Source organism: Perognathus longimembris, chromosome 7 (assembly GCF_023159225.1).
Source record: "Perognathus longimembris pacificus isolate PPM17 chromosome 7, ASM2315922v1, whole genome shotgun sequence".
In the NCBI taxonomy this organism is placed as follows: domain Eukaryota; kingdom Metazoa; phylum Chordata; class Mammalia; order Rodentia; family Heteromyidae; genus Perognathus; species Perognathus longimembris.
In genome coordinates this window covers 343457-458854 of record NC_063167.1, presented here as the reverse complement: position 1 = coordinate 458854, position 115398 = coordinate 343457, and the positions used below count along the sequence as shown (strand labels likewise).

Genomic DNA, 115398 nt, shown 5'->3' with positions numbered 1-115398 from the left:
TTCCCCAATGGCACCTGATTTTGCCTCCTGAAACTCAGGCCCCAAATTTACAGCATGAAAAACAGCTGTCAAGCTGAAAGCGGTGGTACATGCCTATAATCGCAGCTCCTGCATCTGGCATGAGTTGGTTTAACATGCCTGATTGTTCTCAGAGAGGCTGGCCCGGGCCTGTGTTCTTGTGCTGAGTGTGTGTGTGTGTGTGTGTGTGTGTGTGTGTGTGTGTGTGTGCAGGCCATCTGATTCAGGTGCAAGCACACCCAGGCTCTGACTGGGTCCTCTGGGACTGTCTGGCAGCCAATAGGACTGTGGGGAGGACTCTTCAACCAGTAGAGAGACCCTGTCTGTGGGGAGGACTCCTCACCTGGAAGGAGGCCTTCTGTGTGGAGGACTCCTCACCTGGAAGGAGGCCCTCTCCTAGGGGGAGGACTCCTCACCCAGGAGGGAGGCCCTCTACTGTGGGGAGGACTCCTCACCCAGGAGGGTGGCCCTCTCTGTGGGGAGGACTCCTCACCCAGGAGGGAGGCCCTCTCTGTGGGGAGGACTCCTCATTTGGAGGGAGGCCATCTCTGTGGGGAGGACTCCTCACCCAGGAGGGAGGCCCTCTACTGTGGGGAGGATTCCTCACCCAGGAGGGAGGCCCTCTCTGTGGGGAGGACTCCTCATTTGGAGGGAGGCCATCTCTGTGGGGAGGACTCATCATCCAGAGAGAGGCCCTCTCTTTGGGGAGGACTCCTCACCCAGGAGGGAGGCCCTCTCTGTGTGGAGGACTCCTCACCCAGGAGGGAGGCCCTCTCCTGGGGGGAGGACTCCTCATCCTCATCCAGAGGGAGGGTCTCTCTGTGGGGAGGACTCCTCACCCGGGAGGGAGGACTCCTCATCCTCATCCAGAGGGAGGCCCTCTCTGTGGGGAGGAGCACACCTGTACACAGTCTCTTCAGTCTGTCTCAAGAAGAGCCCATTTCTGATCCAAGCCAGTAAGGTAGTGCCATGGGCAACAGAAACCTCGGAAACCAACGAGGGTGGAAAGCTCAGGTTAACCTGTTATGCTATAAGCAATGTCCAGAAGAAAGGGTGTGTGTGGCATATTTCCCAAGAATTCAGTCCAGGGCCCCAGGTCTGTGGCCCACACCTGTAATCCTAGCCACTTGCGAGGCTGAGAGGTGAGGACTGCAGTTCAAAGCCAGCTTAGACAGAAAAGTCTATTAGACTCTGATCTCTAATGAACCACCAGAAAACTGGAAGGGGAGGTGTGGCTCAAGTAGTAACAAGTGTCTACCTTGAGCGAAAAAGCTAAGCAAGAACAAGTGGCCCTAGGCTCACACACACAGAAAAGAATATGAGTTGGGTGGACATTGGAACATACTCAAGGGCTGTTGGCTTACCTCATGACTCTTCTGTCACCAACTCCTGAGGGCGCTTAGATGCCAAGACAAAGCCTGAGTGCTGGGCGGCCACAATCTCCACACCTGAGACCAGCCATGAACAATGGGTGAGGAGTCTGCTGGATGACATCACAGGGTGTGGCTGCTGTACTCAGGCCGCCTCCAGAGGCTCCGTGCTCCTTTTCCGACCCACCGGCAGGACCTCCCCATAGCCCTGGCAGGGTGCGGGGGCTCTGTCGGCCTGCCTCAGCTCCCTGAGTGCAGGGATTACAGGGATGAGTCCCACTCCTGGCCTTGAACACGCCTTTTCACTTTCCCCTGGTAGGGACTTCACGTATAGGGGAGCTCTAAATATGGCTATCGTAAATGTATTCTGAGACGCAGATATATATAGGGTTTTTTGTTCGTTTGCCAGTCCTGGGGCTTGAACTCAGGGCCTGAGCATTGTCCCTGGCTTCTTTTTTGCTCAAGGCTAGCACTCTGCCACTTAAGCCACAGCGCCACTTCCTGCTTTTTCCATGTATGTGATACTGAGGAATCAAACCCAGGGTTTCACGTATACAAGGCAAGCACTCTACCAGTAGGCCATATTCCCAGTCCACATATAGAGTTTTTTGTTTTGTTTTTTGGTTGGTTGTGGGGCTTGAACTTAGGGCCTGGACACTGCCCCTAAGCCTCTTTGTATTCAAGGCTGGTGCTCTATCACTTAAGCCACAGCCCCACTTCCGGTTTTTAAGTGGTTAATTGTAGATCAGAGTCTCATGGACTTTCCTGCCTGGCCTGGCTTCAAATTACAGTCCTTAGATCTCAGCATCCCAAGTAGCTAGGATTACAGGCATGAGCCACAGGAGCCTGGCTTTTTGTTTTATGTATCTATGTATGTATTTGTGTGGCACTAGGGATTGAGATTAGGCTACCACTCTACCACTTGAGCCCTTTTCTTCTGTTTGTTTTTCAGGTTAGGGTCTCTGCTACCTTTGCCCAGGTAACTTTGACTGAGTTCCTCTACCTCTACTTCCCCAGGCAGCCCCAGCCGAGGTAGTGGGGTCACTTGAGCCAGCCTGCCTAGAGTGGTACACACCCCTACTCCCAGCCCTCTAGAGGCTGAGGCAGTAGGATTGAGAGCTCCAGGCAAATCCCAGGGCAGGGGTCGGTGTCCTTTTAGCATTGTGTCCCCAGTGTATAGGGTAACTCACCAAATTCAGATCTTTATGATGAGCAGCTCCGTGTGAGCACTGTATTCTGATTGTATTATTTCTTATGTGACCATTGTAGGGAAATGGGGGGGGGGGGCGGTGCGGGGGAGAGTGTGTCTGGGCCTGTGGTTTTTCTTCCCAGTGAGCCGAACTGCCTGGAATGTCCGGAGTCACCAGGAATCAGAGCCAACCCTGGATTCTCAGTTTTTGAGCCCAGTGGGCTGGCTTACCCCTTGTCCCTATACGCCCCTAGGAGAAGAGGAGGTGGGTCCGGGGCTCCGGGCTGACTTGGCCAGAGCACTATAAGGTCTGTGGTTTTGTCCTGGCCTTCCTCTTCCTGAAGGAGCAAAGATGCTAGGTGGTGGTGAGGAGAAGGGCTGCAAGCAGCCGAGGGAAGGAGCTCCGCAAGCCAGGCCAGGAAGGAGCAGGGGGGGGCTCAGGTCCTGTGTTCTCATCTGGGCTACTTCCTGCTACAGATGGCCCATCTTGGATTTGCTGGCCTGAAACAGAGGACAAGATGGTAGGGGAGAGGGGTTCATCTGGGCCCATGTGGCTCTTGCAGGCATTGGCTTCTGGCCTGTCTGTGTCTTGCAAGATGACTGCTGGGGTCTGCAATGGAGGCTGCTGGGGCAAGCAGGGCTGAGGCTGGGAACCCACAGCGGGAGGACCTGGGAAGGGCTTAGCGAGTGTGCCTGAGCCCCCGTCAGAGGTGTGGACCAGGGGTCTCAGGCTTCTTCTAGCTCAAGCCGACTTCCCTCTCAGCCTTGCACTCGAAGCCAGGCCCCTTCTCAGCTTAGAGAGCCAGGTGCTGGGCCATCTCTGCCTCCTTCCATCATGACCTAGCTACCCTTCCTCGGTAGGGGACAGAACAGTGGGGAGGGCTAGTTTCAACAGCCCTGGAATCCAAGTCCAGGGCCAGACAGCTGAGGATGACCCAGGGCAGGGTGGAGACATTGTCTTGAGGGCGGCCCTGTCCTAATGGAAACCAGTTAGAAAAACAAGTGGAGAGGCCAGGAGAGGCGGTGGAGGGCTGCTGGGCAGGGCTTGTTTTTCCAGAAGGAAAGGCCCAGGCAGGAATTAGGGGGTAGGGGGTAGGCTCCCAAGGTCCAGCTCTACCAGGCTTGAATCCTGGAGAACACAAGTCAGTTAAGTTCCGAGGGGCTTCCTGTGTTCTGGCATGGTCCTCCCTCCTGCCCCACCCCCCACTGCCGCTGGGGGGTCAGACTCCAGTGTGGGGAGCCATGGGCTAGGCTGGGCTTCTGATTCTGACAGGTCTGAGGACTTGACGGGGCAGAGTTCCAGGGTGAGGACCCCCAGGGATGGGGCCTGTAACAATCACTCCATCCAAATGGACAGGCATTCCACTGAGGGCTTGTGTGGTTGTTTAGATTTCCCTTTTTCTTTCTTGTCCTGAGGTTTGCTTAACTACCAGGGATGGATTGGCACACAGCGCCTGCTCTGTGATTTCACATTTGTTTATGTGACTTTGTAAATTTTCCCAGAGCTTCAAAGTTGTACTTTCTGGTGTGTGTGTGTGTGTGTCTGTCCGTCCAATTCTCCCTTCCCCCAGGTGGGGGTCTCTGAGAGCCCAGTCACCCAGGTCAGGTTTCAGGATTTCTGAAGCTCTGCCCGCTGGTGGGCAGCTCCAGTGGCCTGGCAGAGCTACCCACCCACTGGCCCAGTGCCCAAGGCCCCTACCCCCACCTCCCTGGCTGGGTACGCTTGATCCTGAAGAGGACTAGGTAGCCTTGTCCATCCCCCCAGGGCTCCCAGGAAGGGGGTGCTTTGGTCTCCCTCAGAGAAGGTTCCAGAGCTGGGAGAATGGCTCGGCCTGTGGGGAGGACACAAGCGGTGAGGGGCGGTGTTCTATGCCGGAGGCGTGGGTGGGTTGCCACAGGCCTTTCACCCCGGGGGTCCTTCCTGCTGGAAGTCTCACTCCCCCACCTTCCAGAGGGGCGGGGCTCTCCAATGGCGAGGTGGTAACCCAGGTCAGGTTTTTGAGACTCTAGGCTTTGTCCGTCGGTGGGCCTAAAAGAAGCTGCCAGTAGCTGGTCCTGGTGCCCAGGGCCCCCACCCTCGCCTCCCCGGCCTTGTCATTCCACCAAGGACCGGGCTACTGTGCCTGCCCAGGACTGACCCACCGCCCGTCCCGGGGCAGAGTGGCTAAAGAGCACCTCCCTCCCCATCAGGCCAGCCAAGGATGGGGGGAGCCAAGGGGCCGGAGCAGTGGAGTGGGCGGGGTGCAGTCTCAGGGCTCCGTGATGTCAGCGGTACTGGGAAGGGGAGGAGGGTCGGCTGTTTTTCTGGAGAGTTAGGAGCTGGAGTGAGACAAAGCACCGGGCAGAAGCGCAGCCAGGCGCCGGGCCGGCACCATGCAGCTCTGGCCCCGCATTCTGCTGTGGAAACTGGTGCTTCTGCAGAGTGAGTGGGGGAGGGTGGGCCTGGGAGAGGGTTGGGGGCACACCCGCCCGTCTGAGCTCGGGGTGGGAGGGATGGGGTGCCCCTGCGGGGGAGGGAGACAGTGCCGGCCGTGTCACAAAGCACAGTTCAGGGGGGCAGGGGCTGAAGCCTCAGGTAAACTGACAGCTCTCCCTCTGAAGAGTGCCCAGGGAGCCGAGAAGAGCTGGAGGGTGCCAGTGCCTCCTGGAGGGCCCTCCTTCCCGGCGTGCTGGGCCAGCTGCTCAGGTCGCCCCCCCCCCCCCCGCGGATGGGGGGACAGGAAGCGAGAGAGTCCGAAGGTAGCCTGAGCACTGGGGCTCGCAGTCTGTTCCCGCCCTCCTTCCAGGCCTACGGGCCCGCCCGCCCTGGCCGGCCTGCTGACCCGACACATTCCTCCAGAGGCTCCGGGCACTCCGCCACTTCGCAGCAGAACTCGGGCCTAGCGCGGCTGATAGGGCTCGCTCCCCATGCCTGCCATGGGGAGGGGGGAGAGGGCTGTAGGCCCCTCTCGGTGAGGAAGGCAGACCGCTCTTCTTGGAGCCCTGGGTGTGAGGGACTAAGGGGCTCCCTACAAGGGCACCGGCTGCCTCTGGACCGGGCTGTGCAAGCCACAGAGCCAGTGTCCTGGCCGGCTGGGCGTGCTCTGAGTGGACTTGGTGCAGGGGGTGCAGTGATGTGGCCACTGAAGAGTGGCCCCCGTGGCCCAGGAAACAGGAACCCTGGCTTTCCACTTGAGCGCTGTCCCCACAGCCAGGAAGCCAGGAAAGAAGGCCGTGTGGCCCAGGTCCTGGCCTCCCCGACGTCACCTACCACCTGTTCAGTGGTCATTACTGCAGTAAAGTTGCCATCCCTGCAGAGGGCCCCCGAGGGCCAGTGGCCTCCAGCGGACGTTGGCTGGGGTGCACAGGCTCCTCTCAGCCTTACCCTTCCTCTCCTTTCAGGCTCTGCGGTCCTCCTGTCCGCAGGTAGGTAACCCGCGGCTCCCCGGGGCCTCCTCCAGCGGCTCTTTCATCTTGCCAGTGGCCCACACCTGTGCCGGGGGGGGGGGGGGCCCCACTGACATCCCCTTCCGTACCAGGGCCCGCAGGGCCTCCCCCAGCCGGCAGCGGCGGGCAGCGGCGGCGGCGGCAGCTCGGTGGTGTCGGAGTCAGCGGTGAGCTGGGCCGCGGGGGCCCAGGCGGTGCTGCGTTGCCAGAGCCCGCGCATGGTGTGGACCCAGGACCGGCTGCACGACCGCCAGCGCGTGGTCCACTGGGACCTCAGCGGGGGGCCCGGCGCCCCGGGCCGCCGCCTGGTGGACATGTACTCGGCGGGCGAGCAGCGCGTGTACCAGCCCGGCGACCACGGCCGCCTCCAGCTGTCCCCCTCCGCCTTCCACGACGGCAACTTCTCCCTGCTCATCCGCAGTATGGGGGTCCAGGGCCGAGGCCGGGGGGGGGGGGTGTGCGGCGCCGGGGGTGGGGGGTGTGGGCGGGGGGGCGCCGGGGGTGGAGGGGGTGCGGGGGGACGCCGGGCGGCGGGCGTGGGCGGAGGGGGGCGCCGGGGGTGGGTGGAGGGGGTGCGGGGGGACGCCGGGCGGCGGGCGTGGGCGGGGGGGGCGGCGGGGGCGCCGGGGCCGGGTCTGTGGGCAGAGCTCACGCTGAGCTCCTCCCTCCCCCCCGCGGCCCGCAGCGGTCGAGGACGGCGACGCGGGGCTGTACACCTGCAACCTGCACCACCATTACTGTCACCTGTACGAGAGCTTGGCCATCCGCCTGGAGGTCACCGACGACCGTGAGTGCGCCGCGCCCCGCCGCGCCCCGCCGCGCCCCGTCCCCGCCCCGCGCGGGCGCTGAGTGCCCGCCCCCCCTCCCGCCCCGCAGCCCGCGAGGCGCGCGCCTACTGGGACGGCGAGAAGGAGGTGCTGGCCGCCGCCCGCGGCGCGCCCGCCCTGCTGACCTGCGTGAACCGGGCGCACGTGTGGAGACCGACCGGCACCTGGAGGAGGCGCAGCAGGTGGTGCACTGGGACCGGCAGCCGCCCGGGGTGCCGCACGACCGCGCCGACCGCCTGCTCGACCTGTACGCGTCCGGGGAGCGCCGCGCCTACGGGCCGCCCTTCCTGCGGGACCGCGCGGCCGTGCGCCCCGACGCCTTCGCGCGCGGCGACTTCTCGCTGCGCATCGGCCCCCTGGAGCCCGCGGACGAGGGCACCTACTCCTGCCACCTGCACCACCACTACTGCGGCCTGCACGAGCGCCGCATCTTCCACCTGCGCGTCAGCGAGCCGGCCGCGGAGCCGCCGCGCGACTCGCCCGGCAACGGCTCCAGCCCCGACGGCGTCCCGGGCCCAGGTGCGCGCGCCGCCCCGGCCGCCCCGGCCCCCCGCCGGCCCCTCCCCTCCCCCCCTCCCCCCCCCCCCCCCCGCGCCCTCACGCTGCCCGCTTTCCTTCCCGCAGATCCCACCCTGGCGCGCGGCCGCAGCGTCATCAACGTCATCGTCCCCGAGGGCCGGGCCCACTTCTTCCAGCAGCTGGGCTACGTGCTGGCCACGCTGCTGCTCTTCATCCTTCTGCTCATCACCGTGGTCCTGGCCACCCGCCAGCGCCGCCGCGGGGGTGAGGCCGGGCATCCCAGGAAGCGGGGCGCTAGGGCGGGGGACCCACGGGAAAGCCTCGGCGGGGGCCGGGCTTTCCCTAAGACATGTCTCCCTGCACAGGCTGTGAACACTCAGACAAGCGGTCAGGAAAGGCAGAGGGGTGAGTGTCCCCTAACGACCCTCCTGCCCTGCCCTGCCCTGCCCTGCCCTACACCCCTCTAAACTGCCACCTGCCCCTCCCAGGAAGGACACGAAGGTGGCAGAGTTTTCTGTGGCCACAGGGCACCAGCCTCCTTACAGGACTGAGGACATCCAGCTAGGTAGGGGTGTGGGGGACACCAAGACCCAGAGCACCCTACCCATTCCAGGACCCTGCAGGTCTCTGAGCAGGATCTTACCATCTTCCCTTGCTCTAGATTACAAAAACAACATCTTGAAGGAGAGGGCAGAGCTGGCTCACAGTCCCTTGTCTACCAAGAATATCGATTTGGACAAAGGTGAGCCCTGGAAAGGAAAGGAGACCCTACCCCCCGCCTCCACCCCCAGCTCAGCCCATCCCAGAGTTGGTCCATAGCAACTCTCCCCAGCCCCAGGACCTCTGCTCAGAAATCTCCTGCTGAAGATCTGCCCTGAGTTTCCCACTGGAACTAAGGGGCAGAGGTTTTATGCAGCCATATCCTTGGATTCCAGAGTTCAGAAAGGAGTACTGTAAATAGAGGGCTCTTGGGCTCCTGGCTGGGCCAGCAGCTCTGCCCCAGAGGACTTCGGCCCATCCTCACGGAGGCCCTCCCAGATCCCTCTCAGCGGCTGGCCCCGCTTCTCCTGGAACTCGCCTGGACTGGTGGAGTTGTTGCCGACATTCGGTTCTCCCAGGAGCCACCCTCATCTTTCAGAACAGCTGTGGGTGCCTATGGACTCTGCCACAGTGTGGCTGCTGCCTTCCTGTCACCCGTGCCCAACTAGTGGCCCTGCTCCAGTTTTGGCACAGCCAAGAGCCTAATAATGTCCACTAATCCCTCAGGCCCTCCAGATCTCTGCTTGCTAGAGGGAGCAAGATACAGGGTTAGGCAGGACCGGAAGCCCAAACCCAGTCTCAGACCCGCCATCCCTTCTGCAGGGGAACCCCCCAGGGGCCTTCTAGATTGCACAGTGCATACGTCAGAGGCAAAGACCAGCTGCCCTCTGTCCTGTAAGGGCACTGAGGATTCACTCATAGGTCTTCCTTGGACAGCAGGGGCTGCCTTTCCCTTTCTCTGCTTTTAGCCCATCTGCAGCAAATTTTCTTAAGAGCTTCCCCCCACAGTCACTGAACTCTATATGACTTTTGGCCCTGATACCTATCCCTGGATGAAATCATTTGGCCAAACAGATTTGGCTGAGGTCGAGGTAGGAGGTGCTATAGAAGGTTCTTGGTAGCCTGTGCTACCTGTGCGCCTGCTGGGAGAATCGGCACATCACAATAAAGCCCATATCTGATTTTACACTTGGCCCCAGGTGTGCCTCTGCAACTCTTTTACTCTCTGGAGGTGGCGGGGGCAAGTTTGGGCCTTGGGAATTCCTTCCTGAAGGTGGCTTCATCCAAAGTGCCATGGTTCTTCCTCATCTCCTTGAATGAAGGTCTGGATCGTTTTAGAATCTGGTGTCATGGGAAGGGGACACAGCAGCCAGTAAGGAAGGGGTTTCAGTTTCTTTTCTGGATGTTTATTTGGTCATGGGGAAGGGGAAGCATATAAAGACAGAGCACGATGACTGTTGGCTCTGTCCTCTGAGCAGAGCCAAGAAGGGATAAAAAGCAGGAGTGGGCAGGAAGGTTTCACCAGGTGCAGGCGTGTCCCTTTATGGAGTCAGGAAGAGAGACTCTAGTGGAAAGACCTCCAGGTTGCAGGGCCTAGCAACAGGCTTGGCCCAAGCATGTCTAGGTGCTGGCTTCACGGTGTGTCCTTGGCACAGACTTGGAGGAGGGCGGAAGGGGGGCACCTGAGAGCAGCACAGACCTAGTTCCTCACTCTGGCCCCTCCCCCAATGCCTTCCCTGAATAGCGGGGACAGAAAAGGGGAGGCCGTCACATCAAGGACTACCTCAGTGCAAACCTGTGGGGACACTGTCCTGGGAGATGGGAGTTGAGGAGAGCCACAGCCTGGCCCACACCTACCCTTCCTGGCATGGTTCCCGATCATGTCAGCATCTGCTTCAGGGCCGCCCTCAGGCCTGGGTCACCAGTCGCTCTCCTACTAGGACTCGTGTCAGGTGGGAGCTCAGACTTCTGCATCTAAGTGTCGTCTCCTCCGTCCTGGACCATGATCAAACGGGGCACACTCCTCTCCCCACTACTTGCCACCATCTCAGGAATCCTCTCACCTTCCTCCCCCTGGCCAGGCGCGGGAACTCCCTCAGTGGCCTCGGGTCTTCCTCATGGAATGGGGAAGGGCAGCCTTTATCCCAGCGCACGTCGAGGGGCTGCGGACACCTTCACACCGTGAAGGGCGCCCGGTTCCCTCCCGCCCTCCGAAGCCCCATGGCCCCAGGACAAAATCGCCTGGGCTTCAGCCGCTGCGGGGAGCGCTCGGGACTCCTCGGTGCGCGCTGGCGTCCTCTTCGCGCTGCCCCGCCGCGCGCATGCACCGCGTTCACCGAGGCCCAGTTTCCTGGAGCCCCCACGCGGGCAGACAGCCGGGCGTAAGCGTCTCCCTGTGCCCGAGGAGACCCCGAAGGCCGCTGGGCTCCCAGACAGGTGCGGCGGCCGTCGGAACAGCGAGGGCGCGGCGAGGCCCCAGCTGAGCGCGGGGCGTGGGCGCGGGGGGCGGGGAAAGGGGCGCCGGAGCGGCCGGGTCGCCCCGGGTCCCACCGCCGGTGGCGGGGGGGAGCGCCCCTCCGCCCACGGGCCGAGGCGCGCGACCATGCGGGAACCGCAGCCGACGCATCTCTGGGGATTCTGGTCTGGAGGACGGCGCAGGTCGGTGGGGCCCAGACGCGTGCCTGGGGAGCCCGGGCCGGCACCGGACGCCCGGCCCTCGGCGCTCCGGCGGGCTCCGCTCGCTCCAGCTCCGCCCGCCGGCCCCGCCCCCTCGAGGCCCCGCCCCCACGCGGCCCCGCCTCCGCCTCGTCCGCCCTGCGCAGGCGCGGCCCGAGCCCCCCCTCCCGCTTCTGGCTTGGCCTCCCCGCGCAGGCGCAGCGTCTCGCTCCGCCCCTCCCCGCCCACGCGCCCCACCTCGCCGCCCTGCGCAGGCGCGGCCCCGCCCCAGCCGGCCGCGGGCGCCAGTGACGTCACCGGCGCTCGCGCGCCCCCCGGCGGCCGCGCTCTCAGGCTGGCCCGGAGGTCCCTGCACGACCCGAGGGGGCGGCGGGCGGCGGGCGGCGGGCGGCGGGCAGCGGCGGCCCTCCGAGCTCGGTCCCTCGCGCCCCGTCCCGGGCCGACGGCGGATGGGCGGCCCCAGGCCGCGAGGCGGCAGCCGGGGCGCGAGCGGTAGCCGGGGCCGCGCAGGGCGAGCGCGCGCGGGGGCCTCGGCGCGGCCGGGCGGGGCGCGGGCCGGCGGGCGGGGAGGGCGCCCCGCGTCCGAGCCTCGGGCCGGGCCCTGACGCCGCGCGGGCCCCGCGCCGCCACTCCCGCGCCATGGCGGAGACCAAGATCATCTACCACATGGACGAGGAGGAGACGCCGTACCTGGTGAAGCTGCCCGTGGCGCCCGAGCGCGTCACGCTGGCCGACTTCAAGAACGTGCTGAGCAACCGGCCCGTGCACGCCTACAAATTCTTCTTCAAGTCCATGGACCAGGACTTCGGGTCAGTGGCCCGCGACCGGCGGGCGGGCGCCTGTCCGCGAGCCCCCGGCGCCGGCCACACTGCGGCCTGTCAGTGCCGGCGGCGGGCCGGGGGCAGGATCCGGGCTGCGGGAGTGCCTCGGTGGCCCTTCTCGCGCGCGTCCACCTGTCCGCTAGCCGGGCAGCCAGGGGCCCTGACTGCCTTCCAGGAGCCAGGGAGCGCTGGAGGGTGGACGGGCCAGGGCCCTGACTTCCTGACCCGGGTAGTTTGTTTCCTTGTGTTCTGCGGGTCCAAGCTGGTTGCCACCCAAACCCCAAGCCCCCTTTGGCACAACCGGTCAGGCCCGGGCTGCCGCGTTCCTTCTCTAGAAAGTGGGAACCTCAGGGCTCGGGACTGGCCCGTAGAGTGTGTGGTTTCTGGGGACTGGGGAGGTCAAAGGCAAAGGGGCCAGATAGGTCCCGAAGGCAAGTGGATACCCTAGTTGGGATGGCACCAGGGACCTTTGTGTGTTCGTTGGGGCTGGCAGCAGTTTCTTCCCCTGTAGGGTCTTTATGAGCCTGTGAGATCCGTGGTTGCTGGAAACCAAGGAGCTTCACCCCACCTGCTCAGCCCTGAGGTTCCTGGCTATTCAGCCTCTGTCTCCAGTGAGACAACACTTGCACTCGTAGGAGACCAGGTGTCTGCTACCTTGGGCCAACTTCTGGGCCAGTTTCTCCAAGCTACTACTACTGTAGTAGCTGTCCTGGGAGAAGGGACTTTCCACTTGTGCTGAGCTAAGCCTCTGGGACAAGGAGCAGGGGTCTGGCTGTCCACTAGAGGCCTGGCCTAGCACAGACTTGGTAATCTGAGTCTGCTGCTTGGCAGTGCTGGGGAGGTGGGGGGGGGACTTAGGCCTGTGGTTGGGGCAGATGCTCCTGGCACCATCGGGCATGCCATGTCCTTGTGTGTGGCCTGGTCTTGGGACTTTGACATTGAGGACATTTCCTAGATTCCACGGTTGCACAGTCCCTGGGTAGCTCCAGGTCAGGTCAAGCTCAGGCCTGTGGCTCAGGGTGTGTTGGGAGAGATGAAAGGGAAAAGCCTGAGCATCGTTTGGACAGTTGGACTTAGCCCAACCACAAGGAAGAAGTAGAGGAGGGGGCATCTTTGGCAGCCCAAAGGCTTGGTTCTGGGGCTTTGCTTGGGCACCAGGTGCGTGTGGAAGGGCTTCTTCATTTTTAACTTAGTGTATTATTTCACCAAAGATGCTCGTCTTCACAGACTAATGCTGCCTGGTACTGCTTGGTGCACCCAGACCCAGATTGCTGTCTGCATTGCTCTGGAACCTTTTTGAGGGGATTCTGTACCCTCTTCCTGATGCCCATCTCGGGTTGCCAGGAGCAGATTGCCTGGCCTCAGCCCACATGCTCTCCACTAGAGCTGTGCTGTGGGTAGGCATGGAGGGCCTGTAGGTGCCTGACCTTGGAGGTGGGTGGTGGGTCTGGGTCTTAAGCAGGAACAATCCCTTTGGATATTTAGGAAGGCTTGGGAATGGCTAGATTGTGGGGCGGTTAGCTAGCAGAAAGCTTAGAGGTACAACGTGGGAATCTCCTATTTGCAGGAGAGCTGGGAGGCAGAGAGCAACCATCTTAGAGGTGGAGGCTGGGCTGGGGTGACACAGAACGTCCCATGGCCAGACAGGGCAAGGGCTGTGCCTTGTTTTCTCCTTGTTCTCTGAATTGATCAGCTAGCCTCAAGAGCCTAAGAGGGGATCTCTGACAACTGTCCCTGCTCGCCCTCCCTGAGTTCTTCCACAGGGCTTCAGAGTCTATCTGGTCTATGGAATCATGCGTTCAGTGGAATCAGTTCCTTGGGGGAGGGGCTTCTCATGCTTTAGTGTCAATGAGAGCTGAGCTAGTAGCTTGCCCTTGGAAACCTAGTGGAAGAAGCCTGATTCTGGGGAGGGGAGGCAGTTCCTAGTTGAGCTAGGCCGTGGCCCGAGGATGGCCTGAGGGCCTGAAAAGTGCCTTGGTGCTTCGGCTGTTCCTGGGGCCCCTGCCCCAGACCATAGCTGGCTACCTAGGAAGGAGTAGATTCTGGTCAGTGTTGGTCCCCCTCTACGCACCTTTGACCAAAGCATGTGGATGTTCTGGTTGTTATGACTCGGCCCATAGGGCTTGGGAACAGAGTCCTGTGTTGGGTCTGGTGTGGTTGGTGCAAGGTGGCCTCTGAGGTAGATAGGGAAGGTGTCTAGTTCTCAGTCCCTGGACTGGGGAAGGGTGCATTGCTGGTGACAGCCTGATGGATGTGGCACTTACCTAACTTACTGGCAGTGACTCCTGCCTCTCCATCTCTGAGGGCCAGGGATAGGGGCAAGAGGGCAAGGGTAGGGTCTGGGAGCCCCAGGCTTCTTGCTTCCTGGTAGGGCCATGATGGGGGCTGCTGGCTGGGGGGAGTGCTTGGCAGCCACTCTGCCCTTCCTGGCTATGCAGTCGGGGTTCAGTGAGTCTGCCACTCTGTGCCGTATGTGCTCCCTGGTATTGGGAGAGTGCAGGCATTTGTAGTGTGTTGCCTAGGCTGTGGGTACACTTGGAGCTGCAAAGCCTGAGACTGGGGAGGAGACTTAGGTGCATGGACTCAGTGTATGGGCTGGTAGGACAGTGGCTGGCTTTGGGTCAGGAGCTAGGTACTAGTCTGCTGGCAGGTGAGGTAGCAGGCCTCTAGGTTGAAGTCTAGCCCACCCCCAAGATTTGGTGGACCCTCATTCATGGGCTGTAGGGTGCTTATCAGAGACAGGATGTCTTTGTGTCCTGTGCTAAAATAAAATGCTCTGCCAGCCTCTGCCTCTGCAGAGGAGGACAGACCTATTAGGGGCTGTGCCACTGGGGAAGCTGGCCCATGCCTGTGCTGGGACTTCTCAGAGCCCTGAGGTCCCCCTGGGTCAAGCTGTGTGGAGCTCCCAGACCCCTGCTTTCATCCCTGGGGCAGGACGCAGGGCTAATGGTTGACAGATACAAGCTGGAGCTGGAGGCGAACCAAGATCTCCTTAAGAATGATAAGGCTGTGGGGATAGGGCTATATCTTAAGTGGTAGAGTGCCAGCCCTGAGTAAAAAAGGCTAGGGGACAGTGCCCACACCCCAAGTTCAAGCCCTAGTTCCGGCATACGTGTGTGCGTGCGTGCGCACACGTGCAAGCACACACACACGAATTGAGAGGTTGGGGGCGAAATGCTGTCAAAGTGCTGAGAAAAGCCAGCAGTGATGATTCTGAGGCCAGCCCCCTTCTGGCAGTCCAGGGTGTCAGCAGCCCAGAGGTATCAGGCACTGTGCTGTGGTGGCGGGCACGCACACACCATGGGACACCCCCCCCCCCCCCCCCCGTCTGGGCCCTATGGACCAGGTATGGAGGTGTAGGGATTTCTCTGAGATCTGGGGCAAGTCTTACTCCTCTCCTGCTATCCTGGTGGTCCCCTGGCCCTTTTTCTCACCCCAACATCTAGGAGAAAGGCAGGACTTGGTGTCCTCAGACTGAGAAGTGGCCAGGAAACAAGGCTGGTGGGCCTGGAGGAGAGGCAGAGGTCTCGGGTGGCCTGTGTTACCTTGAGGCCCTGGCGGGGGTAGTGGAGCTTGGTGTGGCTCTCAATGAGGTGGGCAGCACCTGCTGGGGAGGGCTCCGACGTGGTGCTTGGTGAGGCTCCTACATCTCCCCATGGTGAGTCAGACTGGTCTGGCCTTGGGCGCAGCAGTGGAGATTGGCAGCTGAAGCAGAGATTTCTGCTGGGGTCTCTGTTTTGGTCAGTTTACTCAGAGATGGCCTCTGGTCCATCAGCTTCTGTGGGCAGAGCCTCAGGGCCCCTGGGAGCTTTGGCAGGTTTTCCCATGGTGATAGCCTCTTGAGTGGTTGCTTTGGCCCAGGTCTGGTGTCTGGGAGTGAGCCCAGTGGTGGGGCTGGGACAGTAGACATCGTGGGGCCCTGAGAGACAGCTTTCTGCTCTTGAAGACCCCGCCTCTTTGATGTGAGTCCCTAAGGAGGCATCTGGAGACAGTGGCTGGATGGGGTGCACCTCCATGTCTGTCATCCACTCCACCCTAGGCCTCACCCATGGGTGGGTGCCCAGGGCCTTTGCTCCTTGGACAGCTTGGTGGCTGTTGTCAGCTTTGGTGGCAGGGTTGTTATCAGCTCGGATAAGGCCTCCAGTCACCTCTGCTGCCCAGGACAGGCTGTGTGGTGTCTGGGGCCAGTGAATCTGGAGTGGCAGGCAGCCTTGCTCCTCACATTGGGCCACGAGGATGCTTCCTTCCAGGTGTGCATCCAGGCCCCGATGTGTGATCCAGCTCTTATCTCTCTGTGGGACCAGGTCTCTAGCATGGAACATCCCACTGTGCTCAGCAGAGCTGGTCACAGCCCTTTCCAGTGGCCTCCTAACCTGTGCTGGTTGCTTTGCCCGTGCCCTGACCTTGTTCCACTTCATAGTCCCTTACCTGGACAACCTGCCTGGGTGCCCTTAGCCTCTTCCCAGCCCATTAGACTAGGGGCAGCATTAAGACAAGGTGAGGCGGCCTGGGAATATGGCCTAGTGGCAAGAGTGCTCGCCTCGTATACATGAAGCCCAGGGTTCGATTCCCCAGCATAGAAAACGGCCAGAGGTGGCGCTGTGGCTCAAGTGGCAGAGTGCTAGCCTTGAGCAAAAAGAAGCCAGGGACAGTGCTCAGGCCCTGAGTCCAAGGCCCAGGACTGGGGGAAAAAAAACAAAAAAAAAAAACCAGACAAGGTGAGGCCTGGTGCTAGTCAGGGGCTATAGCTGGCTAGCTGTTCCTGGCTGCTGTCCTTCCAGGTCTTTAAGTAGGGACAGATGGAGGCCTCCCGAGAGCTGGGGCTGGTCTAGTGTATGGAATCTGTTTTGTCTCCCTGGCTGGGCAGAAGGTTTGGAGGACAGTGTGCACTCTTGACCACACAGAAGTCTGACTTTTTCCTAGTAACTTTCCGTGGCCAGCTGTGGCTGGTGAGACATAGAGAAGAACTCCAGGGGCCGACAGACATGGGGCAGAGTGAGATGCAGAGCATACAATTTGGGACCCCTAGATATTTCAGAGAGGTTCGGGGAGCATACTGGGCAGGGGATGGGCAACCCCATTGGCTGGGGGGGGGGGGGGTGGCCTGAGGAGCCACACACCTGCTGTTCTTCTGCAGTTTCAAGTGCAGGGCTGGGTTGGTCAGAGCCACGTCTGTGAATGGCTGGGATGGGAGCCCTTGAAATGTTGAGTGGATTTGCACTGAGAGACAGAGAAGAGCCACAGAAGTGTGCTGAGCACCTAGGAAGTGATCTGCTGACTGAGACAGGAGGGCTGGAGGCAGGCCGTGAGGAGCCTGAGCGGTGTGTGCTTTGGGAGCCGCTGTGGAGTGAGGCTGGAGATAACGCTGGAGTGTGAGGCTGGGAAACAGAGGCAGCTGAGGAACCAGGCTTGTCCTAGAATCTTTGCCCCGACGGTCTGTCGCCTGCAGGGGCTGCAGGCTAACCTGGGGTGGGCGAGTGGGAAGTAGCCCTCCTTCCCAGTGCTGGGAGCCTGGGGCCAGTGGATGGCCACGTGAGAAGACAGTATGCTGGTGGGGCCCCAGCACATCTGCAGCGTGTCCTAGCCCGCGAGGGTTCGTGTGGCAGCCTCACGTCTGTCTCTGTCTGCAGGGTGGTAAAGGAGGAGATCTCTGACGACAATGCCAAGCTGCCCTGCTTCAATGGCCGGGTGGTGTCCTGGGTGAGTGTGGGCAGGGCATAGGGGCCGGCCAGCTGCTCTCGGTGCCCTGCCGGAGTGACCTAGAGCCAGGTGGGTTTCTGAACCCTTACTCTCCCTTCACAGCTGGTACTGGCTGAGGGTGCCCACTCGGATGCGGGGTCTCAGGGCACTGACAGCCACACGGACCTTCCCCCACCCCTCGAGCGGACAGGTGGCATCGGGGACTCACGGCCCCCCTCCTTTCAGTAAGGACTCAGAGGTGGGATGGGGGGCAGAGGCCTGTTCTTCCTGGACACCTGCTGCCTCAGGCCTCTTTGGAAGGGGCTGGCCACAGGGGTGAGGCCCTCAGTGGGCAGGGGGTGCTTGCTGGGGCTGAGGTCCTACCCAATGTAGGGATAAAGGGGGCCCATCTTGCCCCATCCTGCCCTGCCCCACCCCACTCCATCCCATTCCCTCCCCAACCTCCTCCCCACATCCTACCATCCTGTCTGTTCTTCGCACAGTCCAAATGTGGCCAGCAGTCGTGATGGGATGGACAACGAGACAGGCACAGAGTCTATGCTCAGTCATCGGCGGGAGCGAGGCCGACGCCGGAACCGCGATGAGGGTACTGCCTCCATGGTTCTCAGACCTGGACTCTATCCCTCCCTGGGAGGTCATGGTGCCCAAGTGCTGCCAACACCCCGAGTCTTCCCTCAGCAGGGGTAGCAGCCCTAGGCCTAGTGCCTCCCCACACCCTTTACCCTTGCCACCCTGAAACCCCAGTTACCCTCACCCAGCTCCCAGACAAGCAGCAGCCTGAGGTGTGCAGGCCACTTTGACTCTGTGGGTTCTGAAGCTCTGTGGTCAGTTCCCATTCTGCTGCCCCACAGCCGCCCGGGCCAATGGGCACCCACGGGGGGACCGGCGGCGGGACTTGGGGCTACCCCCGGACAGCGCATCCACTGCACTTAGCAGCGAGCTTGAGTCCAGCAGCTTCATCGACTCTGATGAGGAGGACAACACAAGCCGGTGGGCTGCGTGTGCGCGTGTGTGCGTGTGTGCCTGTGCATGTTCTCCAGTGAAGATGACGGGAGCCAGTGGGCTGTGTGTGCACATGTGTGTTCTAGAGATTCACATGTGTGTGTGCATGTGTATTCTAGAGGCCCACATGTGCGTGCATGCATGTATGTGTGTTCTCAGATGAGGAGGATGGCATGAGTCAGTGGGCTGTGTGTGCACGTCTGTTTTAGAGGCCCACTCATGCATGTGTGTGTGCACGTGTGTCTGTTTCAGAGGCCTGCTCGTGCATGTGTGTGCGCACATGTGTCTGTGTTTTAGAGGCTCGCTTGTGCATGTGTGTGTGCGCCTGTGTGTTTTAGAGGCCTGCTTGTTCATGTGTGTGCATGTGTGTGTTTCAGAGGCCTGCTCGTGCATGTGTGTGCACGTGTGTGTTTCAGAGGCCTGCTCGTGCATGTGTGTGTGCGCCTGTGTGTTTCAGAGGCCTGCTCGTGCATGTGTGTGTGCGCCTGTGTGTTTTAGAGGCCTGCTTGTTCATGTGTGTGCATGTGTGTGTTTCAGAGGCCTGCTCGTGCATGTGTGTGTGCGCCTGTGTGTTTTAGAGGCCTGCTCGTGCATGTGTGTGCACGTGTGTCTGTTTCAGAGGCCTGCTCGTGCATGTGTGTGTGCGCCTGTGTGTTTCAGAGGCCTGCTCGTGCATGTGTGTGTGCGCCTGTGTGTTTTAGAGGCCTGCTTGTTCATGTGTGTGCATGTGTGTGTTTCAGAGGCCTGCTCGTGCATGTGTGTGTGCGCCTGTGTGTTTTAGAGGCCTGCTTGTTCATGTGTGTGCATGTGTGTGTTTCAGAGGCCTGCTCGTGCATGTGTGTGTGCGCCTGTGTGTTTTAGAGGCCTGCTCGTGCATGTGTGTGCACGTGTGTCTGTTTCAGAGGCCTGCTTGTGCGTGTGTGTGCGCCTGTGTGTTTTAGAGGCCTGCTCGTTCATGTCTGTGTGTGCCTGTTTGTGAGTGTTTTAGAGGCCTGCTTGTGCATGTGTGTGTGCCTGTGTGTTTCAGAGGCCTGCTCGTGCGTGTGTGTGCGCCTGTGTGTTTTAGAGGCCTGCTTGTGCATGTCTGTGTGTGCCTGTTTGTGAGCGTTTTAGAGGCCTGCTCGTGCATGTGTGTGTGCACGTGTCTGTTTTAGAGGCCCACTCATGCATGTGTGTGTTTCAGAGGCCTGCTTGTGCATGTGTGTGCCTGTGTGTGTTCTAGAGGCCCTCTTGTGTGTATGTGCATGTGTGTGTGTCCTAGAGGCCCACACATGTGTGTGTGCACACATATGTGTGCACGCTGGGCTGGCGTAACCTGCTCGTCCTGCGCTTGTCCGCCTGCGTGGAGTCTCATGGACAACCGTGTGCCTGTTGCATCTGAGGAGTATGGGGCCCAGAGGCAGTGGCTCCAGTCTGTACTCTGGGGTCAGCTCTGTGGAAGCAGGAGCCCGTGTGACTCCCTTGTCTGTGTCCCCTGTGGAGGCGGGAGCCCGTGTGACTCCCTCATCTGTGTCCTTGGCCCTCTGACCTTTGGCTTCCTTCCTTGCCAGGCTGAGCAGCTCTACGGAGCAGAGCACCTCCTCCCGGCTCATCCGGAAGCACAAGCGCCGGAGGCGGAAGCAGCGCTTGAGGCAGACTGACAGGGTAGGTGGCAGTGGTGGGGTGGGCAGGGGGCCTGCGTCTGTGCAGAGCCCACTGCAGCCCCCCCCTGGACCCCCCCACAGGCCTCCTCCTTCAGCAGCATTACCGACTCCACCATGTCGCTCAACATCATCACCGTCACGCTCAACATGGGTGAGGCCTTGTGGGCGCGCGGGGATGGGAGGGAGCGGGCCTGGGCTGGGGTCTGCAGGGCCTGCTCACAGCCCCTCCTGCAGAGAGACACCACTTTCTGGGCATCAGCATTGTGGGCCAGAGCAATGACCGGGGCGACGGTGGCATCTACATCGGCTCCATCATGAAGGGCGGGGCTGTGGCCGCCGATGGCCGCATCGAGCCAGGCGACATGCTGCTGCAGGTGCGCGCCGTGGCTGGTGCCGGGGGGCTGAGCTGTCCCCTCGCCCTGATTCTGCCGACCCCTGACCCCCCGCCTCCTGCAGGTGAATGACGTCAACTTCGAGAACATGAGCAATGACGATGCCGTGAGGGTGCTGCGGGAGATCGTGTCCCAGACGGGGTGAGGGGGGTCCCCCGGGGGAGGGCACTGGGGGGAGGGGCCCCTCAGAGCCTCACCCAGAATGACCCACCCGCCCGCCCTGCAGGCCCATCAGCCTCACAGTGGCCAAGTGCTGGGACCCCACGCCTCGGAGCTACTTCACCATCCCGAGGGGTGAGTGGCCTGGTGGGGTGGGCAGGCAGGCGGGGCGGGGTGGGGGTTGGGCATCTGGGACCCCACACCTCGGAGCTACTTCACCATCCCGAGGGGTGAGTGGCTTGGTGGGGTGGGCAGGCAGGCGGGGCGAGGTGGGGGGGTGGGCATCTGGGACCCCACGCCTCGGAGCTACTTCACCATCCCGAGGGGTGAGTGACCTGGTGGGGCGGGCAGGCAGGCGGGGCGGGGTGGGGGGTTGGGCATCTGGGACCCCACGCCTCGAGCTACTTCACCATCCCGAGGGGTGAGTGGCTTGGTGGGGTGGGCAGGCAGGCGGGGCGGGGTGGGGGGTTGGGCATCTGGGACCCCACGCCTCGAGCTACTTCACCATCCCGAGGGGTGAGTGGCCTGGTGGGGCGGGCAGGCAGGCGGGGCGGGGGGCATCTGGGCCCAGCCTCCTGAAGAACCTCTCTTTCTGCTCCTGTGCTGTGTCTTCCCTCTCCATCACCCATCATCTGTCGCCTTGTGGCTGCCCAGCCGACCCCGTGCGGCCCATCGACCCGGCTGCCTGGCTGTCGCACACGGCCGCCCTGACAGGTGCCCTGCCCCGCTATGGTACGAGCCCTTGCTCCAGTGCCGTCACTCGCACCAGCTCCTCCTCACTAACCAGCTCAGTGCCTGGTGCCCCACGTAAGTGGCAGCTTGTGAGAACCCCAGCATGAAACAGGCTAGAGGCCAGGGTCTGTTCCAGTTCTGAGCCTTGGTGTTCACATGGCTGTTGTTGGGGCTCGTGACACGTGCTATCCCCAGCATTCTGTGAAGATGTGTACACACAGCCCCATCCCGCTAGAGTCTAGAGGCGTGCAGGGACCAGGGCGGGGGGTGCTGAGCAGGATGGGACAGGAGGAGTGGAGGCCCCAGGCAAGGGTGTGCTGAGCGGGACAGGAGGAGTGGGCCCTGCTTTGCTTACCTGCCACTAACACAACTAACAGCCCCAAGCTTGCAGAGGTAGACACGGAGAAGGGACATCCAGGCCTGGGTTGTGCGACACTGGTTTGTGTTGTGAGTGACCTTGCCCCAGTTTTGGCAAGTGGCCAAAACTGGTGAGGGGTGTCTGCAGGAGTGGAGGGGGGAAGGCCCAGTTCCCCAAGCCCGGCCCACTCAGTCTCCTGGGTTCAGATTTTAGGCCTGGGCTCTGAGTGGCGGGCTGTGTCCAGGGCTGCCTCTGTTTACCAGCAGCTCACTTGGAGCTGGGGTGCGGGGGGTGTCTTGCAGAGCTGGAAGAGACACCCCTGACAGTGAAGAGTGACATGAGCGCCGTAGTCCGAGTCATGCAGTTACCTGACTCGGGACTGGAGATCCGTGATCGCATGTGGCTCAAGATCACCATAGCCAATGCTGTTATTGGTGAGCCCCTGCCTGGCCCGGGTGTCTGTGGGGAGGGTCCAGGCCACTCCTCTCTCTGGCGAGCCGCTCGGGGGCCACTGGCCTGACTCTGAGTGGGCGTGCGGCCAGGGGCAGATGTGGTGGACTGGCTGTACACACATGTGGAGGGCTTCAAGGAGCGGCGGGAGGCCCGGAAGTACGCCAGCAGCATGCTGAAGCATGGCTTCCTGCGGCACACGGTCAACAAGATCACCTTTTCTGAGCAGTGCTACTATGTCTTCGGGGACCTGTGCGGCAGTGAGTGAGGACCTAGGGTGGGGTGCACCCAAGGGCCCACCCAGTGTTCTTACCCAACCTCTGTTCCCTTCCCACCAGATCTCGCAGCCCTGAACCTCAACAGCGGCTCCAGCGGAGCCTCAGATCAGGACACCCTGGCCCCTCTGCCCCACCCACCTGCACCCTGGCCCCTAGGTCAGGGCTACCCCTACCAGTACCCTGGGCCCCCACCCTGCTTCCCACCTGCCTACCAGGACCCTGGCTTCAGCTATGGCAGCGGCAGTGCTGGAAGTCAGCAAAGCGAAGGTGAGCGTCTCGCCAGCCATGCCCCGGCTCCCTGATCCCTGGCTCTGCCTGCCTGCCGTTGCCCCTTGTGCTCTTGCTGTGCGCTTGGGCCCTGTGTGGCTCCCTCCAGAGAGGAGTGCAGTGTGGTTCAGTGGGGAGAGCCTTAGGGGAGAGGGATGCCGAGCGCTAGAGGCACGTGATCAGGAGATGGTGTGGCAAGAGGGCCTAAGGGTGCCCAAGGCTATCCAGTCCCAGGACCCAAGGGAAGACAGGCCTCACTCCCCATGGCTCCTGCACCCCAGCCAGTAGCCAGATAAGGACACTGGAGAACTGGGATGAGGGGAGCCCTCAAGGTGGGACATGTTCAACAGAGGCCCAAGCCCGAGTAGGGCACAGTGAGGCCAGCGGCCATTCTGCGGGATCTAGGGAGAGGTGCCGGCAGTCAGCTTAGGGCACCCAGAGGATGGGAGAGAGGAGGTGAGGTGAGCTGGAGGGAGGCAGTGCCTGAGGAGAAGCCATGGGTGTCTGTGGACCCTGACTAGGCCCTTGCACCCGTCAAAGCCCAGTGTGGCCTACAGTCAGCTCGGCTGGCAGTGGTGGGCACTGGGCTGGTGTGTGACTCGTGCTATCCCTTGCTTTGTGCTGAGCAAGCCTTAGACTGAAGGAGTAGCAGAGTGGACCCTCGGGCCGGTAAGCCAGGGCCCCCACATCCCTCTCAGCATGTCCCCAGCCAGCCTGTGTCCTCAGGCTCCCGCCACTTCCTGAGAGCCTGCATCAGGAGCTGAGCCAGCCGGCTGGTTCTGGCCCTGGGGTTGGAGGATGGCGGGTTTGGGGGTGTGTAGCCATGATGGCTGATGGAGTCACCAGCACACAGGGCCTTCACTGGTGCCTCCGTTTCTTAGCTATGAGATTAGCACTGGGGTGAGGGGTGAGGTGTTGCGCTGGCCCCCCGTGTCCTTGCTGCTGCCGCCATTCCCCTGCCTCCCAGCTGCCCCCCACCCACCCCTCGTCTTTGCATGGCCTTCCTTCCCACTCTGCCTGCTCAGGCCCACGTGGCCCTTGTGTTTGCATGGCTACCCCCCCACCCCCGCCTGCTCAGACCCACGTGGCCCTCGTGTCTGCATGGCTACCCCTCCCACTCTGCCTGCTTAGACCTGCCCAGTCCCTGGCTCTCTGGGAGCAGCTTGTGGTTCTGGTCACCGGCCCTCTGGGACCAGCTCGTTGTCCTGGTCCCTGGCCCTCTGGGAACAACTGGTGGTCCTGGCCCTCTGGGAACAACTGGTGGTCCTGGCCCCTGGCCCTCTGGGAACAGCTGGTGGTCCTGGTCACCGGCCATCTGGGAGCAGCTGGTGGTTCTGGCCCCTGGCCCTCTGGGAACAGCTGGTGGTCCTGGTCCCTGGCCCTCTGGGAACAGCTGGTGGTCCTGGTCACCGGCCATCTGGGAGCAGCTGGTGGTCCTGGCCCCTGGCCCTCTGGGAACAGCTGGTGGTCCTGGCCCCTGGCCCTCTGGGAGCAGCTGGTGGTCCTGGCCCCTGGCCCTCTGGGAGCAGCTGGTGGTCCTGGCCCCTGGCCCTCTGGGAGCAGCTGGTGGTCCTGGCCCCTGGCCCTCTGGAACAGCTGGTGGTCCTGGCCCCTGGCCCTCTGGGAGCAGCTGGTGGTCCTGGCCCCTGGCCCTCTGGGAGCAGCTGGTGGTCCTGGCCCCTGGCCCTCTGGGAGCAGCTGGTGGTCCTGGCCCCTGGCCCTCTGGGAGCAGCTGGTGGTCCTGATCACTGGCCCTCTGGGAGCAGCTGGTGGTCCTGGTCACTGGCCCTCTGGGAGCAGCTGGTGGTCCTGGCCCCTGGCCCTCTGGGAGCAGCTGGTGGTCCTGGTCACTGGCCCTCTGGGAACAGCTGGTGGTCCTGGCCCCTGGCCCTCTGGGAGCAGCTGGTGGTCCTGGCCCCTGGCCCTCTGGGAGCAGCTGGTGGTCCTGGCCCCTGGCCCTCTGGGAGCAGCTGGTGGTCCTGGCCCCTGGCCCTCTGGGAGCAGCTGGTGGTCCTGGCCCCTGGCCCTCTGGGAGCAGCTGGTGGTCCTGGCCCCTGGCCCTCTGGGAGCAGCTGGTGGTCCTGGTCACTGGCCCTCTGGGAGCAGCTGGTGGTCCTGGTCACTGGCCCTCTGGGAGCAGCTGGTGGTCCTGGCCCTCTGGGAACAGCTGGTGGTCCTGGCCCTCTGGGAACAGCTGGTGGTCCTGGCCCTCTGGGAACAGCTGGTGGTCCTGATCACTGGCCCTCTGGGAGCAGCTGGTGGTCCTGGCCCCTGGCCCTCTGGGAGCAGCTGGTGGTCCTGGCCCCTGGCCCTCTGGGAGCAGCTGGTGGTCCTGATCACTGGCCCTCTGGGAGCAGCTGGTGGTCCTGGTCACTGGCCCTCTGGGAGCAGCTGGTGGTCCTGGCCCCTGGCTCTCTGGGAACAGCTGGTGGTCCTGGCAGCCCAGCTTGTTACTGACTTTGCCCTTCTCTCCTTTTTCACTCCTAGGGAGCAAAAGCAGTGGGTCTACGCGGAGCAGCCGTCGGGCCACAGGCCGAGAAAAGGAGCGCCGGGCAGCTGGCGCTGGGGGCAGCGGCAGTGAATCAGATCCCACGGCACCAAGCGGGTCAGGCAGCACGGGCTGGCAGGAGCGCCCCGCTAGCCAGCTTAGCCGTGGCAGCAGTCCTCGCAGCCAGGCTTCCACCGTTGCCCCAGGGCTCCCCCCATTGCACCCCCTGACAAAGGCCTATGCCATGGTAGGGGGACCCCCAGGAGGGCCGCCCGTCCGGGAGCTGGCTGCCGTCCCTCCAGAGTTGACAGGCAGCCGCCAATCCTTCCAGAAGGCCATGGGGAACCCCTGTGAGTTCTTTGTGGACATCATGTAACCGGTGGCCAGTGCCTTCGGCCCTGCGCAAAGCAGGGGAAACCTATGGTCCAGCGGGCTTGTCTTAGTGGCTGGCAGCCAGCTGGGACAGAGCAGAAGTGGGGTGCAGGGGCAGGGTAGGGAAGAGGGGCTGAGGGCACCCACACTGCCGTGATCTGGGCTTGGCCTGCTTCTTGCTTCCCAGGGCTTCCTAGTGGAGCAGCCCTGTCCCTGCAGACCTGTGTTTGTTCTCATGCAGGTGTGACGGGGAACATGAGCCTCGGGCTCCCAGACCTCTTCAGGATGGGAAAGACCCTTTTGGGCTCCATGTTTCTCCCCACTCTCCCAGAGCTGCACACAGGGTCACACGCTAATCCAGGCTCACAGGCCTCCACCCAGTTCAGAGGCCTTGCCCTTCAGACCCGGGGAGGGGCTTCTAGGAGTCAGATGGAGTCCCCGGGCCTCTGGCTGTCCACGTGGGATATAACTTATTTATTTATTGCTGGCCGCCTGCTCTGGGGGTGGCAGCCAGCCACCAGCTGGGGCATTTTGCATGCTCCCCCTTCCCTACTGGGACCCAGAGCAAGCATGAGGAACACAGGCTCTGGCAGAAAGTACGTGGGGGACAGGTGGTGGGGGATACAGGAGAGGCTGGTGTCTGCATACCACGTCCTAGCCTTGGCTGAAGGGTAGTGTCATGCGCAGATGCTGCAGGCCCTTGCTCTAGGGGGATGGCAGCCAGCACACGAGGTCCTCAGTGGCCATCTTCCGGTGCATGCCGCTGCCTTCCCGAGGCCCCATGCACCTATGCTGTAGATACTGTGTCAAAGTCTGAGTGTCTGGGTAGTTCCTGTAGAGCTGCTTCCGTGTAAATGCTGCTTCTGTGTAAATGCTATTTTAAACACTAAAAAGCATTTAATTTTATGGGACTGACTTGTGTCCCAGTTTCCTCTTCTCTATCCTGGCTACCTCAGGATCAAGATGTAAGAGCCAGTCGTGGGCCTCTGAGCCAGGACCGTCCTGGTCTCAGCGGGCACACACCACCCTCAAAGTCACCTCAGCCACTGGCTCTGCCCCTGATGCTGGCCAGCTTTCTGTCCTTGGTGCTGACTTCTGACATTAAGGGGTCCTGGTGGCTGGTGCTGGCCATGGTGCTGACCCCCTGGGCTCTGTCCGAGGTGCTGGTGCTGGCATAGAACCGGTGACCCTTTCCTACTAGTGGGGCTGGGTTCAGAAGAAGGAAGCTGAGCGCCTTCCTTCCTCCCTTGGAAAGGCTTCTGCCATGTTTGCCACCCATGCCCAGCCTTCCACTGTGGTAGCCTGGGTGAGGTGCTGGGTGGGGGCCCCAGATTGAGCGTAACCAATTCAGCAAGTAGTACTGGCTTCCCAGGCCTTCCTTGAGCTCCGGGTATGGTTATGGGTTCGTGAGAAACTCTCAGGGGCCACCACCCAGGGCAGTGTGCCCATCCCCCTGCACAGGCTCGGCCTGGGGCACGCGTAATAGGATCCTGCATGGAACCTGCCTCGGAGAGGGTGGTATGGCACTACAGAGACGCTCCCGCCTTTTGAAGATCCAGGGGCCACTATGGAGTTGAAATCTGCCAACAACTTGGAGATGGCATTGAGATCTGGGGGTGCTGACTGAGGATCACTGGGTCAGAGGGGTTCCTCCTGGGGCTAGGGTTCCTGTGAGTGAGGCGCTGGGCCAGGCTCACTCGTTGTGTTCTTGAGCCCCCCCTCCACCACCACTGCTGCCCTCGTCTGCTGTAGCCCTGGGACCCCCTCCCAGGAAGAACTCCGGGGTGTTGAGGCTGGGCTGGCACAGAAGCAGGTAGCACTTAGGCAGGTGGAAGTTGGCCAGGATGCCCAGGGCACAGAACAGGATGGTGCCCATCTGCACAGCGGGCTGGTAGATCACCTGCACATTGGCCAGGAGGGGCACAAATGAGATCCAGGTGATGAAGTAGGCAAGCATGGCAAAGGTGAGGCCACGGGCACGGTTATAGCAACCAGGCTGGCTCTGCACCAGGAAGGTGCCGAGGAAGCAGAGGAAAGCCAGCGTGGCATTGGTGATGTGCACCAGGCCCAGGCTCGCCCAGGAGTGCATTTGGCAGTGCACCAGCGCCTCTGTGGGCAGCACCTGCCAGTCGGTCACCACTCGTGGTGGTGAAGCTGCTAGGTACCAGGCACACAGCGCTGCCTCCCCCAGGACAGCCAGTAGCACCGCCAACCAGGCCCAGGGTCCACGCAGGTGGCCACGTAGCCAGGCTGCCCAGCTTGGTGGCAACTCTGACTCTGCAAAGGTCTCAGCTGCCTGCAGGAAGAGTGTGCTCAGGCAGCCTGTGAGTGGGAGGTGGGCCAGGGGCTGCTGAGCCAGGCAGCTGGCAGGGCCCGGCTGGCCTGGGAACAGGAGGACACTGAGGCAGAAGAGGCTCAGGCAGGCCAGGCCAAAGCAGGCCAGCGGCCCCCCTGAGGCCTGGACCAGTGGGCTCTCCCGGTGGCACAGAAAGAGCCCTAGTGCAGCCAGGGTCAGTCCCTGCACGAGGCCCAGCAGCAGGAGCAGGAGCAGCACAGTGGGCTCCCCCCAGGCCAAGAACCTGAGGGTGCGGGGAAAGCAGCGTGTGCTGCGCTCTGGGGACCACTGGTCCTGTTCACATGGGGTGCAGGTGAGGTCGTCTGCGGGGCAGGAGAGATAAGGATAGTTGAGTGAGGGGCTGGAGCTGGGGCACCTGGACACCATGAGCCCTGGCCTCGGCAGAGCCAGGGCTCTTCCCCAAGCCCCGCCGGCCTTCCTGGGAAGGCAGCTCACCTGGGCTCTGCCGGTAGCTGCCTGCCTTGCAGTCCATACAGTCATAGCAGCAAGAGTGGAAGCCTTTCACTCGGCGAACTTGGCCCTCCGCACACTGCCGGGAGCACTGGGACACTGGCACCTGGGCACGGGGCCTTGGGTCAGGTGTTGATCGGGGCACCCGCCCGATAACCAGACATCCTAAGTCCTCACGGCTGTGTGGCGGGGCCCTCTGCCTTGCACCCACCTCATTGCTTGGCCACCACATCTGTGAGGGCTGTAGCCAAAGGCTGCCGTTGAAGGTGCCCACAGTGCGCAGCCTGGGTGTGGGCCTCTGCCACACCCACATCTTCAGGTCGTACTCCATCTCCACGTTCCCATTGGCGTTGAACTGCAGCTGCAGGTCTCGAGCCCAGAAGCTCAGGTTGTACATGTTCTCCAGGAGCTGAGGGGTGGGTGAGGGGGAGAAAATGCTAACCTAGGAGGCACCCAGCCCACAGGCTCTGACCTTGTCTGGTGACCCGGTGTCCCCTCAAGGACTAGCTTCAGCTCCGTTCTCACCTGCCAGGGCTGCACCAGCTCTGAAGCCGCACAGCTGGAGGCGTTGCACTGCAGGGTGGTGTGAAGGGCCTGGGCCACGCTGTACACAGCTGCATAGGTGGCAAAGATCTGGTGGTGCAGCTGCCCAGCTGACAGGTTCTGCAGCAGCCAGGCCGACAGGTTGCGCAGCGTGATGTGGTCACACTGTGGGCAACGTGGCCCCATCACACGCTCCTCCTGGTCCGGCTCAGCATTCAGTGAGGCGCAGAAGGCCGGGTCAGCGGCCAGGGCCAGGCGGGCCTCCACATACTGGGAGAACTCGGGCAGCAGCATGCCCCGCTGTATAAAGCCGAGCACAGTACCCACCTGGGCGATGTTGGGCAGTGTCAGGAGCAGGTCTGAGGTTAGCCAGGCCTCGCTGGCCACCCACACCTTGGGTGAGAGTTTGTGGTGGATACTGTAACGGAAGAGGGAGTGGACGGCTCGGGCAGAAGCAAACAGCACCACCACCTGCACGTTGCTCTGGTTCACTTGTTGCAGGACCTCTAGGACCTTGTCCAGCGGCTGCTTGTTGGCATGGACCAGTGGCACCAGGCCCTCGTGTGCAATGCAGATTCCCTGCGCGTTGGCCAAGCCTGAGAAGATACTCAGACCCTCCCGGCCGTAGTCATCATTGCTGCCTAGGGCTGCCACCCAGTTCCACCTGAATTTCTGCAACAGCATCACAATGGCCTCTAGCTGTGTTCGGTCGCTGGGCACCGTGCGGAAGAAGGATGGGAATGTCTCCCGGTCACTCAGCCGATCCATGCTGGCACTGTAGCTGACCTGTGGTGGCCAAGATACCTTCTGATGGGGAGGGAATCCCATGGGCACGGCTGACTGAGGCGGTGGAGGGGAAAGAGGCAAGGCATACCTGTGGCATGAGGAAGAAGCTGAAGAACTTGCCAGTGATGAGGGCAAGCTCTGACGTGTGAGGCCCGATGACTGCCAGCACGCGGGGCTGGTACTGTGTGTAGTTGCAGTAGGCGGCGATGTGGTAGCTGCCAGCCTTGGCCAAGAACATGAGGCTGGGCTTTATGGTGACCGCAGGCTCTGAGCAGGTATCGTACAGGTCATAGCCCAGACGCAGCCCAGGCAGCAGGGTGGACCCGTTGTTGATCTCCTCCACTGCCATTTTCATAGCCATTGCCAGAAACAGACCCAGGGATGAGAGCCTGAGGCCAGCCACAGAGGGAGTCAGGTGACTTCTTACCCTGTCCCCAACCTGGGCACCGCCCTTCCCCCTCGCACCCTGGTTTCCCGCCTCCGTACCTGGTGCACACCATACCATTGGGTCGTATCCTGTGGTAGAGGTTGGCCTCTTCAGCCAAGCCCAGTGGGAAGAGCCCACCCAGCACATAGTCCCCTTGTGCCCTGAGCTGCCGGGACAGGCACAAGGAGGCCCTGGTCCTGAGGTCCAGTGAAGCTACCAGGCTGAGGCTCAGGAGAACCGGGCCCAGCATGGCAGGTAGCAGCTTCTGGCGGGGAGTGGAGGTGGGTGGGCTAGAGATGTAGTCAGTCCAGAGGGAGGGACTGGAGGATTTGTTTAGCAAAACTAGTGCTATGCTCAATTGCCTAGTTCCTGGGGGCCGGAGGCAACTTCCTCAGTATCTCAGGCCTAGAAGTTTGTGCACATCAGGCCCTCTGGCCAACAGCAATCCAGCAGGCAGGCCTGAGTGGTCGCTGACTTTGACATAAGCCAGTGCCCAAGCTCTTTGGCAGCTCCCGTCCTCAAAGCAGCATGGCCGACTGGAAAAGGGAGGAGGGCAGAGAGGTGTCCTGGGCTGTGTGTGTGTGTGTGGAGGGGGTGTCTCAGCTGTCTTCAGGAGGGGCAAGCAGGCAGTAGTGCTCTAGGAGCTTTTTTTTTTTTTTTTTTTTTTTGCCAGTCCTGGGCCTTGGACTCAGGGCCTGAGCACTGTCTCTGGGTTCTTCTTGCTCAAGGCTAGCACTCTGCCACTTGAGTCACAGCGCCACTTCTGGCCATTTTCTGTATATGTGGTGCTGGGGAATCGAACCCAGGGCTTCATGTATACGAGGCAAGCGCTCTTGCCATTAGGCTACATCCCCAGCCCAGCCCCTCTAGGAGTTTCTTATAGGCACAGAAACCCCTTCGTTCTCCAGTTCTGGGAAGGTTCTGTCTCCCAGTTCCAGGTGGTACTGTCAGTACTCAGGTGATTGTAGGGAGAGCCCCTTCAGCCATACTGTGGTCAGGCAGTTGGGTCTCTGCTCTGTAACCAGGGTAGGACAGGCCACCTGAGGCAAGAATGGAGTGCCACCTAAGAGGTGGCTGTGGCCTCCCAGACCTCGTGGGTCCCAGCCATTCCTCTGCCAGGGATCTGAAACCCAGAAGCCATGTGAACTAGTGGCCAGCTGTGCCCACTCCACTGACTCCTGCCCAGGCATCACCACCTTAGCAGGTGGTCCCTCTGGAGACAGCTCACATCTGGTCCTTAAGGAGGGGCCTATGCAAATAGGGAGGAAATGCTATAACCAAATGGGCTGGTGCAGCTGGTGGCACAGGTGTGTGCCCATATGGGGGAGGGTGGATAGTCTCCCCCACTAGCCTTTCCTGGGCTCTGAGTCTGCCTCTCAGGCCTGGGCCTGGGGGAGGAGCCTGCACTGACACAGCGAGTGTCTAGCCCCCTGCCCGGTTCAGTGCAGCCAATGCCACTCCCCTTGTGGAGATCAGAATGACCCATAAGCTCCCCAACATCCCTGGAGCATCACATTATTGTCCAACCTGGAGCTGAGGTGGAGACTCTGACCTGCTAGGGCACGGGTGAAGGCCTGTATAATTTCAGCTTCCGCTGGGCCCTGGCCCTGCCTCTTTCCTGCTGCCCAGTGAGGCGCATAAAGCACATGCAAGTGTGCAAACATCTTGGCACCTCACAATCCCAGACATGGCACCCACAGCTGTATTTGCAGCCTTGCTCTCAGGCCAGTCTTTACCAGTCACTGGTCTTAGCCAATGTCACGTGACTGGTTCCTGGCCATGTGTGGGCAGTGTCCTCAGTCCCAGAAGACTCAGGGCCAGAGTGGACTGACAAGAGGACCCTACCGAAAGCCTATCCTTTTCCCGTCCAAGCTGCTGCCATGATAGACAATAGCCTGAAACCCCAGCCTGGGTGGGGCTGGCCTCAAACCCAGCCTGTCAGCCAAACTCCTAGAGTGGGGCACCTTGGGGGTTTGTTTTCTCATCTGTAAAATGGAGTAACTCAGATCTTATGGAAGGTGACCAAGCTAAAGCCAGTGCACAGCAGTAGCTGCTGGCCAGGCAGGCCCGTCACCCCCACAGCTCACACTGCCCTGACTCCCTGGGGCCAGGCCTTCCCCACCGTGCTGAGTCCTCCTCTGCTCCTCTGCCAGGCGATCAGGTGCCCAGCACACCCAGAAACTCCGTCCTAGGATGACACACTCAGTCCCTAAGTGTCATTTATTCATGTTGGGAAACAGCAAGTGTATCACAGGTCTCAAAAGGCATGGGCACGCCCAAATGCTTGCATTTATGCACATTGCAGCACTGTGCTCCTAGGTCTGGCTTAGAGCTCACCATGGAGTCAGGAGAGGCCAGATCCCTAGTGCTGGGTGATGATTAAGCTGGGCGTGGTCAGCTGGGCAAGGGGCCCACCTCCTTTGCCAGTAACACCTTACCTACCTCCTGGGCATCAAGGGGACAGGGACAAGACAGGGGAAAAACAAGATACACTGCCTCACTGGGCACTGGCTGAGGAGGTAAGGGCTGGCTTGGCCAGTGGTGCTGGGCTCCTAGAGCCTTAGGGTAACCTGCAAAAGCACTATTACAGGCGCCTCAGGGCAGAAACCACAGAGGGGCTGTGGAGGAGGTGGTCATGTCCTGTGCAGGGCCTTCTTGGGACCTTCTAGAAAAGGCCACGGTCAAGGCTTTAGCTCCTAGTTGCTACTGCCAGGTACACAAGGGACCCCCCCCCCCCCCCGTCTGCTCAGCATGTAGAAAGGAGGTAGCTGAAAGGCAAGCAGAAGGCCCCCAGCACCCAAGGATGCTCACCCTTCTGGGGGTATAGTGGTATGGAGGGGCCTAGGGCTGTCCATGTGCACAAATGCTGTGTCCCAGGCCTGGGATGGGCACAGGGAGATACACGGGCAGAGCACTTTGGTTGAAGGGAAGATGGAGCCTGGTGGTGCCAGGAGTCTGTGGCTTCACACCACTTCAGGGGTTCCACACTCGAGTGGTATGGCCAACGTCCTGGGTTATTCCTGCCTCCACGTCCCCCACCTCAGGGAAGCCTGGCTGAATACGTGTGTATAGGCTGAGGTGGAAGCTGAGCTCAGGCACTGTGTCCAGGACCAGGAGGACAGCCAGCCTGTGCCCATCCTGATCCAGGGCCCACCCCCTTTCCTGCCAGAGCCTGCGGTTCTCAACAAGCCCTGCTGTGCGCTGGAAGGGCCCCAGCTGCCCCAGGCTGCCCCAGCCCAGCTCTGAGCAAAGGAGGCCCACTGGGCCCGGGATTGGTCCCTAGGGCAAGTCCAGCAGGGAGTTGTCAGCATAGAGCTTCTGGGAAACGTCATACACATGCTCAATGAAGGGCAGGGCTTCACCCAGCATCTCTATGGCCTGCTCGGGGGACCCCACGTTCATGACTTCCAGGAAGACCTTGCGGGTGGGCAGCGTGCAGAAGGCCACGGTGACAGCCCGGCGCACGATCCAGGGGTGGTAGGCCGCCAGTGAGGCGTTGTAGGAGTCAGTACAGAGCACCGCAGTGCGTGCGTCCTCGGGGCTGGTGCGCAGGCTTTCCAGGAACAGCTGCAGCCAGCGCAGCGCACGGTGCAGGCGCAGCACAGTCCGGCAGCCAGAGTCAGGGTAGCGGGAGCGGCGGTCCAGATCCACTAGCTTGTTCCCAACCTCATAGGCCACCATGGACTGCAGGCTAGTGTAGTGCTCACGCTGTGGGCCACTCCGCAGCTGCTCCATGGTCTGCAGCTTTGAGGCCACGTCCTTGGAGATGAATGAGAAGATGGTGCCCAGGCTGTTCAGAAACCTGTGTGGGGAAGTGGGAGCTAGAAGCTGTCTATGCCCTGGGCAGCTGTCCTGCCGTGGCTCAAGGAACACTAGCCCCTGCCTGCTAGGACAGGGGCTAGAAGGCGGGATGACAACAGCCTGTCAGGCAGGACACAAGCGAGGGGCATGGCCTTGGCCTAGGGACACCACTACCACTCACTGGGACTTTTCAGGATGCCCACAGGAAGGGGAACCCCAGGCACGCACCTGACCAGTCCCTTCCAGCTGTTGATGTAGTGGTCTAGCAGTACCTCCTCGTCCTCCGTCAGACACTGCTTAAAACTGACCAGGACGACCTTCAGGTTGAAATCCGACTCTGAAGCTTCCATCTTCCAATATGAGCTGAAACCATTTTTTGTTTGTTGGTTTTTTGTTTTTGTTTTTTGCCAGTCCTGGGCCTTGGACTCAGGGCCTGAGCACTGTCCCTGGCTTCTTCTTTTTTTTTTTTTTTTTGGCCAGTCCTGGGCCTTGGACTCAGGGCCTGAGCACTGTCCCTGGCTTCTTCCCGCTCAAGGCTAGCACTCTGCCACTTGAGCCACAGCGCCGCTTCTGGCCGTTTTCTGTATATGTGGTGCTGGGGAATCGAACCTAGAGCTTCATGTGTAGGAGGCAAGCACTCTTGCCACTAGGCCATATTCCCAGCCCTGTCCCTGGCTTCTTTTTGCTCAAGGCTAGCACTCTACTTCTTGAGCTACAGCACCACTTCTGGCCGTTTTCTATATATATGGTCCTGGGGAATCGAACCCAGGGCTTCATGTATACGAGGCAGGCACTCTTACCACTAGGCCATATTCCCGGCCCCCTGAAACCATTTTACAGAAAACTAACTATGGGTCATCTTGCGGGGTTAGTTCACTCTGTCTTTCATTTTCTTAGGAAAATGGGGAAGAACAGTCCAAGGACACAGCAGGAACTCAGTGCCAGAGGCTCATAGCTGTGATCCTAGCTATTCAAGAGGCTAAGATCCAGAAGATAGACATTCAAGGTCAGCCCAGGCAGCAAAGTCAATGAGATTCCATCTCCAAAATAACCAACAAAAAGCAAGGATAGAGGTATGACTCGAATAGTAGAGCACCAGCTACGCAAATAAGCTGAACAAGGTCAAGGCCTTAGATTCAAATCCCTAGTACTGACAAAGAAAGAAAGCAAGGGGAGGGGGAAGAGGGGGGGGAGAGGGAGTGTGTGTTGGGTCCATCCAGATGCCAGTCGTTCACATCTGTACTTCTAGCTACTCAAGAGGCTTGATCTAGGTTGCAGTTCAAAGCCAGAACACAAGACTTTTATTTCTAATCAACCATCAAAAAGTCAGGACTGGAGAGGTGGCTTAAGTAGTAGAGTGCCAGCCTAGAGTGAAAAAGCAAAGGGACAGTGCTCAGGCCAAGTCCAAGCCTCAGCTTTGGTATCCTCACATACCTGAATGTGTACACACACACACACACACACACACACACACAGAGAGAGAAATAGCTGGGTCACAGAAATTGCCAGCTGAGAGTACATAGTGAAGCCATGTCTGCTTACCTGAGCTCTCTCCCCAAAAGGTACATGTTCTTAGACGCAAACCAGACAGCAGCTATGCCCTTGGCAGATTCCACACACATAGAATTTGGCATGGCCCCTCCATCTTTGTTATCAGGTCAGTCCTTGACCTGGAACCATGCAGCTGCCCATTTGCAGTGGCTGTGGTTGCTCCTACTTCTTGCTTATTTGTGTTCCCTAGAGTCCCTGCAGTCTCACTCATCAGAGCAACGTCTCCAAGATGTAGGCAGGATACTGTGTACTCAAATCACTTACAGCCCACTCTTGTCAGGGCAACATTCAGACCGGAAGAAAAACAGGGATTCCAAGACTGGGTAATTCTGGCACAGTAGGGATTAATGCTGACAGGGGAAGGTGGGACAGTCACAGACTCTCTCACTAACTTGAGAGAACATTTTGGAAGTGGCCTAGGGCAGCGACCTTGGGCTCTATATGTTGCTTTCTTTCTTTTTGTGTGTGTCCGTGGGTCCACTGTGGGCCTTGAACTCTGGGTCTGGATGCTGTGCCTGAGCTCTCTAGCTCAAGGCTAGTGCTCTACCACTTGAGCCACAGCACCACTTCTGGTTTTCTAGTGGCTCATTGGAGATAAGAGTCTCACTTTCCTGTGCAGGCCAGCTTTGAACCGCGATCCTCAGATCTCAGTCTCCTGAGTAGCTAGGATTACAGGTGTGAGCCACCCGTGCTGGACTGCTGCTTTCATTCTTACAGTCACTATACAAACACAATGATGCTCAGACTGAGTACCCCAGGCCCCACCTTCTCAGGCATCCCAAGGGTCTCAGCCTGGTGTCTCCATGGGACAACTTGCTGCACTTCACTTGTGTCCAGGATGAACACTCATCTGATTGGGTTGGAGACTTGCTGTGCCTCTTGGCGGTTGAGCCCTGCCTTGGCCTCCCCATCCAGCAGTGCTGAGGGCCTGTCAGGCGCGGGACACCTGGATCCTGTGGAGCCTGTCACCCACCATGACTCAGTCTTTTATCTCTGCAAATGAGCTGTCCTCTCTGGTATGGCCGGCCTGCCCCAAGGCTGCTAGAGCAAAGGCAGGGCCCAATGTGTGCTGGGGCCCTGCAGGCCTAACAGGTTGGGTTGCATGCCTGTCACTGGTCAGAGCCCTGGAGATCAGCTCCCCTTGTCTTCAGGTGTGGGAGACAGAGCTGTGTGCTTGGGCCTCAGGAAGATGGCGCCTGCCTAGTCTCCCAGCATGCCCCTCCCCTCTGTCACAGCAAATGTGCTGTCCATCTACCAGACTGCCCCGAGGTTCCTTCTTGGCCTCTCTGCCCAGAACCCCAGGCGGCAGCCAACCAAGAGCTGCCAGAAGCCTTTTGGAGCTGTCCGTGGTATGGGAAAGCAGTTGTTTAGCCGGGAGTCCGCAGCTTGCCCGTTCTGGAAGGGCATGCGGGGAACCTCTTCCACCCCTAGGGCAGGTCAGCCTGGGCTGGAGGACCGGCTGGACGTCCGGCAGAAGGACCAGCGTGGCGCTCCGGGCCTAGTGGGCGGCCCAGGAAGGTGTGCGGGGCACTCGGCGAGTCTCACCTGGGACGAGAGTAAAGCTGGCACCGGGATAGAGGGCTTCCGCTGCGGCTGAGGCCAGTACGGGGCAGGGGCGGGCCGGAGCCTCCGCTTGGCGGGCGCGAGAGCCCGCAGGCTCCGGACTCCCTCCCCCCGGGCCCCCCGGGCCCCACCAGGACGCGGATCCCCGTCGGGGTCCCAGCAGCCTCACGTCCGCACTCCGGGTCCGGCGTCCGCAGCCTGCAGTTGGGCAGGTGCCGCGGGCGCGGCCCGAAGCGTAGTCCCCGCCGCGGCGCCACTCCGATTGGCTGCCTGCCGTCCAATCAGCACTCGAGCGCTCGCCGAATTTCCGGCGAGCAAGGCGGAAACTGTCGCGCGCCGCTGCGCCTGCGCAGTGCGCCACCGCGCGTCCGGCTGCGTGCGTCCCGCTGCGTGCGTCCCGCTGCGTGCGTCCGGTGCGGCCGGCTGCAGGTTGCGGGTTGCAGGCGAGCTGGCAGACGTCCGGGTTCTCTACACGCGGTGCGCTACGGTCCCGGGAACGCCGGGGAGGCCGAGGCCGAGCGCCGCTCGCCCGGACGATGCCGGAGATCAGAGTCACTCCTTTGGGTGAGTCGCAGCCGCCCGAGGGCCCCGGCCTGACGGGCGCACGTTTGCCTGCGGCCCGGCGCCGCACCGAGCCTCCGACCCCGTCCTTGGCTGGCACGGCGCTCGGAGGCCGCGGCTGGAGGCCGCCCGGCGCCCGCGGTGCGCCTAGACGACCGGGAGCCGCCGAGGAGCGGGTCGGAGCGGAGCCTGGGCTCCCCGAGTCGCAGGGCTTCGGGGGCGAGCTTTGCGGAGTTAGAAAGAGGCCTAATCTCCAGGGTGCCTGACCATGAGGGGAGATGAGGCCGCCCGAGGCTCGGGTGGCAGACACGGTAGTGGGTCCGGAGCAGCTGCCGTCTTCGTGCCTAGCCAGGCAGTGGTGTTAAGCCAGCCGCAGGGCCTTGTTCTGGAGCGGTGTCGTCCGCTGCCTCAAGATCCCTCTGCTTTGGCCTGTGCCCCCTCACCAGCTTCGTGTTCTCGGCCACCATGTGCCGCTCACACCCAGGCTACCCGTGATCAGCCCTCAGTTCAGCCCTTGTCTTCTTGCATGGTCTCTGCAACATTAAAAAGCATTAGCTTTGCCGTTTGTAAAAGTGCAGACTCTGAATGTCCTAACAGCCTTGAACAGTTGGGAGTAGGAAACACTTAAAATCTAGGGTTCCAGAAGCCTCCTGCATGGCTCTGCGGCATGCTGAGAGAGCACCGCTTGGATCAGATGTCCCTGGTGAGATGCTGAGTCTCCCAGGCTATTCCCACACAGGGCATTTACACGGCCAGCCTCCCATCCTGGCTCAACGCCTCCTCATCTTAATGAGAAGTTGTTTCTCCTATATTGTTATTTACTTATTTATTTATTATTGTTATTATTATTATTATTTTTTTTTTGGTGACAGCCCTGGGGCTTGAACTCAGGGCCTGAGCACTGTCCCTGGCTTCTTTTTGCTCAAGGCTAGCATTCTACCACTTGAGCCACAGTGCCACTTCTGGCCTTTTCTATATATGTGGTGCTGAGGAATCAAACCTAGGGCTTCATATATACGAGGCAAGCACAATTGCCATGAGGCCATATTCCCAGCCCCCTATATTGTTCTTGAACTTTCTGGGCACCCTTGTTCCCTTTTCTGCGTCATAATGACATCCGTGGGTGCAGTCTGTGTTTAATTGCTTACTTACCCTAAGATGTAAGCTATGTGTGGACAGGGTTGTCTCCTCTCCTTTTTGCTGAGTCCTGCCCTTTGCTCTCTGTTGAGGCTCTGTCCCCTGGTCTTTGGGAGGAGTGACTGCCATTGTAGTTCCATCATCATTCGTACATATGTACAGTGTGCCCCATCAAGCTCTCTCAGTCTGCTCCTTGTTATTTTTATTTATTTATTTAGTCAGTCAGTCATGGGGCTTGGACTCAGGTCTCGGGCACTGTCCTTGAGCTCTTTTGCTCAAAGCTATTACACTACCACTTTGAGCCACAGTGCCACTTCTAGTTTTCTGGTGGTTAACTGGAGATAAGAGTCTCTTAGACTTTCCTGCCTTGGCTGGCTTGGAACCGCAATCCTCAGATCTCAGCCTCCTGAGTAGCTAGGATTACAGGCATGAGCCACAGGTGCCTGCTTCTTGTTACTTCTTTTAACATTTCAATAGGTTTCATTGTTCTATTTTCATTCATGAATATGAAATACTTCAACTATATTCACCCTTATTCACTTTCTTTGTTGGCCCTCTTCCCCCAAAATTGGGATTTGGAATCCAGAAAAACAATTGTGGCTTGGGTATCAGTGGCTCATACTTGTTGAGGTGGCTGTGATTTGAAGAATGCTGTTGAAGCCAGCCCAGATAGAAAAATCCAGGCGACTCTTATCTCCAGTTAACCATGGAAAGGTCTGGACTTGCCACTCAAGTGATAGAGCTAGCTGTGAGCAAAAGAGTGAAAAAGCCAAGAACACAGGCTCTGAGTTCAAGCCCCAGTACTGGTACAACAAAACAAAAACAAAACTCCACAAAGAGCTGGGCGCTGATGGCTCATGCCTATAATCCTAGCTACTTGGAAGGTTGAAATCTGAGGGTCTCAATAGCCCTTCAGATATGTGTGTGTGTGTGTGCGCGCGCACGTGCGTGTGCGGCAGCCAATCCTTGGGCTTGAACTCAGAGCCTGGATGCTGTCCCTGAGCTTTTTTTTTTTTTTAAAGCTCAAGGCTACCACTTGAGGCACAGCTCTGCTTCCAGCTTTTTGGTGGTTAATTGGAGATGAGAGTCTCAGGGACTTTTCCTGCCCATGCTGCCTTTGGATGGTGATCCTCATATCTCAGACTCCTGAATAGCTAGGATTACAGGTGTGAACCACTGGTACCCAGCAGCCCTTGAGATTCTCATCTCCAATTAACCAGCTTTTTCTGGAAGTGGAGAGTTGGCTCAACTGGTAGAGTGCCAGCCTTGGGCTAGAAAATGATAAGGAAAAGCACTCAGTCCCTGAGTTAAAGCCCCAGTACCAGTACCCCTTCCCAAATGCAAACCCAAACCAAACAAAAAAGAAACTTCCACAAATCCTAGACCACTGTTTGGTGGCTTGTGTTTCTGTGGCCACCTCATGTTAGGATCTAACTTGTGAAGGGGAAGTCCTTCCCTCCATAAAATCGTGGGGGGTCTGTGGTTCGACATGACTGCAAAGTGCAAATGCAGTGAGGAGGAGACAAGTAAGAGACCTTACCTGCCCTGGGGGAGTGCATGGCAGTGGTAGGGGAGGGACAGGCCTGCCAAAGAACCTTGGGAAGTACCCCTGTGCCTGGCTGCCTGAGGCTAAGTAGGCTATGTGCATGGCTGGACACTGTGATATGTGCTTATGATGCATGTACCTGGCAGAAGGAGGTGTGTAGGATTCAGCATAGAAAACAGATCATTTGCTCTCCTCAGACGTCCGTTGATGGTTGGGCTGTGTTCCTTTCTTCGTGGCCGCACACATCAAGGGAGGAGACAGAAGGTCCACCTGGGTGTGCCCTGTGGGGCTACCCTCTCAGGCTGGAGCAGCTCTCTGGCCTGCGTGGGTTTCAGAAGAGTGAGAGGGACTGAGTGCCGTGGCTCATGCTTATAATCCTAGTTACTCAGCTTCAAAGCTGGGCAGGAAAGTCTGAAACTTCAAAAAAGCTGGAAATGGAACAAGTTTTGAGTGAAAAGGCTAATGGACAGGGCCTCGGCCCTGAGATCAAGCCCCAGTACAGACAGACAGACAGACAGACACACACACACACACACACACACACACACACACACACACACACACAAAAATAGTGGGAGGGAATCCAGTTGGGGCTAGCTGAGGATGTGCGATGGGTAGAGTGGTGTGTGGCCCATGCTGCCCACTGCCCAGCGTGAGGCATCTGTGCCGTGGCCAGTTACTAGTCACAATGGTGTCCTTGCATTGTGCACCAGCAGGCATACTTGTCTACTGGGACAAGTTCCTGGGGAGGAGGACTTAGTGATTTGCAGCTCAGCTGAGGGCCCAGGAAGAGTCTGACTGAGCTTGTAGGGAGTGTAGTGACACTCCACAAAGCAGTGGCTTGCCTTGTCTGTGCCTTAAGTGTGAGAGGTGCAGGAGGGGAGAGCACATGGGGCCAGGCTTGGCACTCGAGCCCCTTCCTATGTCTTTTTCATGTCTGCAAATGGAGGCTGAGGTGCTTCCTGGCCCTCACATCTGTCCCCACCTTGGCACCTGACACTTTGACATCTGATTTCCTTAGCTCACTCAGGGCTCTGCACAGCCTGGAAGCCGCAAGGCAGTGGAGAGTGGGCAGGTATGAAGAGGGTGCTAGGAAAGAGACATGGCAGTGCCTCTCACCTGCCTTCCCTTTTGAGCAGGGGCTGGCCAGGACGTGGGCCGAAGCTGCATTTTGGTCTCCATCGCTGGCAAGAATGTCATGCTGGACTGCGGGATGCACATGGGCTTCAATGATGATGTAAGTCTTGGGTGGGTCGTCCAAAGGGCAGTGAGGGACCACTACTCACCTGTTCCTTTTGGTGTTTTTTTGTTTTTGGCCAGTCCTGAGGCTTGGACTCAGGGCCTGAGCACTGTCCCTGGCTTCTTTTGCTTCTTTTGCTCAAGGCTAGCACTCTGCCACTCTGCCACAGCGCCACTTCTGGCCGGTTTCTTTATATGTGGTGCTGGGGAATTGAACCCAGGGCCTCATGTATACGAGGCAAGCACTCTTGCCACTAGGCCATATCCCCAGCCCCTCACCTGTTCCTTTTTGAAGGACCTTTGGGCCTTGGGGTGGGGACAGGCAGGGCAGACGGGCTGTGGTGAGCATACCTAAACAGGTATGTTCATGCAGGGTGGGAGGGGACAGAGGCCCCTCTGCCATACTCAGCTAGTAGGGCCAGGCTGCTCAGGCCCTGTGGGCTCAGACACTAGCTAGTAGGTGAGGTTGGTGGTGGCCTCAGCCAAGGAGCTCAACCTTTCCAAGAGGCTGTGAGCAGCTCTCATGCAAGTGCCAAAGTGCAGGTGCCCAGATCCCCCCGGAGCTACTCTCTGTGGTGCCAGCTGCCCATGCTTTGTTGTCTGGAGACCCAAGGGCAGCCTGCTGGGTTTTCACTTTCTCCTTGCTTCTCCTCAGAGGCGTTTTCCTGACTTCTCCTACATCACCCAGAATGGCCGGCTGACTGACTTCCTGGACTGTGTAATCATCAGGTAGATACTTTCCGGGGCCTTGACAGGTCTGTCTCATGCCCTGCCTTTGGAGGCCGTGGGTTGACAACTAGTTGGTCATGGGGTTCCGTCCCCACAATGCCTCTGTCTCCTCAAGGTGGCCGTCAGCCCCTTGGAGCCAGAGCCCACTCTGTGCCAATTGTTCCTGTTGGCTGTGCCCAACTGTTGTGGACAAGAGCCTGGCAGGTGCTTCAGGAAGTTGAGGTTGAGCCAGAGCAGTCAGGAATGGAGAGAGGTAGGCTGCCCAACCAGTGCCAAGACGATCTGCTTCCACTGCTGAAATCCAGGCTTCTCCTTGGGTCCTGTCCATTCCCCAGACCTCTCTCTGTACTTGGCAACATCGCATGTGCCCTCTGTTCACACCCTTCACCTGCCGGGCTCGCTCTACTTCCCCACCGCTTGGGGGGGAAGGGGCTTGTCCACTCCTTCCTGTGTGGTCCGTTATCGCTCACGAGGGAGCAATGGCCACGGGTAGCCTCGGTAGCGTGTGGTCGCAGGGTGCCCCAAACCCGCCAAGAAAGACACGATGCGTGGGTCCCTGGAGAAGCATCATGGGCGTTCTGATTTATTCAAATGAGGAGCCAAGAGATATACCCCAAAGGCGGGCACAGGAGAGGAGCCCCTGATTGGTCCCAAGGGCTGTCCCTCAAGTGATGTCAGGGGACTTCCTTTGTGGGTGGAGGCCCAGCCCCCCAAGGGTTGGGTTCTGGGGTCCCCGGCCATCAGACAGTGCTCGACCCCCAGGGGTGGGGGCTTCTCTTCCTGTTAAAGGCGGAAGGGGAGGGGACAGGCTAGAGCCAGCTGTGGCGTCTTAAAGGCACAGCTGTCCTCAACATTCACCCTCTAGCCCTTGTCCCTAGGCCTGTGGTCTCCTGTTCCTAATGCTAAGGCTTGCTGTCCTCTGGCCACTATAGATGTCTGCCTTGCACTGACCTTAATGCTCTAGGTTCCTGGTCCAGTCACTGACTGCCATTAACCTGGCCTGGCAGGGCTGAGCCCAGGGAGGCCCCTTCCTCTCCTCTTCCTGTGGCCACCCTCAAGACAGGCTGCAGACAACACCTGCCTCATACATGGTCTGCTCAGCCTCACCCTGATGACCAGTTTCCATTTCCCCAATAGCCAGCATCCAAAGCTGCTCAGGCTCCCATGGCTTTAGTTCCTTCAGGACCTGGGTCACAGAGTGCTCTGCCACAGTCAAGCGCTATATGTGCCCTCTGTCCCTGAAGTCTCCTCACAACTTTTCCAGTCCTGTGCCAGCTCCTTGCTGCCCTTAGGAGGATGTCCTGCCTGCCTGCCAGGACAATGGCATTACCTCCCGTTTTGCTAGCCCATCCTTTCCCTTAGCCTCCTTATTCATGGAAGTATCACTGTGTAGGCTTTTTTCCTTTTTAAAAATAATTTAGGTACTGGGGCTTGAACTCAGCCTTCAGCTCTTACTCAGCTATTTTGCTCATTGCTGATGCTTTACAACTTGAGTCATGCCTTCAGTTCCTGCTTTTTGCTGGTTAATTTGTGTGTGTGTGTGTGTGTGTGTGTGTGTTTGTGTAAGTTTGAATTCAGGACTTTCACACTTGCTAGGCAGGTACTCTACCACTTGAGCCACAGCTCTAGCCCTTTGTTGATTAATTGAAGGTAAGAATTTCCTAGATTTGACCACCCAGGCTGGCTTTCAACCTTGATCCTCTCCATAGCTAGGATTATAGGCATGAATCATCAGCTGTACAGGTTATTTTTTGTTTGTTTTGTGCCACTACCAGGGCTTGAATTAAGGGACGTGTACTCTCACTTGACATTTTTGGTCACAGCTGGTGTTCCACTACTTAAAACATGTCTCCAGTTCCAGCTGTGTGTGTGTGTGTGCACGTGTGTGTGAGTGCTGGTAATGGGGCGTGAACTGACAATCTGGGCACTATCCTCTTTTTCATTGAAGGCTGGTGCTATACCACTTGAGCCACAAATTCACTTCCTGTTTATTTTTGTTTTTTTGTTTTGATTTTGCCAGTCCTGGGGCTTGGGGTTCAGGGCCTGAGCACTGTCCCTGGCTTCTTTCTGCTCAAGGCTAGCACTCTGCCACTTGAGCCACAGCACCACTTCCGGCTTTTTCTGTCTATGTGGCGCTGAGGAATTGAACCCAGAGCTTCCTGTATGCTAGGCAAGTCTTCTACCGCTAAGCCCCATTTCCAGCCCCTGCTTGGTTTCAAACCTTGACCCTCAGCTCTCAGCCTCCCAAGTACCTGGGGTTACAGGTGTGAGCCACTGGTGCACAGCAGTGTTGCAGCTTTTTGCTGGCTAATCAGATAAGAGTCTTGGATTTGCTGCCTTGAAACAGATCTTCTGATCTCAGTGGCATAAGCCACTGGTGCTCAATTGTATAGCGCCTGCCGTCTTAGAGCTTGAACTCAAGTCTTGGACACTGTTCCTGAGCCTTTTGTACTCAAAGCTAATTCTTTACCACTTGAGCCACTTCTGGCTTTTTAGTGGTGTCATTGTAGCTACGTGTCTTAGGACTTTCCTGTCTAGACTGGCTTTGAACCATGATCCTCAGATCTCAGCCTCCTGAGTGGTTAAGATGATCAATGTGAGCTACTGGTATCCAGCTCACTGTACAGGTTCTAACTTTGATTTGCACATTGTTTTGATTGGCATTTAAAATGTATATTTGGTGTGTTTTTGTTTTTGTTTTTTTTGGCCAGTCCTGGCCCTTGGACTCAGGGCCTGAGCACCATCCCCGGCTTCTTTTTGCTCCAGGCTAGCACTCTGCCACTTGAGCCACAGCGCCCCTTCTGGCCGTTTTCCATATATGTGGTGCTGGGGAATCGAACCGAGAGCTTCATGTGTAGGAGGCAAGCGCTCTTGCCACTAGGCCATATTCCCAGCCCTAAAATGTATATTTGGGAAGCTAGTGGTTTTCATATTTTGCTTATTCTTGACTTCCCAGTAGCCAGGATAGTTGTGACATATAGTAGGCTTCAGTGAATGAGCTGCTGTGGAATGGTGAGGCCAGAGTGGTCCCATGCTGACAGGTGCCTCATCTCCTCAGCCACTTCCACCTGGACCACTGTGGGGCGCTTCCGTACTTCAGTGAGATGGTGGGCTACGATGGGCCCATCTATATGACCCACCCCACCCAGGCCATCTGCCCCATCCTGCTGGAGGACTACCGCAAGATTGCTGTGGACAAGAAGGGAGAGGCCAACTTCTTCACCTCACAGATGATCAAAGACTGCATGAAAAAGGTGGTGGCTGTCCACCTGCACCAGACAGTCCAGGTCAGAGTCCCAGCCCACTCTGCCCATTGTCTGGAAGGCCTAGGGACCCTGGGCTTGGGCCCACCAGGAGGTGGCAGTGGGCAATTGCATGAATCTAGCCCACACTTGGCATTTATCTTGAGGGAGCATTCATGGGGGTGCAGGTAAGCATGCACATACACAAGGCTTCTGCTGCTTGCCTTTGTGCATAGGCAGCACAGAAAAGCCAGACCGACACTTCCCCAGAAGGACACTTGTGCTGACAGCAAGCTGGGATCTGGACACGCTTAGCTTGCTGGACCTGCTGGGTGGGTAGGAAGGCAGAGGCCAGGTGGCAAGATAAGCAAGTCCTAGGATATGATGTGAGGGTTGAAGAGGAACTAGACGGTTTTAAACAGGCAGATGACAAGTGAGATTTGGCAATATTTCCCACAAAAATTTGTGTGTGACACACACACAAACTTGCAATCCTCTTGCCTTGGCCTTCAGAGTGCCAGCGTGAACCATCATGCCCAGCTTATTGTATTTATCTTAAATAATGCTTTTTAAGAACCCTAGAGGCTACTTTCCTGGTAATGTGATTAAATCATATCCCACCCACGTGTGTGCTGGTGCTTGAACTCAGGGCTTGGATGCTGTCCCTGACCTTTGTTGCTCAATATTAGCACTCTACAACTTGAGCCACAGCTCCAGTCTGGTTTGGCTTCAAACCATGATTCTTAGATCTCACCTTCCTGAATAACTAGATTTATAGGCATGAGCCACCACTGCCTGGCCCACCTACCTTTGGTGTTTTCATGGTGTTATTTATCTTTTCTCATTTTTTACTTCTAACCTTCCTGCATTGAACTCAGGACCTGGGCACTGTCCTGACCTCTTTTGCTCAAGGCTAGCACTCTATCATTTTGAGCCACAGTTCTACTTCCAGTTTTCTGGTAGTTAGTTGGAGATAAGAGTCTTATCGTATTCCTACTCCTGCTCTGGCTGGCTTTGTACTATGCTCCTCAGATCTCAGCCTCCTAAGTAACTAGGATCACAGGCATGAGAGCCCCAGTGCCTGGCAGTGCTTGGCTTCTGAATCATATTTCAAATGTTTGTTGCTGTTGTTGTTTTTGCCAGTCCTGGGGCTTGAACCCAGGGCCTGAGTACTATCCCTGGCTTCTTTCTGCTCAAGGCTAGCACTCTACTACTTGAGCCACAGTACCCACTTCTGGCTTTTTCTGTGTATGTGGTACTGAGGAATCAAACTCAGGGCTTCATGTATACAAGACAAGCACTCTACCGCTAGGCTACATTCCCAGCCCCTAAATGTTCTTTTATATGACAGGAAGTTTTCTTTTGAAACTACAACCTGATAAACCTGTTTTTGATGGTACATTTACTATCTAATGCTATTAGGGTCTACATCTAGTAAGATTACCTTGGGTTTAGCTGTATCAATTTGCTATTTTCTTCCCATTAGTTTTGCCTGTTTGTTTTTTTTTATTGCAATTTTTTAAATTATTTATTTAGCTAGTAGTGGAGCTTGAACTCAAGGGCCTGGCACTGTCCCATAGCTCTCTGCTTAGGGGCTGGCACTCTGCCACTTGAGCCACAACTCCACTTCCAGCTCTTTGCTGGTTATAGATAAGAGCCTCTTGGATATGTCTGCCCAAGCTGGCTTTCAGTTGCAGTCCTCCTATCTCAGCCTCCTAAGTAGCTAGGACAACAGGTGAGAGCCACTGGTGCCCAGGCATTTACCTCTTGACACTTTCACAGGCTTTTTGTTTGTTGCCAGTCCTGGCACTTGAACTCGGGGCCTGGGCACTGTCCCTGTGCAGGGCCTGGGCACTGTCCCTGTGCCTCCCCATGCTCAAGGCTAGCATTCTTATCACTTGAGCCACAGTGCTGCTTCCAGCTTTTTCTGAGTAGTTTATTGGAGATGAGTCTCATGGGCTTTTCTGCCCAGGCTGGCTTTGAACTGCGATCCTCTTGTATCAGCCTTCTGTGTAGGTAGGATTATAGGTTTGAGCCACTGGCGACTGGCTCTTCACAGGCTTCTTAAAGCTGTATCTCAAAGCCCTAGATGTTTATCCTCTTTATGATTCTCTGTCCATGTTGCTTTTCTTCTGTGATTGCTTCTGGTTGAATCCTGGAGAACGGGAATGGGTGGTTGGCTTAGGTGATCTACCTTTGCCTTGCTGCCGCAGGCCTGAGTACATGCTCTCCTTTGCAGGTGGATGATGAACTGGAAATCAAGGCTTACTATGCAGGTCATGTGCTGGGGGCAGCCATGTTCCAGATCAAAGTGGGCTCAGAGTCTGTAGTCTACACGGTCAGTGGAAGGGCTTGGGGCTTGGGTAGAGCTGTCCAGTAGCAGGGAGGTGCTGTCTTGAACCTTCCTTCCTTTCCTCCCCTCCCTCCCTCCCTCCCTCCCTCCCTCCCTCCCTCCCTCCCTCCCTCCCTCCCTCCCTCCCTCCCTCCCTTCCTTCTTTCCTAGTCCTGGGGCTTGGACTCAGGGCCTGAGCACTGTCCGTGGCTTCTTTTTACTCAAGGCTAGCACTTGAGCCACAGTGCCACTTCTGGCTTTTTCTGTATATGTGGTGCTGAGGAATCAAACCCAGGGCTTTGTGCATACTAGGCAAGCATTCTACCACTAAGCCACATTCCCAGCCCCTTGACAGTCACTTTCTTTGCCAGGGTGATTATAACATGACCCCAGACCGGCATTTGGGGTAAGTAGGCCTCTGTTTTCATCTTGTGTGGTCTCCCCTTGAGCCTGCAGCCCTGTGAGGTAAGTCAGTGGTAGGCACCTGAGCAGTTAACATTCACCATCCCTCATCTAGTATGGAGAGTCCCTTTCCTTAGCGCTCAGTGGCAGGCACAGGTCCAGGCTAAGGCCTCCACTTCCCTTGCTGTCCCCTCTAGAATGTGCTGTGATGTCCGGCAGGGTCCACATCTTAGTCCAGGAGTGTGGCTGAACAGGCCTAGTCCTGCAGCCCACCTGGCCATGTTCTGCCCACATGGCTGTGCCCACCTCTGTTCCAGGGCCGCGTGGATTGACAGGTGCCGCCCAAACTTGCTCATCACCGAGTCCACGTACGCCACAACCATCCGGGACTCCAAGCGCTGCCGAGAGCGAGATTTCCTAAAGAAGGTCCATGAGACTGTGGAACGTGGTGGAAAGGTAGCAGCTGCAGGCAACCTCAGGCCACACGCCCTTTGGGCATGGCTTCCCTGTGTGTGGTCCTGGGTCTCTGGGGGTGCGGTTTGCTTGGCTTGAGGAGAAGGACTGAGGACTCCTTAGATGTTTGCCAGCTCTGTGTATCTCAGGTCCATAAAGGGTTAAGCATTCCTGTGCTTCCCCAGTGTTTTCTTGGCTCTGAAGGTAGAACTGGGCAGTGGAGGGCCTGTGGTCCAGGGAAAGCCTGGTCTGCTTTCTCAGTAAATGATGTCCTTGGCTCTTAGATTCACCAGCAGGCACAGTCTTCATAGTAGCTGCCACCCACTAAGGTGGGCACAGTGAGCAGTCTGCTTCCTGTGGTGTTCAGGGTCCAGTAGCATAGCCAGAGGCTCCCGCTTGAGTCAGCCTTACCTGCCTTTAGGTGCTGATTCCTGTGTTTGCACTCGGCCGGGCACAGGAGCTCTGCATCCTGCTGGAGACCTTCTGGTAGGTGACAGCACAAGGCCCTTCTCTGGGTGGGCAGTAGCAGCAGTGGCCTGTGCATGGGAGAGCCGATCAGTTACCGCTGACCACCACTGGGCGTGGCAGTCACAACCAGGGTGCAGTAGTGTTGCCCCTGTTTGCTGCCTTGCTGGGTGGAGTGGTCCAGCCACGGGTCTGGAGGCTGCAGCATCATATCAGCTGTGTTGGGGTCACAGTCCAACCGAGCCTCCTTACAAGAGCTCTGGGGCCCCTGTGAGTCCCCCGTGTTTGCAGATACAGATGGAGGGTTCAGGTCTGTAATCGTGGTGGTGGAGACCATATTTATTCCAGGTGACCCAGTGGTGCCCAGCAGTGCAGTCTCTGCGCTGACTGGGCTGTGGGCACACAGGGAACGCATGAACCTGAAGGTGCCTATCTACTTCTCCACGGGCCTGACTGAGAAAGCCAACCACTACTACAAGCTGTTCATTACCTGGACCAACCAGAAAATCAGGAAGACTTTTGTCCAGAGGAACATGTTCGAGTTTAAACACATTAAGGCCTTTGACCGGGCATTTGCTGACAACCCAGGCCCCATGGTGAGGCCCGGGTGGGGAGCTTCCTCCTTTCTGCCTGGCATGTGAAGATTGTTGCTCAGGTCTCTGGGTGAAAGGGCCAAGGGTCTCCTTCTCTGACCTCCACATCTGCCCCACAGGTTGTGTTTGCCACTCCAGGAATGCTGCATGCTGGCCAGTCCCTACAGATCTTCCGGAAGTGGGCAGGAAATGAGAAAAATATGGTAAGGGATCAGGGCCCCAAGATCCCAGGAGGCTTGTGAGGTGGGTGGAGACGGCTATGTGAACTCTCACAGCCTTGGGAGCAGAGGGCTCGGGCCCATGCTATCACAGCTGCCTCAGGGGTGCTGTTGCTGGTGATGTTTAACCCATAGTAGTCCAGGCTGTGTCAGGCGGGCGTGCTCCACACCTGGCCTCCAGTGGTTCAGACAGGCCGTCCCAGGAGAATGCTCCTGAGGTGCCAATGGTGGGTGGGGTATGTATGTGTGTGTGTGTGTCACTCAGTTGAGTCTCACCCTTGCCCCGTAGGTCATCATGCCTGGCTACTGTGTGCAGGGCACCGTTGGTCACAAGATCCTTAGTGGGCAGCGCAAGCTGGAGATGGAGGGACGGCAGGTGGTGAGTCCCGTCTTCTCCCCCTGGGTCTGGCAGAGCTGCTAGGCCTCTACTGGTGCTGAGTGTGTCTAAACCCATGATCATCCTGCAGCTGGAGGTGAAGATGCAAGTGGAGTACATGTCGTTCAGCGCCCATGCTGATGCCAAGGGCATCATGCAGCTGGTGGGACAGGCAGAGCCCGAGAATGTGCTGCTGGTGCACGGTGAGGCCAAGAAGATGGAGTTCTTGAGACAGAAGATTGAACAGGAATTCCGTAAGTGGCTCGGGGGGAGGTGGTCAGGGGCCCCTGGGGTGATACAAGCAGGGATGGCAATTTGAACCACCTCTTTCTGTACTATTTCCCCTCTAGGAGTCAACTGCTACATGCCAGCCAATGGCGAGACAGTGACGCTGCCCACTAGCCCTAACATCCCTGTGGGCATCTCCCTGGGGCTGCTGAAGCGGGAGATGGCTCAGGGTATGAGGGGCAGGCGGGCACTGGGCAGGGTGGCCGGGGTCTGGTGGCCTGTGCTGACAGTGTTGCTCCCTTCCCACCAGGGCTGCTCGCGGAGGCCAAAAAGCCACGGCTCCTGCATGGCACTCTGATCATGAAAGACAGTGTACGTGTGTGGGCAGTGGTGGGGGTGGGGCCAGGGTGGGGCCACCCTGCTTCCTCCCCCGACCCCTCACTATTTCCACAGAATTTCCGGCTGGTGTCCTCAGAACAAGCCCTCAAGGAGCTGGGTCTGGCCGAGCACCAGCTTCGCTTCACCTGCCGTGTGCACCTGCAGGACACCCGCAAAGAGCAGGAAACAGCCCTTCGTGTCTACAGCCACCTGAAGAGGTGTGCCCTGGGCCTGCCCCCTTCCTCACAGGTAAAGGAAGGCAGGGTGATGCAGGGGTCTCACTGTGTCTCCCCACAGCACCCTGAAAGATCACTACGTGCAGCACCTCCCCGACGGCTCGGTGACAGTAGAGTCCATCCTCATCCAGGCTGCCGCCCACTCCGAGGACCCAGGCACCAAGGTGCTGCTCGTCTCTTGGACCTACCAGGTACAAGGGGCGGGATGCCTTGTGGGACCGGGAGGAGGGAGGGAGGGTCTCATTCCTTGGAGCCTTGTACTGCCCAGGGGTGGAGCAACTCTGTATTCTCTTTTCCCACAGGATGAGGAGCTGGGGAGCTTCCTCACCGCGCTTCTCAAGAAGGGCCTCCCCCAAGCCCCCAGCTGATGTGTAGCGACCCAGGCCTGCCACCTTTGCCCTTCAGGAGTACCTGGGCTTTCACTCTAGGACTGTGGGTACCCTGGGTAGATGGGCCCATGGATGGGCCACAGATGCAATCCCAGGCACAAGAGAGAGCCACGGGCCAGCCTGAATGAACATTCTGGCCGAAATAATAAATAGGCCTCTTGGCCTTGTCTTTATTCTCACTTCCTAGCACAGAAGATGCGGGGTTGGGGGTGGGGGGGGCATTCCTGGAAACTCAGCAGCAGAGGCCACTTAGGTCCTCACTGTGGATGTATTAAGCTCTGCCAACAGGAATCAGTCCTTTCTGAGAGCAGTGAGTATTTGACAAGATCCAGTAGACGAAGCCTAAAGAGGTGTGGCCAGCACAGCCTCACAGTGTCCAGTTGCCTTTGATTTCCACACTGTGGACCCTGCAGGGCCTGTGGACAGACCTGGGTCAGCCTGGGGACAAGAGGGTCAGCCCAGAGCCCTTCCCCACCAATGCTCTCTCTGAGGAGGGGGCAGCTTAGTTTCGGCCACCATGCTTTGGTCACTAATCCCTAGCCAGAAATCTTTAGCCAAGCCAGCATGCTCCTGGGGCCTTAGCTTTCTCACTGGGTGCTTGGGTTCCCATCTGCCAGGATAGTGTGGGGGCTTCAGCTGCCATCAAGAGCCCCTCAGCTAGGACCTAGCTTTAGAAGACCACTCCCTGTCCCATCTCTCCTACCAAAGTCCTCGAAGCTCCCACACAGTACTGCCGTCAGGGATAAGCCAGGTGCTGGGCACTAAGAGCCTGGTGCTTGCCCAGGGGGTCTGAACTGCAGAATCACCTTCACCTGGGTGGGAGTCAGAGCCCCCTAATCCTATAGCCACCAGCAGAGCTGTCATTCTCCGAACCCACAGCCCAAAGCCAAGGTTGTCAGAGAACTGCTCTATGCCACCCCCACCCCCTAGGACACAGAACCACCTACCTGTCATTACAGGAAAGATTGACTTTCAGACTCTAGAGAGCTGTTCAACCCCCCACGCCCACCCCAGACCCAGGACCCCAGGAAAGATTGACTTTCAAACTCCAGGGTTCAGAAAGCACAGCTTCCTAGGGACACAAATGCCCATGACATCAGAGTATAAGCCACCCCAGCTGCCTGAGCCTACCTTTGTTGACATCAAGGTACAAGTCACTCCAGCTGCCCTGGCCTGCTGTGTGGTCTGGGAAAAAGGAGGCTGACGGTGAAGTGTAGAGACTGAGAACCAAAGGCTTGTGCATCCAGGGGCCCGCTGCTAACCATTAGTTCCTAAGAGTCTAGTGGGAAGGCATCAAGTGCACCAGTAGTCTGTGCAAGGGAAATAGAACATGTAGGAGCCTGATATCACCCAGCCTTCCCTGGGCCCTTGTAGAGGTGCTGCAGTGTGGGTGATGACGAGCCACAGCCAGCTCACTTACAGGAATGGAGTTGTGGACCGGGGTTCCTCTACCTCACCATTCACAGGCCCCCCCTTCCTCTTAAGGTAGGCCCCACCTGGGGAGGTCAGTAGCTGCCACAGCAAGAGGCTTGCTGGACATGAGGCCAGGGGCAGCAGAACCCACTAACCCCAGTGAATGCCAAAAACGTGTAAGCTGCAGAGCTCCAAGCAGAGAAGGGGTCCTCAAGAGCAAAGCTGCAGTCTGTTCTCTGCTTCCTAACCCCCAGATTGGCGGGGGGGGGGGGGGGGGGGGGGAGAGGGCAGAACTACAGGCACACGGGATTCTGGCCCAGACTCCAGCTGGCCAGCATTTCCTATCCACTTGGCTTGCTGTGCTGAACCAAGCTATGATTGCCCAGTGGTCTCTAGTCTAGCATCAGTGTCTTGTGGCATAAACAGCATGAGGTCACCCCTTCTTACCTCTCTGGTAAGGCTGGCTGTACTGGGGACATGGACATGGGGCTAGACCGTGTGCACACTGAGCTAGCAGCTGGACTTGCAGCTGAAGTCTTGAGTCCCAAAGAGAACCTGGGAGCCTCCCCCATGGCAGCTGCAGGGAGACTGCAGAGCCCAGCCAAGTGGACCTGGGAGCCTCTCCCCCCTCCACTTAAACACTCATACTTTGTCTGCAGAGCTCAGTGTAGGTTTTGTTCAAACACAGGCTGCTGGTTAGCCCGGGCGCCACTGGGTGGGTTCTGAGATGGCGAATTTGACCCACCTGCTCCACTGAGTCCCGCTGCCCGCCCCCCCCCCCGCCCGCCGCCGACCCACTCCACACGTGGCCTTGTACCCTGGCGGGTTGCGAGCACAGTCTGGGCGAAGGGCAGAGTCTCCGGCTCTCCCCTAGTCGGGCTCAGAGCTCACCTCCAGGAGTCGTGCGCGAAGCCGCGCCTCTGCTCGGACCGGGCCTCGAGGGTCACCTCGGCGTCTGCGGTCGCCGTGCCCCGGGGACAGCATTTCCGTCTACCGTGTAGCCTCCCGGACGGCCAGGTGGGTGGCAGCGGCGGGGAAACGGGCTTAACCTCCAAGCCCTGGCACTGGAAGGCGCGCCCAGCCCACGGCCCGGGACGGCACCCAGGGGCGGGCGGGACGGCCGCCCGTGTCCGGGGCCCGCCCGCCCGCGCCTGCGCACTAGCTCCGCCCCGCCCCCCGGGGGTGCCGGAACCGGGGCCCGACCCGGTTTAGGGAGCGGGTGCAAAGTGCTTCCCGCTGTCCGGCGAACGGGCCCCCTGCCCAGGGCTGAGCTCGGTCAGGGCCCTCTGCGGCCACTGGTTCGCCGGCGCCCACATGTGCGCCCCCCTCCTCCGCGCACCCATTCTTCTTGCCGCCCCTTCCCTGCCCCCACCCCCAGTCCTGGCCGAGTCCACCCCAAAAGTGGTTTGCAAAGCTCCGGAGTTACGCAACGGCTAGGATGGTTGGAGCGGGTGGAGCCGGGTCCTCTCGTTCCCGAAATACAGCCAGCAGTCCCGACTCCACGGGCGCGGCCCGCCCACCCCTCCCAGGCGGCGGCGGCGGCGGCGGCGGCGGCGGCCGGGCGACGCTCCCAGGAAGTGACAGCGAGCGGCCGCGGACTTTGGCGACGCTCCCTGGCGGTGACAGCGGGCTCCGCGCGCGAAGGAGGACTTGGGCGACGCTCCCTGGCGGTGACAGGCGGGGCGGGGCGGCGAGCGGCGGCCTCGTTCCGGGCGGGCCGGCGCCGGACGCCTCGCGGGCGGGACGCTCGGGCGGGACGGGCGGGCGGGACGAGCGGCGGCCGGCCGGGGATGCCGCTCGGCTCGCCGGCTTCCTCGTCCGGTGACCGCCGCGCGCCGCCGCCATGACGGTGGAGTTCGAGGAGTGCATCAAGGACTCGCCGCGCTTCAGGTGCGCCGCGGGCCGTGGGGCGGGCGCGGGCGCCGCGGGCGGCAGGCCGCCTTTGTGCCCGCCGCGGGGCGGGGTGGCCGGCCGGTGGCCGGGGACGGGCGGGGGACCCCGGGACAAAGCCGAAGCCCGGGGGCTCGCCGCCCCGCCCCGGTCCGGGCGGAGACCGGAACAAAAGGCGCTGGTGCCGTTCGCCTCCCGGTGGGCCCTCGGCCGCGGCCACCGCCCGGCCCGCGGCTCCGCACACAGCCCGAGGTGGAAGCGTCCACCTGCGAGTCCGCGCCCGGGGGGGGGGGGGGAGGCCGAGCAGCCCGAGCCCCTCCCAGCCCCCCCCCCCCCCCCCGCTAAGGCCAGGGCGTGTCTGTCCCCATCTGGCGGTGGTCCGTGGTCCCGGAGCCCTGGGGACCGAGCCAGCTGTGGCAGTGGTGGGTAGGGCCCGAGCTGGGCCCCTTGGTAAGACTGAATGGTTCCCACGCCGAGAGTTTGGAGGGGCGGGCCAGGTGGGAGAGCCGATGAAAGGGTGGGGACTTGTCCCCCCGTGGGTGGGTTTCTTTCATGGTGTCCGAGCATGCCAGGGGTGCATATCTGTTGGAACCACACAAATGTGTACACCCGTGTGCATCTGCCTCGCTCGTTAGGTGACATTTGGCAAACTAAAGAAGCATGCATGCTCTTTGCATGTGTCCCTCCTCGTGAGGCCACCCACCTCTACACGTGCATAGGAGAAGGTGCACATGTGTGAGTGATGTTCTTTTAAATGCTAGGCCTCGTACACAAATGTGTGGGTGAGCCACACCACGGAGCTAGCCTGCTCAATGCATTTACATAGACTTGTGATGGTGGGGGCATGGGTGCATACATGTGTCAGCTTCCTGTGTGGATTCACGTAGTGCGTGTGCCAGGCTGCTAGGCGCATGCTCGTTTGTGCACATGTCTATGCATATGCGTGTGCCATACCCCTGGAAGCACACCCTTGCACACATTGTGTTATGGCATGAATGTATGTCTGTGTATGGGCATGCATCATTCCTTTGCACATGTGTCCTTGGTCATTCATGTTTATGAATGTGAGATTTCTGGGGGCCTGCTTTAGCAGTCCTAGAGCCAGCCCCTTGCAAAACCACAAGGGAATCAGCAACATGGACTTCAGGAGCCTGGGGGTTGGGCAGGTCAGAGTCGCCCCAAAGAGTGGCTCCAGTCCCTGGACAGAGAGCTAGGGGTGATCTTCTGTGATAGATGCTCCATTACAACCACCTTCAGTCATCTTTGTTGATTTAAAGGAGACAACTCATGATCCCATTCTGCACCTGGGCTAGTGGGGACAAGGGGACATGGTGAGAGTTTCTGTGCTAGGGACTTGGTCTGGACCTGGGCCCCTTAGCAGCAGCTCTGGCTCCTCTTCCCATGCTGAGGGATCTGGGCATGGCCAGTCAAACCCCATTCACTTCTGGATCTTCCCTTCCACAACCAGCAGGTTGGACCTGTGGGGCTACAGTAGGTGTGGCAATTACCTAGGTTTGGCAGTAATTCCTGGTGGGGAGAGGTACCCTAGGAGAGTGGCCCCATGGGTCTGGGGCCAAGGCTGCAGTTGACAACCTAGACCTTGGTTGTAGGCCAGGGAAGACCTGCTTGGTGGTCTAGGGTCAGAGTTTGGTTTGAAGGGTTTGAGGGCTCCTGTCAACTCACTCTCAGGTGTCACAGGGGTTGTAACCTTGGAGTCTCTGGGCGGGGCTGGTAGGAAGGTGTGGAAGTGAGCCTGGGATAGGAGGGGGTCCCACACAGGGGAGGGAGGGGGTGGTGACCACCTCGGAGATGCCTCCTAGCCCCAAAACTGTGGGTGGGGGTCCGAGGAGCTAGGGACCAGGGCTGCCTGGCCTTGTCTGCAGGCCCTTCCCTGGGTGGGGCTTCAGGCAGGCGCTGAGTCACAGCCTTGGTGAAGGGGCTCCTCCCCACCCTGCATGAAGCCCAGGCAATCCAAGGGCAGTGGGGAGGCTTCAGATTCCCAGCTGAGAAGGAGAGTGCTGAGAGAATCTTAGAACAGGGTACGTGCCCCCCGAGCCTCGGCTCCACACCCACTCTGTGCCAGTGAGCACATTTGTCAGCTCCTGGTACAACCCTACCCTTACTGCCTCTCAGGTCTTGGTTTTCCAGCCAGGCCCGGCAGCTCTCCTGAAGGCTATCGGGCCTCCAGCCTGTTCAGGAGAGCCAGGATGTCCCTATAGTGTACTCTCCTAGGTGGAGGGTTTCTGGCAGCCATGGTAGCTACCTTCAAGTGGTGTGGGCTGGGGTCCTAGCTAAAGAGCATTTCCCCTAAGCAAGGCAAGCTGATTTGGCATCCTGTGAGCATGGGATTACAATAGCCCAAACAGATGTTGCAACTCCATGCCCCTGTCCCCCTGTTCTAGAGGTCAGGGTCCCCTTAGTCCCTCGGGATGGGTGGAGGCTTTCTAGAGAGTTAATGTCCTGGCAGGGAGGGTGCACATCTGAGACTTTTGAAGGTCCCTGGCTGGGGCAGCCTTGCCACTTCAGCCCCAGATTCTAATGAAAGAAAAGCTACTGGGCTCTGGTGACTCACACCTGTATGCCTAGCTATGCAGGAGGCTGAGATCTGGGGAATCATGCTTTGAAGCCAGCTGAGAAAGTCCTTGAAACTCTCCAGTTAACCACCCAAAATGCCAGAATGGAGCTGGCTCAAGTGGTAGGGCAGACAAAGCACAGAGACAGCACCCAGGCCTTGAGTTCAAGCCCCAGGACCATCACCAAAACCAAACAAAAACTATGCCCTGTGTCACTATAGGCCCCTCACTCCGTTTTGAGAACCCCCTTCCCACTCAGGGGATGGGGCAGTGAGGAATTACTAGATCCGGTGGCCTCTCTTCACTGTCCCCCACCTCCTGACTTATCTCTGGAGGCCTGCACCCCTGCCCAGCGTCCTTCATCCTCCTACAGGCCAGGTGGGCTCAGCTCACCAGCTGAGCTAATTGTGCAGAGGTGTGTGTGTGTGTGTGTGTGTGTGTGTGTGTGTGTGTGTTAGGAGCCTGTGCCTGTTTTCTTACTTCCTGTTGGCAGAATAGGGGGGGTCACGTGCTTGATCCATCTGCCTCTGGCTTCCGGGATTCTCCTGGCTTCTCCTGGTGATGTCATCATTAACTCTTCCCTTTCTAAGGCAGCCCCATTGTTGGGATGGTCTGATGGGAGTGGGCTCTGAGAAGGCCTGCCCATCTCTCCTTCTCCACAGTGGACTGTGCCTGTTTTGAGCTGAAGGCATTCTAGGACAGCTCTCACTGGGGGGGGGGGGGGGGCATGGTGGTCCCTTACCTGATGGCTCACACCCAGTCTGTTCCAGGGTCTACTGGCACCAGGCCATGGTGGGCTGCATCAGGAGCAAAAGGGTGAAGGAAAGTCTTTCCAGGGACAAGGAGGGTCTGAATGGGGTCTTCAGGGTCAACTGTCACCTTCAGAAAGAAGGGAGGCCGATGGTGTTCTACCTGCCTGGGTACCATGGGGCTCAGCTGTGCGCAGGAGCTGAGGTCTGTTCTTAGACTGCCGCAGTCAGAGCCCACGAAGGTCCCCAGCCAATATGGACTCTCCCTGCCCAGAGAGTGCCAGCCTGATGCCGTCTGGGTGGCTCCAGAGTTGCTAGACATGAGTTTCAGTCATGGCCTCCAGGCAGGGTGTTTGGCTCTCTTATCTGTTTCCTGGAGGTCCCAGCCCACAGCAGAGCCCCTCTGAAAGTACAAGGGGAGATGAAGCCCTGGCCTGGATGGCCAGCATAGCTGGGTGACCCAATCATCGTTCTTGTTGCAGGGCTACCATCGATGAGGTAGAAACGGATGTGGTGGAGATCGAGGCTAAACTGGACAAGGTCAGGGGCAGGCCGGGTATGGGGCTGGGGTGGGGGTAGTGGAGGGTTCCGCATTGCCCTGTCTGCCCCATTCCCAGACTAGACATAGGATGGCTGAATGACCTGACTATCCTTCAGCACTCACCCCCCTGGGTGTGTCAGCACATGTACCACGCACAGGCCCTGGGTGGGCCCCGTGTCCCCCTGTCTGTGTCCTGCCCCATGTGTTCCAAGGGGGCACAGAACACAGTCAGTTCTGAGTCCCATTCCATCCAGGCAGATGACCTCTGCTGGCTGGTGTGGGGGCTATGCCTCGCGTAACTGGGTAGAGGCCAAGGATGAGGGTGGGAAGGGAGAGAAGCAGCAGGTGTCACAGCTGAGGGAAGCAGGAAGGTCAGTCAGTGTCCAAGAGCTCACAGAGAGTGCTCTGACCCTGTGACCCTTGGCCCTTATCCTGTTGGCCTCTTGCTCTGGAGCAGAGGTCCAGGCAGCACCTTGGTACCCTCCCAGGCAGTCCTCTGAGTGCCAGCTGGGCTCCAGGACTGTGGAAAGTCCTCTCCCTGCTGGCCACAAGGGCATAGTTGTGTCCTGGGTACAAATGGGCCTGAATTGAACTCTGGCTGCTCCTAGACGCGTTTCCACATCAGGGTGCTTCCTTCTCTGAGGCCTTACATTGTGGTGGATATGAACTGCCAGCCTGGAGAAGCTGCTAGACCCTTACCCTGACCACCTTGTTCCATTCACAGCTGGTCAAGCTGTGCAGTGGCATGATTGAGGCTGGCAAGGCCTATGTCACCACCAACAGGCTCTTTGTGAGTGGCATCCGTGACCTGTCCCAGCAGTGCCAGGGCGACACTGTCATTTCGGTGAGGGCCATTGACTTGTGACCTCAATGTGGGAGTAGGGAAAGGGAGGCAGCTCTGGAGGGTGCTCAATCCTGGGAATGAGTGGGCATCTGTGCTCTTCCTCAGGTGCAGCTCTTAGTCCTGTGGGCAGGGAAGGGTGCTTATGGGTCCAGTGGGAGCACCAAGCACATGGCCTACTGCCCTTAGCCCCCACTGCCCTTCTCAGCATGGCTTCCCCACCTCTCCCCAGGAATGTCTGCAGAGGTTCGGAGACAGCCTGCAAGAGATGGTCAACTACCACACGGTAAGCCCCATCAGGTGTGGGGGGCCCAGCTTCCTTCTGAGCTGCCTCATGGCTCTGGACAGCCCTGCCCAGTCTGGAGAAGATCTGGCCAGCTCTCATGATCTTGAGATGGCAGCTGCCAGTAGGGAAGGCCAAGGTCTGCCCCTTTGGTCTATAGGGTAGGGAGGTGGCCGCACGGCAGGCTTCCAGTACCAATGCGGGTGGACACACAGGGCAGGCCAAGGCACATGGGGTAGGGGGCACGGCATGGAATCAGAGCCCCCGACTAAACAAGAGGCCCCACCCTTGTGAGGAAGCACAGAAATAAACTAGATGGGTGTGGCTCATCCTGGCAGCCTGCCTGCCCCAGGCTTGCCACAGTCCTCCGCTTCCAGGGGGTCTGATTTTCAGTGCTGTGGAGAATCCCCTTCAGCACCAAACAGGCATCTCCCCACTTCCAAGCTGGGATTGTGCGGGCTCCTCTCTCTGACCCAATCTGCCTGCTGCAGGGCAGGCAATCTGGAGGTGGCCTATGCGTACCATCCTCTCAGAAACTTGGGAGGTAGAGCTGTAGAAAGTATCTGACTCCATTGGCCTCCAGACTGGCCAAGAGCCAGATGGAAAGATGAGCAAATGGCCACCGTGTTGTCCCTGGGCATCAGCCCAGGATGGGGGCAGCTCCCTTAGCCTCAAGAGACTGGAACTACCCTGGCCCTAAGAGACTGGCTTACAGTGTAGGATAGGCCATGGCAGCAGTGTTCTCTGAGGGAAGAGTCCAGGCAGGACTGGATGGCACTCCCATGATTTCCACCTGGGACTATGGATGGGGAGTCGTGTGGAGACAGACCCCAGAGACCCCTCCCTGCTTCTGTCCCAGATCCTGTTTGACCAGGCCCAGAGGTCTGTGCGGCAGCAGCTCCACAACTTTGTCAAAGAGTGAGTAGCCCAAACCCCTGACAGAACTTCTAAGCCCCTGTGCCCCAACTGCTAGGGGAAAATGCTGAAGGCCTCTTCCTTCTCCAGTGCAGGGGACGGGGCCTGTCCAGGAGGTCCTTGGCCAAGGCCTCAGGCTGTAAGAGACAGAGCCTCCTGGCCGGGGGTTTGGCAAGGGTAAACACTGGGGGTGGGACAGGGATGGGTGGATGAGTTCCAGCTCATCACCCTTGTGTGTGAAAGTATATAGCCTACAAATGTCAGGTGGCTATTGGATACATAGGTCTCAAACTGGGGGTGAGGCCGGGGCCTGAACTGGATTGATGGAGAAAGTAAGGTGGCGAAGGGTTGGGGGGATTAGAGGGGAAAGAAGAACAAGGGTTGCAGGGATACGTGGGCCTGGACTAGAGAGGCAAAGAAAGGAGGCCCTGCCCAGGACCAGACGGTGAGGCAACCGGGGACAATTGGAGCCCAGTGTGCACCCTTCTCTGACTCTTGCTTGGCAACTCACTGGCACTCAGGGATGTACGGAAGTTCAAAGAGACGAAGAAACAGTTTGACAAGGTGCGAGAGGACATGGAACTCTCCTTGGTGAGGAATGCCCAGGCCCCAAGGCATCGACCCCATGAGGTGGAGGAGGCCACAGGTGCCCTGACCCTCACCCGGAAGTGCTTCCGCCACCTGGCCCTGGACTACGTGCTTCAGGTCAGCCATGGGGCAGTGGGAAAATGACTGCAGACATGGTGGGAGTTGGGTATGCCCAGCCAGGGCCTAGAGGAGGTGTGAGCAGAAACAGACAGAGGCCTAAAATTTCTGGCATTGGAGGTAGAGGTGTGGTTCAAATGGTTGAGTGCCAGCCTTGAGTGAAAAAGCCAAACGAGAGCTTGAGGTCCTGAGTTTGACCCCAGTACTAGAAAAAAAAAAAAAAAACAAAGGAAAAAAATATCCTGGCATTGCCTAGATGGGACCTTACCTCTGACATGGAAAGGTTATGACACTGGCATGGAGCAGAATCAAGATGATCTGGTGGGGGGGGGTGGTCTCAGAACCACAACAGCCTCAATGGACATGTTGGCACAGTGCAGGCCATGGGTACCCGGGCTTTGAGACCTTACCTGTTTGCTCCTCCTCTGAGACCTCACCTTTGCTCTTCCTCTTGCAGATCAATGTCCTCCAGGCGAAGAAGAAGTTCGAGATCTTAGATTCTGTGAGTCCATGGGGAAGGGCATTGCTCTTGAGCATGGCCTAGGTGGTAGAAGCTGGTCCTCACCCAGACCCTCTGTCCGTAGAGATACCGTCCTCCATGCATGCCCAGTCCTCACCCAGGCCCGTCTGTCCCTGCAGATACCATCCTCCATGCATGCCCAGTCCTCACCCAGGCCTGTCTGTCCCTAGAGATACCGTCCTCCATGCATGCCCAGACCTCACCCAGGCCCGTCTGTCCCTGCAGATGCTGTCCTCCATGCATGCCCAGTCCTCACCCAGGCCCGTCTGTCCCTGCAGATGCTGTCCTTCATGCATGCCCAGTACAGCTTCTTCCAGCAGGGCCACAGCCTGCTGCACCGGCTGGATCCCTATATGAAGAAGCTGGCAGCTGAGGTGAGCTGCAGGAAGGTGCAGGAGGCATGGGCCCCTGGTGAGGGGTGGGGCTTGGGAAGGGAACCTACTGATGCTCCCCACACACAGCTGGACCAGCTGGTGATCGACTCTGCTGTGGAAAAGCGTGAGATGGAGCGCAAGCACGCTGCCATTCAGCAGCGGGTAAGGCCCTGCAGCCCACCCTCCTTGCTTTCTAAACTCACCAGAGGCCTCTGTCCTCGAATCCCCCTCTACACTCCTGACCTGGGGCCTAGGAGGCCCATCTATAAGCTCTGCCCTTCCTCCTAGGCCTGTCCACATATGTCCAGGCAGGCCCTGCCACCACTGCGCTGGCTGAGGCCACTTCCCTCTGGAATGTGCGTTCAGAGGGTGGGGTCCCTGTCCTTGGAAGCATCTTCATGGGTGGCTGAGTGCGTGAAGGGCCTGGATCTGGGACTTGAGACCTCACTTCTTAGAGTAGTTGTGGACTCCTAGGTCCTCTGTTCAGCTGTGGGATAGTGGCTCTTATCTCCCATCAGGACAGAGGTTGGCTGTAAGGGGGACAGAGAGACTTTGGGAAGAGATGGAGGTGGGGTACTTTTGGGAGTTGGGGGTAGAGCCAGCACTCACTAGCTCTCTCTCTCTCTCTCTCTCTCTCAAATCTGCTTGGGCCTCAGACACTGTTGCAGGTGAGAGCTGCAACCTGGGGGGTGCATGTGGGGACAGCAGTGAGGACAACCTGGTGGGGACAGCCTGGGGGGTGCATGTGAGGGCAGTGGTGAGGACAGCCTGGGGGGTGCATGTGAGGGCAGTGGTGAGGACAGCCTGGGGGGTGCATGTGAGGGCAGTGGTGGGGACAGCCTGTGGGGTGCATGTGAGGGCAGTGGTGGGGACAGCCTGTGGGGTGCATGTGAGGGCAGTGGTGGGGACAGCCTGTGGGGTGCATGTGAGGGCAGTGGTGGGGACAGCCTGTGGGGTGCATGTGAGGGCAGTGGTGGGGACAGCCTGTGGGGTGCATGTGAGGGCAGTGGTGGGGACAGCCTGTGGGGTGCATGTGAGGGCAGTGGTGGGGACAGCCTGTGGGGTGCATGTGAGGGCAGTGGTGGGGACAGCCTGTGGGGTGCATGTGAGGGCAGTGGTGGGGACAGCCTGTGGGGTGCATGTGAGGGCAGTGGTGGGGACAGCCTGTGGGGTGCATGTGAGGGCAGTGGTGGGGACAGCGGTGGGGACAGCGGTGGGGACAGCAGTGGGGGGGGGGCGGTACATGTGAGGGCAGCAGTGAGACCGGCAGCATCCTGCCTGAGATGCTTCAGCACCAAGGACACCTCCCCGCAGCGCTCCAGCTGCATGGAGGCACCTGTGGGCTAGTTGCTGGCATGGGCAGGATGCAGGCTAAGCCCAGCCCCGCTCCCAAGAGAATGGTGGCAGCTGTGCCTTCCTGCCTCTGCTCAGCCTAGAGCAGGTGGCCAGGCGTGTCTTGCTAGACAGCGAGACACACAGGGCAGTCAGGACTCCCAGGCCCCTGAATGGAGCTCTGTTGGGCAGCTGGAGCTTGCCCAGCTGGCAACATGCACAGAGCCCTCAGGATGTGCGCGGGGCGGGGGAAGCTTCCTTCCTGATCATAGCCCATTTGTCTCTGTAAGCCTGGGGGGTGGGGGCTAGAGCACAGGCCCAGCTGTGAGCATGCCCACGAGGTCCTGAAAGGGCATCCTCTCAGGACGCACTGCAGCTAGTAGAGGGTCTCCTGTCGGAGCATGGGCCTGTCTCAGCCTTTGGTCTGGGCGAGTCTGGGATGGCAATGGGTTCTTCCAGAGGTGGATACTCCCTGAGGCCTGGCTTTGTCCTTTCCAGGACTTTTCATATGATGAGTCAAAAGTGGAATTTGATGTGGATGCACCAAGTGGTGTGGTGATGGAGGGCTACCTCTTTAAAAGAGCCAGCAATGCCTTCAAGACATGGAATCGGTGAGGCACTCTTTGGGCGGTGCTAAGAGCAGGCGGGGCTGAGAGCAGAGGGGGCAGGCCCAGCTCTGTCTGACCCCTTGTCCTCCATCCACCTTGCCTAGGCGCTGGTTCTCCATTCAGAACAGCCAGCTGGTCTACCAGAAGAAGCTCAAGGTGTGCTGGGGAAACAGGGTCCCCTAGGCCAGAATCCTGCCCACCTAGAGTATGGGGGCTGGCTACTCAGCGGGTGGGCACAGGGCTGAGGACACCGATGGGCACCAGAGTCTAAAAGGCCAGGGACACGGGGAGCTTGAAATGGAACTTCCTGGGTGTAACACGAAGGAGAAGACGGGTGGTCATGGCACAGTGGAGGGACGAGCGTGTGGGCCCTGTGGTGCTGCCCACAGGACGCCCTGACTGTGGTAGTAGACGACCTCCGCCTGTGCTCTGTGAAGCCCTGTGAGGACATCGAGCGAAGGTTCTGCTTTGAGGTCGTGTCACCCACCAAGTGAGCAGGGCCCGCCCCGGGCAGGGTAGGGGGATCCCAGGCCCGCCCAGCCTGACCAGCCTCTCCTCCAGGAGCTGCATGCTGCAGGCTGACTCCGAGAAGCTGCGGCAGGCCTGGGTTCAAGCCGTGCAGGCCAGCATTGCCTCTGCCTACCGGGAGAGCCCGGACAGCTGCTACAGTGAGGTGTGCCCCTCCCGCCTTCCCACAGGCACATGTGCACCTGGGTGCTTGTGAGAGGGCTCCTGCAGACTGCACACGTGCCTTTGCAGGCAGCAGTGCATGCGTGTGATGGATAAGCAGGTGTGCGTGTGTGCACCAACAGACTTAGGCTTGTGGGACCCTGGCCTGTGCTGGCCCTTCTGGCTAGGGAGGAGGGGAGGACTGGAGGCGGTGGAGGCTGGAGCTCCAGAAGGGCTGAATGGGTCCTCACGCTGTCCCCCAGAGGCTGGACCGCACAGCTTCCCCATCCACGAGCAGCATTGACTCTACCACAGACTCTCGGGAACGTGGAGCCAAGGGAGAGAGTGTGCTTCAGCGCGTGCAGAGTGTGGCTGGCAACAGCCAGTGTGGTGACTGTGGTCAGCCAGACCCCCGCTGGGCCAGCATCAACCTGGGTGTGCTGCTCTGCATCGAGTGCTCAGGGATCCACAGGTGCCCCGACCACGTGGCCGGTGGGGTGGGGCTGTGACTCAGCGGAGCATCGCCCTGACTCACCCCTGCCTCCTTGCCGTCTAGGAGCCTGGGTGTGCACTGCTCCAAGGTGCGGTCCCTGACACTGGACTCCTGGGAGCCGGAGCTGCTAAAGGTGTGTGGTTCTTTTTTTTTTTTTTTTTGGCCAGTCCTGGGCCTTGGACTCAGGGCCTGAGCACTGTCCCTGGCTTCTTCCTGCTCAAGGCTAGCACTCTGCCACTTGAGCCACAGCACCGCTTCTGGCCGTTTTCTGCATATGTGGTGCTGGGGAATCGATCCTAGGGCCTCGTGTATCCGAGGCAGGCACTCTTGCCACTAGGCCATATCCCCAGCCCAGGTGTGTGGTTCTTGAGAGCCACGAGGCCCTGTGGGGTGGGAGCTGGGCCAGGAAGCCTTGTGTAAAGGTGCGTGGCTCGAGAGGGCCACCGGGCCTTGTGGAGTGGGAGCTGGACCAGGAAGCCTGCACTGATGTCCATACCCTCTTCCTGCCAGCTGATGTGTGAGCTTGGGAACAACACCATGAACCAGATCTATGAGGCCCAGTGTGAGGGCCTGGACGCCAGGAAACCCACAGCCAGCAGCCCCAGGTGAGATGGGGAGCAGCCCGACCTGGCTGGGGAACCCCAGCCTGTGAACGCCACCTCACCTTCACCCGTGGTCCAGACAGGACAAGGAGACCTGGATCAAGGACAAATACGTGGAGAAGAAGTTTCTGCGGAAGCTGCCCTCTGTGCCAGCCCGGGAAGCCCCGAGACGCTGGCGGGCACGGAAGTGCCAGCGTCCCAACAGCTCCCCTCATGCTCCCACTGCCCGCCGCAAGATCCGGCTTGAGCCCGTCCTGCCCTCTGTGGCGGCTCTGTCCTCAGGTGGGAGGACTGCTGGCAGCTGCGTTCTGGCTCACATATCTGAGCAGATGGGGCCAGGATCACTGCAGCTGGGGGGAGCCATCAGGCCCGGGGGGGGGGGGGGTTGGGTAGCTGGGAGGCAGGGCCTCACAGGGAGCTCTGCCTGACTCTTAGCATGACCTGGGGCATCTGCCTGTCCAGGGCCTCAGTTTCCCCCTTTGACCAGTGGCTAACCTCCCCCCTGCCCCCAGCAGGCACCTTGGAGCGCAAATTCCGACGGGATTCGCTCTTCTGCCCAGATGAGCTAGACTCGCTCTTCTCCTACTTTGACGCTGGGGCTGCTGGGGCGGGTCCACGAAGTAAGTGCTGGAGGCTCCCCTGTCACCTCCCATCCCCCTGTGCTCAGCTCCTAGTCAGGGTGGCAGGAGGACGATCAAAGGAGGCTCCCCTGTGCCCCCCCCATCCCCCTGGGCTCTGCTCCTAGTCAGGGTGACCCAAGGAGGCTCCTGAGAGAGTAGACAAGTTTGGAAAGCACTTGCTCAAGGACTGGAAGGCCAGGTGTCACATGCAGGAGGAACAGGGCTGGGCTGGCTGGGCTGGCTGTGGTGTCCCAGGTGGAGGGGAGGAACTGGGCTGGTGGTGGTATTGCAGGTCAGCTAGGCTGGGGAAGGGATCATTTGGACACTGGCTGGGCTAAGGCTGGGAGAAAAGCAGTAAGGGCCAGGAAAGATATAGAAATGTGTGTGTAAAGGTGTGGCGTCAGTGTGCCCCCATGTGGCTGGCAGTGTGGCAGCCATGTGCACACAGGTGTGTAGCTGGCGGTGTGGCAGTGGTGTGCACACAGGTGTGTGTGGCTGGTGGCGTGGCCATGTGCACACAGGTGTGGGGGGGCTGATGGCCTGAGGGCTGCGTGCATAGTGTGTGTGTGTGTGTGTGTGTGTGTGTGTGTGTGGCATGGCAGCCATGTGAACACAGGTGTGTGGCTGACAGCGTGGGGGGCGGCATGTGCATACGTGTGTGTGTGTGTGTGGCATGGCAGCCATGTGAACACAGGTGTGTGGCTGACAGCGTGGGGGGCGGCATGTGCATACAGGTTTGGGGCTGCGTGCGTACGTGTGTGTGTGTGTGTCATGGCAGCCATGTGAACACAGGTGTGTGGCTGACAGCGTGGGGGGCGGCATGTGCATACAGGTTTGGGGCTGCGTGCGTACGTGCGTGTGTGTGTGTCATGGCAGCCATGTGAACACAGGTGTGTGGCTGACAGCGTGGGGAGGCGGCATGTGCATACAGGTTTGGGGCTGTGTGTGTGTGTGTGTGTGTGTGTGTGTGGCATGGCAGCCATGTGAACACAGGTGTGTGGCTGGCAGCGTGGGGGGCGGCATGTGCATACAGGTTTGGGGCTGTGTGTGTGTGCGTGTGTGTGTGTGGCATGGCAGCCATGTGAACACGGGTGTGTGGCTGACAGCGTGGGGGGCGGCATGTGCATACGTGTGTGCGTGCGTGTGTGTGTGTGTGTGTGTGTCATGGCAGCCATGTGAACACGGGTGTGTGGCTGACAGCGTGGGGGGCGGCATGTGCATACGTGTGTGTGTGTGTGTGTGTGTGGCATGGCAGCCATGTGAACACAGGTGTGTGGCTGACAGCGTGGGGGGCGGCATGTGCATACGTGTGTGTGTGTGTGTGTGTGTGGCATGGCAGCCATGTGAACACAGGTGTGTGGCTGACAGCGTGGGGGGCGGCATGTGCATACGTGTGTGTGTGTGTGTGTGTCATGGCAGCCATGTGAACACGGGTGTGTGGCTGACAGCGTGGGGGGCGGCATGTGCATACGTGTGTGTGTGTGTGTGTGTGTGGCATGGCAGCCATGTGAACACAGGTGTGTGGCTGGCAGCGTGGGGGGCGGCATGTGCATACAGGTTTGGGGCTGTGTGCATACGTGTGTGTATGTGTGTGTGTGTGTGTGTCATGGCAGCCATGTGAACACAGGTGTGTGTGGCTGACAGCGTGGGGGGCGGCATGTGCATACAGGTTTGGGGCTGTGTGCATACGTGTGTGTGCGTGTGTGTGTGTGTGTCATGGCAGCCATGTGAACACAGGTGTGTGGCTGACAGCGTGGGGGGCGGCATGTGCATACAGGTTTGGGGCTGTGTGTGTGTGCGTGTGTGTGTGTGGCATGGCAGCCATGTGAACACAGGTGTGTGGCTGACAGCGTGGGGGGCGGCATGTGCATACAGGTTTGGGGCTGTGTGTGTGCGTGTGTGTGTGTGTGTGTCATGGCAGCCATGTGAACACAGGTATGTGTGGCTGACAGCGTGGGGGGCGGCATGTGCATACAGGTTTGGGGCTGTGTGTGTGCGTGTGTGTGTATGTGTGTGTGTGTGTGTGTGTGTGTGTGTGTGTCTGTGCGCCCTGATGGAGTAGAGGGTTATTGCTGGCAGCAGAGGGCACTGCTGCACCTGCCTGTAAGAATGACTGCTCAGCATCCCCTTGCTGCCTGGACAGCATCTCCAGGGCTTGGTGAAGGCCTCACAGCTGGCTGTGGGTAGGGCCCATTCTCCTGGTGTGCTAAGTGTGCTAACCCTTGGCCTCTCTGAGCTGCTACGGGGTTTCCTTTCCTTCTAGCCTGGGCAGGGCTGACTCTTGTTATCTAATGAGGGCTGGTTTAACACGCCCCCTGCATCTTCCCTGGAAGCCAGGTGGGACTCCAACTTTCCCTAGCACTTTGTGAGGAGGTGGATCCCAGGATCCTCTTCACTTACTGTCCTACAGGTCTGAGCAGTGACAGTGGTCTGGGAGGCAGTTCTGATGGCAGCTCGGACGTCTTGGCCTTTGGCACAGGCTCTGTGGTGGACAGTGTCACTGAGGAGGGTGGGTACCTTCCTCTTCACCGTTCAGCCCCTTCCCAAACCCCAGGTGCCCGCACCCCCCTACTGCTTGAGATGGAAGCTCCTGACCCTTCTACCCTACAGAGGGTGGGGAGTCAGAGGAGTCCAGCGGTGAGGTGGAGGCGGAGGCGGAGGCGGAGGCGGAGGCTTGGGGTCTGTCTGATGTACGTGAGCTGCACCCGGGGCTGCTGGCACACCGAGCAGCACGCAGCCGAGATCTTCCTGCACTGGCTGCGGCGTTGGCCCATGGAGCAGAGGTCAACTGGGTGGACACAGAGGATGAAGGCAAAACGCCATTGGTGCAAGCAGTGCTAGGGGTGAGTGCGGGTGGCAGCTGTGCATGCAACACAGCTGCACACTCCTACGTGGGCACCCTCGCAGGGCTAGAGATGAGGAGCAGGGACCCTGTCAGGCATTTCCCTGGCTCTGTCTGAGCAGCTCTGCTCCCCAGGGCTCCCTAATTGTCTGTGAATTCCTTCTGCAAAATGGAGCTGACGTGAACCAAAGAGACAGCCGGGGCCGCGCACCCTTGCATCATGCCACGCTCCTGGGCCGAACCGGGTGAGTAACTTGAGCCCACCTCCGCTGCCTCTGCCCTAGCCCAGATGTCCTCACACACCCCTCCACCCCAGCCAGGTCTGCCTGTTCCTGAAACGGGGGGCCGACCTGCACGCCGTGGACCAGGAGCAGCAGGACCCTTTGACCATTGCTGTGCAGGTGGCCAACGCAGACATAGTCACACTGTGAGTGCCTGCGCCCCTGTGGGGTGGGACCAGGGGAGGCAGGGTCACCCCACTCCGTGCCTCTCCCCCAGGCTCCGCCTCGCTCGGATGGCAGAGGAGATGCGGGAGGCGGAGGCGGCTCCAGGCCAGCCAGGCCCCCTGTCGGGCAGCAGCCCCACAGAGCTGCAGTACCGCAGGTGCATCCAGGAGTTCATTGGCCTCCACCTGGAGGACAGCTAGGGCCGGGCAGGCTGGGCGGCCCCAGGACCCTGCCCTGGCCCACTGCCTGCCCGGCCCAGATACCCTGCATGCCCCTGAAGACCCTGGACCCCGCCCAGTCACGGCCCCTCCTGTGACAACCGTGGGCCTATCCTGACAGCCCCAGTGCCCAGGCGCTCATGGAGCCCTCACTTGCCTGCTCTTCCCTTCTTCTGGCTGCTGGGACCCTGGGCTGGGAGAGGGGCCCCAGCACGATCCTCTGATCCCATGTTTTTGGGGGTGCTGCATCATCTAGCGCCCCTCACCTCATCTGGGGAACCTGTCTTCAGACGCCCCTTCCTCAGGGGCCTGGTTTATTCTTGTCACAACACTCAAGGCCCATTATCACCTTGTGCCCCTCTGCACTCAGGGCCTCTGTCACCTTGTGCCACTATATTTACTGCCCAAGAACACTGACCTGCTAGCTGGGTCCCTCCTCTAGTCTGGGGCTGGTGGCCGGCTACCAGCCCTTCCCCAGCAGGAGCAGCAGCCCACCCAGGGGACCAATCCGAGTACCTCTCTTAATGACCCCAGATTCCAAGCTGTGCTTGGAGGGTGCTGGGGGGTGGGGCTCTGGCCTGGGCTCTTCACCCTGCCTGGACGCAGGCGTCCCAAGGCCACGTGCCTGGCCACGCAGGTCCCTCCCTGCCTCCTCCAGAGGTGTCTCTGAAACTCTGCCCAGAGCCTGTGGATAAAGCAACTGGTACTTTCCACCTTGCACCCAATGGTCTTTGCTACCGACTAAGTGGATTTTCTACAGCCTTGTTCTGACTTTGCATCTTTCCTCTGTGGACTCTTGAGGCCCACCCTGACTCTGGCCCTGCCTGCTGCCGGAGGAAGGCCCCACATCTCTGCTCTGTCCCCTCTCTGGCCTCACCCCTCTGGGCCCTCCCATGGGTCTTAGGTTTGTCACTCCTTTGAGGGACCCCACCAATGCCTTCAACTCCCTTTTTCTGAAGGAGCCCAGGGGCAGAGGCTGGGCCCTTCTGCAGCTATGGCCCTTGGTCAGGCCATGGCCAGTCAGTTGATCACTATGCAAACACTGCCCTAGGGTTCCACGGGCAGCAAAGTGGGCACTGGACCAGGGTCCCTGACTCCCTTGCCTGCTGGCTATAACCCTAAAGAGCAGAACTAGCTCCTTCCTTCCTGCTTGAGCCTGTCTACCGACCACCCTGCCCTCCTTGGCAGGGTCCCACCCCATCCTGCTCTACTCACTCATGGTTAATAAACCTCTGGCACTAGAACTCACTCACTGCCTGCTCACTGGCTTACCCTACCTTTTGTTGTTGTTATTATTAATGAAGCTACACATAGAAATAGGGACTGTACAGAGAATAGATGTAATTTTGTGTATGTACTGGGGCTTTAACTCAAGGCCTCACATCTTTGCTTAGCTTTTTCATTCAAGACTGGCACTCTACCACTTGAGCCAGCTTTTTGCTCACTAACTGGAGACAAGAGAGACATTTGGACGGCCTTGGCTGGCTTTGATCTTTGATCTTCAGATCTCAGCTTCTTGAGTGGCTAGAATTAGAAGTGTGAGCCACTGATACCAGCTAAAAATTTTTTTAATTGCCATCCTGGGGCTTGAACTCAGGGCCTGAGCACTGTCCATGGCTTCTTTTTGCTCAAGGCTAGCACTCTGTCATTTGAGCCACAGCGCCACTTCTGGTCGTTTTCTATATATGTGGTGCTGGGGAATCGAACCCAGGGCTTCATGTATACGAGGCAAGTACTCTTGCCACTAGGCCATATTCCCAGCCCCCCTACCTTTCTTGGCTCTGTCTGCTGGGGATGGCCTCTGGGAGCTTCCCTGAGTAGAGTTCCACAGTGTTCTTTCCCTGAAAGTGTGAAAATTATAAGACCTGGACAAGTGGATAGCAGATTTAGGGCTTCTCTTAGAAAAACTGACTCCTGATAACCCAGCCCCATTCTGTAGCCCCTTTACTTTTCTTCAGCCTAGACTGTCTCCTAGTGGGAGTAGGGGGTGGAGCAACCAGTGTAAATGGCCTAGAGCTGGTATTATCTCTGGGCAAGCTCTGGCCTGCACCCAGTGTCCCTCCCCACAGTGCAACCACTGTGCAGTCAGAGCTTTGTAGCTCACTCCTGCTTGGGTGGTTGGTGAGACTCACACATGGACTAGCCAGCAGGTGGAATTACTGATTTTATTACAAAGCAGCCCACATTGACCCAGTGCCTTGGCTTGGGCCTACTCCTCATCCTGCATGCTCAGAGGCTATCCTGAAGCCTTAGCTGTGCCTGATATACACACTCCACACTCCTGAGTGGGGGCGCACTCAGAAACATGCACAGAAATGTGACGCCAACTGGTGGCTCACACCTGTCATCCTAGCTAGTCAGGAGGCTGAGATCTGAGATTGCCACTCCAAGCCAGTCCTGGCAGGGAGGTCTCTTTCTCTCTCTCTCTTCTTTCTTTCTTCTTTCTTTCTTTCTTTCTTTCTCTTTCTTTCTTTCTCTTTCTCTATTTCTCTTTCTTTCTTTCTCTTTCTTTCTTTCTTTCTTCCTTCCTTTCTTTCTTTCTTTCTTTCTTTCTTTCTTTCTTTCTTTCTTTCTTTCTTTCTTTCTTTCTTTCTTTCTTTCTTTCTCTTCCTCTCTCTCTTTCTTTCTTCCTTCCTTTCTTTCTTTCTTTCTTTCTTCCTTTCTTTCTTTCTCTTCCTCTCTCTCTTTCTTTCTTCCTTCCTTCCTTCCTTCCTTTCTTTCTTTCTTTCTTTCTTTTTCTTTCTTTCTTTCTTTCTTTCTTTCTTTCTTTCTTTCTTTCTTTCTTCCTTCCTTCCTTCCTTTCTTCCTTTCTTTCTTTCTTTCTTTCTTTTTCTTTCTTTTTGTTGGTCATGGGCCTTGAACTCTAGGCCCGGTGCTGTCCCTGAGCACTTCAGCTTTACCACTTGTAGCCACAGTACCACTTCCGGTTGTCTGGTGGTTAATTGGAGATTAGAGTCTTACAGACTTTCCTGCCCAGTAGCTCCTGGCTTCCTGAGCTTCTTTTGGTCAAGTCTAACGCTCTAGTGCTTGAGCCATAGCACCACTTCCAGCTTTTTCTGTTTATGTGGTACTGAGGAATTGAACCCAGGGCTTCATGCATTCTAGGCAAGCACTCTACCTCTAAGCCACATTCCCAGTACTGCCCCCCCCATGAGATTTTTATCTCCAATAAACTATCCAGAAAAGACCAGAAGTGGTACCATGGCTCAAATGGTAGAGTGCTAGCTGGGAGTAAAAGAGCTCAGGGACAGCACCCAGACCCTGAGTTCAAGCCCCAGGAATGGCACACAAAAAAATGCAACACCAAACAGGCAGCCATCATGAAAGAGGCCCTTCTACCACAGATATGCCCAGATACACAGTCCACCCAGAACTAAGTTCTACTGAGTTGGGGACACCCCCTTTCTCCTTGCTGTGGGCCACCTCAACCAGAAAGGCTACTAATTGGGGTTGATGGACAAAGAGAGGCTGTGAAGTGTTGGGCATGCTTGAGACTTGGTCCTTTGGGTTACCAGAAAAGACCCTGTTGGGGACAGTCTCCCCTCCCCAGGGGAAATCCCACTGTTACTATGGCAGCAACCAGGGCCAGGCTGAGGGATCAGAACCCTACTGGAGCTGGTTCTGGTGTCAGAAGTCTCTGGTCTGGAACTCACCTCAGCCCAACTCTTCTGAGACTCTGCAGAAACATGCATGTCCTGAAGGAATCCCTTGCCGTTCTTCTAGTCCTCTGGCATGATACCCACAGCCTCTGGATGTGGGGTGGAACAACTCTGGGACAGGGCAGGCTGCTGCCTAGGACACCTGTGCTGGGAAGAGCCAGTGGAGGCTCAGCAGCAGAGTGGGCTTCTAGCATCCAGCAGCAGCTCCAGCAGCTCCAAGATAGAGGGCTGATGAATCAAGCCATAGGCTCCAGAAACTGCCCGTAATGGTGGGCAACTGGGAAAGCTGCAGATGGGTGGGCAGTGAGTGGTGGGGCCTCCTTGTACTGTGGTAACTATTGGTGGGAGTGGACAGCTATTTGCTGTCTTTTTTTTTTCTTTTTTTGGACCAGTCCTGGGCCTTGGACTCAGGGCCTGAGCACTGAGCACTGTCCCTGGCTTCTTTTTTTTCTTTTTTCTTCTTCTCAAGCTTAGCACTCAGCCCTTGAGCCACAGCGCCACTTCTGGCCTTTTTCTATATATGTGGTGCTGGGGTATAGAACCCAGGGCTTCATGTATACAAGGCAAACACTCTTGCCACTAGGTCTTATTCCCAGTTCTCCCACCCCCCAATTTGCTGTCTTTATCCAAGCCCAGGCCATGGATCCCAGCCAGCATCACACCAGATACAGGTGTTTCAGCCATGGTGTGGTAATGGAGCACAAATTACCTATTGTGGCACACTGCTCCTGGGTGGGTACGGAGGAGTGGGTCCTGGAGGGAGAGGGAAACACAGAATATTTCTTTTTTTTTTTTTTTGGCCAGTCCTGGGCCTTGGACTCAGGGCCTGAGCACTGTCCCTGGCTTCTTCTCGCTCAAGGCTAGCACTCTGCCACTTGAGCCACAGCGCCGCTTCTGGCCGTTTTCTGTATATGTGGTGCTGGGGAATCGAACCTAGGGCCTCGTGTATCCGAGGCAGGCACTCTTGCCACTAGGCTATATCCCCAGCCCCAACACAGAATATTTCTTGAGGGGAGGGTGCACCCACCTACAGCTAGTAGACAGGGTTCATCCTGGGGACAGGGCCACAGGACTCTTGAGTGTTTCTGTCCCAAGGTCCCTATGTCATGAGTCATATGGGGCACCCAGGGAGAGCGTTGCAAGGTCCCCAGAGCGCCGCACCCAATGGCTCAGCAGCGTGGTCTTGGTGTCCCTGTGGGCCTCGACAGGGGCACTGCATGGGGTGCTTCCCCATGACTGCTCTACAGAGTGGAGACCAGGCTCCCAGCATGGCTAGCCTCACGCCCTCCACCTGCTCACTGCCCCTCCCCATTTGGTTCCTGTAGCCTTCCCACTTGGACGCTGCCTGTCCATCCTTCTGGGAGACACTACAATTGCAGCCAGATCAGAGATGTTCCCTTTCCATTCCTAGAAAAGTCCTCCCCTGAATGAGGGGGGGGCGAGGATTAAAGAAAAGGAAAAATACAAGACAAGAGAAAAAAGACAAGAGACAAGATGGGGTCCGGGAGGTCTGCAGCTCAAGATCGTAACTCAAGACTGCAGCCACGTTTATTCTTAACTTCCAGCTTATATGCAGTTTAGGAACCAGGGAATAGCATAGGGTTGCTAAAATTCAAGAACACAAGGGGCTGGGAATATGGCCTAGTGGCAAGAGTGCTTGCCTCCTACACATGAAGCTCTCGGTTCGATTCCCCAGCACCACATATATGGAAAACGGCCAGAAAGGGCGCTGTGGCTCAGGTGGCAGAGTGCTAGCCCTGAGCGGGAAGAAGCCAGGGACGGTGCTCAGGCCCTGAGTCCAAGGCCCAGGACTGGCCAAAAAAAAAAAAAAAGAACACAAAAGGGCTTTGAAGTTCTCAACATCTGATGGCAGTAAAGACAGGATGAGGTTGATTAACATAGGCCTGGACTCCAGTGAACATAGTAAAGCAATTCCTGGTAGGGGCTGAGTTCCTAGTAGACAAACGTCCTTGCACTTAGCATATCCTCGTGATAACAACACAGCCAGAGGTCAGAATGAGATGAGCTGCTGGCTCAGCTCCCAACACTCCCCTCCTTATCCCGGGCTCCCGGTGGTGTGTGGGTGCCCCTTCAGGGTAGGTGGTTCTAAGAGGTCTCGGAGGTCCTCGCCAGGCCTGGAGGGGGTGAGGTGAGGTCATTAATGACCAGGCTTTGTGAGCAGGGTGGGGGGGGGGTCATCTGAGACCCTGTCAGGCTGCAGGGGGACAGCATGAGAGAGCCTCAGCCCAGGCTGACACCTTGCAGGGAGGCTGACACCTCCCAATATGGGTTCAATATGGATTCATATCACAAGGGTGACTGGTGGGAAGAGCTGTGTGCAGAGAGCAGGCCCCACCGTGAAGGCCGGACATGCCAGTGCTGCTCTGGGTGCCACTGGAGCAGCCAGTAGAGCACCCTGAGGGCCCCGGAAGCAGCAGCCCAGAGCTGTCCCGCGCTGCCACCAGCAAGGCACAAAGGCTGCCCACCAGCTCAGGACAAATCTTTTTTCCAGAGGACACCTGTTGGGGCAGAGGTAAGTCTTGTCATGGCCTGGGGCTGGGTCTAGGCAGTAGAGGCAGCAGGATCAGACAACCTTGTATTTAAGACTAGAGAGGTCTGTGTGGCCATCCCTGAGTGCATCCCTGGAGAGGGGCAGGCCTAGGTGACTAAGGTAGAGACAATGTGGTGTTCATGGGCATTAGGAGCTCTGGAGAAGACCTATTTCCTGGCCTTGAGACCCATCCACCAACCCCTTAAAGCCAGTGTGTCTGGGTTTAATTAGGACTGGTATGTAATGCAGCTGTGTTGGACTGGCCAACCCTAGATGTTGGACTGGCCAACCCTAGACTAAGGGTCAGGCCTGAACTTAGTTCAGCACTATGGGCCCAGTGTGGGGCACTTAGATGTGTCCAGAAAAAAACCCTGGGGTTGTGGAGCGGGCCTAGGGCCTGCAGTCCAGCCAGCTTTGAGCACCTGAGGGATCTACAGGATTTTGGATAACCTTCCTCTCTATGGTACAGATGGCCGAAGGAAGTGCTGATGGTTCTGCTAAGCAGCTAGGCTCGGAAAGGAGGCTCTATGGAAGGGTCTTAGAGGACCATTGGGGTTCGGAGATGGGCAGAGCTTGACCCCCGGAGCAGAGTCTGAGAGTCATTTGATCACAAGAGCTGTCACTACAGATCCCAGAAGCTGGAGACACACAGGGGCTGAGTGCCAGCCAGGACACATGCCCCTCCCCCATGCATTTATATGCAGGCACGCACACACATGTGCAGGCTCACACAACACAAGTTCTGTCTAGAACCTACTAAGTCTTCAGTGAGTGGCTGCCACAGGACCCCGGCAGCGCCAGAACCCTGTCTGGGATGGGCCATGTGGTCCTCTAGCCCTCACCTGCCTGTGTTTGCAAGGGACTGGGCCGTGGCTGACTCGGTGCCCGCGTGGTGTGATCAACACACATGGCTCAGGTTCACTGTGTTGTGTGAGGCACCTAGACACCCATAAGCAGTGGCATCCACCTGGGTGCTTCCCCCAGACACTGTCTGGATGTTCTCTGAGGATCCATGAAGCAGGTACTGTGCCCCACCAGGTGGGTCACAGCCCTTCCACCTTAGGCCGGCAGACTCAGGAGGCAACCTTTCAAAAACCCAGGCCAGCACCAGCAGAACACCATGGAGGGCCCCCCACCCTCCAGTACCTTGAGGCTGAGACCTCTTTGTCCAGGTGCATCCCTTCTCCTATGGATGATGACACAGGAGGGGCTGGGGGCTGCCTGGGAGCCCCCTCTCTGTGACTGGCAGCTGGATGTGGGGCTGCATGACGGGGCCAGAGGCAGAGGTGGCCACACTTGCTCTGCACTCTTAGGGAGGCAGAGATGTGGGTTCCCTCTACCAGGAAAGCCTTTCTTACCTTCAGCCTGGTAGAGGAGGCCTGCCTGGGGCCCTGACCCTGTCTTGGGTGAAGGGGAAGCAGTTCTTGGAAGGAGAAGAGAGTTCTGTGTTAGCAAGAACCCCCTTGCGTGCTCCATCTGCTCTCAGGGATCCCTGTAGATCAGTCATACCTAGCCCCTCCCCTCTCTGCCCGCCCTCCCGCCTACTCCCCACCGCTGCCTGGCTCATGCCTCCAGAATTGACCACAGGTGTTTGTAGCCAGAGAGCGTAGGCTGAGGGCCAAGCTTGGACTGCAGGTGTCCCTTCGAAGCAGTTACGTGGACATTGTGATGGGTGCTGGTTGTGTGAACCACCTGGGGCACCTGGTGCCTTGAGGAGGCAGGGGCTCTCAACCCCACCAGCACTGGCCACACCACATATTAAGACCATATACCCCATGCTAAAGACAATGCCTCAGCTCTGGGGTCCAGGTCACAGTGGTTAGGAGGACCAGCTCAAGACTTCCGCTCCCTCCACAGGCCAGGCTCTGGCTTGCTTAGATCCATGCTGAGCGTCAGGGCTTGGTCGAGGAAGAGAGCAGCCTGACGTACCCATGGCTCTGACAAGGGATGAGGTCATTGGTTTCATGGCTTTGCAAGGAGGCAGTGGCCACTGGTGATGTCCTGGGAGAAGGAAGTCATGCTGAAGAAGAGCCGGCCCTAGATAAGGTTGTCTGGATGGTCGCAAATCACGGCAACCAATTACAGTGTGTGGCCTTGCCCAGATTACTCAATCTTTCTGCGTTGATTTCCTCAACTGCAAAATGAGGTCGAGAAGCCTCTTCAAGGCTGAGGTTGGGAGGTGGAACTAGCTGATATGGCTGGTGTGGGGTTCCCAGAATGGGCATAGGCCTCGTGTCTCCTCTATAGCCAAGTGAACATGCTGCTATGTTACTGCTTAGCCACAGGAATGAAAGGACCCAAGCTCCATCTGGGCCACCGGAACTGGAGCAACCCATATTTCTCAGCATCATAAAGGCTGAAGAGCTAGGAGAGGAGCTGGGAAAGATGCAGAGGCCTTGTGTGCTCCATGTACACAGGCCTCAGATTATAGTTGCAGGGTCATGTGGTCTCTAGCTCAGACCTCCTTACCTCCTTCTGGGACCCCCCTGGAGGTACTGACAAGGCCCAGGAAAAGCACCCTTTCCTTGTGGGCCATGTAGGGCCATCCCCACACACTGCCACTGATATGGATCCATGAGGGGGTAGCAGCCCCATGACCTGTGACCTCCTCCACTCTCCTTGCCTGGCCCCTCACCTGCTGACAGGTCCCAGTCCCCTGAGTAGTCTGGAGCTCGATAAAGGCCTCCTCAGCCCTGACCCACCTTTGGCCCTTTTTATATTGTAAGATATGGATACACACACACACACACACACACACACACACACACACGTATATGGACACAGAGAGAGAGAGAGACAGACAGAGAGAAACAAGAAAACAAGTGAGTGGAAGTTCCTGGATACTTCTCAGTCCAGACTAACTGTCCCTCCCCAGGAAGGCCCTTGGTCTCAAACTGCTGCGCATCTGACTACCCCCCCCCCCCCATTTGAGGCAGCTGGCCACAGAAGTAACTAAGGGCAGGCAGTGTGCTCTCCTAGGACAGGACCACTGTGTGAGTGTCTGGGTGTTTCATGGGGCTGCAGGCTGGACGTTCTAGTCTAAGCTCTTCGCCTCCCCTGTGGGCTCCCCACGCTCAGGGGGCAGCTCACAGTGGGTCTCTGGAAGCTTCTGTGCCACAGGTGTGAAACACAAAATTGGGGGGTGGGGGAAGGGAAGGGTGTCTGGGGGGTCCTGGCCTGTCTTGCCAGGAGGGTGAGAGGCTTCTAATTCCTACAGAGCCTCCCCCAACACCAGCTGGTGCAGAGTCTTTGGCCGCCACAGAGCAGCACCACAGCACATCATATGTGCTCTTAGACACCGGCACCAGGTGAGTGCGGAGCAGGGCTGTGCGGAGCAGGGCTGTGGGGCTAGGGTCTGATCGGGTGCCTGTCTCCACTGGGAGGATCAGGGATGTGTCCGATGTACTCAAGCCAGCTCCTCAAGGCCCTCCCTCCCTCAAGCCCTGGACAGGCAATCCCTTTGGTCAGATATGACTAAATCCTCCTGGTCTAATCCTGGAGAATTTTTTTTATTGGCCTATAGTAGTTATACAGACAGGGATTTCATTGTTACATCGCCACAGGTTTACACTGTATTCCAATCAATCTTAACCCCTCCTCGCACTCTTAGCTCCTCCCCCTAGAATAGCATCCTCAACTGGTTTCCTTGTTGCATTTTCTTTTCTATTTTTTTTTTAATTTTTTTTTTTTTGCCAGTCCTGGGCTTGGACTCAGGGCCTGAGCACTGTTCCTGGCTTCTTTTTGCTCAAGGCTAGCACTCTGCCACTTGAGCCACAGCGCCACTTCTGGCCATTTTCTGTATATGTGGTGCTGGGGAATTGAACCCAGGGCCTCATGTATACGAGGCAAGCACTCTTGCCACTAGGCCATATCCCCAACCCCCTTGTTGCATTTTCATAGATGCAAATAATCTATTTTGGCCATGTTCAACTGCCTTTATCCTCCCCAGATTTTTTATCTTCTTGGCAGTGCTGGGAGGAGTCTGCTGTTCCCTCCTAGAGCTTGTAGTCAGCACATCCCTCCGCAGCACCAGCTCCAGTCCCTTGCTGTAGAAGGCAGAGTCGTGCCCTGAGAGGTGTCTATGGAGTTAACCTGCTGCCAGCTTAATGGTCCACTTTCCATCCCAACTGCAAAGGCAATTATCCCTGTGCATAGAAGGCAGGAGGGCCCGAGTCCTGCTGACATGAAGACCACGGGTAGAGTTTTGTCAGGACCTGGGAGCCACATCTGTCTGCATACCTTCTCCCATACTGGTGGCTCAGTATCTCAGTGAGGAGGCTGGTGCTCATGCTTCATGGCTCTAAGATGAGCCTTTCTTGGAAGACTAGCTGCTAGATGCTTTCAGCACCTATGATGTCCTGCTGGGTTTATGGGTGCTCTTTTTTTTTCCTTTTTGGTGCTGATATTGGGACTTGAACTTAAGGCTGTGGTCTCCCTTAGCTTTAGCCTTTTCTGCTCAAGGCTGGTGTTCTATCATTCAAACTATATCTCCACTTTGGCTTTTGTTGGCTAGTTGGAGACATGTCTCTCTGGCTGGCTTCAGATGGGACCTTCAGATCTAAACCTCCTGAGTAGCTAGGATTGCAGGGGTGAGCCACACACGAAGCCTGGTTGGTGCTGTGTTACAAAGAAACCTGTAGACAGGAGAGGGCCCCTAAATGCTTGTGGCCAAAGCCTGAGCCCCAGGTGCAGGCTGCACGTGTGCCTAGGACAGCTGATGCTCACACCCCAAGTGGGGTGGTCTCTCTTTACCTACCTTGCCAACCTCTAGATTTGGCTTGCTTGCCCTGTGTGCAAGCCACAAAGTTTAGCAAAGAGGGGAAAGAGCTTTATGCAGAGCTGGGCAGTGGAAGAAGCAGGGCTGTCACTGGCTGGATGTCCAGACCATGGTGGTCTAATGGATAGATGCTCCTGAGTTTGGCTCCCAGGATTAGGGGCAAGCTCTGCAGCAGATGCCCAGACCCCAACAAAGGGGCCCTTGGTGGGCTGGACTTGGTGGGTATAGCCACTGCTGGTGCTTGGTCTCACTAACCTGTGGCTGATGCTGAGAGACAGTCAGGGTCTCAGCAAAAGGCAAGGATTTGGAGTTGCACCTGTGCTCTGCCACATACAGCCCAGCCAGGCACAGCAAGGGCCCTCCCAGCTCTGAATAGGCGGATGACTGCCCCTATCTCATAACTCAAATCTGCCTCTCCTGGGGCAGTCTGGAGGACACACTCTACACACTCTGTCCAGCCCCCCCACCCCCCCATCCCCGCCGCCCCAGTCCAGTCCAGACTGACTCGCAAGGGAGGGCAGGGGCTATGAGCTCACACTGTTGCCACACAGGCTGCTCTCATTCAGAGGGTGCCACCCTGCTCTCTTCCTCCTTCATGATGAACCTCCAGGCTGGCAAGGGGAGGGGGAGGTAGTGGGGCAAGGGGGTGAGGCCACCACGAGTGTTCCTAACAGAACCAGCTTTGGATCCCAGGAATCTGGCTGAGGCAGGACCAAGAAGCTTGAGGGCTCTCCGAAGCTGGGCACGCTTCACCCGCACTTCTCAGCTCAGTTTCCCTTGCCAAGTACAGAACAGCCCCACCTGCTGCTCTGTCCGCCGCCCCCCCCCCCCCCAGCCCCAGCCCCAGCCAAACAGCTGTGGCCAAGTGGCCACGCTGGGCCTCTCCTCCCCAGGGCCGGGGAGGGGCCGTGGGAGCGGAAGAGCAGCCTGGGCACAGCGAGCATTAGCATAATGACCCTATTCATGGGCTGAGTGGAAACGTTGGTTAGGAAACACTAGAACTATTTCTACGCGGGCTGCTGTCCCCCGGGCAGAAGCGTCTTGGTGGGGCCAAGGCCAGTGGCTGCTCTGGGGCTCGGGGGAAGGCGCTGTCGGGTGAACGGGGAGCCCGGGCCGGGGGGAGGGACTGGGGCGCAGTTAACTCAGGGTCCCCCCTTCCACGGGCCCCGCCTCACCCTCACCTTCCGCGGGGGGCGGTACGGAGAGAGTCTACGGGGCCACTACTCGCAGCGCGGGCCAGCCGACAGCCCCGCGGTCCCCAGGGGCTCCAGGAGCAGCCCCGCGGCCCCGCCCACCCCGCTCGACGCGGCCCCGCCCCGCGCCGCCCAGTGCTTCCCGTGCGCATGCGCCCTCCGCCTGCAGCGCCCCCCGGAACGGCGGCTGACGTAAGCTCGAGGAGCGGGCGCCGCCATCGAGACGTGGGCGCCCCGCGCCGGCTGCCTAGAGCGGCGGCCCGGCGGGCAGCGCGCCGGAAGCGGAAGCGAGGCCGGAGGCCTGCCTCTCGAGCGGCCATCTTGGGAGCTGGGGCGGCGGCGGCGGCGGCGGCGGAGGCGCTGCGGCGGCGGGTGCGGGGGGGTTCGGTCCCAGCGCGGGTGCGGCTCTCGGGCGCGGACCCCGCTCGTCCGCACCCTGCTCCGGCCTCGACCACGGCGAGCCCCGAGCGCGAGCGCGGCGGCGCACCCTGCGGCGACAGGGAGAGGTGAGCGCGCGCCGGCCGCGCCGGGGCCTCGGGCCTCGGGCCGCCCCGCCGCAGCCGGCCCAGCGGCGGGCGCGGGGCGCGGGGCCTTGGGGGGCCTCCGCAAGGCCCGTCCTGGCCCCGGCCGGCGCCTCTCTGCGCGCACACGAGTCGGTTACGGCGGGCGCCGGTGGCCCCCGGCCGGAGATGGCTCATCGGCCAGGTTGGACTTGGTCGGTCGCGGCAGGGTCTCCCACGGCTCTCCGTGGCCTCTCGTGGGTTGGGCCTCCTGGGAGTACTTTCAGGAGGAGCCCGCGTTCGTCTTGGCAAATGTGTCCGTGCTGGGGTGTGGCTGCCGTTGAGCCCCTGAGCAGTTAGAATCCCACAGTACTTCCTCACTCCCCACGGAGACGAGCGGGCTCAGGATTCCGCCCCTGGGGTCTTAGAACAGAAGGTCCCGGCGGAAAGAGTGAGACTGGGGCCCTGGGCAGATGCCTGCACCATGCGGAGCTTCACTGTCTGTCCATGCCTTCATCTCACTCCCCGCATCTTCCCAATCAGTGACCTTCCCACCCTCTTCGTTGAATACCCTTAGTAGGCATGCGTTTAATTCAAGTAGAGTTCCCAGCATCAGCATGTCAGACCCAAATATGAGACAGATGAGGATACTAGCTACAGAATACTAGCTACATTAGTGCATAAAAATGTGCATATTCGCTTGTAGGCAGAGGTACCGGCCCGTGCTCAGTCCAGGTGAGTGAAATTTGGGGTAATCTGGCTTCAAAAGAGATGAATTTAAGGGTCACCCTTAGTCTTCAGGCAGGGTTGGATATGAAATCTGTCATCTGCACAGCCAGTTTGGTTCAGATGTGTGTGAGTGCTAGTAAGGCTGCCTCCTTCAGCCCTGGACTTCCTTGAAAATCCTGGGCCTGGGTGTGTCACATGCCCTCCTGATGGGTCAGGTCAAGGTCCCACATCATCATCACCTGACCTGTGTGCACTGGAGAGATGTCCAGAGGAAACAGGAACAGGAATAACAGATGTTGGTTAGCCACCACTTTGGCACAGTGGAAAGACCTGTGGCCTTTTCTTTTTTGTGCTAGACCAGGACATGAACTTGGTACCTGATGCTTTTTCACTCATTGGCACTCAGTCAGCTGAGCCTCACCTCCACCCCATACCTGTGGTCTTGACAGTAATTCAGGCTGCTTCCCATGGGTTTTCTTTTTGCCAGTCCTGGGGCTTGAACTCAGGGCCTGAGCACTGTCCTTGGCTTATTTTGCTCAAGGCTAGCACTCTACCTCTTGAGCTACATAGCCACTTCCCGCTTTTTCTGTTTATATGGTGCTGAGGAATCAAACCCACAGCTTTGTGCTCGCTAGGCGAGCTCTCTACTGCTAAGTACCACATTCCCAGCCCTCATGGGTTTTCTTTGTGTACGTGAACATATTAACCTTGGCTATGTTTGTGATTTTAATATTTAAAAAATGTTTGGAGGTACTTTTTAGTATAACACATCTGTTCTATCCATGGAGACCTGATTTGAAGAATTTATCTTGCTGTGATTTCACCTTTTTCTTGGCCATCCCTGGGGCTTGAATTCAGGGCCTGAGCACTGTCCCTGAGCTTCTTTTGCTCAAGGCTAGCACTCTACCACTTGAGCCATAGCACCACTTCTGGCTTTTTCTATTTATATGATGCTGAGGAATGGAATCCAGAGCTTCATGCATGCTAGGCAAGCACTCCACTACTAAGCCATGTTCCCAGCCTCTGATTTCACATTTTAATTCCCCCCCCCCCCCCCCCGCTACCTTTTTCTCTTTCTTTTTGGTTGGTCATGGGGCTTGAACTCTGGGCTAGCACGCCATCCTTGAGCTCTTGAGCTCAAGGCTGGTGTTCTACCACTTGAGCAACAGTGCCATTTCCTGTTTTCTGATGGTTAATTGGAGATGAGTTTCGGAGTTTCCTGCTTAGGCTGCCTTTCTTTGAACCGCAATCCTCAGATCTCAGCCCCCTGAGTAGCTAAGATTACAGGCATGAGCCACTAGCACCTGGTATCCTGCCATCATATTTTGAGTGTAGAAAATTGGGAGAAACAGACACCTGCAGTTCTGTGGGATGAACATGAGAGAAAGCATTCTGAGTGAGAAAAAAGAGAGGTAGTTGAATCATAAATACCACCGTAAAGATTTTGTGTCTAAAATAGCATTTGTAGCTCAGTGGCAGAACACTTACTTAGTATACATGAGTTTCTGGGTTTGATCTATAATACTGCAAAAAAAGAGTGAGTATGATGCTGGGAGCCAGTTGGTCAGATTTGTAATCCTAGCTTCTTAAGGAGGCTGATGTCTGAGGATTGTGATTTGAAGCCAGCTTGAGCATTAGAGTCTGACTGGCTCTCTACTTAAGCAAAATGCTGTACTGATGGTACACCAGCTGTGAGGAAACAAACAAACCAGCAAGAGCTCAACACCTTGCGTTCAAGCCTTGCTAACTAAACATGGCAGGGGTGGGGGAGAAGATAAGAATTTGCTGGGGATTGACTCATCTGGACTCACCATCACCATTTCCTGTGACTATCCACTGACCTTCACTAAATGTGTACTCTGGCTACTCAGATCCTAACACAGATGCATTTGTATTATCTAATGAAGTGTTTTGTACATGTGTAACATCAGCCTCAGATACAAACATTTCAAAGAAAGAACCTATCTTGGGCTGGGAATATGGCCTAGTGTTAGAGTGCTTGCCTTGTATACATGAAGCCCTGGGTTCGATTCCTCAGCACCACATATATAGAAAATGGCCAGAAGTGGCGCTGTGGCTCAAGTGGCAGAGTGCTAGCCTTCAGCAAAAAGAAGCCAGGGACAGTGCTCAGGCTGAGTTCAAGGCCCAGGACTGGCAAAAAAAAAAAAAAAAAAAAAAAAAAAAAGAATCTATCTTGTGTGGTAGTTCTGCTTGTGGATGTTGGACATTAGGAAACTAGGGGCAAGTTTTGAGGGAAGTGGCTCAGATCAAGTGGGGAAGGATGTAGGTGCATTATCTACCCACTGGTAGGGGTCGATGGACTAGGCTGTATCCAGGCCTTGGGAATCAGTATGGCTGGCTAGGGCTATTTTGAGGAACCAGTAAATAGATAGTGTTGCTGTTGATAGTTATCAGATTGGCTATGGGAAGGAATGGCCTTTGTGGGGACTAGGTGGAAGGAAACGGGAAGAGACTGGAAGCTCTTGGTGGTGGATAGGAAAAGTAAAGGGGTCTTGCGTTAGGGTTGGCATAATGAGAAGGAAGTGAATAAGGATTGTAAGGGTCAAGGACCCCTAATGAGAAGCCGTGTGGGCAGTTGGTGCACATGGAAGGGCTTAAACACAGATTCTAGGTGCTTTCTGTAAGTGATTTTCCTCAAGGCTAGCACTCTACCACTTGAAGCACAGCTTCTTGGTAGTTAATTGGAGATAGTCTTACCAACTTGTCCTGCCTAGTGTGTACATTCACCACTGTTACCTGGTCCCCTTTTCCTTCCCCAGTCCCAGGCTTATTCAGTGTCTGGGCACTAAGTTTTTTTCTTTCCTTTTCTTTTGCTTAAGGCTAGTGCTCTACAACTTGAGCCACAGCACCACTTCTGGCTTTTTCTGAGTAGTTTATTATAGAGAAGAGTCTCACGGAGACTTCGAACCTGATCCTCAGATCTCAGCCTCCTGAATAGCTAGGATTACAGGCATGAGCCACTGGTGCCTGGCCACAGTAACCCTTTTAACAGACAGTTTCATCTGCTTTAAGGCTGGTTCCTAAAATCTTCCTGGAGCCTAACCTTGCCTCTAGCCATTCCTGTCCCCTATTCTTCACTGTCCTTAGACTCCCCAGACAGCAATCAGTGTTGTTCCCTATGCACACCTCCTCTACACTGTTAGTACCTCCAGAATCTTTTCAGAATATTGATATCTCCTTGCCTCATAGCTTTGCTTTTCCTTTGCTGATGTCAGTTGTGACCAGTGGTAAATGTTTGATGACAGGCTTTCAGGGCAGGGAAGGGGGAATGGTTTTTGCCAATTTCCTTGGTAGAAAAGCTCCGTTGTTAAGGTGTTGCTGAACATAAGAGTTAGAACAGTTGTATGGCTGCTCTCGGCTGCTGGTTGATCCAGGCTAGCTTCATATCTTCCCAGCATCCATTGAATGAATGCATTTGTATTTTTTCATATAACTTCTTTGAGGACAAGAATGAGGTTTTATGGTTCTCTTTGTGTCTTTGTTAACAGCTTAGTTAAGGTATGTTGAATAAATGAAGTAGGTGGGAGGAGAGAAGAAAAATGAGAATTGGGGGCTGGGAATATGGCCCAGTGGCAAGAGTGCTTGCCTCCTATACATGAAGCCCAGGGTTTGATTCCCCAGCACCACATATATAGAAAATGGCCAGAAGTGGCGCTGTGGCTCAAGTGGTAGAGTGCTAGCCTTGAGCAAAAAGAAGCCGGGGACAGTGCTCAGGCCCTGAGTCCAAGGCCCAGGACTGGCAAAAACAAAACAAAACAAAAAAAAGAAGCCAGGGGCAATGCTAGTGCTCAGGCCCTGAGTTCAAGCCCCAGCACTGGCAAAAAAAAAAAAGAAAGAAAGAAAGAAAGAAAAATGAGAATTGGGTTATGACTTGATTGCTGGTGGGCTTCAGACAGGAAAGTAGAGGCACATAATTGTGGTTGAAGCTGATTATGGGTGAGGAAATCTGTAAGTCTGTTGTTCTCTGTAAATAGAGATGCTTGTTTTTAATAGATGAGCAGCAACAGCAATAAGAGAGCTCCAACGACAGCAACACAGAGGCTGAAACAGGACTACCTTCGCATTAAGAAAGACCCGGTGCCTTACATCTGTGCTGAGCCCCTCCCTTCAAATATTCTCGAATGGTAAGGCTCTGCGTTCCTGTTCACCCTCATTACTGTTTCTTTCATGTGAGCTTTCCACTAGCCTGCGTGGGCCTGGCCTTGACGTTAAAGAAGCAGTTCTGCATCTCTTTAGCTATACGTGGACACTCCAGAGTCCTGTCTCTGGTCTCTTAATTTTCCCTAGTGGATGGCTGAGGGGTTCTTAGCACAGGTTCTGGGCACACATGACTCTCAGTGGTTACTCATGTGCACCCTTCAGATCAGTTTGCTTCTGAATGCTGGGAATCAGCTTGTCTTGCCCGAGAGTGTTGCTGATGGGATCCTGACACTCCAGCCCTTGCCTTTTACCCAGGCCATGTGCTCCTGATGCTTAGCCTGATATCAAGAGAACCTGTGGGAAGTATTCATATCAAAGTAGCTCTTTCACTATGTTAAACTATGAAACTACACATATCTCTATGGAAATGCATATTACCAGTAGCTTTGCTCATGGTTTTGTGAGAAAAGTAAAAGACTGGGCTGGGAATATGGCCTAGTGGTAAAAGTGCTTGCCCTGTATACATGAAGCCCTGGGTTCAATTCCTCAGCACCACGTATATAGAAAAAGCTAGAAGTGGCACTGTGGCTCGTGGTAGAGTGCTAGCCTTGAGCAAAAAGAAGCCAGGGATAGTACTCAGGCCCTGAGTCCAAGCCCCAGGACTGGCCAAAAAAAAAAAAATCAGGGAAACCCTTAGCTCCAATTAACCAGGAGGTCTCATTCACATGGTAGTATGCCAATTGTGATTCAAAAAAGCCAAATGAGAATGTGAATCCCTGAGTTCAAGCTCCAGTACTGGCACAAGGGGGGAAATGATTTATTACTATGAAATGACATCAGCAGAGGGAAAGAGGTGTGTGGGGTGAAGTCCACAGGAAGGCAGAAGGCTTCCAGAACCCTCACCACAGGCATTATTCACTACCCAGCAGTGAGGTATTTGTTGGTTTTGCTCTTTTTGAGGGTGGGGGGGTGTGCCTGTACTGGAGCTTGAACTCAGGTTCTCTTTCACAGCTGATGGTCTACCGTGTAAGTTACACTTCCAGTCTGGCATTTTGCTGGTTATTGGAGATAAAGGCAGACTTTTCTGCCCTGATTGTCTTTGAACCACAATCTTTACATCTCCACCTTCTGAGTAGGATTACAGGTGTCTGCTATCAGTGACATGTGTGAAGTATTGTTCAGAAAGCTCATCAGAGATTCAGTGACTTTCCTCCCCTGTCCCCAGTCCTGCAGCTTGAACTCAGGGCCTGGGCACCGTCCCTGAGCTTCTTTTGCTCAAGCTAGCATTCTTACCACTTGAGCCCAGCGCCATTTCTGTTTTTTTCTATTTATGTGGTATTAAGGAATCGAACCCAGAGCTTCATGCATTCTAGGCAAATACTGTACCACTAAGCCACATTCCCAGCCCTGTCTCCTGCTTGCTAGGCAGGTGTTCTACCACTTGAACTACATCTTCAGCTCTTTTTTTGTTTATTTGTTTTTTTTTTGTCAGTTTTGGGTCTTGAACTCAGGGCCTGGGCATGCATTGATTATTTTTGTGATATAGTCTCACTTTATGCCTGGGTTGACTTGTACTTCAGTCCTCCCATCTGTGCTTACTCATGTTAGTGACAAGTGTGTGTCACTGTAACCCGTTATCATGCCCAGCCTCTGTGTTTGTGTGTGCGCATGCGCATGCCTATGCATGCATGTGCATGCTGGTCATGGGGCTTGAATTCAGGGCCTGGGTGCTATCCTTTGTGCAAGTAGAGCACTCTACCACTTGAGCCTCAGCTTGACTTCCAGATTTTTGTTTCTCTGTTTTGTTTTTGTTGCCAGTCCTGGGATGTGGATTCGGGTCCTGAGCACTGTCCCTGGTTTCTTTTTGCTAAAGGCTAGCACTCTACCACTTGAGCCACAGCACCACTTCTGGCTTTTTTCTGTATATGTGGTGCTGAGGAAAATCGATCCCAGGGCTTCATGTATACGAGGCGAGCACTTTACCACTAGGCCATATTCCCAGCCCCGACTTCCAGATTTTTTTTTGGTAGTTAATTGGATATGAGTCATGTATTTTTCTGCCTGGGCTGGTTTTAAACCATAATCCTTAGATCTCAATCTCCTGAGTAGGGTTACAGATGTGAGCAACCAGTGCCTGTCTCCCAGACACTGTTCCTTTTTTGGATGCTTGTCCCGGGACTTGAACTCAAGGCATAGGCACTGTCCCTAAGCTTCTTGTGCTCAAGGCTAGTACTCTACCACTTGAGTCACAGCACCACTTCTGGCTTTTTCTGAGTAGTTTGTTGGAGATAAGAGTCTAATGGCCCTTCGAACTGCAATCCTCAGATCTCAGCCTCTTGAGTAGCTAAGATTACAGGCCTGAGCCATAAGCACCTGGCTCCCAGCCACTTTTGAGATGGAGTGTTGGAACTTTTAGCCCAGTCTGCTCTTAAATTGCAGTCCTCTGTCTCTCCCAAGTAGATAGAATTATAGGCTTCAGCCTCTGCTTGGCTCATTGCCTCTATTGGGGCATTTACATAGGCTCAAGCCTATAATTCTATCTACTTGGGGGAGAGACGGAGGATTGCCTGGACTGCTCAACTGCAGACTCCTAGGAAAAAGGGTTTGGCACAAACCTTGCTGTGTGTACCCTCTTGTCAGGGTGATGAGTACTAGCTCAGGATGGTAATGTTGGGCTATTATAATTCTATCACTGTGGGCATCTTTCCCATAGCTGAAGGAAGGATTTGTCTTTTATTTTTATTATTATTTTTTTTGTTGGTCCTAGGACTTGAACTCTGAGGCCTGGGGGCTGAGCTCTTCAGCTCAAGGCTAGTGCTTTACCACTTGAGCCACAGCTCCATTTCCGGTTTTCCTGTGGTTAATTGGAGATGAGAGTCTCACAGACACTTCTGCCCAGGCTGGCTTTGAACTGTGATCCTCAGATCTCAAACTCCGAAGTAGTGAGGATTACAGGTGTGAGCTACTTGCACTTGGCGCATTTGTAGGTCTTGATATCTTATTACTGGTCTTGGAACAGATTGTTGTATACTGTTGAATCCCAGCTAGTAGCCAGTTCACACAATCCTATTGCTATGCTACTAAGACCACTTATATGTGTATCTTGGTGAGTGACTTGTTTGTAATGGCTGTCATGGCTAGTTTTATTTGCTTTATGCTCTTCTGTTTCTTGAAACCTTCAAGGTCCAAACACCGTTCTACTGAGAGCCAATGCCTTGTTTATTTGTACAAGGGAGTATGCAGTATCATGCTACTTCTGGTTGGAGTTTGGGCTCTGTGTGAGGACTCTGGAGACAGTCAGTCACAAGTTGTCCCTATTTTACATGCTTGAGGGTGGCTGCTCTGAGGCCCATTTCTGTTTCTTCCAGGGATCACTGACATTGGGGCCGCATACTAGCTTCACACCAACTGTCTCCTGCTTAGACTGTGTATGATACCAAAGACATAAATTTATTGTTTTTATATCAAGTCTTGAAAAGTTCCTTTGTGTGTTGGTATCTTTCAGCCACACCTCTATTTTTGGCTTTTTTTTTTTTCCTGGTTAATTGGAGAAGAGTCTCATGAACAAATTTGTGCATGGGTTGGCTTCAAACTCCTCAGTTTCCCTAGTAGCTAGGATTACAGGGGTGAGCTTAGCAGCACCTGGCTTGAGACAGTGTCTTGTGTAGCCCACCAGGTTGGCCTTAAGATCGCAATCCTTTCTATGTCTCCCTGGTATATCTTAGTGAATTGTGAAATTTAAATTTTCACAAAATCTTCATTGAAGTTAATATCAGAGAGATCTAACTTCTTGCATGTGGAAGGTTCTCCTTGCTTCTGTGGAAGCAAAAGAACCTTGTGGAAACTTAGAAAATAGGACTGAGATCCTGTTGCAACATGGCTGAGGTCCTTGGAGCACATGAGATTCAAGGGCTTGGGGCTGTGCTGTGGGTACTTGGACTATGGCTGCTTCCTGACTGCAAATGTAGTTCTGGCAGGTCCCTGAAGCCCAGCCTTGAAGTGACTTGGGTTCGGGAGAATTTGCAGCCTTCAAATCTAAATAATTTTCTTTTCTCTCTCTTAGGCACTATGTTGTCCGAGGCCCCGAGATGACTCCTTATGAAGGTGACTAGAACAGAAGTCTGAATTCTTGCCTATTAAACATCTCACATGAAAATAAGTTTATTTTGGATATGCAATGGTTAAATTGAACTTATCTGGACCATATTTCTTAACAAATTGTAGAATTGTTTGAATAGTTTTGTTTTTATTAGTATGTTTACGCCTTTTTTTTTGGTCAGTTCTGGGCCTTGAACTCAGGGCCTGGGAGCTGTCCCTGAGCTTTTGAGCCATAGCTCCACATCTGGTTTTCTGGTGGTTAATTGGAGATAGAAGTCTCATGGACTCCGTGATCCTCAGATCTCAGCCTCTTGAATAGCTAGGATTACAGGCATGAGCCACCAGCGCCTGGCTAGTATGCTTAAGTCTTCAGGGATCATCTGTAAATATCTTACGTTTTACCAGCATTTGTTATCAGTTAGAGTTGGGAAATCCAGGTTGGAGTAAACAATACATTAAGGCCATGTTCTTCTGTTTCTAAGACTAGGGAATATCATTAGAGGCCTAGTTTATGTTAAGCATTTTTAGTATCTTAAGATCCTCAGAATAGTCTCTGAGCTGAATGGATGCCTTTGTGTGGATGGGGTAGTGAGACCTTGAAAGGACACAGGACTTGTCTTAGCTCTAATTGCTATCAGGGCTGTCCCAGAGGGGTCTTCTCCCCCCTCCCCCCCTTTCTTTTTTAACTTGTAGTAAGTTGTGTGTCATGTAGATTCCTTCCCTGCCTGGCACTTGAACATTGTCCATCTATCTGACCCTTTTCTTTTGAAGGGCAAGTAATTGTTTACTATTTTTCACCCCTACGGGCAAAAATGCTGGTGCTATGAATATCTTTGTATGTGGTTCTTGGTGCCTTCGGTATATGAAAACGGTCATAAAGATCATTGTCAGAGGGTTTTCCTGGATGTTTTATGTATACAGTAGGGCAGGAGATGGGAGGTATCTGCTCTCCATCACCTTCCTCTAAACTCAGAGCCATGGGGCTGGGAATATGGCCTAGGGGTAGAGTGCTTGTCTTGCATATATGAAGCCCTGGGTTCAATTCCTCAGCACCACATAAATGGAAAAAGCTAGAAATGGCACTGTGGCTCAAGTGGTAGAGTTGCTGGCCTTGAGCAAAAAGAAGTCAGGGAGAGTGCTCAGGCCCTGAGCCCAAGCCCCAGGACTGACAAAAATAAATGAATAAAGGAAAACTAAGAGCCAGTTCAGTGGTGTGTGTGTGTGTGTGTGTGTGTGTGTGTGTGTGTGTTTGGGTGTGTGCTGGTCCTGGGGTTTGAACTCAGGGGTGGGCACTCTCAGCTTTTGGGCTCAAGACTAGCATTAGCTTCACTTCTGACTTTTGGTAATTAATTGGAAATAAGAGTCTCCTGGACTTTCCTGTCTGGGCTGGCTTCAAATTTTGATCCTTATATCTCAACTTCTTGAGAAGTTAGGATTATAGGTGTGAGCCTATGGCATTTGCTACTTATATCACATTGGATCTCAGATATGAGCACAGTTCAGATACATGTTTTCTGTCATGCTTCTCTGGAAAGTGCCTGAGTGTTAGTTTTTGCTGATTTTCTGATTTGGCTTCTCAGTGTTCTTTAGTGTGTTGCTAGGTGTAATGCCTTCTGTCCGTTGTGTGTGTGTGTGCACACGCGCGTGCATGTGCATGTGTGCTAGGTGTAATGCCTCCTGTCCATTAGTTGTATGTGTGTTAGGTGTGTGCATACACTAGGTTCAATACCTTCTGTCCATCATAGGTTATACTTGTATCACACTGCACTTTACTGTTAATGTCACTACTGTTCCTGTTTGTTCTTGGGGTGGAGTACAGAGGAGGCCCAGGTGTCCCATGTCTCTTTGAGGGGAAGTAGGGAGTACAGTGGTGGATAGGAGAATTGGCATGATTCTATCTTGGATGTGTATGTCTAGGGTATATGAAATACATGGTGGGGTCCATACACCTTGTTGAGCCAGCCAGCATATGGCTTGTAAGGTAGCCACAAATAGTAGAGGGACAAAGAGGGAAGAGTCAACAAGCAAGGTGGGGTTTCTAGAGGACCCAGGGTGTGGACCTGGTCACACCATGCTGCTGAGGTGTGTTCAGACATGATAGAGGCACGTGGATGAGCTTGAAGCCAAGCATATGAACCATATGAGCCTGGGCAGGATTGTTATGGGAGGGTGGGCTTGAGGGGATTGAGGTCTCAAGCAGTCACACTATGAATGATGACAGCGATGACAAGTTTGTTTCTGTTTTGATGCAGGTGGCTATTACCATGGAAAGTTAATTTTTCCCCGAGAGTTTCCTTTTAAGCCTCCTAGTATTTACATGATAACTCCAAATGGAAGGTTTAAGTGCAACACGAGGTAAGCTTCTGGGGCTGCAATGTTTTTTAAGGGTTGGGCAGGGGACTGTGCATTCTTACTCACGAGCCCTTTCCTTACAGGCTGTGTCTTTCCATCACGGATTTCCACCCAGATACCTGGAACCCAGCCTGGTCTGTCTCCACCATTCTCACTGGGCTCCTGAGCTTCATGGTGGAGAAAGGCCCCACTCTCGGCAGCATAGAGACTTCGGACTTTACGGTGAGGCATGCCTGAGGTCGGCTAGCACCATGGCCTCCCTCTTTTCCTTTGGGGTGACTGCTGTTTCTCACATGTAGGGTTGCCTTTTCTTTAGCAGGTGGAGGCTTCCCCTGGGTTCTTAATCCTGGTCACCTGTGAAGACTGCTTTGCTTCAGGAGCCTGTGATGCAGCCCCTTGTTCTTACTGTCTACCTCTACTTCCATCCTGCTTTTGTGCATGCAAGCCTCACATCCCTGGGCTCCTCTTGGGATTTTGAGAGGTTTAGGAAGGGGGAATACATCTGCCTTATTTATTTTTTTCAAGGAGATAAAAAAAAGCTTAAGACACCACTGAAGAAATGGACAGAGATGTACCATATGACTATTGCTGCACCAGTAGGGGTTTGGGGACTGTTTGGGGGGCTTACTGAAGATTTTGCTGATTAGCTATATTTTGGTTTTTCTTCCTGGTTAATTGTTTTTGTTGTTGTTGTTGTTTTTGTTTTTTGGAGCATGGTTCAGACTAGAAGGGAACATTTCACCAGCTTGTCTTGTATTTCTGCATTCCATCTAGTCCATTTCTTTCTTGTTTTTCTGTGTGTCTTCTAGGGCTTGAACTCTGGGCCTTTTGCTTTCAACTTTTTTGCTCACAGCTAGCACATTGCCACTTGAGACACAGCTCCACTTCCAGTTTTCTGTTGTTAATTGAGAATAAGTCTCATGGATTTGTCTACGCAGGCTGGCTTTAAACCGAAATTCTCAGATCTCAACCTCTGAGGAGCTAGGATTATAGGCAGGGGCCATCAAGGAACAGCATTTCTCCTGACACAGAAACAACTAGTCCTCATTTTAGTGGGGTAAACGTCTTACCTTGTAACTGCTTTTAGTTGTTGCTTCTTGCCTGCTTGTTCTGGTAGTGTTATGGAGAAGTCCATGGGGACACAGTGGGAGTCTAATTGAATGCTAGAGTAGAATTGTGTGGAGTCTGGTCTGAGAGGTTAAGAGGCATTGAAGGGTCAGACAGTAGATGCTCAGAAACCCCTGCAAGCACCATCTGTAATGTTTTATAGTGATGGGCACAAAACCTCTTCTGCAGAGCAGAGATGGTGTCATCTGAAAAGGTATTAAGAGGATTTAAGTGTGCAGAGGGTCCTCACTAGGGTCCTTATGTGTGTTGGAAGTAATTGCTTGAGATGGGAAAGATGGGCGAGCCCTTCACCTTGGTGGACTTATATAAGGGAATAAAACCCCTTCTCTAACACCCCTCTCCTTTTTTCCACCAGAGACTTGCCCTAGCCAAGCATGCACGTTCAGTGGAAGTAGGTTGGTCTACTGAAAAATTTTAAGTCTCAAATCCTTCAGTAACAGCAGTATGTTCCAAACCTGAGAATACACCCTTGGGTCTCACCAGTGAGTCACCTGACAGAGACCCACATTTACTGCCAGTTCTGAGCTTAGTGCTACTGAGGGTCTTGATATGAAAAGGAAGGAAATTAGCTCAAGAGTTTGCCCTTGAGGACCACCAGAATATGGAATTTTGGAGCCATGGGTTGGTAAAAGAATTTGCCAAGCCAGGTGCTGGTGGCTCAGGCCTGGAATCTTAGCTATTTGGGAGGCTGAGATCAGACAATCACAGTTGGAAGCCAGTCTAGGTAGATAAATCCTAGAGACTCTTAGTCTCCAGCTAATCAGCAAAAAATCATTACTAGAGGTATGTCTCAAACACTGTGTCAGCCTTAAGTGAAAAAGCTAAGAGGGAATACAAGGCCTTGAGTTCGAGCCTTACTGCCACCAGCACACACACACTCAAAAAAGAATGTAATAAGCCAGGCACTGGTGGCTCAAGTGGTAAAGCACCTGCTTTGAGCAAAAAAAAACTCAGACAGGTCCCAGGCCCAGAGTTCAAGCCTTAGGACTGGTGAAAGAAAGAGAGAGAGAGAGAGAGAGAGAGAGAGAGAGAGAGAGAGAGAGAGAGAGAGAGAGGAGACAGAGTACTAGTCTGAACACTGGTGACTCATGCCTATAATCCCAGCTACTTAGGAAGTTGAGATCTGAGAATTGCAGTTCAGAGCCAGCTCAGTCAGGAAAGTCCATGAGACTCTTGATTTCCAGTTAACCACTAAAAAGCTCGAAGTAAAGCTGTGGTTCAAGTGGTAGAGTACTAACCTTAAGAAAAAGCTCAGAGATAGCATCCAGGCCCTGACTGCAAGCCCTAGGACCAGCACATACTCAAAACCAGAATGTACTGAGCTAGGAGAAACATTTATTTGGATACCACTAAAGGAAAATTATGTAACTAGACAGAAAACTATATAGCACTGCTGCTGCCACAGGAGTTACTAGCTCATTTTATTTTATTGCCAGTCCTAATGCTTGAACTCGGAGCTTGGGCACTGTTCCTAAGCTTTTTCTCAAGGTTAGGGCTCTGCTTTGAGCCATAGCACCACTATGGAGATAAGAGCCTGCCTATGTTGGCTTTGAACCGTGATCCTCAGATCTCAGCCTCCTGAGTAGGATTACAGACATGAGCCCCACTGGTACCTGGCTAGAAATCAAGTTAATGTTCTTAATTGTTAATGAAGAGATAAGCCTTCATGAGACTTATGTGAAAAGCAAGCATTTTATACAGTATGAAGGTGGCAGTGCTGTTGACCCTACAGTAGTCTGTTTTTAGGATTTTCAAGGAATAAAAAATTAGTTTTCTGTCTAATGAGGTTTGAGAGAGAGACTGTCGGGGGTGGGGGGCGACTATTGGGAAAGAATTGGACCGTCAGGTGATAAAGGAGGTTGAATACTGTCAAAGTAGATTATTTGCAACTATGAAGCTTGCTATTTTTTTGTGGAAGGAAATGTGATAGAGGGGATGAGGTTGATTGAAATAGTGTAAATGTGTGGTGCTTCACAATGAACTCCCCTGTATGCCTGGTGTGAGCTAATGAAAAAATAGCTTTCTAACTGATAACTTCCCTTCTCTTTCTTCCTAGAAAAGACAGCTGGCAGCACAGAGTTTAGCATTCAATTTAAAAGATAAAGTCTTTTGTGAATTATTTCCTGAAGTTGTGGAGGTAAGAAAGCAAAGTCTTGGGGCTGGGAATGTGGCCTAGTGCTACAGTGCTTGCCTAGCATGCATCAAGCCGTGGGTTCGATTCTCTAGCTCCACCTATACAGAAAAAGCTGGAAGTGGTGCTGTGGCTCAAGTGGTAGAGCGCTAGCCTTGAGCAAAAAGAAGCCAGGGGCAGTGCCTAGGCCCTGAGTTCAAGCCCCAGGACTGGCAAAAAAAAAAAAAAAGAAAAAAGAAAGCAGAGTCTTTTCTGTTGAGAACTTTCAGATTCTTTTCTTTCCAGAAGGACTTCAGGCCCTTGTGGGAATTACAGTGTGCAGGGGGTGTTTGTGCTGGCCCTGCCTACAGGTGCACACTCTTGCAAACTGGGGTCCTCTTCCGAGATCCCACAGTGCTGCAGAGGCAGAACCCTGAGGGCCAGCGTGTGGGGGCGTTGGGTGCTGGGCCTGTCCCTAGCATATGGAGCTTCCCATCAAGGTGGGCTATGGGGGATTGCAGCCGCATCAGCTGCCTCCTCCTGAAGTAAAGACAGCACATGCTAAGTTGTGTGGATCTGAGAGTGCAGTGAGGAGGGGCACTAGGCTGACAGCTGTGCAGGCCTAGGTTGTTGGTTCAGTGTTATGCCCAATTCAAAGGTACAGAGTAGTCATTTTGGTACCTTGTTCCATCCCCTTACCTGTGAAATGGGGTAAGGAACTCTGCCTATATTGGGTGTGTGTGCCAGGATTTGGTATAGGCAGTGGTAGTTGGAGGGGGGGGGGGCTTGGAAAGCTCCACTCTAGGTGGTAGCTCTGGGATTCTGAGAACTGGAGTGCAACTTCTAAAGGAACTTCATTGTTCTTGTCAACTCAGGTCTCTTGTGTTGTTGTTTTTTTCCTCCCCCTCAGGAAATTAAGCAAAAACAGAAAGCACAAGATGAACTCAGTAGCAGGCCCCAGAATCTCCCCTTGCCAGATGTGGTTCCTGACGGGGAGACGCACCGTGGCCAGAATGGGATCCAGATCTTAAATGGGCATGCGCCAGGAGCTGGCCCAAACCTGGCGGGGCTCCCACAGGCCAATCGGCACCATGGACTCCTGGGCGGCGCCTTGGCGAACTTGTTTGTTATAGTAGGGTTTGCAGCCTTTGCCTACACCGTCAAGTATGTGCTGAGGAGCATAGCACAAGAGTGAGGAGGGAAAGCCCTAACCTGCGGCCCCTGGGCACAGAGAGCTTAACGCGGGCAGGCCGAACATGCTGCCCGCGCAGAGCAGCCCACTGGACGTCACAGGCAACAGAGAGCTTAACAAGCAGGCAGGCTGGACATGCTGCCCGCCCAGAGCAGCCCACCGGACTTACGAGTTTCACTTTCTAAAAACTCTAAAAAGAAAGCGAAAAACCAAAATGTGTGATTTGGAGGAGATGCAAGATCCAAGCTCCCTCTTCTCACCTGTGTGGTGTGGTGTCTGTTGGGGGCAGGCACTGGCTAGGGTCCCCATGCTATGGTTTTATAGCTTATCTCCTGTGTTGTCTTTGGACCTGTTTAGTAAACTTGTTTTTCATTTTATTAGATTTGGTCACTTAAAAATATAAAACTCATTGCCTATCAAATACCGTGTGTGTTCTTGGCAGACCTGGCTCCTTCCTAGCTGTTGCTGGAGGCCTGGGTGGGGCTGGGACTTGAGTGGGACTGAGTTGCCTGGTGTTGACAGCGGTGAATGGGATCTCGGAGATTTGGCCTCACAGTCCAACGGTATTTATAGTTAGAAGCAAACAAATTCTTTCTAGAGAATACTTGTTTGTTTTTTAATTTTTATTTGATTTTGTTTTATTTTTGTGCCAGGGAGCTTGAGGTACAATTTCTAGCTTTTAGCTGTTGCTTATCACCTGAGCCACACCTCTAGTCCAGTATTTTGCTAGTATATTGGAGATGGAGTCTCATGGACCCTTCTACCCTTGCAGGCTTTGAACCACAATCCTGCAGGTCTCAGCCACTGGCGAGAAGCCCAGCTGCCTGTACTTGTTTCTTTCTGTAGAAGAATCCACTTGTAACCACAAGATGTCACCAAATTGCTTAAAGCAGCATCTGACTAGCAGTGGCAGTGGGGCCTGCTGGGTTGGAAGTGACAGGCCCTGCAGGTTGCTATCAACCCCACCTTAGACCTCTGTCCCCTTCTTTTTCTTTTTCTTTTCTTTTTTTCTTGCCAGTCCTGGGGCTTGAACTCGGCCTGAGCTTCTTATGCTCAAGGCTAGCACCCCACTACTTGAGCTACAGCACTACTTCTTACTTTTTCTGTGTATGTGGTGCTGAGGAATCAAACCAGGGCTTCATGTATGTGAGGCAAGTACTCGACCACTAAGCCACATTCCCAGCCCTCCTCTGTCCCCTTCTGGCTCCTCTAGGTGCTCTGGGCTGGAGGTCCCTAGGTGCCAGCCAGCAGAGCCTTTTTCTTGAACTCCATGCTTCAGTGTCGAGGCTTATCTTCCTTGAGGATCCAGAATCCCTGGGGGCTGGGTTCTGTACACTTTGGGGCTTCCCTGGCACATGTCCAAAGTTGTTTGGTTTGCTTTAAATGTGGGCTACACTGTCCTGTGTCAGACAACCTGAGGGAGGTGATGGTTTCCACAGAAGAGGGAAGAGAACCTCCATGAAGAAGGCACATGAGGTTAGTGTCAAAGCCCACATGCTGGTAGTTTTCAGATCCTTGACTCCCTATGTGACCACCATCTTCCTTCCCCTTTTGATGTTTGTGTTTAATGATTCCACCCGAATATGGGCGAAGTTGTTTGGGAAAGTTGACATCCGTGAGGCAGTCTGTGGAGGCAGTGATACTGTGTCCAGTGTTGATGGGGCCTCAGGTCACACTGGGCCCCACCCAGTCCTCCAAATCAACTGAATTCCAGAGGCCAATGGTTGAGTTGAAGTACAATCTGCCTCTTCATCTGTGACATTTTTTGGTCAGTTTATTTGAAATCGCTCTATCATTTACAGCTTGTTTGTATGTAGTACATCCTTACGTAGTCTTCTCATTACACCTATGTTTCTAAATGTCATTGTGTCTGTGATGGTAAAGGCACATGGCCCTTTCCTGGTGGCTCAGCTCAGTGACCTGGGTCAGGTCTGCATTTCCTGACTGTCAATGGGTAGAGTGCTCTGATACCCGGGTCTGGACCTGGGTTTGCCTGTGGTGTGTGTGTGTGTTTTGCCAAGAGGTATTTGTGTGTTGTGGGAGAGGGGGTTGCTGAGAGTTAATCTGTTTGGGGGCGGGGGATTGCTGAGGTATTTGTGTGTTTTATGTGGGGTATTGCTGAGAGGTATTGGGGGTTGCTGAGAGGTATTCATGTGTTGTGGGAGGTTGCTGAGGTATTGTGTGTTTTGTGTGTGTGTGTGAGGATTGCTGAGGTATTGGTGTGTTTCGGAGTATTACTGAGAGGTATCTGTTGGTATTGCTGAGTGATATTTTTGTGTTGTGGGTATTTCTGAGGTATTTGCGTTGTGGCAGGGGGAGCGGGTTGCTAAGAGATACTTTTGGGGGTTGCTGAAAGGTATCTTGCTGGGGGGGGATGGTTGCTGAGGTATTTGTGTGTTGTGGGGGTGATTGCTGAGTGGCATTTATGTTGTGGGTTGCTGAGATATCTGTGTTGCTGGGGGGGATTTCTGAGGTATCTGTGTGGTGGGGGGTTGCTGAGAGGTATTTGTGTGTTGTGGGGGGAGCAGGTTGCTGAGAGGTATCTGTGTTGGGGGGAGGGGGAGTATGTGGAGCCCTGATAGGCCTCTGTTCCCCTCCCCTGGTCAGGGGTCCATGTCTCTTGAGTCTCCTGGGGGGCATCATTAGCAGACTTATCACCTGTTCTGTGTCTATGACATCTCAGCTCTGACATTGCGAGCCTTTGGTCATTAGTGGAGATAGGCAACGCTGATGCCAAATAAAAGATGACTTTTGTCCCAGTTGATCATGTGTTTGACCTTGTCTCTCTGTTGTCAGGAGTCAGTTGGGTGCTCTTGACATCTCCACTCTCTGTGCAAGTCCTCAAAGCTTTCATTCCATGGACATGAAGAGCAAGTACCTCGTAGGAAGCATTTGTTTGCTTCAGCAGCCTCTCACTTCTTGCTTGAGAAAATTCTCCCAAGAAGCCCTTGGGATTGATTTTATTACAGAATGGGGTGTGAGGGAATGGTTCTCTGTGTACTGCAAGTAGTGGGCAGCTAGCAAGGACAGCGTCTCCAGGGCCTGGGGGAGGAGCTTTAGTAACTGAACCCTCATGGCTGCTTATGGCCAGGCAAAGATCCCTAGGAGCTGAGGTGGATGGTGTCGTCATGTTTCAGGTGGCTTGCTGCGTGGGGGGACTCAAGCTAGAAAGCTTGTGCCTTGTTGTGTGCAGCCTACTCCCAGCTCAAAGCCTGATGGGGCCTTGTCTCCGCTGTGGTGCCCCTGGGACAGTCGGGGTCTAGCCTCTAGGACTGTCTGCTCCATAGGTTGCCTTCAGGACAGCCAGGCCACTAGGATGCAAGCAGGAGCCTCCCCCCCCCCCCCCCCCCCCCCCCCCGCAAAACAGGGAGTTGCATCTGTGAGGGTCTTAGGCAGTTTCCCTGCCTTCACCAAGGGGCGCGAGGGCTGCTCCTTTCCCACTCCAGGCTGTTGGGGTCTTATCTGGACATGAACATGCTGGAGTTTGGGTGGTGGGTCCCTCACCTAGAAGTGGCTCACTGGAAGACCTGAGGTCCCTCCCAAGATTCTGTGATAGTTTAAGCTGCCCCAGTGTGCCAGCCTCTGCTGCCCCTAGAGGTGACACGGCTTGGGAGCCTCCCACCTACATAGGTTTTTCCGTCCGCTCCGCTGCCTGGATGTGGTCTGGGTGGAGGTGTCCAGCTTTGCTCACTTGCACTTTTCAGTCGGGAACGGGACAGTCTGAGCATTCTGTGTGGTCCACCAGGACCTAGACCCCAGGGGCCAGTGGGTTCATCTTCCCTACCCCCGGAGGTGCATACAGTTGACTACTCCGGGGGATCCTAGCCTGGCCTCTTGAAGTTGAGTCCGAGGGGGCTTTTGGCTTGGTCTGTCCCCAGCTGACCTGCTTTGTGCAGTCCAGAAGTGTTGAGCAAGACTCCTTTCTCCCTGAGGACCTCTGCTGCTGTTGCACAAATACCATGGGAGGAGATTCTAGTGGCCATAGATCTGAAGAGGACGTGGGCCTTGAAGGAAAGACCGAGAGGTGGGGAGCTCTGCTGGCCCAAGAGGGCAGGCAGTAAGGGTGAGGGTAGGGTAGAAGGCAGGATGGACTTGCCTCCTTCCCGAGAAGGAAGCCTCAGCTCTGAGTCGTCGGCCTCTTCCTGCAGGCCTCGCGAGGTGGTATGGAGGCCTGGGCTGAGAAGCAGGCCCTTTGTCGGGGGTGGGGGATGGAGCTGCCTCAGGGCCTGGGCGGAGGGGTGGTGAGGGGCCGCGAGTGTGCGGTTGGACGCGTCACTTGGGGAGCCCCGCAATTGGCTGGGACGGGGACCTTTCTGAGAAGGCCCTCCAAAAGCTGGGAGGGGAACTGCCTGGGCCCGGGAGCCAGCCCCTCAGCCCAGAGGGGCGGGGACAGTGGTCATGGGGGTCCCGCCTCCGTCCCGCCCCCTCCACCAGCCCGGGTGGGGAGTAGTGTTTGCCCTCCCTCCGCGCTAGAGCGGCCGGGGAGGAGGGAGAAGGCCCGGGGCGGCGGGGCTCCCGGGGAGGCTGGCGCCGGCTCCAGGACCGGGCGTGCTGGGTGCCGGGTTGTGCCGGCTGCCGCTCTTCCTGTCGGCCCGCCAGCCACAGATGGGCGTGCCCCCGGGGCGCACACCCCTGCGGGGGCTCTGAGCGCCGGCCCCCCATGAGTGCATCCAGGTGCTGAGCGCCGCCAGGCTGAGCCGGGCTGCGCCATGCGGTGCTGGGCCTGGGCCGCAGCGCTAGCCCTCCTCTGGGCACAGCTCCTGCTGCTGGGGGGCGTCAGGGCACGGCGGGAGTTCAAGAGCCTGCGGGAGCCCGGCCAGCACCCGGAGCCCGCCAACACCACCGCCTTCAGCAGCGAGGGGCCGCGGGGCGCCCCCAAGGTAGGCACCAGTCAGGGCACACGTGGGAGCAGGCGTGCCCGCACTCAGTGCTGCTCCGCGGTTGGGACTGGAGGGCTGCTCTCCTCAGACTCTGCCCCCCACCTCTGCTCCGGGTTGCCCTGCTGGAAGCCTTGACCCCTCTTCCTATCTTGGGGTCTGCTGCTGCAGCCCTGGCAGGGGCTGACTTCAAGAGACCCCACACCCTACACACACTTCTGCCTCCTTGTCAGCCCCTTCAAGTAGGCCTGGGGGGCGACGAGGGGCTCCCAATGAGGCTACGCTTTGTCCAGTAGCTTACCTGCTGTGCTCATAGTTGCTCCTCCAAAGAAAGGGCTAGGGCAGTCTGCAGATGGACCAGCTGGGCAGAGGCTCTGTCAGATGTCCAGGCTGTGTGATCCACTTGTCAAGTCTCTAGCCTGCCTTCCTGCTGGATGCTCACTCCCTACCTGCTCCTGACAGCCTTTCCCCTCCACCCAGATGTGGCTGCTATACTCAGTGCCCCTGGGCATCAAGAGACAGCCACCAGCAGGACAAGCAGATACTAGGTGTGTGAGGAGCTGAGTGTATTCAAATGCTCTGGCCTCTCTCCCTGGGAGGCACCCATGTCAGGGGTGAGTTACCTGCCACCCCTCCCTTGGAACAGACACCTCCATTCCCAGTTAGGAGGCTGGCCTGCCCCTGCCTGCTTTAGCTGTGATGGGGCTAGGGTCTACTTGAGGACTAGATCCTGGCTCACACTGGCTGGTGGAGGGAGGGGCTCCCTGGGAGCAGCCAGGCTCCTTCCCAGTCAGCTGAGTGACTGCTACTACATTCCTGTATGTTCCATGTGCCTCCTGTCAGCTTAGCATTTAGACCTTTTTGTCCATGTCTCAGTTGTTCCCAGAGACAAGGACTTGGCCCTAACGGCATATTCACCCCAGCCCATGACCCCCTGTCCGCAGTCCTTGACCTCGTTTAGTCCGTGGCTTTCAGGAAGCTTGCTGGCCCCATGTGCACCGGGGCATGCCCTGCTGCATGAGAGCAGGGCCATAAGGGTCAGAACCCCGCCCACAAAAGCCCAAGGTTGGGAGGTTCTGGCTTCCACGGGGGTCAGGGTCCTTGACCTTTCTGAGGCCCTCACTGACCTGAGTTCTCAGCTCTGGGGCACAGTAAGGTGGGGGCCAATAGGGCCTAGTGGTCAGTTTCCTAACCCTGTCCCGTTTCTTCAGCCACCAGAGACCACAGGGCCTGAGCTCACAGATGCCCACATGACATGGCTGAATTTTGTCCGGAGGCCAGATGATGGGGCCTCTAGGAAACGGTGTCGAGGCCGAGACAAGAAGTTGGTGAGCTCCTAGCTTCACTGGGATAAGCCCTCCTGGGCCCTCTTGGGGGTTCTGAGCCCAGGTCAGGAGGGGCTTGTGGCTCCCGTTAGGACCCTTAACTTTCTCCTTCCTTATCCCCAGCGAGGCCTGTCAGGGCCCCCTGGACCCCCTGGGCCCCCTGGGCCTCCTGGGCCTCCTGGACCTCCTGGCGCAGAAGTCACCCCAGAGGCCCTACTGCGGGAATTTCAGGAAATGCTGAAAGGTAAGGCTGCCCTTGAGGCCCATGAGTACCTGCCATGGTTGGGGACAGTGACCCCAGATCACCCTCCTCCCAACAGAGGCCGCAGAGCATCGGTTCTCAGGGCTGCCTGGCACATTGCTGTCCCAGGGGTCCAGCCAGTGGCTGATGGCTGAGGCCTTCCATTGCTGGCTGAAGGGCCCCACTCTGGTGGATAAGAAGACCCTGGTGGAACTGCAGGGATTCCAGGCTGTGAGTGGGGAGCGGGTCAGGATGACTTTGATGTCTCAAGCACCCACACACCCAAGGTTCCGTCTGGGGGTAGGATGCAGGATGGGCTCCTGCAGGCAGGGTAGGCCCCTGTGCACACCTGAGGGCCTAGGGGAACCTGCACAGGAGACAGGGGGCAGTCTTGGTTAAGGTTGAGAGCCCCAGAGTGCCCAGACTTCGTCTTATACCAAGACAGGGACAGAGTCGAGGGTGACCGTGCCCCGTCCTGTCCACCATGAGAGCAGGGCGCCACAGACACCTGCTTGGCATGAGGGGACGTGGACCACATGGGGAGGTGTAGACATGAGAGCTAGCCACCCTCTACTGCCCCTCACAGCCCACTGCCCAGGGAGCCTTCCTGCGAGGGTCTGGCCTGAACCTGGCTTCCGGCCGATTCACAGCCCCGGTCTCTGCCATCTTCCAGTTTTCTGCCAGCCTGCACGTGGGTGAGCCAGGCTGGCCTATGTTGTGCACTGAGGGTGAGGGGTAGGTTAACCCTCAGGGGTGGGGGCCTGGTCTTGTGGGCTCTGGATGGAATCGGGGTGGGGGGGGGTGTCACTGCTGTCTGGGGCCTATGGAGCCAGTCCTAGGCCTGTCCTGGGACAGCATCCTGAGGCCTTCTCTCCGTTGCTGTCTCCACAGATCACAGTGAGCTGCAGAGCAGGGGCCGGCTGCGGGCCCGGGACACTGTGCGTGTCCTCATCTGTATTCAATCACTGTGCCATCGCCATGCGTGAGTGGCCTTGCTGCCTGCCACAGGCGATAGCCCTGGGCTTCATCCTTGGGGTGGGATCATAAACAAGCATCTTGGGGTATCTGGGTCTCACATTCCACAATTCCCTCACCCCTGCCCTGTTGTACCATGGCCAGGTCCCTGGAGGCTGTCTCAGGCCTAGAGAGTAACAGCAGGGTCTTCACTGCACAGGTCCAGGGGCTACTACAGCTGCAGGTGAGGAAGGCTGGGGCCCAGGCCACAGGTGGGTAGAGTTGGGCCTGGTGGGCTTCCCAGCCCTCTGTGCAAGGGATGTCAACTCCCTAGAGACTGGACCTGGGGTCCTCATGGCTTTGGTGGACACTTCCTGTGGGGTCCCATGGCCTTGGTGGGCACTTCCTGTGGGGTCCCGTGGCCTTGGTGGGCACTTCCTGTGGGGGGTCCTGTGGCTTTGGTGGGCACCTCCTGTGGGGTCCCGTGGCCTTGGTGGGCACTTCCTGTGGGGTCCTGTGGCCTTGGTGGGCACTTCTTGTGGGGTCCTGTGGCCTTGGTGGGCACTTCCTATGGGGTCCCATAGCTTTGGTGTGGGCACCTCCTGTGGGGTCCCGTGGCCTTGGTGGGCACTTCCTGTAGGGTCCCATGGCTTTGGTGGGCATTTCCTGGTGGTTCTTCTATTGCACTGTTGGCTCCATATGCTCCCTTGTGGGTGGGCAAGCTGCTGGGCAGGGCCACTACTGTTGGTGACCCCACTGTGGTGCCTTCAGGCTGGACAGTATACTTCTGTGTTTGTGGACAATGGCTCTGGGGCCATCCTCACTATCCAGAGTGGCTCCAGCTTCTCCGGGATGCTCCTGGGCACATGAGAAAGCAAAGATGGAAGACACACCGTGTTGCCTCAGAGAGGGGTGACTAGGACCCCTAGGTGATACCTGTTGTTACTGCAATAAAGAGTCCTCGGCCATTCCCATTCCCCACTGGTGCTGCCTGGTCATTGTGTTGGTGGGCCTGTGCCAGTGGCCAAGGTGTGGGCAGTGTGTGTGCAGAAGGGGGTTGTGCATGTGTGAGCCCATAGCGGACAGTGAGTGAAGCCCCTCACAGCCTCCGGACAGACTTCCAGCTGCACTTCTCAGCCACTTTGGTACCAGTCAGGGGCTGTGCCGCCCCTAGCGAGAACAGATGTCCATGCAGGTCCCTGCTTAGCTCTGTCCACGACCCGGGACCTCTCCCTGGGCTTGGAAGGCAGCCACCGTATAGGCAGGCCCCACATCTGTTGGCCTCAGGTTGGTAAGCAGGATGGTCTGACGGGGCAGCCAGGATGATGGTGATGTGGAGGCGCTAACCGGGTCCCCTGGGAACCCATGTGCTGTGGGAAGGGGGGCTACACATTAGCGAGGGAGCTCAGGTATATGCAAGCCACACACGGGACTTGGTGCTCATCTCCCAGGCTGCAGGGACCACATGCCAAGATGGAGGGTCCCTGTGGGCCCAGGTGTGCTGAGACACGGCAAGGGCCAGGGAGTGCTGCCACCTTCCCCAGCAAGTCACCGCACTCCAAAACTGTGGAGTGTGGAAAGGGTGAGCCCAGCAGCCCTCAAGACAAGCCAGTGGCCAAGGCCCTGGATTTGCCTCCTTGTGCCCTTTTATATTGGTTGTCTGTTGTAGGCCTTGAACTCAGGACTTGGGCACTGTCCCTGAGCTCTTTTGCTCAAGGCTAGTTAGTGCCCTACCACTTTGAGCTACAGTTCCCCTTCTGGTGGCTCATACCTATAATCCTAGCTACTCAGGAGGCTGAGATGTGAGGATCACAGTTCAAAGCCAGCCCAGGCAGAAAAGTCTGCAAGACTCTTATCTCCAATAAATTACTCAGATAAAACAGTAAGTAGCACTGTGGCTCAAGTGGTAGAGCACCAACCTTGAGCAAAAGAAGCTCACAGACAGCTCCCTGGCTCTGAGTTCCAGCCCCAGGACTGGCAAGAAAAAAAAAAAGGGTCTCGGGCTACGAATATGGCCTATTGGTAGGGTGCTCACCTCATATACATGAAGCCCTGGGTTCGATTTCCCAGCACCACATATCTAGAAAACGGCCTGAAGTGGTGCTGTGGCTCAAGTGGCAGAGTGCTAGCCTTGAGCAAAAAGAAGCCAGGGACAGTGCTCAGGCCCTGAGTCCAAGGCCCAGGACTGGACTAAAAAAAAAAAAAAAAAAAAAAGGGTCTGATGGACTTCCCTAGTTAGGCTGGCTTTGAACCATGAAACTCAGATCTCAGCCTTCTGAGTAGCTAGGATGATAGGCACAAGTGTTGGCACCCGGCTTCTCCCCTCCTCCATTTTGAATCGGTCAAATTCAGAGCAAAGAATTTAAGAAGGCCTCAGGATGTCCCAGCCTAAATCAGGCTGCTGAGGTACCATTTCTGGTTGGCTCCTAGGCCCTCAGCTGATGGCGGTGGGCTTCTAGCCTTTGAGTCCTCTGTGACCACTGCAGGGACCATGGCTGGCCCTGAAGATCCTGTCTCTAAGGCTGAACAGGACCTCCCACATCCTGGGGTCTTGTGGGCAAGGTGGGAGGTGGGGCAGTGGAAACTAGAAGAAGCTAAAGCCTCTGGGTTGTCATGTCCACCCCTAGGGACTTGACCTGCCTAGAAGTGTCACAGGAGGCTCCTCCCCTAGGGCTGCTGGGCTGGGCAGGGAGTAGGCCAACCCAGCCAGGCACTGGTCCCTTGCAGAGAGGGCTTGCCTGCTGACTGGTTGCCCCTTCCCTCTCCCATCCCTTCAGGGCGATGTCAGGCTGTCTGGAGGAGTCGGCTTCACTGCAGCTCCCCCTGCCAGCCTGGTCTGATGGGATGTCCTAGCAGCCTGCAAATGGCCGGTGAGGGGCAGCCCTGGGGCTCTGGGCAAGGAAGTCAGGAGGAGAAAGAAGTCACATGAGTGGCCCAGACTTGGGTCCCAATACTAAAGGCCCTGACAGGTTACGGGAGCCCACGCTCAATGCACAAGGCCAGGTGTGGGGAGTCCCCTCCTCGCCCTGTTCTCCTCTGTGGGCAGCCTGCCTCCTTGGGCCAAGGTCTGGAGTTCTGACATCTCCCTTCCACAGCCACAGCCCTGCAAGCCACAGTGCCCACTGGTCCTCACCCCAGTGCGAACAGGACCACACGCTGAACACAGGAGGAACTGCCCAGGGCACGTGGGCAGAGGTCCTGAGGGCCGAGATCCTGGGAGGAGGCAGAACAGGAGCTGGGGAGGGCGGTTAGGGGCCTCGGGCCGATCTGAATATCCACACCATAGACACCTTGCTGCTTGCTTTGGCTTCCAGAGGCTGCTTCTCAGGGACTCAGCACCTGCCTGTGCCGAGCCTGCAGCCGCTTGTCCCTGTCGCTCTTCTCTGCCTCATGAGAAGCATCCCCTGTGCAGTGCCAGTCAGGCCTGACTTGGGCAGAGGCATTCGGATGGTGTCCTGCAGCAGCCAGCCCAGGAAGTGGGCCCCCTCTCCCCAGTCGCCAGCCCTGTTGGCTGCTGCAGGGCTGTGATGATCCAGATGGACACCCAGAGAATGGGACCGAGGGCTCCACAGACAGACAGAGATGAGGTGGTGAGAGATGAGGAGACGTCGCGTTTGGGGGCTAGCCTTGCAGAGCAATTCTTGGGCAAGTGGCCAGGCCAGGGTGGGCGCCAAGTCATGCCTACCTGCGTCCGCCTGTCTCCTCTTTCTCCTGATCCTGCCCCTAATTGGAGGTCATTAGCCACTTAGCCGTAATTCCTCTGGAATGTGCTGTCTCTAGCTGAGCCCCAGTGGCTGGTAGCAAGGGAGTGGGTGGCTGGGGTGAGCAGCTATAGCAGAGGGTCCAGCCACAGGCTCAGACTGACCCATGCGCCCAGCCCAGAAAAGAGACAGCCAGGCCTTCTGTGTCCAGCTGTACTGTATATTTTCTTAGCCCCACCTAGCCCCCCCGCAGTCCTGAGGGGCATGGAAGACACCTGCCATGCTCACCCAACCTAAGCTGGTGGGCCTCAGGTGTGTGTGTGGGGGTGCCTGTGTGGAAGGGGCCCAGGAGAAGGTGAGTCTCCTGCCTGTATTCTCCCATTTTGGAACTGTGTTGTGGAGTGGCCCAAAGGGCTGCTTCTCAGCCTTGGGTAAGGCCCGTGCTGGATGACATCAACTTGACCCCTGATCCTCTACCTAAAACAGCAGGAGGTGTTGTTTGGCCTTCCTGGCTCATCCCAGAACCTTGGCCTGACTCTTGGGTGGGACTTGAGGTTGGTGGAAGCCATGTAGATAATGCCTGGCTGTCCTTAGAGGCCATGTCCAGCACCGGACATTGCCTCCTGCCTTCATCCTTGCACCATGGTGGGGCAAGCCCCACACCTCTCAGGCGTAGATGCCTTTACCCATGCTAACCTCCGGCCTGGGCTGCTCTGTTGTCTCCTCTGGGGTTTTGGTATGCAGAAGAGGTCTGCCAGCTGGCCTGGATCCTGGAGGGCCTAGGGCAGGCTCCAGACTGTAGCCACGTAGGTTGGCCCTTTGAAGGGTCTGTGCTGAGGGCCGGTGGAGTGCTTGCTCCTGCTGAGCACTTTTTTTTTTTTTTTTTGGCCAATCCTGGGTCTTGGACTCGGCCTGGATGCTGCCCCCAAGCTTCATTTTCTTAAGGCTAGCATTCTACCACATGAGTCACAGCTCCACCTCCGGATTTAAGAGTCTCACAAACGGGCTGGGAATATGGCCTAGTGGCAAGAGTGCTTGCCTCATATACATGAGGCCCTGGGTTCAATTCCCCAGCACCACATATACAGAAAATGGCCAGAAGTCAGGGACAGTGCTCAGGCCCTGAGTCCAAGCCCCAGGACTGGCCAAAAAAAAAAAGACTTAAGAGTCTCACAAACGTTCCTACCTGGGCTGGCTTGAAACCACAATCCTCAGATCTCAGCTTCCTCAGTAGCGAGGATTACAGGGCTGAGCCACTGGCCTCTCTAGGGTAATAATCACCCATGGGCTCTAGAGCTAGACCCCATATCACAACTCATACCACCTGGACAGAGGATCCAGCTTGCCTCGCCTATGTCAGGCCTCCTGGGGGACACCTTTCTGAGTCTGCACCTGGGAGCTAGTGTTGGCAAGGGAGTGTCTGTGTGGGTGATGTGAGGAGTTTATGAATTTGTCTTGGTGTGTCCCCCACATAGTTGTCCACATGGCTGGGTCTCTGTTTGCAGGGGTCTCCCTTCCGTGGTCACAAATGGCTTCAAAGAGCCAGAACCACCAGACCCACAAGGAACAATCTCAAAGGCAATTGTCCTGGTGACCAGCTAGCCATTGAGCTCAGAAGTGCTCGTGCTCATGGTCCTTCACGTCAGGGAAATCTGGTGTTCTGCTGGACAGTTGGCTGATGCTCACCCTGTGGGTTGAGCGTCCTGTTCCCTGTTCTGGGGAGAAGGCCCTTGGATGGTAGCAGAGAGCCTCATGTCTGTGGACTCTGTTTTTCCTGTAGAGCACTGGCCTCGGGCAGGCTGAGGAGGCTCTGGTGGTCTATAGTCAGGAGTCCTGGAACCGTTGGTCACGACTGGGTCTGGCTAGTCTGCCATAGGGTTCCCACCTCAGGGCTGCACTCTGGATCACTACTGGCTCCAGGTGGGCTGGGAAGCACACCCCGGCCCCTGCCTGCCACTGACACCAACAGGTCTGACTTCCTGGGTCTGGAAGTTAGTTGTTGGGCCTACACAGAAAGGTTTGGCAGTTGTTGGAGTGGGCCTACACGGTGGGGCTTGGGGACAAAGGGTCTTTGTTTGGGAGGATTTGGGGCACAGCCTCTGCTCTGGGGCAGTGACTCACAGGTTCCTTGGAGTGATAACATCAGTTTTGCAACAGCCGGCATGTCACACAGGCAGCCTGGCCCCTCAGGGATCCTGCGCCCACAGCCATGAGACGCCCGCCCTGCTGCGCCCTGGGTGTGTGATGGAGCAGCCGGGGCAGGTGGGAGCAGGAAGCTGGGTTTTAGAGGCCTTCAAACTCCATTTCTGCAGAGAAGCGTCTCTACACATAGCCACTCAATCCCTTTCAGCCTCCGCTGCCTCCTGGCCTCATCAGAGCCCTTCCCACTAGCCTAGAGGGCCTCTCTCTCCCAGGTGCCTCTCTCTGGGGCAGCGTACACTGAGGCTTAACTCTTGTAGGTACTTCCAGCCGTTTGGTGTGATTCTCTGGGGCCAGCAGCGCTAGGGCAAAGGCCCACCAGGATGCAGCCAGCAAGCCAGACACAGTGACTCCCTATCATTGCCTGCAGGGACCTGCAGGCCATCCATCACTCCCTCTCAGGATCAGAGGGGTACAGGGCCTGTGGGGGAAGCTAGCCGAGATGAGACTGACAGACGCCACTAGAGGGAGGGGCTGCGACTTGGGTTTCCTCCCTTGGTCACCGGGCTGCGTCAGGCCTTGGATGAGTAGGAAAGTGGGGCTGGACATTGGTCCTGGTTGGACTGCTATCCCACCAAGCCTGTGAGGATTATGGTAAAGGAGGAAGCTGACCAGTATAAAGGTTTCTACAGGCCTCTACTGCCCCTTGACTTTCCAGCTTAGAAAAGGATCCAGCTCCAAGGTCAGCTGAGCTGACAGAGGGCTATGTGGTGTTGCTGGAGAGCCTTGGCCCATGCCAGAATCTTGCCTGCGGTCCCACCAGAGTGGAGTACTATCCGCAGTGGACAGGCCTGTGGCTAGCTAGGAAATGAGAAACAGGAAAGGCCCAGGCCTTTTAGATGCTTCAATATTCCCCTCCCCTCATCTCTCCAAGGTCCCCTTGGCTTTGTTCCACCCAAGACTTAGGGAGAAAGGAGTGGATTCCAGAGACACGTCAAAGGAACCCTAGGGCTTGGATGGCAGTGGGCAGGCCCAGGATGTGAATGTAGCCTGGAAGAGAAGCTGAGAGGTGAGAGAAGCAGGGGCTGAGGGTGGGGCCTGAAGGTCCCCAAGCTGGTAACTACAAAGGGAAGTGGATGGTGCCCAGACGCTGGAAGAAGAGAGGGAGACCCACTGACCCTGGGCTGTTGGAGGGTCAAGGGTTATAGAATAGGAGGCTCCTGGACGTTGGGCATTGGTCCCTTAAAAGCCCTGTTACACTAGAGATGAACCTGGCCCTGGGCAACAAGTACATACTGTAACCTAACCTACTCCCTCTCTGTGAGAGTGAGGCCATCAATCTCAAAGCATGCTCGTAAGAAGACAGAATTGAGTACCTCTGATGCTGTGGGGCTAGAGAGCAAGTTAAACTAAACTAGAAACCCTTTTCTGGGCTGCGCACCTGGGGCTTCCTCTGGGGAGCCCTGCTCTGACCATCTGTGGGCTTCAGCTCCAACTGGGTGATAGAACTGACAACTCTTGGGGCTGGGGATATGGCCTAGTGGCAAGAGCGCCTGCCTCATATACATGAGGCCCTGGGTTCGATTCCCCAGCACCATATATACAGAAAATGGCCAGAAGTGGCGCTGTGGCTCAAGTGGCAGAGTGCTAGCCTTGAGCAAAAGGAAGCCAGGGACAGTGCTCAGGCCCTGAGTCCAAGGCCCAGGACTGGCCAAAAAAAAAAAAAAAAAGAACTGACAACTCTTGCATGGGTGGCTGGGTCTAGGTAATGTGGCCATCACAACTAGACCTGGGACAGAGTGGCAGGTTCTGTGTGAACTAAGCAGTGGGGTGTGGATCAGGACAGAAAAGATTGGGAGGCTCAGTAGCCCAGACAGGCCACTGTTGCAGGCTGAGTGGATGGAACACGTGCTCCTGGCGTAGCATCTGTCAAGACCCAGGAGAAGGCTTGGTCCAGACACCTGCTGGAAGGGACCAGGGTAAGGGCAGAGCACTGCACATGGGGCCACGTGAGTCACAGGTCATGGTTTGAAGGGCAGAAGACAGCAATACAGGGTTACCTTCTCACTGCCTTGGTGGTACTACTGGGTGACAGCACCCTTAGCTTGTGAAGGAGCCCCCAACTGTGTCCTCTCCACCTGAATCCTCTTCCCATGAGGAGCCCATGCTACTGAGCCAGGGCCTTCAGTGGAAGCCTCATCTAACCTGTTTCCAAACAAGATCCCCTTCGCAGGTGCCAGGCATTGGGACTTCAACCTGGCTCTCAGGCCTCAATCTAATCCCTTACAGGAACTTGGAGAGCCAGGATCAGTTAGCAGGGCACAGGACAGGTGGGTGGGGGCACAGATTCACATCAGGGCTCCCACAGACCCAGTAGCTTTCCTCTCCTGCCAGGCTCTGCTGCCAACTTCAGCTCACTGGGCTACTTTAAAGTCTGAAGGATGGCTGGGTCTAGAAGACTCCAACACAGCAGCTGTCTATTTGCAGGGGAAGCCACAAAAGCCAGTGTTTTGGCAAGAAAGCTGACTTCGAGCCTCTCTATCAGTCTTGGGAAACAAGGGACCGGATTCCCCAAGAGGAGGGCCACAGCGTGAATCCTTCTGGTGCCATGAGGAATCCTGAGGTGGCCCAAAGACCTTTGCTCTCATCTTAGGTGCACCTTACCTGGCTCCAAAAGGCATCCTGATGTGGTACTGCCCTCACCCCCAAACCTGACATGTCCTCTAGCCAGTGTCTCCCACAACCGACAAGACCTTAGAGCCAGTCTAGCCTGGAAATCGTGCTGTGCTATACACCCCAGCTCCCGTGAGATGAGCCCAGTGGTCCATCGTTACTGTCTCCAGAGGTCCTGGGGATTGAGGGGTGGCTCAACTGATAGAGCACTAGCCAACGAATGAAAGTGCTAGGTCCCAGTCTCAAACCGAAAAGGAAAGAAAAAGGAGGTCCTGCTGTTTCCCAGGTTGACAGCCTGGGCTGGCCTTGGAGTAGTGTCTTGTGAGGAAGCAGCAGAGAGGAGTGTGGTCAATATTCTGGCAGGGAGATTCAGCAAAGAGCTGAAGGAGAGCCTAGCAGAAGATCTAGACTCTCTGAAGTCATCTGTAGCCTACCCACAGGTTCCAGGACCACAGAGAACAAGGCTCTAGCTGTGAGGTGTCCTCCAAATCCTGGCTACATTGACAGAAGCTTCCAGTTTGGTGGGTCAAAACCAACTGCACGATGATGGATGGCACTTGCAGTGGCTCATCCAAACCCTGAAGTTCTCAAGACCTGCTGAAGGCGCTCAATGGCCGGAGCAGGTCTCCCGGTTCTTCAGACTTTACACCCAATGTTTTCTCAGAACAGGTAGTAAATCCTAAGATAGCTGGCATGCTTTCTGGAGGGCCAGCTGTGGATCACCATGGATTTCGGGAGTCCAGCCTGTAGCTCAAGTCCCAGTTCTTCCCCTGGCCACGTGGCCCAAGCTCTTGGTGTCACCTGGACTGAAGAACAGACCTGCACCTGCCAAGCCAGCCAAGACAACTCAGCCAAGACAACTGCTCAGCCAAGACAACTCAGGTGAAAAGCAGTGGACACAAGTGCAGGTCCTGTTGTATCAGCAGTCCAAGGCAGCCCGTCACCACACCCTAGATCTTCCTGGAAGCAGTGGACACACAGGGCAGCTCTTCCCGGCTTTGGGGGGCACCAGACATCACACGTACCTCCTCATATGCCCTGCACGGGCCTTGGGGCTGGTCCCACCCACCCTCCCAAGGCAGAACTGCAGCTGGTCTAGAGCTTCTCTTGAGTGCTGGATGTTTGCCTCTCAGCTCAAAAGCAAGGTGGCGACAGGTAGTCAGGGAATGTCCTTTC

The 115398-nt window shown here is 56.7% G+C and overlaps 8 protein-coding genes across 16 annotated transcripts; 6 read left to right on the top strand and 2 right to left on the bottom strand.

Annotated features, from left to right (window-relative positions):
* The first annotated feature begins 4452 nt into the window (after positions 1-4452).
* Mxra8 (matrix remodeling associated 8) lies at positions 4453-9082 on the top strand. Its single transcript, XM_048350069.1, has 10 exons — positions 4453-4999; positions 5959-5982; positions 6096-6423; positions 6689-6790; positions 6880-7349; positions 7455-7613; positions 7715-7754; positions 7838-7914; positions 8011-8091; positions 8285-9082. The coding sequence occupies exons 1-10, from the start codon at positions 4951-4953 to the stop codon at positions 8308-8310; spliced, it is 1356 nt and encodes a 451-aa protein (XP_048206026.1). The 5' UTR covers positions 4453-4950; the 3' UTR covers positions 8311-9082.
* Positions 9083-10850: 1768 nt separating this feature from the next.
* Positions 10851-26138, top strand: Dvl1 (dishevelled segment polarity protein 1). 2 transcript variants are annotated; one of them, XM_048350061.1, is made up of 15 exons: positions 10851-11374; positions 17017-17086; positions 17189-17310; positions 17569-17672; positions 17938-18076; positions 19639-19732; positions 19813-19882; positions 19966-20105; positions 20188-20264; positions 20350-20417; positions 20937-21089; positions 21675-21806; positions 21915-22082; positions 22161-22367; positions 24855-26138. In XM_048350061.1, exons 1-15 carry the CDS (start codon positions 11205-11207, stop codon positions 25229-25231), a joined length of 2091 nt encoding a protein of 696 aa, XP_048206018.1. In that variant the 5' UTR covers positions 10851-11204; the 3' UTR covers positions 25232-26138. The 2 variants fall into 2 exon arrangements, with proteins under 2 accessions (XP_048206018.1, XP_048206019.1); XM_048350062.1 differs by having other exon boundaries at positions 10894-11374; positions 20937-21014.
* Positions 26139-26281: 143 nt separating this feature from the next.
* On the bottom strand, positions 26282-30129 carry Tas1r3 (taste 1 receptor member 3). Its single transcript, XM_048350072.1, has 6 exons — positions 29849-30129; positions 29451-29751; positions 28559-29362; positions 28245-28442; positions 28019-28139; positions 26282-27885 (listed from the first exon to the last, which is right to left on the bottom strand). The coding sequence occupies exons 1-6, from the start codon at positions 30037-30039 to the stop codon at positions 26921-26923; spliced, it is 2580 nt and encodes an 859-aa protein (XP_048206029.1). The 5' UTR covers positions 30040-30129; the 3' UTR covers positions 26282-26920.
* Positions 30130-32428: 2299 nt separating this feature from the next.
* On the bottom strand, positions 32429-36904 carry LOC125354457 (ceramide-1-phosphate transfer protein). Of its 2 annotated transcripts, none has more exons than XM_048350060.1 (3): positions 36687-36904; positions 33819-33953; positions 32429-33591 (listed from the first exon to the last, which is right to left on the bottom strand). In XM_048350060.1, the coding sequence occupies exons 2-3, from the start codon at positions 33938-33940 to the stop codon at positions 33069-33071; spliced, it is 645 nt and encodes a 214-aa protein (XP_048206017.1). In that variant the 5' UTR covers positions 33941-33953; positions 36687-36904; the 3' UTR covers positions 32429-33068. The 2 variants fall into 2 exon arrangements, with proteins under 2 accessions (XP_048206017.1, XP_048206016.1); XM_048350059.1 differs by lacking the exon at positions 36687-36904 and adding an exon at positions 35133-35422.
* Positions 36905-37104: 200 nt separating this feature from the next.
* On the top strand, positions 37105-51407 carry Ints11 (integrator complex subunit 11). Of its 2 annotated transcripts, XM_048350057.1 has the most exons (17): positions 37105-37268; positions 41088-41185; positions 41843-41916; positions 44975-45203; positions 47398-47496; positions 47862-47896; positions 48210-48348; positions 48767-48831; positions 49217-49406; positions 49523-49606; positions 49911-50000; positions 50089-50251; positions 50348-50455; positions 50536-50597; positions 50679-50821; positions 50901-51030; positions 51142-51407. In XM_048350057.1, the coding sequence occupies exons 1-17, from the start codon at positions 37241-37243 to the stop codon at positions 51205-51207; spliced, it is 1803 nt and encodes a 600-aa protein (XP_048206014.1). In that variant the 5' UTR covers positions 37105-37240; the 3' UTR covers positions 51208-51407. The 2 variants fall into 2 exon arrangements, with proteins under 2 accessions (XP_048206014.1, XP_048206015.1); XM_048350058.1 differs by lacking the exons at positions 41088-41185; positions 41843-41916.
* A 2973-nt stretch (positions 51408-54380) lies between these two features.
* Acap3 (ArfGAP with coiled-coil, ankyrin repeat and PH domains 3) lies at positions 54381-71110 on the top strand. 4 transcript variants are annotated; one of them, XM_048350054.1, is made up of 24 exons: positions 54381-54531; positions 58336-58393; positions 59119-59238; positions 59468-59521; positions 60378-60436; positions 60955-61138; positions 61596-61640; positions 61937-62032; positions 62120-62194; positions 62689-62700; positions 63863-63975; positions 64077-64128; positions 64362-64462; positions 64534-64645; positions 64905-65113; positions 65198-65267; positions 65645-65739; positions 65816-66018; positions 66252-66356; positions 68767-68865; positions 68967-69199; positions 69334-69443; positions 69515-69625; positions 69697-71110. In XM_048350054.1, the coding sequence occupies exons 1-24, from the start codon at positions 54485-54487 to the stop codon at positions 69842-69844; spliced, it is 2511 nt and encodes an 836-aa protein (XP_048206011.1). In that variant the 5' UTR covers positions 54381-54484; the 3' UTR covers positions 69845-71110. The 4 variants fall into 4 exon arrangements, with proteins under 4 accessions (XP_048206011.1, XP_048206010.1, XP_048206012.1 ...); XM_048350053.1 differs by having other exon boundaries at positions 66249-66356; XM_048350056.1 differs by lacking the exon at positions 54381-54531 and adding an exon at positions 54910-54981 and having other exon boundaries at positions 66249-66356.
* Positions 71111-82393: 11283 nt separating this feature from the next.
* Positions 82394-98733, top strand: Ube2j2 (ubiquitin conjugating enzyme E2 J2). Its single transcript, XM_048350051.1, has 7 exons — positions 82394-82548; positions 87286-87416; positions 91496-91536; positions 93783-93885; positions 93966-94104; positions 97067-97147; positions 98031-98733. The coding sequence occupies exons 2-7, from the start codon at positions 87286-87288 to the stop codon at positions 98313-98315; spliced, it is 780 nt and encodes a 259-aa protein (XP_048206008.1). The 5' UTR covers positions 82394-82548; the 3' UTR covers positions 98316-98733.
* Positions 98734-102116: 3383 nt separating this feature from the next.
* C1qtnf12 (C1q and TNF related 12) lies at positions 102117-106685 on the top strand. 3 transcript variants are annotated; one of them, XM_048350049.1, is made up of 9 exons: positions 102117-102336; positions 102987-103192; positions 104401-104517; positions 104638-104758; positions 104835-104986; positions 105342-105450; positions 105647-105737; positions 105875-105953; positions 106481-106685. In XM_048350049.1, the coding sequence occupies exons 2-9, from the start codon at positions 103022-103024 to the stop codon at positions 106577-106579; spliced, it is 939 nt and encodes a 312-aa protein (XP_048206006.1). In that variant the 5' UTR covers positions 102117-102336; positions 102987-103021; the 3' UTR covers positions 106580-106685. The 3 variants fall into 3 exon arrangements, with proteins under 3 accessions (XP_048206006.1, XP_048206005.1, XP_048206007.1); XM_048350048.1 differs by lacking the exons at positions 102117-102336; positions 102987-103192 and having other exon boundaries at positions 103318-104517; XM_048350050.1 differs by lacking the exons at positions 102117-102336; positions 102987-103192; positions 105342-105450; positions 106481-106685 and having other exon boundaries at positions 103318-104517; positions 105875-105910.
* Positions 106686-115398: the final 8713 nt, after the last annotated feature.

What these genes read in the sequence shown, in the direction of transcription:
- Mxra8 (XM_048350069.1), top strand. Translation starts at nt 4,951, where the DNA reads ATGCAGCTCTGGCCCCGCATTCTGCTGTGGAAACTGGTGCTTCTGCAG. An exon ending in GAAACTGGTGCTTCTGCAGA is followed by an intron (nt 5,000 to 5,958) that starts GTGAGTGGGGGA and finishes CTCTCCTTTCAG; the next exon opens with GCTCTGCGGTCCTCCTGTCC. An exon ending in CGACGGCGTCCCGGGCCCAG is followed by an intron (nt 7,350 to 7,454) that starts GTGCGCGCGCCG and finishes TCCTTCCCGCAG; the next exon opens with ATCCCACCCTGGCGCGCGGC.
- Dvl1 (XM_048350061.1), top strand. Translation starts at nt 11,205, where the DNA reads ATGGCGGAGACCAAGATCATCTACCACATGGACGAGGAGGAGACGCCG. An exon ending in GCTTGAGGCAGACTGACAGG is followed by an intron (nt 19,733 to 19,812) that starts GTAGGTGGCAGT and finishes ACCCCCCCACAG; the next exon opens with GCCTCCTCCTTCAGCAGCAT. An exon ending in CTCAGTGCCTGGTGCCCCAC is followed by an intron (nt 21,090 to 21,674) that starts GTAAGTGGCAGC and finishes GGTGTCTTGCAG; the next exon opens with AGCTGGAAGAGACACCCCTG.
- Tas1r3 (XM_048350072.1), bottom strand. Translation starts at nt 30,039, where the DNA reads ATGCTGGGCCCGGTTCTCCTGAGCCTCAGCCTGGTAGCTTCACTGGAC. An exon ending in AATGGTATGGTGTGCACCAG is followed by an intron (nt 29,752 to 29,848) that starts GTACGGAGGCGG and finishes GGCTGGCCTCAG; the next exon opens with GCTCTCATCCCTGGGTCTGT. An exon ending in CAGCTACCGGCAGAGCCCAG is followed by an intron (nt 27,886 to 28,018) that starts GTGAGCTGCCTT and finishes CCTGCCCCGCAG; the next exon opens with ACGACCTCACCTGCACCCCA.
- LOC125354457 (XM_048350059.1), bottom strand. Translation starts at nt 35,224, where the DNA reads ATGCCAAATTCTATGTGTGTGGAATCTGCCAAGGGCATAGCTGCTGTC. An exon ending in CTTTTGGGGAGAGAGCTCAG is followed by an intron (nt 33,954 to 35,132) that starts GTAAGCAGACAT and finishes AAATGGTTTCAG; the next exon opens with CTCATATTGGAAGATGGAAG. An exon ending in AGCTGGAAGGGACTGGTCAG is followed by an intron (nt 33,592 to 33,818) that starts GTGCGTGCCTGG and finishes TTCCCCACACAG; the next exon opens with GTTTCTGAACAGCCTGGGCA.
- Ints11 (XM_048350057.1), top strand. Translation starts at nt 37,241, where the DNA reads ATGCCGGAGATCAGAGTCACTCCTTTGG. An exon ending in CAGAGTCTGTAGTCTACACG is followed by an intron (nt 47,497 to 47,861) that starts GTCAGTGGAAGG and finishes TTTCTTTGCCAG; the next exon opens with GGTGATTATAACATGACCCC. An exon ending in CTGACAACCCAGGCCCCATG is followed by an intron (nt 49,407 to 49,522) that starts GTGAGGCCCGGG and finishes TCTGCCCCACAG; the next exon opens with GTTGTGTTTGCCACTCCAGG.
- Acap3 (XM_048350053.1), top strand. Translation starts at nt 54,485, where the DNA reads ATGACGGTGGAGTTCGAGGAGTGCATCAAGGACTCGCCGCGCTTCAG. An exon ending in AGATGGTCAACTACCACACG is followed by an intron (nt 59,522 to 60,377) that starts GTAAGCCCCATC and finishes CTTCTGTCCCAG; the next exon opens with ATCCTGTTTGACCAGGCCCA. An exon ending in GAGGTCGTGTCACCCACCAA is followed by an intron (nt 64,463 to 64,533) that starts GTGAGCAGGGCC and finishes CCTCTCCTCCAG; the next exon opens with GAGCTGCATGCTGCAGGCTG.
- Ube2j2 (XM_048350051.1), top strand. Translation starts at nt 87,286, where the DNA reads ATGAGCAGCAACAGCAATAAGAGAGCTCCAACGACAGCAACACAGAGG. An exon ending in CGAGATGACTCCTTATGAAG is followed by an intron (nt 91,537 to 93,782) that starts GTGACTAGAACA and finishes GTTTTGATGCAG; the next exon opens with GTGGCTATTACCATGGAAAG. An exon ending in AGGTTTAAGTGCAACACGAG is followed by an intron (nt 93,886 to 93,965) that starts GTAAGCTTCTGG and finishes CTTTCCTTACAG; the next exon opens with GCTGTGTCTTTCCATCACGG.
- C1qtnf12 (XM_048350048.1), top strand. Translation starts at nt 104,116, where the DNA reads ATGACCCCCTGTCCGCAGTCCTTGACCTCGTTTAGTCCGTGGCTTTCA. An exon ending in TCACTGTGCCATCGCCATGC is followed by an intron (nt 105,738 to 105,874) that starts GTGAGTGGCCTT and finishes TACCATGGCCAG; the next exon opens with GTCCCTGGAGGCTGTCTCAG. An exon ending in AGGGGCTACTACAGCTGCAG is followed by an intron (nt 105,954 to 106,480) that starts GTGAGGAAGGCT and finishes TGGTGCCTTCAG; the next exon opens with GCTGGACAGTATACTTCTGT.